General features: G+C 51.9%; 1 protein-coding gene across 3 annotated transcripts; it reads left to right on the top strand.

Moving 5' to 3' along the window:
- Positions 1-38,221: 38,221 nt before the first annotated feature.
- On the top strand, positions 38,222-97,280 carry DISP3 (dispatched RND transporter family member 3). 3 transcript variants are annotated; one of them, XM_055384398.2, is made up of 22 exons: positions 38,228-38,451; positions 59,746-60,844; positions 61,429-61,648; positions 73,167-73,303; positions 74,149-74,283; positions 74,781-74,941; positions 76,241-76,380; positions 78,135-78,283; positions 78,499-78,660; positions 79,467-79,628; positions 83,836-83,949; positions 84,961-85,097; positions 86,445-86,629; positions 89,287-89,417; positions 89,518-89,690; positions 90,638-90,764; positions 91,296-91,441; positions 94,117-94,276; positions 94,747-94,860; positions 95,214-95,380; positions 96,051-96,329; positions 96,777-97,280. In XM_055384398.2, exons 2-22 carry the CDS (start codon positions 59,749-59,751, stop codon positions 97,155-97,157), a joined length of 4,476 nt encoding a protein of 1,491 aa, XP_055240373.1. In that variant the 5' UTR covers positions 38,228-38,451; positions 59,746-59,748; the 3' UTR covers positions 97,158-97,280. The 3 variants fall into 3 exon arrangements, with proteins under 3 accessions (XP_004024692.3, XP_055240373.1, XP_055240388.1); XM_055384413.2 differs by having other exon boundaries at positions 96,763-96,943; XM_004024643.5 differs by having other exon boundaries at positions 38,222-38,451; positions 96,051-97,280.
- Positions 97,281-142,099: the final 44,819 nt, after the last annotated feature.

Genomic DNA, 142,099 nt, shown 5'->3' with positions numbered 1-142,099 from the left:
GGAGGGAAGGGGGAAGGAGAGGAGGAGAAGAAGGAAGGAGAGGAGGAGAAGGGAGGAGAGGAGAAAGAGGGAAGAAAGAGGCAGAGGAAGAGAAAGAGGAAGAGAGGAGACAGGAGGAGGGAGGAGGAGGAAGATGAGGGAGGAGGAGAGGGAAGGAGGAGTGGGGAAGGGAGAAGGAGAAGCACCATAGAAGAGCTGAGATGTCACGCAGCCCCCTCAGCTTGGGGATCCCCACATGGCTCCCTCCCTGTGGGGCTCTGCATGAGTTTCAAAGAGGTGGTTATTTTGGGTGGCAGCGTGATTGGGAGCTTGGAAAGCAGGAAATGGAGTGGTGATTAAGGTTGTAATAAGTTGACAACATCAAATATCATTACTCTGAGAACATGCAAATGATCACGTCTTTACTCGGGATTTGCCATGCAAATACCAATTAACTGGGAATGTATTTGCCTTGATATGGGGAGGCTGGTTCTCCTTCCAATGCCCCCCTACTGTCCCCGCAAGAGAGTAAACAAACAGAAGGGGCATCGTGGAAACATGGAGGAAGGGGGCCACAGTGAATGTCACCAGCAGAGGAGAATAAAGAGCCAGGGGCCCCACCTAGCCAGGGTCAGGTGACTGCTGGCCTTGTGGAAGGCTGCCAGAAACTCTGGCCTAGAAGTACCCTGTCCCAGGCTCTGCCTTCCACGCTGGTCTCTGGGGCTGATAGGAGCCCCTGGAGCTTCTTGTCTCTGCCCCAGGCCATGTCCCTGCTGCATGCCAACCTGTGTGGCTTTTGTAGCCGAGCTCACTTTCTGCAGCTTGGAGGCACGTAGCTGATGAAGCCCCATGGAGGAGGAATCTGGAATGAGACACGTGGCAGTTCTGAGGCCATGGCCCAAGGGTCCTCACACTACTATGTCTTGGGGACCCTCTGAAAGGTCCTGGACAAATGGCAGGGAGGCCGTGGACAGGAGCCCCGACATTTCCTTCTCCTGGGCAGAGATTTGCCACTGCTTCTGCTCCCCACATACCTTGCACAAAGAAGCACCATTGCCTATACTGCGATGGATGTGGCATGCTGCCTGCCCTCAGGAGCTTCCAGTCTCATTTGTTAAGCAGAAGTAACAGTGGCCGGAGACAGCAGATGATAGGTGTGAGCTGAGTGGTACCCACAGGAATGGCCTAGGCTGCTGGAGGGATGAACTTGCTTTTTGCTCTGGTTGTATAAGGTGGTACAAGAGTTTGGCTGAGCCCTTAGTGGGGAGTGAGAAAAAGGGAGAGGTGGAGGGAGGGAGCTCTCAGTGGGAAGAATAGCAAAGGCAAGATTTGGAGGTTAGGGAATTCATGCTGTGCTCTAGGGCCAATGAGTCCCACATCCATTCATCCTATCCAACCACCCAGCTATCCAGTCCTAATCTACCCAAACCAACACACCAACCCCTTTACCCAACCACCTTCCCATATACCACCCAACCCACCCATCCAAGCCACCAGCCTAACCCAACCCCACATCTGTCATCAACCCACCATCTCACCTCACCAGCTTGAGCCAGCTCTTCCACCCACCACCCAACCCACCAACCCAGGGGAAGAGCATGAACTCCGGGGTAGATGGCTGGGGTTCAATTCTTGACTCTGTCACTTTCTGCTGTGGAGTCTTAGGCAACTTTCTTAACATTTCTGTGTCTCAGAGTTGTTGTCTTTGAAATGAGGGTGATGATCATATGTGGGTTATTGTAAGGAGCTGATGGCATCTTGGGCCAACGCACAGCATCCCAGGCACAGCATCTGGGAGGTAGCGAGTACTCACTCTGCAGTCGCACTTGCTGTGTAGCTTGATGTGATTTATTTCAAAGCTGGTGGGGCCCATTAGGGAGGGGAGCACTGGGGCTGAAGCTGAGCTGGAGAAAGTTAAGCCATAGGGAACTTTAAAAAGGTTAAGCAGAAGGATCAGATCCCTGGGCTGGGGGCCCATCAGGCCATTTGTCTGGGCCCAAATCTGGTAGCGGGGAGATGGATACCTGGAGGCTCTCCCATTATCCCACCCCTCCTGGCGGGCCTCCTTGGGAAGCTGGGCATCCGGCGTTTGTCAGCCAGGAACTCGTTCTCATATCTAAACTTCTCCCTTGTATCTAAACATTTTGCTGATGGGCACAGCCCCAGCCAACCAGCCTGGGCAGGGCAGCGGGGAGCAGCCCCGCTCAAGTCTGTAGATCTTTCTTCCCTCTCTGAGACCCCAGCTGGCCCAACCCTCTTCCACCCCATATCCCACCAGGCTCCTGCAGACGGAAAGGAAGGTTTCCTGCAGCCCATATCCAGCCAGAAGCCTCCAGTGGCTCCCATCTAGCTGCCTCAAGAAATGCTTTTGATCATCTAAATCCAGGTTGTATTAATTCACCAAACCCCTTAAATTCCCAGAGATTTTCTCTGATGTCTGAAGGAGGTCCCTTCCCCGGCTCCTTGGGCGTCTTCCTCTGAGGCTTCCCAGCATCCTCCTGGCTCTGCGGCCACTCAGGCCAAGGAAGGTCGGTGACTGGAGAGAAGCTTCCCTGGGGTAGGAACCAGGCAGCCATGGCTGCCTGGTTTAGGGGTTATAGTGCCCACCCCACAGCTCCTGGACGGGTGGGGGCTGACCCTGTGGGTTATTAGCCCTGGACTGCCTGGCTGGCAGAGCTATTACAAGGCACAGTGCAATTTCATGCCCTGTTTCCTCCTTCCTTGGTCTGCAGTTTCTGCTCTATTTGTCCAAAATGAACAGAGATGAAGTGGAATGAATTACAGTCTCTCCTTCTCCTCTCTGCTGTCTTCCTTCCCTTCCTCTTTCCGCCTCCTTGGTACTCCCAGCCAGCCCCTCGGCCCCCGCTCCCTCTCCTCTGCTCAATCTTCTTTTCCTCATGCTCCCTCCCTCCTGGATCGGTTAAAATCCGTGACTCTGCCCCGCACTCTCCCACTCACTCATGGAACCACTCAGCAAACATTCACTGAGCCACACATCAGGGTCCCTGCCGTCCCCTTTGCCATCCCACCTGCCTGGGCAGAGGGCTGCCTGGGCCCACGTCAGGCCATGAGGGTGCTGATGTCTCCAGGAGCCCCCATATGCCCCACTGACTCCCCTGGAAGGTGGGGGTGACATTCTCTCTAGCTCTGAGTGCCGCATCCCTATGTCAACTCTGATAGTCATGGCTGGACAGCTGGCCCTAGGGTACCCTAGGTATGCCGGGGTCACTGCCAGCCAAAGCCTGGCCCCCAGTGCTAACCACCAGTAAGGGGCTAGCACTGGCCCCCAACCACAGCCTCTCAAGCCCTTGCAGTAGATGCATCTGGGGGGTTGGCCCAGCCCAGCCCATCCTCTCTGCGAACTGTGCCGTCACCTGAGTGCTAAGTTCCTCAGGAGGGTGTGCTTTGCCCGGCCTCGGAGGTGAGCCAGATCAGGAGTGTGTGTACCAGTCCAGGCGGGCCCCACAGCCTCCTTACAGAGGTGGGTAGTCAGGCCCTGGGAGGTTCTGCTCTGTCTCTGAAGGGCAGACTAGGGTGAACTGGGGTGCGGTGCAAAGCTGAGGCTTTGGTGACCTCATCTGACTCTCAGCTTGGGACAAAGGGCAGGCTAGTGGGTGGAGAGAAGGCACAAAACTGAGTGGGCAACGGGTCAGAGGAGAGGGATGCTCTGCGAGCTGAGGGGCAGGAGAGCACGAGACAGAGAGGGAGGGAGACAGAGAGTCAGAGAGACAGACAGAGACAGAGAGTCAGAGACAGAGAGAGTCAAAGAGTCAGAGATAGTCAGAGAGACAGAGACAGAGAGACAGAGAGTCAGAGACAGAGAGAGAGCCAAATAGAGACAGAGAGACAGAGAGTCAGAGATAGACACAGAGTCAGAGAGACAGAGAGTCAGAGAGACAGAGACAGAGAGACAGAGAGTCAGAGGGACAGAGATAAGAGACAGAGGGTCAGAGAGACAGAGTCAGAGATAGAGACAGAGAGACAGAGAGATGCAGAGTCAGAAACAGAGAGACAGAGTCAGAGAGAGACAGAGAGTCAGAGAGGCAGAGACAGAGACAGAGAGAGACATAGAGACTGACAGACAGAAGGAGCATGAGGGCCCAGTGACGGGGACCGGGAGAGACAGGCTGACAACACAGAGAGATTCACATAAAAGGCAGAACTACAGAACTGGGGACAAGGGGTGGGTGGGTTCATCCTGCTGTTCTGCCATTCAGCCCCCACCCCCTACCTCCACTCCTGCCCTTGGTCCCATGAGGCACCTTTATTTTTTTATTTTTATTTATTTATTAATTTTAATTTTTTTATTTTTTATTTTTTTATTGATCATTCTTGGGTGTTTCTCCCAGAGGGGGATTTGGCAGGGTCATAGGACAATAGCGGAGGGAAGGTCAGCAGACAAACAAGTGAACAAAGGTCTCCGGTTTTCCTAGGCAGAGGACCCTGCGGCCTTCCGCAGTGTCCGTGTCCCTGGGCACCCGAGATTAGGGAGTGGTGATGACTCCCAACGAGCATGCTGCCTTCAAGCATCTGTTCAACAAAGCACATCTTGCACCGCCCCCAATCCATCCAACCCTGAGTGGACACAGCACATGTTTCAGAGAGCACAGGGTTGGGGGCAAGGTCACAGATCAACAGGATCCCAAGGCAGAAGAACTTTTCTTAGTACAGAACAAAATGAAAAGTCTCCCATGTCTACTTCTTTCCACACAGACACCGCAACCATCCGACTTCTCAATCTTTTCCCCACCTTTCCCCCCCTTCTATTCCACAAACCTGCCATTGTCATCATGGCCCGTTCTCAGTGAGTTGTTGGGTACACCTCCCAGACGGGGTGGTGGCCGGGCAGAGGGGCTCCTCACTTCCCAGTAGGGGCGGCCGGGCAGAGGCGCCCCTCTCCTCCCGGATGGGGTGGCTGGCCGGGCAGGGGGCTGACCCCCCCACCTCCCTCCCGGACGGGATGGCTGGCCGGGCGGGGGGCTGGCCCCCCCACCTCCCTCCCGGACGGGGCGGCTGGCCGGGCAGAGGGGCTCCTCACTTCCCAGTAGGGGCGGCCAGGCAGAGGCGCCCCTCACCCCATGAGGCACCTTTAAAACTGCCTAATAAATTCTCCTTTTGCACAGGTGGGCACAGGTGGGTTTCTGTCCCTGGCAACCACAGGTATCTTGCTGTGAACCTGATTCCTTTGAGCCTGTATGGGGCAAGCAGCACAGCCCCTGCTCCTGGGACCCCTCCTGTCCTCTTGTCCCGAGCTCCTCTCTCCACCACCTCTCACACTCCCTCTCTCACCCCCACCCCAGCTCAGCCTCTCCTCCGCTACCCTGGCATTTCTTGGGTTCGCATGACGCCTTTATTCTTCTGACTTGAGCTCAGCAGATCCTGTCCGGCGTGTGCTGAGCACCTGCACCATGCCGAATGCTGGGCCTGGGGTTTAATTCATTCCTTCCAGCACCTCTGTGATGCTGGCACCATTTCTGTCACTTACAGATTAGGAAAACAGGCTCAGAAAGGTTAACTTGCCTGAGCTCATACAGCTGGCAAAGGAGAAGCAGGGATTTGCTTCCTGTTCTCACTCTAACTCCAGAGCTTTTCTCTGCTGCACTCAAACCCCTTCCATAGATGGCACATTGTGTTGGACCCCACAGAGCCCCTTTCTTAGGAGAGTGTTGGGTGACCTTCCATCTGAGTGGCCTCAGCCCTGGGTGAAGTGGTCAAGCAGATGCATTTGTCTAGATGAGCAGTTTAGGCAGCCACAGGACCTTTCCAGGGTCACCCAACAGCTGCCCCCATCCAAGGGCCATGGCTCTCACTTCATGGAGGTAGGGAGGCTTTGGCATGATGGCAGTGGTGGTGGTAAGTTAGGGGCAGAATAACCCTTGAAAATGCCCGTGAGACTCAAGACTCCTCACCCCGCCCCTCTCTCCAGGTGGCCTCTGGTGGGGAGGCTCCATTTCTGGAGCCTTTTTGGTGTTGGCCAAGATCCATGCCAAGGAGGTTAGTAATGGGCAGGACAGGGGAATATAGGTGCCATTCCTCCCCCAGGCATGCCCCTTCTCCTAGATCAAGAGCTAGTGTCCTTCTGGGGCTCCTGGGTCCTAGTTCTTAGCTCTGCAGTTCCAACCTTCTTTATTTCTAATCTTTCCAAATTCCGAACCAGGAGCTGCACCCTCCACTGCCTTTGGGGCCCAGACAGCTGCAGCAAATGGGCAAAGTGGGCTGGGTGTGGTACAATAGGGAGTGGTGAGGACTGTGGTAAGCTGGAGGTGGATGCCTGTCTCCAGGGGATAGCTGCTACTCAGCCCAGCCCACTGATACCCTATGGGACTGTGGCCCAACATGGCCTCAGGTCCCTGTTGTTCAAGAGAAATTGTAAATCTAGGTTTATACACATCTATTTTTTGTTGTTTTTTAAATGGCTTGCAGGCCAACTTTTAAATTTTTATTTATTTATTATTTATTTATTTATTTATTTATTTATTTATTTATTCATTTATTTATTTTGGCAAAGTTTTGTTCTTGTAGCCTAGGCTGGAGTGCAAAGGTGTGATCTCGGCTCACTGCAATCTGCACCTCCCAGGTTCAAGTGATTCTCCTGCCTCAGCCTCCCGAGTAGCCGAGATTACAGGCGCCCACCACAACATCTGGCTAATTTTTGTATTTTTAGTAGAGATGGGGTTTCACCACGTTGGCCAGGCTGGTCTCGAACTCCTGGCCTCAAGTGATCCGCCTGCCTCGGCCTCCCAAAGTGCTGGGATTGCAGACATGAGCCACTACGCCCGGCCAGACCAATATTTTAAAACAGGTATGTGGGCCAGGTTGGGGCCACAGGCTGCCCATTTGTAATCATTGTTCTAAATGCCCCGAGTTCTAAGTGCCCCAGAACTCTCCGGAATGCTAAACTCTCCCTGCTGCACATCACCATTGAGGATGGATGGATCCCATTTGCTGGGCTAAAACTGTTTCCAAACCACTGCCTTCGACAGAAGGGGTAGTAATTACACTCTGACATTGATATTTAAACCACAAACAGAGTTAGTGTGCTAATACTGTCCCCGAAGGCTTCGGACTCGGTTAGGTTTTATCCTTGTGAGACCTAATTATTGTCAGCAATGAATCCTGTAAGACTGCAGGATTAAGGCCAGGGAGGAGGATGTAGGCAGATCCCTGGGGCCAGTGGCATATGGGGCCTGGACACAGGGTGGCCTGAGGGCTGGGGGCCGCGCCTCCTGGTCAATGTGGGCCATCTGAGAGGCCACAGAGACAGCCAATGGTTTGCTGTGCCTCCCAACCGTCCCCAGAATTAGGGATTTTGCTCCTAAGACGTGCCCCATGAAGACTGAGGCATCCATGCCTCATTGGCAGGAAGTTCACAACAGTCTCTGATCTTTGATCCCTTGACCCAACCTCATGAGAGATCCTCCCAATTCAGGAGAGATCTCAAGAGAGAAACTGGCAGTCTGTGCTTCTGTGCTTGTCCTGGAAAACAAAAATGGTTGTGTTGGGGTTGCGGGGTGGAGCAAAAAGGGCGGGTGTGTGGTGTGCAGAGGTGACTGGAGCGGGCTTCTCAGAGACTAGTTCTAGAAGCTTCCCCAGCTTCTGCTGGATTGGTGGATTACGTTGGACTGACGAGGCTTCTGCCTTGCTCACTGTGATTGTGGCCAGCCCCACAGCTGAGGCTCACAGCTGTGTGGCTGTAATAAGCAAGGAGACCCATGAAAAACCATCTAGAAACTTCCATCCCCATCTGCAGTTGGGTTTGGCCTTGAGAAAGTGGTCTGGGTGGGGAGGAAGGAAAAACTAAATAACACTAGAAGCAGAATTCAGGTTTCTGGTTTTCACTCCCTTGTAGAAAAGGGACTGGGAGCTGAGGTTTAGAGCCAGGGAGGCCTGGGTTCAAATCCCAGCCCTGCCCTTTATCACCCGTGTGGCCTTGGCGAGTCAGCTTTGCCAGACGTCTTTTCTTCCTCTGTAAAAGGGGATCATTTCGGGGGTGCAGGGCTTGAGGGAGGGTGAAGTGAGAACATGTAAATATAGAGTCTGGCACACCGCGAGAGCTTGGCAGGTGGTGGCTGCTAAGTTTATTTCATTGCCAGTTGGCTCTCCAAGGGGCTCACAGTCTGCTGAGGACACCTGCCTGGGAGCAGAGCAGGTGGACGGGGCCCGTCCCCATCACAGCACACAGCCCTATCAGCCACCCTGTCCCAGGTCTCACCCAACAATGTCCTGACCATCTCCCCAGGACTCTCCCTCCCTAGGCCTTACTTCCAGACCTGCAATGCCCCCCCGCTCCCACCTTGCCTTGGAGAATGGCAGGCTGTGAATTTTCTCAGTTTATCTCAGGGAAAGAAAGGCCCAAGATAAATACCCTTGGATGAATCCGCTAGAGGAACGAATGAGGCCATAACTCAGCCAGGGCCTCCGTGGCAGACGGAGGATCCCTGGGCTGCAGGCCTGCGGTGTTGGGGTGGCTGGGGGGCTGAGAAACCTGAGGGCTAACTGGTGAGGGGCCTGAGCCTCTTCCCAGCCTGGTCTTCTAGCTTGGGGACAAGAGTCAGAGAGCTTTCAGGGATCCATGTCACTGAGGACAGCAGATGCGGTGTCACCTGCTTGCTCCCCTCAAACCCAGGGAGAAGCTGGGGGAAGCGGAGCCTGGCTCAGCTCCTTAGTCCCTCTGCCCTCTCCCCAAAGCTGTTACCTGCCCCCAAAGCACCACGGGGGAGGTGTGCGCCCGTAGCAACCTCATTGGAGGGTGATTCGATGTACCTCTCGGGACTAAAAAGGCACACACTCCCTTTGATCCAGCACGTCCTCTCCAAGAAGCCCGCCGTGCAGAGACCCTCACCCGTGCGCGGAGAGCCACGTGCCTGAACGCAGCAGCTCTCACAAGAGCAGGGGGACTGGCGATGACATGATGCCCGTGGACAGGGACTGTCACGCCGCAGGGAAATGAGGTTGAAGGAGTGAGGCAGCCTCACTTGTGCAGGAGGTAAGAATCACCCTGATCCTCTGCGACGGGAAAGAGACAAGGGGGACTGAAGGGCACATGGGGACCCGGGCAGAGTGGAGGCAGTATTGCAGAAGGACAGATACTGTCTGATTCCATTCTTATGAGGTCCCTAGAGGAGTCAAGTTCACAGAGACAGACAGAGACAGTGGGTGCCAGGGGCTGGGGGAGGGAATAGAGAGTGAGTGTTCAATGGGGAGAGGGTTTCAGTTTGGAAAGATGAGAAAATTCTGGTGGTGGATGACAGCGAAGGTTGCCCAACAGTGTGAATGTTCTCAATGCCACTGAACTGTATGCTTAAAAATGGTTAAAGCAATAAATTTTATGTTACATCTAATTTACCACAGTAAAAAGAAGAAGGGAGACAGGGGCAGGGTTCGCGGGAAGATCACTTATCTGCTTTCTTTTATACTGCTTGAGTTTTAAAAAATCATATACATCTATTACAAAGGACATAGTTACATCACGGAGACCCCTATTCTGCCCCCACACACCTCACCCAGGTTTGGGGTGCTGGAAGATGCAGACAGATCAGTGTTCCAGGGGTGGGTTTGGCATGGCACTGCTGTTTCTGGGTCTCAAGACATTTGCTGTGTGAGTCGAGGGAGAGCTAGGGTGTCTCTGGTCTTCTCTGGGTTTCAGTCAACATCCCATCCATGCAGAGAGGAGGCTGTATCCAGTCCTGCCCTCACTGGCCTCTGGCTTTCAGACCTCAGTTAGGGGCCTCGAGGGCACAGCTGAGCAGGCCAAGTATCTAAGGACAGCAGCTTGGCTGGGCACAGTACCCTCAGCAGGGCTGGGTGAGCTACCCCTGCATTTCAGGTGGGCAGCAGCCCTCGGGCGGCTGCTTTAATGAGGAGCGGGCACAGCCAGAGCCATCTGGTGCAGCCTCTGCCAGTGCCTCTTCCCGGCAAGCTGGCCGCTCCTGCCCTCTGAGCACACCCCAGCTCCTGCCACCCTCACCTGCCCCCATCCCCTACAGCGGAGGCTGTGCTGGAAGTGAGTCTCTCTGCTTTCCAAAGTGGCAACTTTCACTGTTAGCCTCGCGGGGGCTCCTCAGGGCTGGTCAAGGCTATTACCAGCATATGTGGCACCTTTGAGCAAAGTAGGAGCAGGTGAATTCCATGGACCCGGTGCTGCGGGGGGACAAGTTTCCTCCATTGTATAGATGGGGTGACTGGAGCCCTGGGAGTGAAGCCATTTGTCCTGTGTGGCCCAGCTCTGGAGCAATGATGAGCAGAGACTGGGCTCTGCACCCTCCCAGCCAGGACAAGCCTCTGCTGGACAGTGACTGAGTGGGTAGAGCAAAGAGGCTAGGGGACCAGGGCAGACCATGGCACTGTCCCAGGAGAGTCCGAGAGCCTGGGCTGGGGCTGGGGCTGGGGAAGGGGGAGGGTGGTGTAGGGGAGGAAAGATCTAAAAGACTTGGCTGGGCACAGTGGCTCACGCCTATAATCCTGGTACTTTGGGAGGCTGAGGCGGGCGGATCACCAGAGGTCAGGAGTTCGAGACCAGCCTGGCCAACATGGTGAAACCCCATCTGTACTAAAAATACAAAAATTAGCCAGATGTGGTGGCGGGTGCCTGTAATCCCAGCTACTCAGGAGGCTGAGGCAGGAGGATCGCTTGAACCTGAGAGATGAGGTTGCAGTGAGCTGAGATCATTCCACTGCACTCCAGTCTGGACAAAAGAGTGAGACTCCATCTCAAAAAAATAAAATAAATAAAAATAAAACAACAACAAAAAAGACTCATCACCAGGTGAGAGAAGAAGGCCGGGAATTGTAGGTGTTGTGAGAAGGGCCCCCCCAGGTGATGGGGAGCCAGCTCTGGAGCCAGGTGGGCCTGGGTGCAAATCCCCAGCTCTGCCTCACAGGGAGGCTCCTCTCTGAGCCTCAATTTCCTTCTCTGCAAACTGGCAGCAAAGTCACACCTACCAGTTCAGCGGTGTGAGAATGAAAGGACAGGATTGTCCAAAGCACCTGGCACCATGCCTGTTCACCCTTCGGCCTGTGCGTGCTTGGGGAGGGGAGCTGTTATTATTACTGCTGTTGTTAACCTCGACAATGGGTGTTTCCATCTTGAACACCTGGAAGACTGTTTTTGGGAGGCGCATTTGGAGAAAAAGGAAGCACAGAAGCGAAGAGTTAGCTGTACTGGGGCTGGGGCTGGGCAGGGGTAACTGTAGAGCAGAAGCAGGCTGGGAGGAGGATGATGAATTTGGCTCTGGACTCAAGAGCAGGAGCTAAAAAAATGGGACACAGGAACCCCACCCTCCTGGAGTGCCCACCGTTGGTCTTCCCAGCTGCCCCCCTCCCCCAACCCTGCCATCACCTCGCCCCGATTTGCTCCCGTCCTTCCTGGGACTCATTCATTCCTAGGGCGCCTGCTTAGCATTCCCTGGGAAGGGTTTAAATTGGAGCAAGAATTAATTGCAAGGGAGAAATGCTGCCCCATGGGCTGCAGGGAGGAGCTGGCTTCGGGACAAGCTGATGGCTGAGTGTGGACACTGTGCTTGGGATTCACCAAGCACCTGGCTGCCTTTCACCTCCACATGTTCCAACTCAATTGCAACAGAGAGAAAATCGAGGCCTAGAAAGACAGGGGACCTGGCTCGACGGGGAATGAAGAACCACAGCCAGCCCAAGCCCCATGAGCAAAGCAAGTGCATCGTGGGCTGACGGAGGAGAAGTGAGCCCTATCCAGGTGGCTCAAACCATGAGTCCTGAGCATCTCTTGTCATTTCTCTGCAACGATGAGATTTTCAGTGATTGGGACATGTGTCTTGGGTGCTTCTGACCAAATCCTCATGAAAAAGGGAAGGGTTACACGGTGAACTCCACTAACATCTCAGACTCTGTGTTGAATGAACTCGTGAATTAAACTGAATCCCAGAAAATAGTTGAGGGCTCGGGTGCAAAATGTCACACTGGTAGGTGTGACATTGCCTGCAAATCTGAGCATAGCTGACGCTTGCTGAGCGCTTGCTGCGTGCCTGGCCCCTGCGGGACTTGATGCGGAGGAATTATCCTCCCTGAACATGAAGGCATCACAGGCTCAGGCAAGCAATGGGCAGGCCTGAGTTCCAGTCTCCGTTCTGTCACCTGTAGCAAGGCCCAGGACAGGTCATTCTGCATGGAGTTGGTGGCCTTATCGTCACCAGCCTCATTTCCAGCCAGGGAAACTGAGGCTCTGAGGAGCTGATGGCTTGTCCAAAGGGCCACATCAGTGGGAAAGCTGGAACTTGAACCCTGGTTGATCTGACTCCAGAGGCTGAAGACAGCTGGTGATGTCTTTGGCAGAATACAAAGGGTAGGGTGGTCCCTGAGCCAGAGCCAAATTCATCACTGTATTCCCCTGCCCCACCGTCACCTCTGCCCCAGCCCAGCCCCCAGCCAGCCTCTGTACTTCCCCTGATGTGGAACAAGCTTTGATCTGGGAGACTGCCAGTCACCCCAGGCTCCAGTTCAGGCTGCAACCATGACATTGTGCAAGCTGCTCCCCTTTTATGGCCTCAGTCTTCTCATCTGGGAAGTGGGCATCTGCCCTCTACTCAACTGGGATGATAGCTGTGAGCACTATGGAAGGAAAATGACTGAAAGACACCACCAGCCACTGTCAATGGCTGAGAGACTCAAAGCCAAGGCTGTGGGTGATGGGAGGGGAGAGGGACCCACGGACATTCCTCCGCCTTACAAGTAGCTCTCAGCTCTGCACACAAGGAGGGGAGCTGGGATGCAGATCATGCCTGGACAGCCCATCATTTCAGCTGAGCCTTAGGATGCATTCTGCTGTCATTTTTAACACCTGAGTTACTCCAAATTCTACAGGCTCAGGAGCCTGCCTTCCATGAACCAGTCATGGGAGAAATTGGAACAGGAACAGGCTGGGGAGGTCAATGCAGGCCCACCTGGTGTGCCGGGGAGGGGCTCAGTGGACCTAAAGGGAGGAATATGGGGCTCAGCTCCCGTTCGGCCTCAAATTTCACTGGGCAAGTCCCTTCCCCTCTCTGCTGTCCTGGGTCTATGCCAAGGGCTCTCTCTGTCTGCTCTGTCCAGCCTGGGCACGTACCCTGACCGAGCCTGCGTACAGCAGGCTCCATGCCGCCTAGCTCACGGCTGCAATCCCTATACCTGGTGCTCCATAAAGTCCCATCCTCTCTTTGCCTCTTGTCTTCCCCCTCTCCTCCCCACTTCCCCGTCCCATCACGCGCTTCCCACCTGGCCCAGGGCTCATCTGCACCCTCGTGTGGTCCCAGCAGAGAAGACGAGGCACCGTGCTTCTCAGGACTCCATCCTCGGCAGGCTGAGCCGTGCAGCAGGATGGTGACAGCGGGAGGACCAGACGACCTTACCCAGAGCCTCGGAGGCTGCAGAGCTTTAATTTATTTAATCAATTCTGGTCCCCAGGCTGGGGAAGGAAAACGGCAGGATATTAAATCTGTCGCTCTCACCAATCTGTCATAGGGCTGTCAGCGCACATTGATTCTCCTCCTCCCGCCTTTATTAACTATCTCCTCCGGGGGCTGCGGCTCCGCCAGTCCCAGCCTGGACCCTGCCCTCGAGCAGGAAGCAGATTGCAGGTGGAAAGAAGAGGAGGGGAGTTGGGGGTGGGGCATGAAGCCCTTATGAGGGACAATTATATGAAGAAAACGTTTAGAGTTGGGAGGCAGGGACCCTGAAGAGCATTTGTAATCTAAACTCTTTAGTTTCCAGATGGGGAAACTGAGTCCAGAGAGCACAGGGGATGCCTCAGTAGCACAGCCTGTTGGGGACAAGGTTGAAACTAGACTCCAAGACTCCTGATGCCCAGGCCAGAGTTATTTTTATCCATGTAATCAACATGTTTTCCTCGAGTGACTATTTAGAGGCGATAGTGGTGATTGTCCATCGTCTTACCATTGCTCTAACAATGACCACAAGCTTGGTGTTTTAAAACAACACACATTTACTACCCTACAGTTCTGGGGGTGAGAAGTGTGAAATGGGTCTCACTCCAACTGAAGTCAAGGTGTGAGCAGGGCCGTGTTCCTTCCTGCAGGCTCCAGGGGACAATTGATCTCTGTGCCTTTCCCAGTCTCTAGAGGCTGCCACATTCTTCAGCCACAGTCCCCTTCCATGTTCAAAGCCAGCAACACCAGTCGGGTTGCTCACACCACATCATTCTGACACGGACTCTCCTGCCTCCCTCTTCCACTTACATTCCCCTTGTGATGACACTAGGCCACCCAGATAATCTCTCCATTTCAAGGTCGGTCACTGGATCAGCAACCTTCATTCCATCCACAACCTGGATCCCCCCTTCCCACGCAAGGCGCCATATTCACAGGTTCTGGAGGTTTGAACATGGACGTCTTTGGGGGGCCGTTATTCTGCTGACCCCGGGAGCATTCCCATGGATCATGCATGGGGAGCAGGCATCTCACTTCCCACTCACAACAACTCAAGGAAATCAGTACTAGCTTACTCCATTATACAGAGGGGGAAATGAGGCCCAGGGAGGTCCAGGCTTGCTGAAGCCAGTGGTGGAGCTTGGAGTCAGACTCAGGCCCAGTTCAGCTCAGAGACCAAGCTCCTCTGCTCGGCTGCACCGGGCGGTGGTGGGGCAGGGGTGTCCCCATGTGCAGCCATCGGGGAGGGGCAGCCCGAATCACCTGCTGTGGATCCAGGGAAGACGGATGACAGCTTGCAAGAGGTCTGTCCCCTGCCTCACCCCAAGGAGCAAGGTGAAGGAGCCATGCTTTTATAAAGGGGGGAAATTGGACAGCCCCCAGATGTGGGGAGATACTATCTGCTCTAAATAATTGTGCACCCCACCCTGCCACCCTCTCCCTAGCCCATTTGCCCTCATACGATTTATTTGCTCATAGAATTGAAGGCCTTCTTTTCTGGCACCATTTTCTGTTCTGCTTAGACAAATATTTAGCAGCCAGGCCTGACCTTAATTTCCTTAAATATCAGGGGCCCTGGAAGCTGAAGAGCCTGCCCAGTGGGTGAGGACACGGTGCACCTGGGGTGCCGAGGATGGCTGGGACGCTGCTACCCTTCCCTTGGTGAGGCCTACCTCTCCCCAGGACCTACCAAGTAGCCCTGCAAACTGTCAGGTCTCCCCTCTGCTGAGGGTGTAACAAGAGGTAGGGTGCAGATGGCAGGATTCCAGTGACTCAGTGCCCAATGGAGCTGCATCCTGGCCAGGGCCTCTCTGCTGGGGGTGATGGGCTGAGCAGTGATGGAGCCTCCCCCCGTCTCCCAGGGCTCCCTTCCTTGTAGGGTGTGGACTGGGCTGCATATGGAGGGAAGGCAGAGGCAGGAGTGGCAGGGATGCCGGTCATGTGGGGGCTGCCGGGGCTGCTGACTCTGTCATTGGCTCTGTCTCCCACGTGGTCATTCGTGAACTCATTTCATTCATTGCTTCATTGAGAAACATTCAGTCTCGTGCTAGCCTAGGGATCGGAAATAAAGTCCACAGCTGCCTTGCAGGAGCTATGTCCTGGAAATTGGCCAGCGAGAGGAGGGGCATAGAGTCTTGGGCAAAGGCTGGGGTAGAGGAGATAGAGATCGGGACTGTCCTCATAAAAGAGTGACCAAGATGAGTTTTGGAGCATGAGTGAAGCAAGTTCCCTGCAAAAGACTGGCTATCTGGAGGAAGCAGGACAGGCCATCCTAGGGGTGCTGCTGGGAAGAGGAATGGTTGGTGTCTTCAGGAGGCAGGGACCCTTGGGTTCTATTCTCAGATCCTGCCTCTGAAGTCAGCTCCAAAGTTCTTGGCTCTCCTATCTGTCCCTTGCCCCTGCCTGTCCCTGCATTTTGTCCTCCCTGTTTGTGTAAGTGGGGCCACTGCCATTTTCCCAGCCACTCAATTGGAAACCACCATTTTCTCAGACTAATACCAGCTACTGCCCTCAAGGCTTTAAGAACATAACCTCATCTCATTCGCACCGCAGCCTAGGAAGTAGGCACGTGAGTTATCTCCATTTTGTGGAAACGGAGGTCTAGAGACATCATCACTCCTCCAGGGTCACCCAGCCAGCATGTTGTAAAGCTGAGAGTTTGCAAAGAAGACAGGAACAGGGAGAAGACATTCCTGGCAGGGCACAGCCTGTGCGAAGTCCCAGAGGGGAGGGAGAGCGTGGCACAGGACAGTGGGTGGTGGGTGCAGCTGGGTGTGCCAGCGAGAGTCGGGGGAGAGGCGTGGTTGTGATTGGATCTCAAGTGTTTTAGAAGTGGCAACATTTCCTGGGTGTTAGGTTCCAAACCACCTTCACATCTGTCATCTTATTTGATCCTGTTCAGTTGCTGTTGCAGTAAGCAGTTCAGAGAGGTGAAGAGGTACCCGAGGATGCATAGCTAGGAAGTGGCAGAGCTGGGCCCCAGCCCTGCTGTCACGTCCCCAGCACCTTTGGGGGATGGCCAAGACCACCAGGGCACTCTCTAGGGAACGGGGTTGGACCAGGACCCCTTTGATGGGGAAGGGATGGAAGAAGGGAGAGTGGGGGCCAGGGCTCCTGTCTTGTTTTGCCCCAAGATGCAGAGACTGGAGCCGCCACACTCAGCCCTCAACACTGTGACCTTGGACTTGTCCTCCCGTCCTCTGGGCCTCTGTCTCCCTGTCTGTAAAATGACAATCTCCTACTCACACTCCAAATCTCTGTTACGGCAGCATCTCTTCCAGGAAGACCCCCTAGCCTCTGCCTCCGCATCACCTCCTCCAGGAAGCCACCGTGGCCTCTCCAACCGCATCGCATGCCTTTACTAAATGCTCTTAGTGCTCCGGACTGCCATACCCTATATCCCTCACCTCACAGCGTGACTCTGTGTAATATCTTCCTAGGTCTGGATCTCGATTTGGGACCTGCCCACATTTTAGCTACTTGTCTCTGAGCCTCAATTTTCTCATCAATAAAATGGGGAAGTAACAGTGCCTACCTCATATTTCTGTTATGACGATCCAATCAGAGAGCTCATGAATAGCAGAGTGCTGAGCAGCAAATAAGCCGTCAGGAAATGTTAATAGTTTCTTAAGAGTCAAATTGTGTCCCCCAAAAAGATATGCTGGTGTCCTAACTTCCCAGGACCTGAGAATGTGACCTTACTCAGAAACAGGGTCTTTGGGCCAGGATCGGTGGCTCACGCCTGTAATTCCAGCACTTTGGGAGGCCGAGACGGGTGGATCACTTAAGATCAGGGTTCAATACCAGCCTGGCCAACATGGTGAAACCCTGTCTCTACTAAAATTACAAAAATTAGCCAGGTGTGGTAGTGCATGTCTGTAATCCCAGCTACTACTTAGGAGGCTGAGGCAGGAGAATCACTTGAACCCGGGAGGCAGAGATCGCAGTGAGCCGAGATCGCGCCACTGCACTCCAGTCTCCATTGGATGAATCCAATGACTGTTGTCTTCTTAAGAGAGAAATCTGGACACAGACGTAGACAGACGGAGAACAGCACGTGATGATGTGACAGAGGTTGGAGCGACGCATCTACAAGCCGGGGACCCCGCGACTGCCACCACCAGAAGCTGGAGACACTCCTGGAACGGAATTTCCCTCAGGGCCTCCAGAAGGAGGCAACCCTGCCCATACCTTGACTTTGGACTTGTAGCTTACAGAACAGTAATAGAATAAATTTCTGTTGTCTACTGTTTGTGTTAACTTGTTCCAGCAGCCCTAACAAACGAATACACTGTTATTTCAACGCAGCAAAGTGAGCGCGGTTCTGGGTACACAGTGGTGCCCGATAAGCTCCACTCCCTCGTTGCTGACCCTCTGCCTTCACTATCCTCCACCCCCACTCCCCTCCCCACTGGCTTCTCAGGCCAGGTCAGTCTGGGCTGGGGGGCACCTGCTGGGCCAGGCAGGCAGAGCAGTTCCTGTGCCCTGGCTGAGGCCTGCAGCACCTCATTACCAGGCAGAATGTACCTCGATTTCACCCATGACTGGCACTGAAAAGCAGCCCTGGCTGGTGTCATGGATGGGCCAGAAGCTGCTCCGGGCGCCTCCTGCCCCCTCCTGGGCCTGGCAAATCTCTGAAGCACCCAGAAGCTGGCAGGCAGCACGCTCCACAGCTGAGCCACGCAGATAAACCTCAACAGGCGCTGGGCTGTTCTGTCCTGGAGCAAACATCAGGAAATTAATAGGCCTTTCTGTGGGCAGCGACTGGCCTGGCCCCCACTTCCCCCTCACTCCCTCCTGCCCCCCTCCCCTCATCCCAGGTTTTGTTTCCTTTTTCCCTTTGTTTCCTGTTTGCGATAAACATGATTCATGCCAGTCCAGCCGGGCCCCGTCACCAGCTCAATGCCAGCCGTATTTCTCAGCAATGAGCCCCGAGCTGGCTGCAGTGAGGATCTGGGCCATGGACACAGGTGTGAGGAAGGGGCACTGTGGGCAAAGACAGGGCTGATGTGGGGGCGCCAGCAGGGAGCAGGGTGCCGGGTCTCTGTGAAGTGCCGCTGAGCACTGGGCACTGAGGGGAACTCAGAGAAGCCACCATGGCCAGACCCTCCCTATCTGGGCACAGCTGTGCCCACCCTTCCTACATGGACATAGCTTCCTGAGGCTGCTGTAACAAAGTGTCACACACCAGGCGGCTTAGAGCAACAGATATGTATTCTCTCGCAGGTCTGGAAGCCAAAAGTCCAAGCTCAAGGTGTCAGCAGGGCCATTCTGTCTCTGAAGGCCCGAGGGAAAGCTCCCTCTAGCCTCTTCCAGCTCCTGGTGGTGGCGGCCACCCTTGGCATTCCATGCCTGTGTGGCTCCAGCCTCCGCTTCTGTCTTCACACAGCCTTCTCTTCCCTGCGTCCCTCCCCTTCTTGTAAGGACACCAGTCGTATTAGGACCTAATCTTAACCAATGTTAAGTAAGACCTAATCTTAACTAATGACATCTGCAACGATCCCATTTCCAAATAAAGGTCACATTCACAGGTACTGGGGGTCAGGAGTTCAATATATTTCTTTTTGGGGACAGAATGCAATGCATCCCAGCTGCTGAGGCTCCTGGTGGCATCTCTCATCACTGCCTGTCACACCTCAGCCATCCAGCCATCCTGGGCACCTGCAGCTTCCTAGTTGTGCCTGGCTCTTCCTGGTCTCTGGGCCTCTGTCTGTGCTGTCATCCTCCCTGGATGCCTGACCCTACCATTGTCCAGTTGGTGTACGACCCCTGATCTATCAAGATTAAGCTTTGCTGGCTGGGCGCGGTGGCTCATGCCTGTGATCCCAGCACTTTGTGAGGCTGAGGCAGTGGATCACCTGAGGTCAGGAGTTAGAGACCAGTCTGGCCAACATGGCAAAACCCTATCTCTACTTAAAATACAAAAATTAGCCAGGTGTGGTGGCAGGTGCCTGTAATCCCAGCTACTCAGGTGGCTGAGGCATGAGAATTGCTTGAACCCGGGAGGGGGAGGTTGCGGTGAGCCGAGATCACACCACTGCACTCCAGCCTGGGCAACAGAGCGAGATTCTATCTCAAAAAAAAAAGAAAAAAAAAGATTAAGCTTTGCCATCTCTCCTGGGAGCCGTCACTGACCCCTGGCCTCCAGGCCCCTAAATGCCCCGTGCTCACCTGCACTGCAGCTCACACCTGCACAAGGGTCTTTACCCATTTACCATGACTCCCCAGGCCCTGAGCACATGAGCTCCAGGCAGGCAGGGTCCATGGCTCACCTCTGCCTCCCCAGCATGGGATGCACATACGTGCCCAGTAAACGAATTCTCGAATGAAGAATAATTGAGCACCTCCTGTGTCCCCATGCCAGCCACTGTTCTAAACCCTTTACCTGCCTTAACTCATTTAATCCCAGTATTAATCCTACCAAGTGGGTGCCATTGTTAATTCCATTTTACAGATGAACAAACCGAGCTCGGAGTGGTTAAGCAACTTGTCCAAGGTCTAGTGATTGATAAACTGTAGAGGCTGTGATTTGAATCTGGCAGCGTGAAGGATTCCTCAAAGGGCCACGCACTGAGGGGCAGAGAGAGCTTCCCTAGTGTCTGCGATCCATGCTCCAGGGCCCAAAGGGAGGCTCAGAGCGTCGGTGCTGTGGGAAGCCAGGGTCTAGAGATGTGGCCCTGGACTAAGGAGATGGCGTGGTCTTGCATGTCACCATGCTGGGGCCCTTCATCTTATCCCTGAGACTGTAACCTCCCTGGGGGCAGGGGAGGACCATGATTCCCCCTGCATCTATCTCCCCACCCAGTTCTGGCAGAGCCCTGCCCATAGTAGGCAGAGCCTGGCATCTCCAGGTAGGAATCCTAACCCTGGTTCTGCTGCAAGCTGTGTGATCTAGGAGTCACTTCTCTCTGGACCTCTGGGTTCTTCTCTGTCACTCTAGAGTAGCCATCAGTGGGGCTCAAGAGGAGACAGCCTAAAAATGCTCTAACTCAGCACGGGAAGGAGGAAAGCTCGGCTTTGGGGTTGGACCAACTGGTCTTTGAGTTCCAATGCTGTGTGACCTTGGCCCAGAACTCTCTGGGCTCTCTTTTTCTCATGTATAAGATGGGGCAGACAATGAAGGATACCATGCCAGACAAGTGGGGAGTAAGTCCAAAAAGCCAGCAGGCAGTCGCTAGTAGCCACGATACCTCCTGGCCTCTTCCTCCCATGGTGCTCAATACTGTCCTCCATGGGATGATGGGCGCAGTGCTCCTCATTTCCTTTGCATGTAACTCACTTACTTAAATTTTAACATTTTTTTTTTTAAACAAATGAAGGAAAACACAGTTAAACAGCCATTTAGAATCATGACTCCATAATCCAGGAATTCTCTTTCCAACACAATCTGTTCAACAATTATTTTGTGAAGTGGGAGGGAGAGCACCACACTAAGTATGGTGTGCAGATTCCCCTGGGAGGGTGAAAATGCAGCTCCTCCAGATTGCTTCTCTCCCCAGAAATGTCAGTGTGTGTCCCAGTTTGGAAATATAACGTATCGAGTTTTGCTGTGCTCCAGGGGAGGGGTTCCTGCCTGCCAAGTCAGCGGCTAGTGGGGATGGGGTGAGGGCAGCCACATTGGGAAGAAGGCTTTGGTTTTCTGCTGTTAAAATATCTCGTTGTCCTCTGGGGCCAGCCATGTTCCAGGGCCTGGAATTGGGCTGTGTCATTCACCCGATGGCCTTGGGAGGAGCTGGGCTTAGGGTCAAGCTCCAGCTTTGTCACCTGCTGGCTACATGGCTTCAGGAAAGTCTCTTAGTCTCCCAAGCTGGGCCTTTGTCGAGGAGGAACTGGATTCCTGTAGAGGAGGGAGACAAAGGCACAGAAGCCCATTTTCTAAGCTCCCTGGAAGGACTGGTACAAGGTTTCTCCCACAGGACTTTGTATACAACAGGCGTTCAACCCATGCTCTCCTCTCTCAGGGCCAGGTGCTTTGTGGATATGCAATGTACTCAGCCCCACAGGGCTCAGCTCACAGTAGGTGCTCAAGTGGAGAAAGTGGATTCTCCTTTCTCAGGGCCCAGTGCCAGGGGTATGAAATACACATCCCTTCCCCAAACAGGGCTCAGCACATAGCAGTACATGCTCACGTGGAGAAACTGGATTCTCCTCTCTCAGGGCCAGTGCAGGGGGTATGCGATACACACCCCCTCACAGGGCTCAGCACACAGTAGGTGCTCTATGCACTTCCTTTTGCTCAAGGATTGGCACGCCGTCGGTGCTGAATGCATGTTCCCCTCTCGCAGGGCTCGATACATAGTTATGTTCAATACATACCAGCATCCTTCCCCTGCTCATTCCCCTCTGAGAGCAGAGACTGCATCTTTCCTGGATGCCCCACTGCACTGCACTTGTGGCTGAATGCACAGCACGTGTACAGTTCATATAGACTGAATGGACCCTCCTTCCCAGCTGGGGTGAGCACAGCGAATGAAGACCATGTAGGCACGCGGAGAGAGGACAGCTGCTCCACATCCGTGAACTGGACCTGATGTGTGAACACAGTCACAGTCCCGGCGCCCCTTCCCCAGCCCTCTGGGATCAATACTCTTTTTCATTTTTTTGTTTTGTTTTGAGACAAAGTCTCACTCTGTCCAGCCGAGGCTGGAGTGCAGTGGCGTGATCTCTGCTCACTGTAACATCTGCCTCCTGCGTTCAAGCGATTCTCCTGCCTCAGCCTCCCGAGTAGTTGGGGTTATAGGTGCCCGGCACCACGCTCAGCTAATTTTTGTATTTTTAGTAGAGACAGGGTTTCGCCATGTTGGCCAGGCTGGTCTGAAACTCCTGATCTCAGGTGATCCACCTGCCTTGGCCTCACAAAGTGCTGGGATTACAGGCATGATGGGGTCAATACTCTGACTGCAGTCACTGCCTGGCTAACCTGCTTGTGGGCTCCTTGCTGGGGACCGCAGGTATGCAGCCACCACCTGCCTCTCTCTCCCTCCCCGCCACTTTCCTGGGAAGCAACCAGGCCAGACAGGCTGTGCAGGGCACCCTGGAAGCTTCCAGGCTCCATATTTCTCAATCTGTGCCAGGACCAGGGCTGGACTCTGTGTGATGGAGGATTGGCCAGAAGTCAGCCAATATGCCTTTCAAAGGAAGCACAGGAGGCACCATGACCCGGAGGGTGCTGGAGCCCATGAGGACACCTCACACCCTCCCCCGCACTAGGAGTCTGGGTGCTTCATCCAATCTCATTTGTCTTGAGCACTATCTCTGCCACACTCAGAGCTTGGTGCTAGGGATCCTGATGATCCCTGATCTCCAGGAACCGCAGTCCCCTGGGGGAGGTGGATTATAACAGAGATGTCACAATGCAGGTAGGAAGTGCTTCTGTCTCCAAGGAAGCTCTGATGTCCCTGCCTGGAGTCATCGGCGGAGCTTCAGGAGAAGGTAATATTTGAGTTGGGCCTTGGTGGCTGCTGAAGATTACTCCAGAGGAGGAGGTGAAGAAGAGGACATCAAGTAGTGAGAAAGTGTACCGAGAAAGGCTCTTGGGTCAATCCAGGGAGCAGTGGGAAGCGGTGCTGTCTGCCATGTCTGCCATGTCTGGCAGACTGGCAGATTAGCCATGTCTGCCATGGGAGCACCCTGGGGGGGAGGCACCCCTGATCTGGTTGCCCATGTCCCCCTCATTTTACACATGGAGAAAGCCCAGAGAGGGTGAATCATTTGCCCAAGGACACACAGAGTGAGGGAGAGAAGCCAGATCTCCTTTCCCAACCCAGGGCTCTTTCTGTGATACCAGAGGTTCTCAAATCTGAGCGTGCATCAGAATCACCCGCAGGGCCTGTTAAAACACAGACACTGGGTCCCATGTCTGATTCAGAGGCGCTGATTCAGAAACCTGCATTTCTTTCTTTTGTGTTTTTCTTTTGATATAGGGTCTTGCTCTGTCACCCAGTCTAGAGTGCAGTGGCACAAACGCAGCTCACTGCAGCCTCAACCTCCTGGGCTCAAGTGATTTTCCCGCCTCAGCCTTCCAAGTAGCTGGGAACACAGGTGCACGTCACCACAGCCAGCTAATTTTTTTTTTTTTTTGTATGGACGGGGGTTTTGCCATGTTGCTGGTCTCAAATTCCTGGCCTCAGGTGATCCTTCCACCTCAGTCTCCTAAAATGTTGGGATTACAGGTGTGAGCCACATGCCTAGCCTAGAAGTCTGCATTTCTATTAAGCTCCCAGGTGATGCTGCTGCTGATGGTCTGGGGACCTCACTTTGAGAACTGCTGCTGTACATCAACCTGCTGGGAGTAGAGGGCCTCAATTTTCTTTTCTGAAAAATGGGGATAACCATTTACCCTCCTGAGCTCCTAGGGGTGTATAAGGGCTTATGAGGCAAAGTTTGGAAATATACTCTGTGAAGTTAAAGCAGTGGTCCTCACCTTGGCTCATACCTGCTTGACTTTAAAATCCTGATGCTCAGGCGGTAGCTCAGACCAATTAAACCAGAATCTCTGGGGGTACATCTAGGCTTCAGTGTTTTCTAAACTACCCAGGGTGATTCTAACATGCAGCCCAACTTGAGAAACAGTGGAGGATCATGTTAAAAATGCAGATTCAGCCAGGCGCGGTGGCTCATGTCTGTAATCCCAGAACTTTGGGAGGCTGAGGCAAGTGGATTACCTGAGGTCGGAAGTTCGAGACCAGCCTGACCAACATGGAGAAACCCTGTCTCTACTAAAAATACAAAAATTAGCCGGGTACGGTGTGCATGCCTGTAATCCCAGCTACTCAGGAGGCTGAAGCAGGAGAATCAATTGAACCCGGGAGGTGGAGGTTGTGGTGAGCTGAGATTGCGCCATTGCACTCCAGCCTGGGCAACAAGAGGAAAACTCCATCTCAACAAGAAAGAAAGAAAAAAAGAAAGAAAGAAAGAAAGAAAGAAAGAAAGAAAGAAAGAAAGAAAGAAAGAAAGAAAGAAGGACAGAAAGAAAGAAAGAAAGAAGGACAGAAAGAAAGAAAGAAAGAGAAAGAAAGAAAGAAGGAAAGAAAAGAAAAGAAAAGAAAGCAGATTCACATTCAGCAGGTCTGGGACGGACCCTGGAACCTGCATTTTTGACAAATGTCTATGGGCCAATTCTGCTGGTCCATGGACCATGCTTTGAGAAGCAAGGTCCCAGAGGAGAGAAAGAAGCTGCTGGTATCATTGTCGGTACTCGGTACATTTCGAGATTTTTTTTTTAAAGAATTGGGGTCTTGCTACTTTGCCCAGGCTGGACTCAAGTGATTCTCCCATCTCCAAATAGCTGAGATTACAGGCAAATCCACCCGCCCCCGCCCCGCTGCCCTGTGCCCAGCTCAAGATGCTTCAACTAGGCATTAAGTGTTCATTCTCATATTGCAAACCCTCCTTCCTGTTCCCAGTGTTCCCAACATGCTTCGCTGACTGCAGTATTCCCACCCTTCCTCAGCCCTGACTGGGGGACCTGGGGACCACTCTGAAGTTCACTGTACAAGTGCAGCCCCTGCAGGCCCCAAGCTGCTTGTCAGACAGGAGCCAAGCACACCATCCGCCACTGCTCATTTCCCTCATCTCCATTCTGATCTTTAGCAAATAGCGTCAGATATGATAGATTTTTTTTTGTTTGCAAACCCAGCCTCGAGGCTGGAAATTGACGTCTCCTTTTCTCCCGATGCATCCTTTGCATCACACTGTCTTTTTGCCCATGATTCCTCCTTGTCAGTGCCCCACCCCCCAAGTTATTTCAGCCAATTCATGCATTCATTGAGCACCTAATATGTGCAAGGGGGATGACAGTGTGCTCTGTGACTGTGAGCAAGTCTGTTACTCACCCCAACTGGGCAGCATGTGGGTCAGGACCTTGTTTAATCACCTTAGTGTCCAGCACAGTGGCTGGAAAATTAGTGAGTGCTCAACAATATTTGCTAAATAAATGCTGTTGAAGGAAGTCATGAGCTTAAAGAGATTTGGTTTCTTTGCTTGTAGAATAGGGAGTAGAGCAAAGGCCTATTTCATGTGTTTAGTGAGGCATACCATTATTGGAGAGGGCTCCAAGTTACACAAGTAGCAAGTCATTGGAGAAAGTGGAATTAGAACCCACGTCTATTACATTCAGGAACCTCCATTCAAGGCAAAAAAGTCCTTTGCCTTCTGAGGCAGAGTGGCTAGGTCAGCAGTACTGCTGGGTCTGGGAGCTGAAGCCAAGCAGGAAGCTCTGTGGGCTGGTTGGAAACAGAGCCAGTGGCAGCCCCAGCCCTGGCAGAGGAAAGTGGTCCAGGATCCAGGTCAGTCATTGGCACCTTCAAAGATTGTCTGTGCAGGTGGAAAAACCAGAGCAAGGTAGGAGCCTTCATTCTCTTTCCTGGAATATCTGCTCAGAAAAGTCAGCCAGCAGGAGCCGGTGATGATGCCAAGCTGGAGGTTGGCTTGCTGGGACCAGTGCTTGGCTCAGAGGAGTCTGGTTTGGGGCAGCCTTCCCTGCTGGCCAAATGCAACCCTGCAGAGGGGCGACGTCACTGCCCACTTCTCTCTCAGAGCTGCCCTTGTGCTTCCCACTCCCCTGCTTGCAGGAGTCTCTCCTACCAACATTGGCCAGTGTCCCAGACCAGCTTAGACCCCATCTCCTCCTTGGATGAGAGGGTGGCATCTAGGAACACAACCATGGAGGGCTGCAAGTAGGTGCCATGGCCCAGACAAGAAGCTGGGATTAGAATCTCACTGTATCCGGCTCATCCAGGCTGATCTGCAGTCAAGGGCCTGGCCCTACTGGACTTCCTGGTCCAGGACAAATGTGCCGGCACTAGTAGGGGTACATAAAGGCATGTGGTTCTTCCTTGTCTCCACACTCATAGCTTTGGGCCCCTCCACTTGTTCCCTGAGTCAGGCTTAATCTCTAAGAATTCCAACTCTGAGAGTCAACACATTTATGATTCTAAGCATCCTCGGCTCTAGGAATCTAAAATTTTATTATTAAAGGATTCTAAGTTTAGTTGCAAGCAACAGAAAATATGTTCTGCCTGGTCTCATAGTCATAGAAAAGTCCAAAAGTAGAACTAGGACTTCAGGTATAGCTTGATCCAGGAGTTCAAGTCATGCCTCTCTGTCCTTCAGTTCATGGTTATTTTATTCTTAGCATTGATGTTGTGGCATGATGGCTGCTGGTAACACAAAGCCTATATCCTCTCAGGTTCAAGTCCTGCAGGAAAAATGGTCTCTTCCCCAGCAATTTCACAAAAAGTTCACAACTGAGTTCTCATTGGCCTGGATTTGCCATGAGTCTATCCCTGAACCCATCGCTGCGATCAAGGGGATGATGGGATATTCTGATTGGCTTAGGCCTGAGTCACGTGTGCATGCACCCCACCCAAATCACACGGCCTGAAGCAGGAGGGTAGTTCTTTGGAAATTGAGGGGCTGCTATTAGAAGAAAGGTGAACAGATGCAGGAAGGCAAACATAAAAACTGCATCCTGACATTCTGAGGCTATAGAGAGCAGTGATCCTATGAGAACTTGACTCAAAGCTCTGAGGGATTCCTAAAGTTAATCTCTCAGATTTGGGACAATGGACAGTGTTGGAAGCTGGGGATGAAAGGAGATCTGCTTCACTGCCCTTCCAGAGTAAAACAGACCACGTGCCCTTCACTCTTCCTTTATACCCAACTCTTGGAGCCCGAGTGTCCTCTTTACCTTCCTTCTCTGTTGTCATCTTGCAGTCAGCATGGCTAAGTTTCAGATGGGGATGGTGGGGAGTGAGCCACAGTCTCTGCAAGTAGTGGCTGCAGGGAAGGGAACTGGGGGGCTTTGTCTAGTGGCTTTGGGGGACAGCCAGCTGTCAATCAAATCTGTAAGAAAGAAAGTGGAGGCATAAATGCAGCATAGAAGACTGAATTATCGGGCTCCATTCTTCACTCTCCTGGGGTAGTATTTCACATTCACATCCTTGCCAAGGCCACACAGTGAGCTGAGTCTACTTCCTCACCACTTGACTCTGGGCTTGGTCAGGTGTCCTGCTTTGGACAATGAGATGGTAGCAGGTATAATGAGGGTAGAACCTTGAGATGTGTTGGCGTGGTTCTGCTTGCCCTCTCATTCTCCTGCTGTAGCCAGAAAAGGAACTTGACCAGGGTAGCCTTGGCCCCTAATATGACAAGTGGAGCAGACTTGAGCTACCTGCAGCCTGAAGCAGAGCTCCCTGCTAGCTTCTAGACCTGTGAGCAAATTATTGGTGTTAATTGTTAAATGCTGCTGAGATTCAGAAGCACAGTCTGTTGTGGCAATAGCTGATGAGGAGGATTAGAGGTTCTGGTATGGATCAGCCCAGCCCTGAAACTGGGACTTTGGGAGCCCTGCAGGATTAGGAGTTGGAAGCCTAGGTTCAGCCATCCCCCAGGAAGCACCATATGATCATGAGAGAGTCGTTCCTGCATTGTCCCATCTCTAAAATGAGAAGAATATGGTCTGACCCCAGCTTCAGACCTATGAGCCAGGTCCTGGAGTAGATGGTCCTGGCTCTGCTGCTTATGATCTGCCTCCCCCGTACCCCAGCCCTGGCCTGGGAAGTGGCCCCCCTTAGAGAGTCATCATGCACCCTCACGCTTAGACAACAGACTGTATATAGAAAACACGTCAGCCTATGATAAATGCAGAAATAGATGTGTGAAATTGTTCCAGGAGCAAAGAGGAGAGAGAATTGAAGTCTCTCTGGGGGAAAGAGTAGGGTAGGGCTGGGGGTGGCTTCCCCATGGAAGGGATGTGCTGGGCCCTAAGGATGAGTAATATTCCCACTGGTAGGGAAGAATGGAAGGAGCACTCCAGGTAGAGGGAGTGGTGTGGGGAAGGGCTGGGAGGCAGGAAGGAGCTGGCATGTTTGAGCAACAATCAAGCCAGGTGGGACGGGGCTGCTGGGGGTGTGGACAGGGACTGCCAATTAATGGGGTCAGAGAGACGTCATTGAGGAGGAGCAGACCTTGAGTGCCATGTTCAATGTCAGGGCTGTGTCTGTCCCTCAGGCAGTGGGGTGGGGGACATGCAGTGCTTGGAGCAACAGACACTCCCCAAGTGACCGGCAGGAGTGGCCGGAGTGTCTTAGGTCTCCTATGAGCCCAGTGGGGAGCAAGACTTGAATTTGGGGTTTCTACAGGCACCCATGCCATGGGAACCCTGCAAAGTGAGCAAGTTTCAAGCATAGGAAGCCCCAAGGCACTCAGCTGGAGTTAAGGAGGAGTGTGTTTTAGAAATAAACAATTCAGTAAGAAAGGGCAAGCTTCCAGCTGAGGCAGGTACAAGAGAAAGCATGAGAGTGGGAAGAGGAGCTCACCTGGGTTGTGGCGTTGGAGGAGACTGGCTGAGCCACAGGTGGGACCCATGAACCTTAGAGACATGAGGCTGCAGGGGGAAACCCTTAGGCCTGGGAACCAGTCAGACCCCAGCTCAAAGGGCTTTGCCATTTACTAGCTGTGTGACCTTGGACTTATGACTTAACCTCACTTTCCAAGATTATTGTGGAGACAAAACAATAATATGGCTGGGCTGGGTGCAGTGGCTCATGCCTGTAATCCCAGCACTTTGGGAGGCCGAGACAGGTGGATCACTTGAGGTCAGGGGTTCAAGACCAGCCTGGCCAACATGGCGAAACCCCATCTCTACTAGAATTACAAAAATTAGCCAGGTGTGGTGGCGGGTACCTGTAATCCCAGCTACTTGGGAGGCTAAGGCAGGAGAATTGGTTGAACCCAGAAGATGGAGGTTGCAGTAGGCCAAGATCGTGCCATTGCACTCCATCCTCAGTGACAGAGTAAGACTCCATCTCAAAATAATAAAATAATAATAATAATAATAATACAGCTGAGGCCAGGTGTGGTCTCATACCTGTAATCCCAATGTTTTGGAAAGCTGAGGTGGGAGGATTACTTGAGCCCAGGAATTTGAGGTTGCAGTGAGCTATGAAGGCACCACTGTACTCCAGCCTGGACCAAAGAACAAGACTCTGTCTCTAAAAATATAATAATAATAATAATAATAATAATAATAATAATAATAATAATAATGGCTGACATTCACTGAGCACTTCTTATGTCTGGGCATCGATCTCACAACTTTCCAGGCACCCCCTAACTTCTTAGCACAGCATCGAGATGTAGGCACTTCTATTAGCCCCTTTTACAATGAGGAAATTGATGCACAGAAAGGTTAGGTGACTTGTCCAAAGTCACACAGCTAGTAAGCGACGGAGCTGGGATTTGAACCCAGATCATTGGGTTTCCAGGGCTTGTGCTCTGAACCTACATGCTCTATATATGATATGAGCAATTTGCACATCACACAAAGGGCACATAGAAAAATGTTGGCTATTACCTTGTAATCTAAATCCTACCAAATATATTTGGCAGAGGAAACAACTCCTAGGAAATGAGTCTTCAGGGGCCTCCACAGGCTGGAAGGAATATGTTTTTCCAAGTTATTTAGATCCACAATGAGATGGAGTAGGGCAATGACATTACCTGGGGACAGCTATGTGCGGGTCACACTATACACACAGACTTATTTGATCCTCACAGCTGCTCTTTGAGGCAGGTGTTGTCTCCATTTTACAGGTGAGGAAACTGAGGCTCAGAGAGTTGAGGCGACTTGGCCAACATCACCCAGCCAGTAAGTGACACAGCTATGAATAGACTGAAGTATGTCTGTCCACAAACTCCATATTCTGAGCCACCTGCTCTGCATGCCCCTTTGATTGGATTAAAAATGATGACAACCACAACATCCTTGGGGACAGGGGAAGTCCTCTGAACTTAGGTCCCACATGTGATGGTCTGGTTCCACTTTCCTGAGTCAGTGGAATGTTGACCATCAGCTGACCCCTGGCTGTGTGTACACACATTGGGAAGTAGAGGTTGAGAAGGAACAGAGAATGAAGCACACTAGGGGTGGGGATGAAATCAGCTTAGAGTTTTCAATAAAAATTAAAAGAAAAAAAGGCATCGGCCAAACAACACATCCAAGATCAAAAGAGAATGGATGGCACCATCTCTGGTCTTTTTGCCCCATGTGTGATGAAGTGCTACTGTCCCCCAAAGAGCAAAGGAGCAGGAGAGTGTGGTATCGAAGTCAGCTGGGCTATACAAACCCTGACCTCTCTGACCTATATTTTCCTCATCTGTGAAAGAGAGATGATTATTCTCCAAGGGTTGTTATGAAGATTAAAGAAGAGGGTACAGGCCTTGTCACACAGTAAGTACTCAGTAAATGTTTACTGTCATCATTATCTAAGCAAGGAATGATTGTAAAGGAAAGAAGGCAGGGAGTTTGGGAGTGTGGGAGAGAGACAGGAAAGAAGACAAGGAGAAGGAAGAGGAGAAGGGGTGGAGAAGGAGGAAAAAGAGGTGGAGGAGGAGGAGTACAGGAGGAGGACTTGCTGCCAGCCCAGCTCTCCAAGCACAGCCAGCTGTGCTGTCCTGGCCTGGGCTGCTCCCCATGTGGCCATTTAGGCCACTCATGCATTCCTTCTGCATCCTGCTGCCAGATGCGGCCCTAGATGCCAGCAAGAACAGCTGTCCTTTGTCGTGCCCAGCTGCAAAATGAGAATGCAGGGATGTTGGGAAGGGCGCAGAGGCTTGGAGGGGTGGCCAAAAGGACAGTACTGTCAGGAGGAAACCACACCACCATGCTCACCCACCCTGGGCCTCAGTCTCCCCATTTGTGAAATGATAGGCTAGGCGATGACTTGGCATTTTGTGCCAGGTGATGCCAATCCCACGGTGTGTTTACAGCTAGTGGCCCTGGCCCCTGCATCTTGTCCTGGAAGTATGGGCATGACTCGGCCCTCCTGGGTCCTGGAAACTACCCTGCCAGTTTGCAGGATGGCATGACTCCGCTGGTTTCCAGGGAAGAATCTCATCAAACGAAGCCATTCTCAAGTTGGAATGTGAGCTCTGCCTTAGAAAGTTTCCCTTGGTAGATTGGGCTCAGAGAGAGGCTGTGACTTCCCTAAGGATGAACAGGGAGATGAGTTTAGTTGTGATTAGACTTAGAGTGAGACCTCAGTGCCACAGTAGGGAGTGCTGAGAGTGGGCACACAACAGGGACTTAGTTCCATGGAGAGCAGAAGAGTAGAGCAGATAAACAGTATCTACCACATCAGCAACGTTGGGTTCAAATCCTCTCCATTACTGTGACCCTTACCATGTCTTTCAACCTCTCTGACCCTCAGTTTTTCCAACTGTAAAATGGGAAGAATAATGTCATATAGAACTTGGGCTATAGTCAAACTGCCTGGGTGGGTTTGACTGGGTTGCTACCTGCTGTAGCAACTTACTACTCTCTGTACCTCAATTTCCTCATTTGGAAATGAGGATGATAAGAGGACTTGCTTCATGGGGTGGTTGTGAGTTTGAAGGAAATAATACATACATAGGATCTGGCAATCAAGAAATGGCAGCCATTAATGATTATTGTTGCTGATGTTGTTAGTAGCATCCCTTGCTGCATAAAAAAGTATTTTAACTGCCAGGACACTGATGATCTGCCTACCAGCCCTACATGTCAGTTCAGGGGTCCTGGCACTGAACAGGCTCCGCCCTGCCTACACTGAAAGTGCCGGAATAGGAGCTGGCACTGAGGCAGCCCATCAGAGCTGCACAGATTCCTGACTGGGAAGACGCCAGAAAAGCTCTTTCTTGCTGTCACTGCTGAGGCTCAGATGGGATTTGGTGGCCAGGGTTAAAGCTGACCTGGCTCCTGGCACCAGTGGGCCAGCCAGGCTGACTGGGGTGGTCAAAGGCACTGGCCAACTTGTGCCAGGAAACCAAAGCCAGAGAGACAGAGGAGCAGGGCAGAGTGGGGAGGTGGGGCTGGGATTCTGTGCTGAGTCACGAAGAGCCCGTACACAGGTAGGTGCACCAGGAACCTTAGATATTCCTAGGAGGGGGCACAGAGGAAGACCTCTACCCTCTAAAGGTTTAAGCAACCCCACTGGGCACTCAAAAGTCAGGTGTGTCCTGGTGTGGTGGCTCATGACTGTACTCCTAGCACTTTGGGAGGCCAAGGTCTCTAAAACTCTGTCTCTAAAAACATAATAATAATAATAATAATGGCTGACATTTACTGAGCACTTCTTATGTCTGGGCGTCAATCTTTGGAAGGCCGAGGTGGAACATTGCTTGAGCCGAGGAGTTTGAGACCAGCCTGGGCAACATGGCAAAACCCCATCTCTATGGAAAAAAAAAATTAGTTTGGCATGGTGGCCCATGCCTGTAGCCCTAGCTACTCAGGAGGCTGAGAAAATTACCTAAGCCCAGGAAGATCGAGGCTGCTGTGAGTCGTGATCACACCACTGCACCCCAGCCTGGGTGACAGAGAGAGACCCCATTAAAAAAAAAAGCCAGTTGTAACTGCTATTCTTGAACCTGGACCTGCTCAACATCACTCACCCTGAACATCATACTGCCTCCGAGTACTCAACTCGGTGGCTGAGTTCTTGCCCCTCATCCCTTTGCCCTCATCTCCACCACAGCTGCCAGCAGCCACTGTCCATGGTTCTGAAACACCCCAGGGACAAGGCCTGTGCTGGGACTTCTACTCAGCCTTTCCCAGGAGTTCTGAACAAGATGATGACTTTTATTTTCTGTTTTGATAAAAGATATGTAGTTTCTTTTACCACCGCAGAACCAACAAATGTGTGACTGTGGCTTAACTATTTCTGTGCCTGCCTTCACACACTTTTGGTGGTTCCATCACATTGACCACTGCTGCCGTTTACCTCCTTGGAAAATCGGGGATTGCATATTCCCTGTGGCCTCCTACCCAGTCTGAACTCATTCTGTCTTCCCATATTCTCCTGGAAGATCACAGTCAGAGGGGCCCTGGAGCACATCTAGCTCATGTACTCATCTGTCAAATAGAAACAAGAGGCCAAAGATGGAAGGTCACCAAGACCACAGAGCATGTTAGAGCAAATCTAGGGTCAGCATCCTGGCTTCCTAACTGCCCATCTGCCTTGTTCCCCATCACCCTATACTTCTCTGGGGGTCAGGAGATCTCCTTCTGGAGCTTTTTCTGGATCGAACACAAGCACAGCCATTTATTTCCAGCCCACTCTGTACCATTCACTGTACTGCAATGTGCCTCTGCAGAGCATGTCCCTTAATCCTCCTCCATGGGAAGGGGTGGCCACTGCCCCCAGTTTACAGGTCAGGACATGAGCTCAGAGATGCAAAGGGCTTCTCCAGAAACCACAAAGCTGGTATGTGACTGAGCTGGGATTAAAACTAGAACTTTTTGGGTATTTATGACCTCCTTTCAGGCCGGTTCTATCAATAAGAACCCTCAGGGTATCCATGTAAAACCCTCAACCTGGAGGTTATAATCTCTCCCCAACAATGGGACTGTCTTTGGCTAATGTCACACTGTCCAGATCTTTGGCAGGATCCTGCTCTTCCCTGCCAATGCCTTGGCTCTGCTATGCAAATAGCCCCTCGGGTCTAACCCCTCCAATGACTTTTCCTCTTGAAGAACTCAACAATATTTAGTCTTCTCCAGATGTTGGGGTCAGAGCAAAGACCCCTAGAAACGTGGATGGGGGACAAGGGGGCCGTCTTGTTGGAAGAGGATTATGCGACAGTGTGAATATTGATGAAGCTGTAATTGGCTCCCTCTCTCAGAGCCTGGGTGTCTGCAGGCCCAGGCGCTGGGGCTAATTGTTGCAGGCAATTAATAACTTGGATTGTACTCACTCTGGCACAGGATGCCTGCTCCCTTGGAGGAGGCAGGCAAGGCTGAGAAAGGAGTGCTAGGCCTGGCTGTTTGCAGGATTCTGGGGGAGGCAGGAGGGGAGAGCTGCCATCTGTCCAGCCTCCCCCAGGCCATGTCTGCAGTACCCCTGCCCTAAGCCTAGCCCTGTCAGCCTTCCTCAGGCCCTTCTTCAGAGCTCTCTCTGTTCTCTTTAATTATGAGACCCTCTAATGTTTTCCCCATCCATAAGCTCATGCTCATCTCCTGAACAGAGCTTCAGGAAGGAAGGCGCTGGGGAGAGGAAGGATGGTGTTTCTGGAAGCTGGGAGAACTGGAGTCCAACCCAAGCTCTTCCACTAAGTTTCTATGTGACTTGGAGTCAGAAATTCATTCACCAGGAACTTGGGCAAGCTCCTTGAGTTCTTTTGTGTCTATTATGTCACATGAAGTGCAATCAACCCTGAAAATAATGGAAACAGGGATTAATCATCCTATTATCACTTCCTATATATAGTTATAACTATATCTAGAACTAATTATCAAATGGCTACCTATAAATCTGTGTTCTACTTTAGCTGAAGAGACTATTAAGCAGGAATATTTTTGGCAGTGGTCATTATGACTCCCACTTTGCAGATGAGGAAACTAAGTCTCAGAGAAATGCAGTGACTTGCCCAAGGTCATACTAATAAAAGACACACATAAAAATCAAACCCAGTTTCCTAAATCTAGAGCTCTTTCCAGCATACCCCAGCCTACCTGACTCTGCCCAGTGGCTTCCTGGAGAAGGTGAGATTGGGGCTGGGGGCCAAGAGCGCCAAAGTCAATGCCTTAGCAGATTGAAGAGGGGATTACTTATAAATCCATTTATTCTGTTCCCTGGTGCTGGGACAGTGCCTTAATACCATATTTTAAAAGATAAACACTCCCAACCCTCCCCATATGCTCAATCCTCAGCTGCTCACCCATCTGGTGGGAGGACTTGATTTGCATACAACCCCCCTTCACGGGGCGGTGTGGAGGGGTGTCACAAAAAGTGAGATGTGTTATGGTCAGCACTTGCCAAGTAAGCGGTAACAATATGATGAAGAAACTGCTAATGTGTATTTAGTGCTTAATGTGTGCCACAAACTGTGCTAAATGCAATTTTTGCACAGAGATGATCTCATTTATAACTATAACCACTGCAATGAGCCAGATATTCTTACCATCCCCACTTTATAGATGAGACAACTGGGGCTCAGCAAGGTGAAGTGACTTTCCCAAGGTCACACAGCTGGTAAGGGGCAGAACAGAAATATGGCTTTACTGGGAGAGGTAGAATCAGAAGCTCAGCTCAGAGGCTCTGCTTCAGACCTAGTTGGAGAGAAAATAGAAGTAGAAATAAAGGGATAGGAAGAGAGGACAAAGCAGCCCTTTATAGCTCATATCCCTTGCAAAGAAGGCTTTTCAATTAGTTGTGAAGACAGAGTATAAGGGAAGCAGCTTATCGGCACCATGAGGCATTTAAATCAGACCCAGGAAGAACTTCCACCAGACAGCACTGGAACAAGGAGCCAGAGGGGACACAGAATCTTATTCTCTTCAGCCTTTCAGCTGGGTGGATCATTATCCACCAGAGTCATCTTTACTACTCACCTGGAGGTACAGGAGGCTTCAGGGAAGTACCCTGTGGCTGGGCAGGGATGTGTGAGGCCAGCATCCCCAGGCCCCTGTAGTAAACAGGCTTCCTGCAAGCAGGCGTGGGCAGGGGAAGGGGAGGAAACCTGGGGATGAACCCCGGGAGGAGGATTCTCATGACTTTCCACAGCCACACCAGCTCCACTGCCACCACCGGTTCCCCTTTATGGCAGGCATATTTCAAAGGCCTGGTTCCATTTGCATTTTTAAAACCTCACTGATGGCCTGGGAAAACTGCATCCTTCCAGTGTTCCTGGATACCACACTGTGCACCTCCTCTCCCCCTCCACAGGCCTCTGCCTCTGCACCCTCCCTTCATAGAAAAACCCCCACCAAGGGCAGAGCAAGCCCAGCCCCACTGGAGATCCTCTGGAAGTCTCCAGAGGCCAGAGAGGGTTCTGAGGAGGGTGTGGCCAAGGTGGCCACAGCTATGGCCAGCTAGGCAACATGAAGCAGGACTCCTTTGAAGGTGGTGAGAATTTCATCAAGGACCTATATCAAACCCACTAAATCTATTCCCCAGCAGAGTGGCAGCTGCATCCCCAGGCATGGACTGAGGGTGGCACAGCACCATGGGGCACACCAATGGGATGGCCGGTGGATTTGTCAGACTGAGAGGAACAGTGCTGGAGCCTTGGAGAACTTTGAGGAGGCTCCTAGAAGCAGCCTTAAAACAAATGGAAAATAATCAAGCCATTCTCCCAGCCAAGAAAACCCTTTGCTCTCAGCTGGGCTTGGGAACACACTTTGTGTCTCTCTATTGCTCCCTTAAAAACAAATCTTTTCCTTGTTCTCCCTCCTCCCACCCTCTCACATGGCTCCTCATTCTCTGTCCTCCCTCTAGGATATGGCAAATGGGACTAGAAGTTTGCAGGGTGATGCCAAGTCTGGTCCTCTGTACTCATATCAGATTTGGCCTCTGGTCCTGGGACAGCAATTTTCACACCCTCTACTTCTCTGGAGAGATCTCCTGTCTCTTTCTCCCCTTACAGCTCACAGTGGCACCCTTCACCCCAGGAACTGCCCCCAACTCTAATGTCTTTAAGGCCAGATGGAGCCATTGGGAGTCTTCTGACAGACTTGGCCAACCTGGCAATGGCTCTCTTGAGACCTTGAGCACATGGGGAGTGAGTGCCAGGGCAGGGACACTGGCTCGGGCCATTTGCTTCTGCATAGATAAGCTCTCAGGGCACCCAGAGTCATAAATACCAATGTGTCTAGTTGACAGCCAGTCAGTGGGTACAGCTTCCAGCCAGGGACTGTACAGCAGAGAGACAGAGCAGGAGCAGCAGGTGAACAGCACAGGAGATCCATTCAGCACCCTGACATTTCGAGGTGCGTCTCACCCAGTTTTCCTCTTTTAAAAATAAGGGCTGGGGATGGGGAGGGGCTGCTGTGGGTTCAGCATCAGTGTGTTGGCTGGCCGGGTTTGTTATATTTCATTCATAACTCTCCCATATTCTTCTCTCTCCCATAAGCCGGAAACCTCCTGAAGGCAAGGATTGTGTCTCACCATTGCCCTATCTTCCCAGGTCCTTGGTCGGCACACACCCAGGACAAATGACAAGCTCATGGCTCACCCTCACACAGCATGGCAATGGCCTCCCTCCTTTCTGGCTTCCGTCACTGACATCCCTTCCACCCTGCAGCTGGGGGCTGGCAGCTGGCCCCCTTTTGAGGGGTCCCACTTCACTCTCCCTGGGCAACACCAATGCCAATGCTCTCTGAGCCCTGATGGAGAGAAATGGGCCAGGGTACTGGCCTGCCTCCCCCCCCAGGCTCTTTCTCCTTGTGGCCCTTTGGCTAGGGGTGTCAGGCAGGTCATGTGCTAGAGCTGGAGGGATGCCCGGTCCCAGGGGCTGGTATGGCTCCGGGTTCTGGTGCCAGAGGGGTAAATGAAGAACAAACGAGGAAGGGACGGCGCCAGGAGCCTGGGCTTGGCAGCTTCCTCCGGAGGGCGCCCGGGGATGCCCGCGAGTGTCCAGGAGGCTGGTGACCTGCCAAGGCTGAGCGGGCTGGCTGGAGAGGAGCGGGAGCGCGGGCCCGGGAGAGACTTGGGTATCAGGAAACTCGGAGGCGGGGCTGGGGGGTGGTGCCTGGCCCGGACCGTCTGCAGGGGCGGGGACCGACCCCCAGGGGTCGCTGCGCCTCGCGCTTCCCCCGCCCGCGGGCGCCAGGGCCGGGCTGAACCACCGCGCGGATCGGCAGGGGGAGCGGCGGCAAAGACAGCGCCAGACAGCGGGTCCCAGAGACCGCAGCGCGCGGCGTGGCGCAGGGTCTCGCCGGCCACTGACTCAAGGCGCGGCGGCGCGGAGCCCGAGAGGCGCCAGGGACTGGGCGGCAGCGCGGCTCCGGAGCCTGGCTCGGACACCCCCGCGACCCGTGGTAGGAGCCCGGACCCAAACAAAGGCGGGCGGCGAATAAAAGGCGGCGGCGGCGCGGAGTGCTCGGGTTGCGAGCTGAGGACTCGGATTCGCGCGGAGCTTCCCGCGGTCTGCTTGCCCTGGAGCGGAGGGGGAGCCCCAGCCTCCTGCGGCTCCGAGAAGCTTCCCCCTGCGACTTCCGCGAGGAGACGAGTCTGCGCAGCGTGGTGGCCGCCGCCCCCCGACCCTCTGCGCACTCCCTCCCGCTCCGGCGGCTCAGCCTAGCCCCGTTCGGCCGGCCGAGGTGAGTGCACGGCCGCGGGGCGCCATCCGGGCTTGGTCTCGGGGCTGGGGGATGCATTGCTAGGAGGAGGGGGAAGTCCTCCGCGCCGTCCGCACCCCGACCTGCGTGGCGCCGCGCGCGAAGTTCTCTCGCTCTCCAGCCAGCCCGGGATGCCGGCCTCGGAGCCCCCCGGGAAAGACGGTCAGGGGTGGACAGAACCCAAGCTTGCCCTCTGCGACCGGGCCCCAGCTCCGCACCATCTCCCCGCGGGACTGCAGCATTCTTGGTCGGCCAAGGGGAGTTGGATGTTGGATGTCCAGGAACGGCAAGGCTTCCGACCTCTGGCCCCTGCTTGTTCCCTCTGAGGGATATCTGGGTCCATAAAAGTTGAGCGTCAGTCTGAAGCCGCCCTTGGATCGGGCTCTCGCCCATGCTAGAGCGGAGGGAGGGGACAGAGTAAGGCTAATGACCCCCTCCACCCACCACCTACCTAGCGTACTCATGCTCTCGGAGGGACATTTCCCCGATTAACCTGGCTGCAGGTCCGGCCGGGGAGGGCGCGTGGGGGCTTGGGGCGGGCCGGGCCAGCGATGGATCCGCGCGCGCGAGGGTCCCCAGGCTCTGCCGAGAACGCGAACGAGGGTGGAGGTGGAGTGGGCAGCCGGGCAGTGGCGGCGCTGAGGGTCGGGAAAGATTCCCAGCGCAAGGGGCGCCGAGTCCCGGGAGCCAACCCCACCGCCGGGAGAACTTTTCCCAACTCCCTGGGGAGGCCGGCAGCAGGGCTGGGAAGGCGCCTCCTTGGGGGCTTCTCTTCTCGGCCTCTGCTCCACGGCCGGCGCCAGCTTCCCGCTGTCCCCCACTCACTGCGAGACTGCGCGCAGGTCTCCGTCAGCCCACTCCCCGGGTCAGCACCGCGGACAGCGCCTCGCGGCCGCCCTAGAAACTCAGAAGCCCGCGCACACCCACAGTCCACGCGCACACTCACACCCATCCATGCGCACACACATATCTACAGACCACTGGAAAACAGTCCACACACATACACTCGCGCAAGTACACACCCACCCACAATCCTCAGGCGCACACAATCCACGCAGACCCACGGTTCACACGCACGTGGGCGGACAGATCTCACAAGCACACACGTTCGTGGACCTGGGCAGCATCTTCGCCCCCGCTCCGCACTCAAGGTTGCTGTCTCTGGACTCACTGACTAAGCCCCAGATTCCAGAGCCCACCACCTGGTGTTCCCACTGATGCCCAGTGACTCACAAAGCCACTCAGACTCCCAAGCACAAACACACTTCCACCCCCAGCGCGCGCGTGCACACACACACACACACACACACACACTGTCCTGCTCCTATGGGCGAAGCATGGGGATTTAGAGCAAACACCCCCTCCCCACCTCCTACTACTACACCTGCCAGGGGACCAGGGGATCTTCTGGAGGGAGGGAGGAGGCTGTGGCTCGGTGGAAGCTCCAGGCAGAAGCCCAGCCTGGACAGGTGCCTTACAGAATCTCCATTTTCAGCCCAGGGTCCATTTTGCTTGGCTCTCTACCTCAATACTCACTCCTCTTTCTCTAACCTTAGTCCAGACACACACATGTACAATCAGGGTCCGCATTCTTTGCTTGTACCCTCTGTTTCCCTGCTCTGTTCCCTCCCCCAGGTTTCTCTCTCTCTCTCTCTCGCACACACACACACACACACACACGCACATGCACCCTCTTTTTTTGGTCTTTCCAGTCATCCTTCCCCACTGTCTTCACTTCTCTCCCCAACTTTCCTTAGGCTGGGTCTGACCCAGTCTTTGCTGGGATGTGGGCACAGCTGACCCTTAGGGGGAGCTGACTCCATTATCTCAGACTTGCGTTCTTCACTGCAGGTTCCATGTCCCCGTTACTCTCTCTTTGGAAATCTGACGGCCCTCTACCGTGGCCTCAGCAGCTTCTGTTCCCCTCCCCAGGAAGTTTTCTAGGGCCAGATGCCACAGAGCCCCAGTGATCTCTCCAAGGGGCCAAGAACTTTGGGTGAAGCATTCTGGAACCCCCCTCGAGATTTGGCTAGCCATGAGATCTGGTAGCCATGACCTGGCTTGCCCTTTGACACCTCTCCTGCTGTTGTCCTTCAAATCCAGAAACTGGGTTGAAAGAAGAATAGTCCCAGCATGGTGTGGTGGAAGGAGCACTGGACTGGAAGTGAGGGGACCTGGATCCTAGTCCGAGCTTAACCACAGACTCCCAGTTTGCCCTTGGGCAAACTACTTCCCTTCTCTGAGCTTCAGGTTTCCCGTCTGTTAAAGGACTGCCTGAGGTGACCTGTAGGGTCACTTTCTGGCCCTAATAATCTGGAACATTGACTCTCTAGTGAGTCTCTTGAGTGTGGGTGGGATTGAAAATTGTGATTCTAACCCCAAAGATTATCCTACCTTTCCCCTTCCTTAGAGCATCCACCACTAGTGAAGTCATCCTGTTCCCTGAGTGAGGGATGTTTAGATGATTTCCTTAATAGGACCAGAGATGTCAAGTAATTTTCTTGAGGTCATACTGCTGAAGTGCAATCTTCATTGGGGCAGGCATTACTTCTACTGTCTATATATCCTCTGCATATACCACCGGTTCTGCTGGTAGATGTGTGGTGAATGAATGAGTGAATGGACAAATGAATGAATAGAAGATTTAAACCTGGATCTCATGATCGCCAGGTCCTTGGATGGTTTAAGCCCCTTTCTCTGCTAGTATAGACATACTTCCCTCGTCTCCCCATCCTCCCCACCCCCTATTCCCCTAGTCATCAAAGGCGGTGGATGGAATTGTCTGAGTTAAGGTCCTTCCTCCCAAGTGGCAGACACTGGGCTGGTTGTAAATGGCCACAGAGAAGGGAACAGCTGAGAGCAGCTTTAGAGGTCCTGCCCAGTGAGTAGGGGCTTTGCAATCAGCCTCATGTCCTTGGACCCAAGCAAGTAGACTGCCCATGGGCAGTTGGTTGCTGGCCAGGCTCTGATGCCAAGAGGGAAGATGGCCATCACCACCATGTGGCTAAGCAGCCTCTTTTCATAGCCCTATGAGCTGGGGATGGCAAAAATAGCCTTCACAGATGAGCCAAATCATATGCTGTGCAAGGAGGTGGTGTCCCTAAGGGCCATCAGTCAGCCCACTGCCAGCAATAAAAGTAGGCACCCCAAAATGGTGGGGTGGTAGTAGTGATGGTTGACAATAACAATACTATAGGTGTTGATAATGATGCTAGCATTGTTAAAATCGAGAGCTCAGTGATTAGCCTTTTTGGTTCCCTTCCCCCTCTTTGAAATGGTTTCCCCACCTGAACCCCCCTTATACTCCTCCCCACACCCAAATGTGGAGAAACGGAGGGCTGGGACAGTGAGGCAGGGGTGTGGGATTGTCCATCAGTCCTAGCCAAGGAAGAGGGCTTGTCGTTTGAAATCGTCTTCTTCTCTGTCTGCCCTCCCCCTACCCAAGCATGGTGTCTTGCCAAAGGAGCTGGGAGAGGTGTCAAAGTCTGTCAAAACACCCTTCCAAGCTAGATTCCAAAGCATCGAAGCCCAGGAAAAATAAATAAAGAGAGCAGTGTCGGCCCAAAATAGAAACATGCTCCAACTCACAAATATGTATGTTTTCCAAAAGTCGCATTTCACGGGCAGACAGTGCGGCTCACGCTGCAGCTGCCCAACAAAGGCCGGAGGCATGGATGCTGCGGGACCAGTCCAGGGATGGCGGCAGAGCCTCCCCCAGTGAGCTCACTCTCTGCCTGGCCGCTGGGAGACCAGACAGCCGCACTCCACTCTGCACCAGCTGGAAGGTACACGGGCGGGAGGATTGCGAGGAATATGTGTCTGTGTGTTGTCAAAGCTCTTTGGAAACAGGCACCAGACATGGCTGATGGCCTCAGGTCCTCCGCCTTATGATGGGAGGCTGGTGATAACAATACCAACCAATCATAGCTGCCATGTGTTAAATACCTACTATGTGCCAGGTGCTAAGCATTTACGTGGACTGTCTCACTTAAGCCTTGCCATCATCTCATGTCACATGAATTGTCATCCTCATTTAATGTGTGGGAAAAACAAAGTTCAGAGAAGTGAAGAGACTTGCCCAAGGTCACACAGCGAGAAGAGGCCAAGCTGGGATCAGATTTTGATCTGAATGAAGCAAAAACCCCCATTTTGCCAAGTACCCTGTATTGTTTTGGTTACTGTCATTCAATAAATATTTTCTTGTCGAGAAACCTGTTTATATGATGGGTTTCAAAAGAATGTAAATTCCTCTGCCAGACAGGCCAGAAGTGAAGGGCAGTACCCTCACCTGCGTTTATCAGTCAGTGGCCTGGCCTGGGTACTCAAGGCTTCTGAGCCATGGCTGGGCCGGAGCTGAGTCCCCGTGAGAGTCTGGAATGGGACTCAAGCTGTGAACCTTGGAGTGTGAAAGACAACTTAACTCTGTAAGAGGTCAAGGATATGAGAAGCCTCTGCAGATGGGGAAGTTACTTCAGAGAGGGCAAGTGAGTTGCCCAGCATCACACAGCATGTTGGTAGCAGAGCCTGAGTCTCAGAATCCCAGGCCAGGGATCTTCCCAGGCAGCCGGACTGGCTTCCTTGGGTGTGTGGGAATTGTCCAAACCACACCAGGGAAGGGGACCTAACTGATGCAGCCAGTAAACCTAACAACTTCCTTCCAAGTGCAGAGGTGAAATGCTGCTTGCTGTCATCGCTCCAGTCCTCTCCGCTGCACCCCCTCTGACATTAGCCACATGCCAGGCAGTGTGCTAAATGCTTCATGGACCTTAACTGATGTAATCCCCATAACCACTCAAGAGGGAGGTGCTCTGATTCCATTTCACAATGGAAGGGCCTGAGGCTAGAGAGGTCAAGTCACCCGCTCAAGGTCACACTGCTGGTGAGGAGGCAGGTGGAGCCCAGCAGAGCCCCGCTGGCTGGTTCTCTCTGGGGGTGAAGAAGGTGAAGGTTTGGAACTAATGCCAAGGGGGCGGAGGAGCTGATGGGCAGCGGCAGGCTATTTATATTACACCTCCAGGCTGGTCACGCTTGCTGGCATGTGTACCAGCAGAGGCTGTGTGTCTGCCAAAACCTGGAAGGAAGAACCCGGTGCAGCATCCTGGGGCCATCCCCTGAGGGCATTAGTGAAGTGTAAGGTCTGGGTATGTTTCTCCCTGAACTCAGGGGAGAGAAGATGCTGGAGAGGGTCTCGTCTGCAGAACTCCCGGCATGCCCTTGATCTTGGCAATTTACTTCCTCCCATCCGTTCCTCCCTCTGAGCAAACCAGATGGGGAACCTGCCAGTTTGGAAAAGGCTGTTGGGTGGCAGGTTATGGTGTTTCTGTATACAGTGAGCTTGACCTGGGAACAAGGGGATGGTAAGGACAGTGGGAAGGATTGGCATGGATTTAGATTCTAGCAGGTACCATTTACAGGGGCACTTCTTGGAACCACAGAGTAATGTCCTGGGAGATAGTGTCCAGGGACCTCAACCTCCTTTGCCAGAAAAGGCCTTCTCCATTATTTCCCATCTCACAAGCATCTGCCTGAGCAGTCCTACTGTGTGCCAGGTGTGGGCTTGTAGAAGTGTTAGGTTGGTGCAAAAGTATAATTGTGATTTTTGCCATTGAAAGTAATGGCAAAACCCCTGATTCCTTTTGCACCAACCTAATGGAAAGGTCTCTGTCTCTGTCCCTGTAGAGCTCATCAGAGTCCCCATTCCCACCCCCCAGGACCTCTAGCTGAAGGAGCAGAGGTGATAGATGATTAATGGTGTCTCAGCCAGGCCCCCCACCACAGTAGAAGAGGGACCCAGCTGTCCCCTGGGGCTGAGACGGCATGATCCAGTCAAGTGGTCTCTCCAGGGTCAGGAGGAAGGTTTCCTGTAGGTGTTGCCCCCAGTGCAACTAGACTGTCCATGAGCTTGATGTCTTGGTAGGAGGAGGGTGCAGTGGAGAAGGCTCACTCCGCCCAGCCATCTGCTCGGGGCGTCCAGCACATACACTGGCACCTGGATGATGTGTCCTTTGCCAAGCCTTGTTAATAGAGGAGACGTGACTGCCAGCTGGAAGCCACTCCTGTCGGGAAGGAGGATGTGGTGATCTTCTTGTCTCTGGGGAAGGCAGCTTCAACGGGGGTCAGGGTGGGGAAGGTTGTGGCAAATTGGTGTTCCTGGGAGGTTTGGGAAAAGTATGTGTCCCCCACACCCTGCAACTGCATTGACCTTTGCACTGTCCTGGGAGATCTCTCTGTTCTTCGTTGGGGAGCTCTGCAGGGCAATCACCCCGATGATAATGATCATGATAATAACAGTCAACATATTTTGAATGTTTACTACCTGCCGGGCCCTGGCTTAGAACTTTACAGATATGATCTCATTTCATCCTCATACCTGCTCAGCAAGGGGGATAGCACTGTTATCTCCATGTTAAGGATGAGAAATGTGAAGTGCAGAGAGTCTAAGCAGCTTACTAATAAGCAGTGGAGATGGGACCCAGCTGCCATGCGCACAAGGACTGAGCCCCACACTCTGGCCTTTACTTTCACTTGATTTGGGCCTTTGAGGATGAGTATGATTGAAGCCAAAGTACCTTATGAGTCCTTCAGTAATCTGGGTAATTGTGCATAGGGACTCGGGCTCTGTGTTCTGATGGATAGGGTGATGTGGGCTGACCATTTGCTTCTCGACTGCTAAGCCACCGAACAGATCACTTTTTGAATGTCCAGATGTGGGCAGCATCTGGCAGAGTGGCAGGACGTTGCTGGCTTTCATCCAGATGTTTCCCCCTTTTCCTTCCATGTAGACACAGCTGAGACTTGCACCCCTCTGGACATGATCGTGTGTGGGGACGCCCAGGTTGAAAAGTATTTGTTGGTTTTAAGGCATCATCTTGTGACTTCACAAAGGCAGGATGTTGGTTTTTGTTCCTCCCTGCAATCCAGGCCTGGGAGACATTAGAGAGGAATCAGGCTTTGGAGAAGTGTCAGCAGCCGGAAGAGAACCCCCGCCCCCTTCCCTTCTTTAGCCGGGGAAGCTGGGAAAAGGCTGGCTGAGAGTGTGCATTACAAGCTAGTAGCTGCTGTGGGTTCCCTCCAAGGGTTTCTGACTTTCCGACCTGGTGCTCCAGAGACTTCCAGCAGATGATCCCAGAGTAACAGAGCCAGGAATCTGCAATGAACAGGGACATGTCAGCCAACTGGCGTTCTTGGGAGTTAATGAACATGCGAATAGATCTGGGGTGAAAAGGTTCATGGAGCCTTCAGGAGGAAAGGAGTTGAAGACATCACTAAGTTAAGATTATGATTTTTTTTTTTTTAAGATAAGCTCTCTGTCATCCAGGCTGGAGTGCAGTGCTGCAATCACAGCTCACTGCAGCCTCAAATGCCTGAGCTCAAGCAATCCTCCCCCGTCAGCCTCCTGAGTAATTGGGACTACGGGTGCGCATGACCACGCGCCGGATAAGTTTTTTACTTTTAGTAGAGACAAGGTCTCCCTATGTTGCCCAGGCTGGTCTTGAACTCCTGGGCTCAAGTGATCTGCCTGCCTTGGCCTCCCACTGTGCTGGGGTGGCAGGTGTTAGCCACCACACCCAGCCAGATTATGATGATTTAACAGAAAGTCCTTATTTTATATAGCAAGCACCAATAAGTGAATGAAGTTAGAATGAGTGAATGAATTGGTAAATGTATGAATTGGGGAATGGGGCTGAGGGACTTTGACAGTCAGGGCTTTGATTTGGTAGGGCCTGACCCCAAGTATGGACAAAGGGAAGGGTCCTTCTCTTGTCCTCATCCCCCCAGTCTTGAAAGAATGTCCCCCACCCCAGGAAAAGCTGAGGAGCCACCCTGCTCGGCAGCAGAGTGCCCTGAGTCGGAGGAGCCTGGGGAGGGGGAGAGGGAGCTTTGGCTCTGGATTGGAGAGAGTCCTGGATGTCCTCCCTTCCTGAGGGGACATGGAGAACGGGCAGCTACATGGAGAATGGGCAGCTGAGCCCAGCTCTGGGGTAATGGGGCGGCTGCCACCGCTACCCCTGCTCAGAAGTTGCTCTGAGGCTCAGCAGGTACGCTTGGAGGTCATTGCTTCGGGAAAAGGAGGCTTCTGCCTTCCCGGCCACCACCTTGCCTGGGACAGCACTTGAATAGGAATCAATTTGCATCATTCCCGCTGTCACCAGCCTAAAAGACTAAGTAGCTTAAGTAGCTTATTTCTCCCTCTGTAGACCTGCTCTCAGAGCATTCCCAGGCTTCACCTCCTCCAGCTGCTTCCCCCGTCCTGGAGTAATGAGGGGCCCAGAACACCCTTGGCTCAGGTTCAGTAGAGAGACTGACTCCCTGAGCATTGCCCTCTCACTGCCTGCCCCACCCTCATCCCATTCTGCAGGACCCTCTGGTCTTGGGGTGTCTCTGGCTTCTGGCTATGGCATGGATTGGAACCCAGGAGGCTGAAAGCGGATGGAAGCTGCTGCCTCAGGACCCCAAGGACCCTATAACACTTTTGACCTTCTCAACTGGTTCCCCAGCCCTAAATTACCCCATCCTCTCTCCTGTGTCACACTCCTGTGTCCTGGCCCTCTATCATGGAATAGACAGAGCCCCGTTATCATGGAATAACTGGTGCGTGGGGAGGGGCGTTCCCATTAAACTTTGGATAACACTCCACCATTGAGCAGGGTGGGGGTGTGAGGGAAGCAGTCTGAGATTTTTGAGCCCAGGTAGCTTCGCTGGGTCTCTCCTGGCCTTTGGGGCTGGGAGCAGCAGTTCTTAGTTCCTGGGGCCCTGAGCCTCCCAAGCATTTTATGAGAAAGGCAGCAGAGTTGGAGGGGGTCAGTACTTGAGGGGCCACTTTCCATCCCCAGCCCTAGAGGCTGAGCACCAACCCCCGACTCCTGTCTCCGTAGGCAGCTGCATCATTGTGGAGGGGGTGCTGAGGCTGAGACCAGTGTCAGACTCCCCCCACCCCAGAGCAAGGGCCTCTGCGCAGGTCCCAGGGGCTGAGGGGTACTGAGCCCATCTCCTGGATGGACACCTGCTCCCCACTATCCATGCCTGAGCTGTCACTCAACAAGGGAGCCAGGAAGCCTTCCCTGGAGCCACTGACCTGGGTGGGCACCGAAGGTGAGATTCCACCTGGGCACCCGTGATGGGGAACTTGAAGGTCAGTCTCTCATGTCTCCACCCTCCTCCCTTCCGTGGGACCCACAGTCCAGCCAGCGCTGTACCTAAGCTGTGACCAGAACGACGGCTGAGGGCAGATGCTCTGTGTGTGTGTGTGTGTGTGTGTGTGTGTGTGTGTTTGCAGACACGTGCGTGCATGCATGCACAGACACCCAAGTGGGGGTTGGGAGGACTGATTCTAGGACCCTGAGATTTTCAAACATGTAAGACTCAAATAAAATCTACCACAGTGAGAAGGGTACTGAGCTCATCAGAAATCAGGTTCAAATAAGTCCCTTCACTTCCTTAGCCTCAGTTTTCTTGTCTGCAAATTGGAAATAATTCCTAGGAGGAGAAAACCTACGCAAAAATGACCTGGAAGCTGGAATTTGCTGCATGGATGCAACATGATTCAGTCCCACCGCCTCCCCCGCGATGAGAGGATTGAGGATGGGAAGAGAAAGGGCTCTGGCTCAGGAACACAAGGGCAGCCTCCACCATCTCCTCACTGTGCCCCTTTCATCTGCTGCTGGTCTCCTCAGCCCTTCACAGGCCCAGGCAGCAGGGGATGGGGGAGCCTCAAGTTCTCAGAGGGAAAGAGATTTGCCCTAAGGTTCTCTGTTCCTTCCCAGGCAGTGAGGCTGCGGGTACAGCCCTCTCCCAGAGCTCCATCCCGAGTGCCTCATGGCGGCCCCTCAGCAGGTTTGAGCACGTTTAGCTTCTGATGTATCCTCCAGCTTCTCTTTGGGGGCTATGGGGCAAGGAAGAGTTTTGCAACATCTCTGGACCCACAGATTGTGGTCTGGGCGTGCTGGGGCTGTAGGAGGGATTGCAGTCTCCCAAGCCTTCCACAGAGCTAGGAACTGGCAGGTGACCACCTGCTGTGTCCCAGCAAAGCTGATGGCACCCAGTACATGGCTATTGGCTATTCAGCTGTTCTTGCCACTTGGCCAGGCCCCTGTGCGTGCTCCCCTCCAAAGACAGCAGGATCCCTGCATGCTGCCCCCTCCAATTATTCTGCAGAGAGGTGACGGGGAGCCTCTCCCAGCATCCAGCTCCCCTTGCTCTGCCTCAGTCTGACTCTCTGACTGAGAATCAGAGGCAGAAGATTTAGAGAGCACCTCTTCCCGCTCCCCATCTGGAAGACGGAGAAACTACCTATCCAGAGATGTTAAGTGACTTGTTCTAGGTCACACAGGCGAGTGGCCAGGCAGGTTCCAACCCCAAGTCCTTGGGGCCACTTCTGCTGCCCCAGGCACAGATCCCCTGCTTCCTCCACCTCCCTTGCCCCCAAGCTTGAACTTGCAGCAAGATCCCAAGATGAGATGCTGAGAGAATTGTTTTACATATTTGTTAATCACGTCTCAGAATGAAAAGGGCCCTGAGCTCATCAGCCAGAAAGAAATCCAATTTGGCTTTTATGGCCGTAGTTATTGGTCATATATCGTTGGGATCTTTTTATTTTTTATTAACCCAGCAGTCTAGGGGCTGGGGTGCTGGACTGGCTGCTGGGCCCAGAGGTTCCTCTGTACTTGGCAGCTGTGATCTCCAGCCTCATACACCCAGGACTTGGGACTGAGGGTGGGAGAGATGTCGGGGGTGGGGGCGGTCTGGACGGATTGGCCAAGGCCTGCAGTGAGAGTTTCCAGGAACCTGCTGACCCGTCAGGCCAGGGGCATCTGGGAACCTGGTCATATTTCACAGGTTCTGTAAGTGTTGCTGGGGTTTTTTGTTTTTGTTTTTGTTTTTGGGATGATGTTTCGCTCTTGTTGCCCAGGCTAGAGTGCAGTGGCATGATCTTGGCTCACTGCAACCTCTGCCTCCTGGGTACAAGCAATTCTTCTGCCTCAGCCTCCCAAGTAGCTGGGATTACAGGCACCCGCCACCATGCCTGGCTAATTTTTTGTATTTTTAGTAGAAACGGGGTTTCATCATGTTGGCCAGGCTGATATCAAATTCCTGACCTCGGGTGATCTGCCCGCGTTGGCCTCCCAAAGTGCTGGGATTACAGGCGTGAGCCACCGTGACCGGCCATGTTGCTGATTTTATTAAGCTTCCATTGTCTTTTCCTCATTGATGCCAAGGCTGCTTTGTGGGCTCCAGGCTCCAGTGCTGATGGGTCTTGGAGGTGAGGCCTGAGTTGTGCAGGCAGGGGCAGGAGGTGGCCAGAGAGGGTTAGTCGGGTGGAATTCCTTTTGGCATCAGGGCACGGTGGCTAAAAGGATGGGCTCTGACATTACCTCCAGAGGCTCCAATCCAGCCCAGCTCTGTAAGCAGCCTTGTAGGGTGGGGGTTGGATCAGACGTGATATAAATAAATAAAGCACCTCCCATGTGCCAGACACACAGTAGTGCTCAATGGATGGTAAACTCCCCACCTAGTCCCCTTTTAAGGGGCCTGGCAGATAGTAAGCCCTTGGACTTCTAGTTCCTTTTACTGTCTGGCCCTACCAAGAAGAGCTGTTTGTCAGATCTGGGTGTGCTGTTTGTATCCCCCTGTCTGGCTGGCCCAAATGCCATCATTTCTTCCCTCCCCATGGATGGAGGAAAAGACACCCTGAGGAGTGAGCCTTGGCTAGAGATACAGCAGCCTGAGTCCATACCCCGAACCCCTAGGGACACATGTGAGCCATGGTGGAGGGATGTGGGGAGGCCAAGGCTAAATCAGTTGCTGGAGGGAGCCACTGGGAACAGGGGAGGATGACCAGGGCAGCAAGGGTTTTCCAAGAATGCTTCTGGACCACCTGTATCAGAATCACCTGGGGAGGTGGTTTAAATATAGATTCCAGGTTGGGCATGGTGGCTGACACCTACTGTAATTCCAACAGTTTGGAGACTGGGGCAGAAAGATTGCTTGAGTTTGAGATCAGCCTGGGCAACCTAGCAAAACGCCATCTTTACAAAAAATTAAAAACAAAAAACAAAAACAGTCAGGTGTGGTGGCATGCACCTGTAGTCTCAGCTACTTGGGAGGCTGAGGGGGGAGGACCACTCGAGCCCGGGAGGTCGAGGCTGCAGTGAACCATCATAGTGTCACTGCACTCCAGCCTGGGTGACAGAGTGAGACCCCATCTCAAAACAAACAAAACAAAACAAAACCCGGATTCCTGGGCCCCACCTCCTCTGACCTGGAATCTGACCTAGAGTTTGCACTTTAATGAGTATGCCTAGTGACTCCGATTCACGTTAAAGTCCAAGGATCTTTGGGGCAGAGAATAAAGGAGTCCGCTCCAGTTGACTTGGGGACCTGCCTACAGCAGGGGCCAGTCCTGGGCTCTGGCTGGCTAAGAAGTTAATAATCGTACTAGCTGCTGTGGTTCAGCAGGGGAGCAGTATCACCATCCCCATTTTACAGATTTCCCTCTTGGTGTTAGGGGGTCGGGTTCTGTCCTACTGAGCCCACTAGAGAGGGGACACCAGAACAGGGAAAGTGATAGTGGCTGTTGTGCCCATGAACGTTGGATCCCTTTGGTGTTGGCTGGGACGTTTCCTCAGGTGATATATTGACTCGGGCAAAGCTTGTTTGCCTGATAAATATTGAGCCATTGGGTTTTTCGAGTCAGCGCCCACAGTTTCCTCACCAGCTGTCAGCCCCAGGAGGCCAGTCATCCTTCATCCACTCCATCTGTGCAGTCTCACCTTCTCTGAGAAATGGGGGGCTTGGACAGGCTTGCCACAGAGCCCCCACCCGATTCCTCTCCCCACCCCCACCTGGGCTTCTAATAATAAGCCCAGATTTTCTTTGCAGAGAGGAATGGTCATTTGTACCCCCTCTGAATTTCCGGCTGGCAGATTGAGCCAACAAAGATCGTGTTTCTTAGGGGGCAGCAGGGGTGATGGGGAGTAGAGGTAGGTGCTTGCTTCAGCTGCAGCCACAAAGCCAGGTTTCCCTGGGGCTGGGGCAGGAGATATGGGGTGATAGATTCAGGATCTTCTTGCTGGGGAAAGAGCTCGGACAAGTGTGGAAAGTCACTCAGCCATACCCCTTCCTCTATGGATCTGGAAGGCATTCCCTGGCTCTGTTGCCATGTTCATTTGAGATTCTAGGTAGGACTTGGAACCTCTTCAGAGAAGACTCTGGGAGGGCCCTAGGATCCAGCTGCTAGGATGGGGCTCCCTGCTTCACTCCTACTTTCTCTCTGGGTTGCTTCACGGCCCCATTGTATTAGGGTTCTCCAGAGGAAAATAACCAATAGCATATATATATCAGAGAGAGAGAGAGATTTATTAGAAGGAATTGGCTTATGTGATTATGGAGGCTGAGAAGCCCCAAGATCTGCAGGCAGCAAGCTGGAGACCCAGGAGAGCTGATGGTATAGTTGCAGTTTGAGACTGAAGGCCTGAGAACCAGGAGGGCCAATGGTGTAAGCTGGTCTGATAGCTGGCAGGCTAAAGACCCAAGAAGAGCTGATATTTCAGCTTGAGTCCAAAGGCCAGAAAAGACCAATGTCCAAGCTCTAGCAGTCAACAAAAACAATTCCCTCTTAGCCTTTTCATTCTATTCAGATCTTCAACTGATTGGTTGAGGCCCACCCTCATTAGTGAGCACCATCTGCTTTACTCTGTGTACTGATGCTAATCTTATCTGGAGGCTGGGCTTGGTGGCTCACTCCTGTAATCCTAGCACTTTGGGAGGCTGAGGTGGGCAGATCACTTGAGGTAGGAGTTCAAGACCAGCCTGGCCAACATGGCGAAACCCCATCTCTACTAAAAATACAAAAATTAGCCAGGCATGGTGGCATGCACCTGTAATCCCAGCTACTTGGGAGGCTGAGACAGGAGAATCATTTGAACTTCAGAGGTGGAGGTTGCAGTGAGCTGAGATCATGCCACCACACTCAAGCCTAGGCGACACAGCAAGACTCCATCTCAAAAAAAAAAAAATCTTATCTGGAAACACGCTCTCTCTCTCACACACACACACCCAGAATCATGTTTGGCCAAATATCTGGGCACCCCATGGTCCAGTCAAGTTGACACATAGAATTAACCATCACACTCATGACCCATTGAAGGGAAAGCCAAGCTTCTGAGGTTGGTGGGAGACTTCCTTTACGTCATGCCCTGAGTTGCCACCTGCTGAAAGCAGAATTGCCAGGCCCCGAGTGATTCGTGGTTTTATGGGGATGGCGCAAACTTGCTAAAAGGCAATGGGTTTCTTCAACAAGTACTGACATATCAGCTCTCAAAGAGCTCATAGGCTACCTGGTATGGCCAAAAGAGCCTGGGCTTTAGGATCAATAGACCTGAGGTTCAAACTCCAGTTCTGCCCCTTAGTAGCTGTGTGACCACCAGGGAGTCACTTAACCTCTCTGATTCTGATTTTGCTTCTGTAAAAAATGGATGCTCATAATGCCTTCCCTAGCGTCCTTGCAGGGCTGATGTGAGGATGACAGAGGATGGATAAGGAGTACTGGCACGTGGTAGATGCAGAGTTAATTATTATGATGGTCTTAATGGGTGTCAGAGTTTCTGCATTGAACTAGCTGGGCTGAACTAGCTGGGCTTTTGACTTCACTCCATGTGTGTGATTTTGCCCCAATTTCACCACCACATCTCCAGTGCTTCTCCAGCCTCCTGGCGTAGGTGGAGTGTCCAGGTCTTGGGGAAAGGTTTGGGATTCTGATGACTGGCACATAGCCAGGGCATCCGGAGAGCGGTGGATTCTCAGAAGACAGAGTATCAGGACATAGGACAGTGATGCCTGGGAGGCACCAAGGCCTCCTCTTTTCTTTCCTCCCTTCTCTGGAGCTGTTCAACTCAAAATAACTCATTTTGAGCCTCTGCCCAAAACTCTCGACCCAAGGGTAAGAGAATCAAAGACCTCAAGATGTTCAAGGACCAGAGCTGAACCAGGGAAGGCAAAACATCCTGAGCCAGGAAGAAAAAGCTGATTAGCTCCTAATTGCCGTTAAATTGTATATACATATACGTAGTTTAAGTCAAATCTCCATGTCTAATGTGATTTTTTGATTACATTTTAATAGTCTGGCTGGTATGGGGGAGTGGAGAAGGAAGGGTTCTGTCATCCTTTGCCAGAGGAGGGAAGTTATAAACAGGACCACAGGGAGGCTCTGGCATGGGTTCACATCCCTGGGAGCCCCATCTGCTCTGGAGAGGAGTGAGGCCTGGCAGGGGCCTGGGGGTGTTTTTGAGGCAGCACCACCTCCCACCAAAGCCCCATTCTGTCCAAATGGGGAAGTCCATCTGGCCTGTGACTTGAAGATTGGCTTTTCTCTTCAACTTCAAAAATGGCTCTCCCAACTGGGTGTGGCGGCTCACACCTGTGATCTCAACACTTTGGGAGGCCAAGGCGGGCAGATCGCTTGTCAGGAGTTCGAGACCAGCCTGGCCAACATGGTGAAACCCTATCTCTACTAAAAAATACAAAAATTAGCCAGGCGTGGTGGTGCATGCCTGTAGTCCCAGCTACTCAGGAGGCTGAGGCACAAGAATCGCTTGAACCTGGGAGGTGGAGGTTGCAGTGAGCTGAGATCGCACCATTGCACTCCAGCCTGGGTGACAGAGCGATACTCTGTCTCAAAAAACAAAACAAAACAAAAACAAAAATAGCTCTCCTATTTTGGCATTTTGAGTCCAGAAGCCATCTCACCCCAGGTCTGGTTGTTTCCTGGGGCTGCCAAAAACTGCCCCCAGAATCTGGGGATGGAGTAGAGTGAAAACTTCATCCAGGAGTCCTGGTCCTGCCACTGATAAGATGATCTTGGGTTAGTCCCTTCTCCTTGACTTGACCTGGGGTCTCAGTTTCCCCATGTGTAAAATGAAGGCATTGGACAAGGTATACTCTGAGGTCTCTTCTGGGTCCAGTGGGCCATTAGCTACTTCCTGCTCATTGAACGATCCCTCTCCCCACCTCAGGGGAATAGGTGATTCCACACTCCCCCACAGGGCATTTGCCAACTCCCCCTGTCCAAGGTCCTTCTGCTTTCTCACTGGGCGCTCTCCTGCTACAACCTAAGCCAGCTCTCCTTGGTTTCTCTCCTCGGAGGGCAGAGCCCTCCTCCCCCGCCTATTACAGTAATTCCTCAAAGAGTTGAAGGCTGTTAGCAAAATCCCTTCCCCACACATACACACATATTCTATTTTTAAATAACATTTATTTCTGATTCTAAAAGTAAGGATATACCTGATCATTGCAGAAAAATTAGAAACAGACAAGTACAAAGGAGAAAATAAAAATCACCCATAATCCTCCCAAACAGGTTACTGCTATTAATGGGTTTTTAAATGCATATAGATGTGCGTTTTTTTTTTCCTGTTATAAAGCTGGGATTTGACTGCAGATATGGCTTTGGATTTCCACAAGCCTGGGCTTGAAAGTGGGTGAAGTCTTTCCTTATGAGGCTCCCTAGGGCCTGTTCTCTTTTAAGCAGCTGCCCCGGTTGCCTTTCCCAAGAGGAGGATGGTCGGTTTTGTGGATATGCGTCCACCTTGATTCATGGGCCCCGGCAAGGCCCAGAGTTTAATTTTTGACTACCTCTGAGTGTGCCTGTATGTGTGAGAGAGAGACAGAGACAGAGGCAGAGAGAAAGGGCATTGGTCACTGAGAAGAACATTCCCAGGGCCCAGAAAGGCCTGATCACAGCCCCTACTCTACCCCACCTCACTCCACCCCCATGGCCACAGTCCTCCTAGTCCTACTCCGGGCTTTGTCTGAATCAATGACAGCTACTGCAGGAACCACCTTGGTTCCTTTCCACGGAGCAGCTGGAGCTCCTTGCTAAGCTAATCAATTCCCATCATTTGAGGAAGGAAAACAAATTTACAATTTGCTGCCCATCCTACCAGCTGTGGAGGGGCCTGCGGAGGGAGGTGCTGGCTGAGGCATTCGTGTTCCACCCTTACCAGCCCGGCCTCAGTTTGGTGTGAGGGACTCTCAGATGGCTCCTGCCCTACTCGGGCTGCAGACTGGGAGGTGGGAAGGGCTAGCTGGGGTTTCTTGGAGACTCCAGGGGTGGCACAGCTGGAAGGACCTGGGCTTTTACCATCCCGCTCTGAGATAGGGGAGACAGAGCCCCAAGTGGGGCAGGACATACCCAGGGCCACCCAGAAAGCTGGTGGCTGGGCCAGGCCTGGAGACACGTGGGTTGACCACCAGTCTGGTGTGATTCCCTTGTGGCACTTTTCATGTTGGGGGCAGACTGAGAAGGCAGGTATGGGATGGAGAGGGTGCATGATAGACCAAGAACTCATCAAATCCACTTCCTGCCTTGTCCATTTCACACTCTTCCAGATCCTTCCCAACCTGGAGGAAGCTATATCCCCTGCCTATGCTTATGTGGCTTGGGATCTGACTGCCCTTTCTGTCCAGGGGAAAGTTCTTTTTTTAAAAAAAAATTAAAATTTAAAAAAATTTTTCCATAGGTTATTGGGGTACAGGTGGTACTTGGTTACATAAGTTCTTTAGTGGTGATTTGTGAGATTTTGGTGTACCCATCACCCAAGCAGTATACACTGCACCCTATTTGTAGTCTTTTATCCCTTGCCCCCCCCCACCCTTCCCCCCAAGTCCCCAAAATCCATTGTATCATTCTTTTGTTTTAGACGGAGTCTTGCTCTGTCGTCGCCCAGGCTGGAGTGCAGTGGTGCGATCTCGGCTCACTGCAAGCTCCGCCTCCCAGGTTCAGGCCATTCTCCTGCCTCAGCCTCCCGAGTAGCTGGGACTACAGGCGCCTGCAACCACGCCCAGCTAAGTTTTTGTATTTTTAGTAGAGACGGGGTTTCACTGTGTCAGCCAGGACGGTCTCGATCTCCTGACCTCGTGATCCACCCACCTCGGCCTCCCAGAGTGCTGGGATTACAGGCATGAGCCACCGCACCCGGCCCATTGTATCATTCTCATGCTTTTGCGTCCTCATAGCTTAGCTCCCACGTATCAGTGAGAACATACGATGCTTGGTTTTCCATTTCTGAGTTACTTCACTCAGAATAATACTCTCTAATCTCATCCAGGTTGCTGTGAATGCTGTTAATTCATTTGTCCAGGGGAAAGTTCTATTGAATACCTAACCCAAGTTCATCGGAGACTCCTTTTCCTTCTTTGTCTCAACAAATATCTGACTGCCCCCCTCCCCAAGGGTGTTTTAGGCCACGAGAAGCCAGCAGGGAATATGACAGCCAAGTAAGTCCCTGCTCCATTAAAGCTCACATCTACCCGCCTGTGGGGCTCTCACTGGGAGGTGGAGTGGCTGGGCCCAATTTTCTGGTCACTTAAATCCAGCAAATGCTGTCTGCAGGGCATGGAGCCACACATACAGAACAAGGCTTCACTGCAATTGTTCCAGTTGCTATTGCCATGTAACAAAACATCCCAGAGTGCGGAGATGTATAATAACTATCGTGCATTCCGCGGGTCAGGACAGGGCACAGGAGAGGATGGCTGAGCTCTACTCTGTGGTATCTGGGCCTCGGCTGGAAAGACTTCAAGGCTAGTGGTTACTCAATGACCGGGGGCTGGAATTGTCTGCAGCAGCGTCGCTCACATGCTCACATCACATGGTGGTTGATGCTGGCTGTCAGGTTGGTTGTCAGCAGGAAGTCCTACGAGTGATCTCTCTGCATGGGCTAGTTTGGACATTCTCGTAACACAGTGGCTGATCCCAAGGATGAGCGTCCGAAGAGAGCCAGAAGGAAGCTGCATCTTCCTTTATTTCCTAATGCCTGCACTCCTTCCCCTTGAATCTGGGTGGGCTGGTGATTTTGGCAGCCTTGCCTGCTTGATGGGAGGAGTGTCAAAGTCACATCATGAGATAAGCATGTGAGATGGCAGATATTGTTGCAGCCATCTTTGGAAAACACAGCCAGCTACATGTATCTGTTAGGGGTTCCAGCCTTTGGAGGGAAGTAGCATATGAAAGAATAGTAGCTGTCATTTCCCAAGCACTTATACCTACCAGGCACCGTACTCAGTCTGTTGTGTACGCCATCCTTCTGACAGTTTCTGCGGTGAGTACCCTTATACCCGTTCTGCAGATGGGGAGACTGAAGCTCATCAAAGTTACACTGCCTGCCCTAAATCTTACAATTGGGATTTGCACCCAAGTCTGTCTGCCTCCAAAGCCATAGCTCTTAACACGCTGCTACACTGCCTCTCCCTCCCTTCCCCGCAGTAATTTTTACCAGGCAAAATCTAGTGAGGATGGCGAGAAGCTTAGACAGGAAGCTGGGGGGTTCAGATCTGGGAAAGCTTCTTGGAAGAGGTAACGCTTGAGCAAGGACTTGCATGATGAATTCAATGTGGACCCCTAGGGGACGGGGATGGCATTCCTGGTGGAATAGCAATGGGATCAAGGGGCCTTCAGATCACCCAAGGAGTGTTGCTGTGACCCAGAATCCTGGCCTTTGACCCCTTGCAACGCCAACACACTGTAAACTGTACTCCCCACAAGGCAGGCTGAGGCATGGGCAGGATGGATGGGTTTAGTTCCCAGAAAACTGCAAACACGGCCCCTCCCCTCTCCACCTTATTCCCATCAGCTTTCTTCTTCTAAGGCCAAGAATCGGGCAGAGGCTCCCACACTCCTCACCTCCACATGCAGACTTGGTTTTTCCCTTTGGAGATGGGGCGAGTCTGAGCTGCCTCCAGTGCGAATACAAATCGGGACTCAGAGCAGTTACCATCCCCTCGGCAAGCTGGCAGGCTCATGTTAGGGCGTTGCAAATGGGAAGTTTAATTATCTCATTAATATGAATCTTGCATATTACAGGAGCAATTCCCGCCCCTTCCAGGCCTCTCTCTTGCAAGTCTTCTGCTGCGCACCCCTCCTCTCCCCCACATCCTCAGTCATTCTTCCTGTTTCTTCTTTTGTTTCCCTATTTGCATCTCAGTCTCTCCCTCATCCCCCACCATTCCACTCTCCCTTCGGTCTCTCTCCTCTTTTCCTCTGTCTCTGTCTCTGTTTCCCTCCTTCCGTCACCTCCTCTTGCTTACTTTCTCTGGACTGACGACAGCCTCTCTTCCTGGACAGATCATCTAATTGAAATGGAGCACTCCAAAGAATGTTAATAGGAAAGGCAGCATTAATTAGCTAGCGCTAGCACAATTAGCTTCCTCCTCTTACCGCCTAGCATCTAACTGGATAATGAGTCTCTCTCTGTCCAGAGGGCAGGCAGGACAAAGGGGATAGGCCATGCCGGGGATGCCGGAAAGCCTCCTCTCTTTGGGCCACCCCGCTGGAGTCCTCGGGCTGCCCAGCCCTGCCCTCTCCTGCCAGGCCCTCCTGCTGCTGCGCTCAAGTCTCTGGGAGGCAGATGCCTGGCCCCTGCCCATGCCCAGAGGTTTGATGTTGCTGGAGCTGCATATTAAGTGGCCCGAGCCTGACAAACAGTGCTGCAGCTGCAGCACCCCATAGAAGGGGTGGGAAGCTACTGAGGGTTCTCCAGGAGAGCCGTGACAGGCACCTAGCCCTGGCACAGTTCCTGGGCAATGGCTGAGCATGTTACAGTCCCCAGCCGGGAGCAGGGAAATCTGCTTACGTGACTGATAACTAACATACTACACAGACTGCAGAGTACTTCAACCTTTGACTCCACAGTCGTACGAGGCAGCAATGGCCACTTCTATTTTATAGATGAGGACTCTGAAGTTCAGGGAGGCTCACTGCCTTGCTGATACTCATACTGCCAGGATCCAAATCAGGGTCTGCCTGATTCCAAAGATCATGCTGTTTCCCTTGCACCCTGATACTTCCTAGAGGTACTTTACAGCTGCTCATTAAATGAGAGTGGTTGCAGTGGAGTTACATCTTACATTGGCCTTGAGTTCTAAAGTCAGAGGATGCAGCAAGCATTAGAAAATTGTGTAGTCAGATTTTTTTTTAAATCCCTCATCCCAGGAGAAACATCTTTTCTGTTTGCAATTGTTCTGCGATTTTCCTTTCTTCTGTGGCCTCAAAAGCCAAGACCCAAAAGGGAGAAGTGATGGGCAAATAACAGGAATTTTCTTTGTATTTTTTACCGGTGGTTTAATTCAGTTGTGTTGATGCATGCTTGATGCAATTCCATTGCAGTATTAGTATTTGGTTATGAGTGGACAGGGTTGGTACCTAGGGTTGGGCGAACTGCACCACAGGGCACCTTCCCCTCACTGTCTCTCTAGCCTGCTGACCCTCTCCCTCTCCTGCAGACTATGGACACAGAGGATGACCCCTTGCTGCAGGATGTGTGGCTAGAGGAGGAGCAGGAGGAAGAAGAAGCAACGGGTGAAACCTTTTTAGGGGCCCAGAAGCCAGGGCCCCAACCTGGGGCAGGGGGACAGTGTTGCTGGCGGCACTGGCCCCTGGCTTCCCGACCCCCAGCCTCGGGCTTCTGGAGTACCCTGGGCTGGGCCTTCACCAATCCGTGCTGTGCTGGGCTGGTGCTCTTCCTGGGCTGCAGCATCCCCATGGCCCTGTCAGCCTTCATGTTCCTTTACTACCCACCGCTGGACATTGACATCTCCTACAACGCCTTTGAGATCCGCAACCACGAGGCCTCACAGCGTTTCGACGCTCTCACTCTGGCGCTCAAGTCCCAGTTTGGATCCTGGGGGCGGAACCGGCGCGATTTGGCCGACTTCACCTCCGAGACGCTTCAGCGCCTTATCTCAGAGCAGCTGCAGCAGCTGCATCTCGGCAACCGCTCGCGGCAAGCCTCCCGAGCCCCCCGCATCATCCCAGCGGCCTCACTCGGTGGCCCAGGCCCTTACCGGGACACTTCCGCGGCTCAAAAGCCCACAGCCAATCGGAGCGGGCGACTTCGGCGTGAGACCCCTTCCCTGGAGGATCTGGCAGCCAACCAGAGTGAAGACCCGCGAAACCAGCGGCTGAGCAAGAATGGGCGGTACCAGCCCAGCATCCCGCCCCACGCGGCAGTCGCGGCCAATCAGAGCCGTGCCCGCCGAGGCGCCCCGCGCTGGGACTACTCGCGCGCCTATGTGAGTGCCAACACTCAGACGCACGCGCACTGGCGCATCGAGCTCATCTTCCTGGCGCGCGGCGACGCGGAGCGCAACATTTTCACCAGTGAGCGCCTGGTCACGATCCATGAGATCGAGCGCAAGATCATGGACCACCCAGGCTTCCGGGAGTTCTGCTGGAAGCCCCACGAGGTGCTCAAGGACCTGCCGCTGGGCTCCTACTCCTACTGCTCGCCCCCCAGCTCGCTCATGACCTACTTTTTTCCCACCGAGAGGGGCGGCAAGATCTACTATGACGGCATGGGCCAGGACCTGGCGGACATCCGGGGTGAGCCGCCGGGATGCTGGGACGGGGCGTAGGTCCAGGTTTCATACAGCTCTTTATGGAGATTTGGCCCAGGCCCAGGCCCAGGCCCAGGCCCAGTCAGTCTGGAACTGAGTCCTGGGCAGGGCCGGAGGGCAAGGTGAAAAGGGCTGGGCTCAGGTGTGAGATGAGCGTAAGAGGGAACTGAAGAGGGAAGCTTGGACGCAGACCCAGGTGAAGGATGGTGGGGGGTTCTGCTGTGGTCAGAGGTAGAGAAATCGTGGGGTGGGGCTCGGGTGTGAGGCTGGTTAAGAAAAGGGCCAGGATGTGGTTATACGGAACCAGAAATCTGGCCATAGGAAGACAGGAGAAATGATTGGGGTTGAAGAAGACTGAGATAGGGTTCGTTTTAGGTAAATTAGGGATGGGGCTTGAGGAAGGGTGGGGCAGGGTCAGAGAGAAGTTGTGGGGCCTGGGGTGGAGTTTTGGTGGATATGGACAGGGGGAATCCTGGGAGGCAGGGCTGCAATGAGACTGGATGACCTTGAGGGAGGGTTGGTGGGAGGTGACTGGCTGAACTCTTGGGGCCCCCACCCCTGTCCTTGCAGGTTCCCTGGAGCTGGCCATGACTCACCCTGAGTTCTACTGGTATGTGGATGAGGGCCTCTCTGCAGACAATCTGAAGAGCTCCCTCCTGCGCAGTGAGATCCTGTTTGGAGCACCCCTGCCCAACTACTACTCAGTAGATGACCGCTGGGAGGAACAACGGGCTAAGTTTCAGAGCTTCGTGGTCACCTACGTGGCCATGCTGGCCAAGCAGTCTACCAGGTAGGAAGTCCAGCTGCATCCTGTGTGTGCATGCCCATTTTTGATTTCCAATTGCCTCTTACTCTTAAACCCCATATCCCTTTCCCTATAATCTTTTCCTTTGGAAGTCTTTCTTTCCAAATTGGGGCAGAACCAAGTACATCCTTGCAGTCTCTCTGACAAATGGAAGTACGCTTTGCTTGATCAGTGCTAATAGTTGGTGAACATGACAGCTTTGGGCCAGGTAGGAAATCCTAGACTCTGCCCTGGAGGTCTTGGGTATTGATTTTTCTCCTGAGATGGTGCTTGAGGTCTTTCTGGAAAGAGTATTGGCCAGGGAATAAGGAGTTCCTCACTGTATTAGTCAGGGTTCTCAAGAGAGATGGAACCAGTAGGATAGATAGAGAGAGGGATATGTGAGAGGAGATTTATTAGGGGAATTGGCTCATGCAATTATGAAGGCTAAGTCCCATGACATACCATCTGCAAGATGCTGCAAGACCTTTGGATGCTGGTAGTCTAGCTCAGTGCAAATTTGAAGGCCTCAGAACTAGGGAAACTAATGGTGTAATTCTTCGTTCAAGACCAAAGGCCTGAGAACCCCAGGGACTGCTGGCATAAGTCCTGGAGTCCGAAGACCAGAGAGTCTAGAGTTTTGATGTCCAGGGGCAGGAGAAGAGTGTCCCAGCTCCAGGGGGGAAAGAGAGAGAAGAAATCACCTTTCTGCCCTTTCATTCTATCCTGGCCCCCAGCCAATTGGACAGTGCCCACCCCAGCCACTGAGATGCCAGTCTCTTCTGGGAAAACCCACACAGACACACCCAGAGGCAATGCTTTATGAGTTCTCTCCATATTCCTTAATCCAATCACATTGACACCTAAAATTAACCACACTTCCTGCCTCTAATACCCAGGGAGGTAATGGGCAAGTCACGTCACTTCTCTGGGTGTCAGTGTTCCTATCGTTAAAATGGAGAACACGATTCTGGCTGCCCTCTGGAGTCACTAAGAGATGAGCTAACAGATGTGACGGTGCTTTGGGGTGGAAGGTGCTTTGGGATGGTGTGCCCAGGAGTACAACTGGGTCCCTCCCCACCAGAACAGAGCAGCAGTCCTTCTGGGCAGTAACTGTAGTGCTTTCCCAGTCCCCCACCCTGATAGGCCAGTCCCAGGCACAGGAGGAATCATCTGCCTGAAACACCCTCATTCCTTCCACTGCTCATCCTTTATATTGAGCAACTGCTGGAATAATCAGAGCTAATGTTTATTGAGCACTTACACTGTGCCACACACTGTTCGAAACCCTTTATACATACCAGCTCATTTAATTCTCACACCAACCCAATGAGGTGAGTGCTGTTATGATTATCTCCATTTTATAGTTGAGGAAACTGAGACGTGGCAATTAGGTAAGTTGTCCACAATTTTAAAGCTCATCAGTGGTGGAATGAGATTCAAATCCAGACCCTCACCCTTTGTGTTTTTGTGCCAGTTACTGCACTGGGAGCCTTCTCCCTGCCTTATTTCTTTGTCAGGCAAGCTCCTATTCATCTATTAAGATCCAGCTTGGGCAACATTGCCCAGAGGCTGGACTAAATGCCCACTACCTGCTATTGTTTGGATATGCTTTGTCCCCCGCAAAACTCAGTGCAGCTGTGTTGAGAGGTGGGGCCTAGTGGAAGATGTTTGGGTCATGGGGGTGGATCCTTCATAAATAGATTAATGCCATCGTGTGGGAGTGAGCTAGTTCTCACTCTTGCAGGAATGGATTAGTTCCTGAGAGAGCAGGTTGTTATAAAGCGAGGTTCCTCCTCTTTTTTGGTCCCTTTTGCCTGTTCCCCCTTTGACCTTCCTTCGTGTTATGATGCAGCACAAAAGCCTTCACCAGAAGCCAATGCCATGCTGTTGAACTTCCCAGCCTGCAGAACCATGAACTAAATAAACCTCTTTTCTTTATAAATTACCCAGTCTCAGGTATTCTGTTATAGCAACATAAATCAGACTGAGACACTACCTGTTTCCACAGTCCCCTTTCTTCTCCTTAAGGGAGGCAGGGAAGAGCATACATAGACTTTGGAGTCAGATATATCTTGGGTCCGATCCCAGTTATTCAAATTATTGTGAGTTTTAGTGAGCTATTTCACCCCTCTTAGCTACAGTTTTATCACAGTGCTTCTCACTCTGTCTTTTAATTGTAACTCACAGTACATTCCTCCAGTCAACAACATCGGCATCACCTAGGGGCTTGTTAGAAATGCAGAAGCTCAAGTTCTGTCCGAGACCTGCAGTATTTTCAGGTGATTTGTTTGCACATTTAAGTTTGAGAGAGGTCTGGTTTAATTATCTGTCTCTACAGAATGTGAGTTTGTTGAAGACTGGGATTGTTGCTGGTTGAGTTTCTATGGGCCAAGCCCCAGCACAAGGCCAGTTACCCATTAGTAAGGATTTGTCAGGGGAGTGAATGAATAAATGAATGGAGATGCCTCAAGGAAAGGTACTTGGCTGGGTTGGGAAACTGAGAGATGATGACTATAGAAGGACTTTCACGGTTTTAGGTACCAGTATTAACTCTGCCCAGATGTTTAGCTGCTGAGACAAATCCCTTGCCCTTAGGGAAAAAGCCACTCTTTTCTGTTTTCTCCCATTAGAGCGTCACAGCAGTGGTGACAATCCTGTAGACTTGACTTAAGCGCTTTTGGATGAACAAAATTCTTAAAATTACTCTATTATTGGTTACCCAAGAGATGGCAACATGTACCTTGACTTATAACAGAATAATATAAATGATCACTTTTATTGCTTTTAATACTGGAATCTTAGAATGTGCTCACTGCATTTATCGAGCTTCCATTTTTTGCATTTATGTTGCATGCATTTTAATTCTTAATACACTTAAGCCCCATAAGACATGACATCATTATTTTACAGAGTCTGTGTTCATTTATATTTATTCACATATTTACTATTTCTGTTGGTGTTCAATACTTTGTATAATTTCATGTTTCCTTCTGGGATCATTTTCCTTGTGTCTAAAGAATTCTTTAGCATTTCTTTCAGTACAGGTTTGCTGGTGATAAATTCTCTGTTTTGTTTGCCTAGTAGACATCTTTATTTTACTTTCATTTTTGAAGCATATTTTTGCTGGTATAGAATTATAAATTGGCACTTATTTTCTTTTAATACTTTACCTGAAGATGTCACTCCATTGTCTTCTGACTTCCATCATTTCTGTGGAAAAGTAGGCTGTAAATCTTTTTTGTTGTGCCATTAAAAATTCTCTTTTTTCTGCTTTTAAGATTTCTTTGTCTTTGTTTTCACCAGTCTTACTGTGACATATCTTAGTGTGTTTTCTTTGTGTTTGTTCTGTTCGGGGACACACAGCTTCTTGAAGCTGTAGGTTGATGACCATAATCAGTTTTAAGAATGTCCTAGCTATTATCTCTTCAGATTTGCTTCTATCTTGTCTCTGTTTCCTCTTTTTTGCACTCTGATTACACAAATGTTAGATCTTTTCACTGAGCCCCATATGTTTTCAATGCTTTTTTTCTGGGTTTTATTTTTTTATTTTTTTATTTTTTTTCTATGCTTTGGTTTAGATATTCTAATTCACTGATCCTGCTTTCTATTTGTTGTCTCTAATCTGCCATTTAATGTCTATTGAGTTTTTAATGTTATTGTTCTGTTTTTCCTTTTTGAGAATTTCCATTTGAATCTCTTATAGATCTAAATCACTGGTGCAGTTATTTTATTCATCATTTAGTTAATTTTGTCCACATTTTCCTCTCTGTTCTTAAACATATTAATTATAGTGTTTGAAAATTCTTACCAACTTTTAATATATGGATAACCTGCAGATTTGTTTCTGTAGTCTGTTCTTTCACTTGGTTTGGGATCACGTGTTCCTGCCTGTGGGTATACCTGGTAATTTTTATGTTTTTATTTTTATCTTTTTGAGACAAGGTGTCACTCTGTCATTAAGGCTGAAGTGCAGTGGCATGGTCATAGCTCACTGCAGCCTGAAACTCCTGGGCTCAGGTAATCCTCCCATCTCAGCCTCCTGAGTAGCTAGGTCTACAGGCATGTGCCACCATACCCAGCTAGTTTTTTGTTTTTGTTTTTGTTTTGAGACAGCGTTTCACTATGTTGCCCACACTGGTCTCAAACTCCTGGCCTCAAGTGGTCCTCCCACCTTGGCCTCTCAAAGTGTGACTTTTATTAAGTGATGAACATTATGTGAAAAAAAACACACACACAGAGGTCCAGATGATGTTATTTCCTCCAGAGAAAATTTATCCTTCACTTCAGAAGGCACATAGAGTCGTGGCTGATCACCTTAAACAGGCAGTGACCACACTGAGAGTTGAGGATGGTTTGCAGTCCTGGAAAGTCTCAGTCTACCTCTAGTTTGCCCTAGATTCTCTAGGATTTTCAACTGAGAGCTTGGTGTATTCTGCAGAGTCCTTTCCCCTGATAGGTTCCAAACTCTAATCTTTTATCTCTCAAAAGCTGCTAAAAAAATCACAACAAAGACAAAAATTCCACTCTGCTTTTTCCGAGGCTTTCTGCTTAGGTTTTTTTGGCTTCAGGCCCCACACAGCCCCAGACTTCTGCAGAAGTGCTGAGGGAAAACCTGGCCATGTGTTCTGCTGATCTGCAAGTGTCTGCCCAAAGCTCTGCTAGCTTATCTGACTCCCAGCCAAGTTTTTCAGCCTTCTGCCCATGTTTAGAATCAGCAAATGCCTCCAGGGTAAAAATGGCTGTAGAAGGGCAGCTTACCTTTCCTAGGTTCTTTCCTTTCTGGAGTCTTAGCCCTCTAATTCGATTACTTCAGCAACTCTCTACTGTCATCACAGATAGTTTCTGAATTTTAGCAGACATTTTAGTAGTTTTAGGTAAGGATACTGGTCTTCCATGAGCTATTTCTTTCAACTTGAGAGTAAAAGTATTGGGCCTATGTCTTTTTATAATCAGCATCTAGCACAGGACCCAGAATCTAGAAGATACTCTATAAATGCTTTTCAAATTAATGTGTGAATGAATAAATGATTGATTTTCTACTCTAACGAAAGGATAGTTAACCTATTTAATTCAACAAAGTAGATAATCCAGAGATCCTTTCAACTTGGCTTTTTAAAGTCCTGTTTACATTTTTAACAACTTTATTGAGGCATAATTGACATACAACCAACTTCACATACTTTACAATTTGATTAGTTTTGGCATGTGTGTATACACTGGGAAACCCTCACCACCATCAAGACAGTGAACACTAGCAGGGTACCATAGTTCATGCCTATAATCCCAGCTACTTGGAAGGCTGAGGCAGGAGGATCCTTGAGGCCAGGAGGTTAAGACCAGCTGGGGAAACAGCAAGACCCTCTCTGTAAAAACACACAAAAATTAGCCAGGCATGGTGACACATGCCTGTAGTCCTTGCTACTTTGGAGGCTGAGGTTGGAGGATCCCTTGAGCTGAGGAGTTCAAGGCTGCAGTGAACTATGATTGTGCTACTGCACTGTAGCCTGGGTGGCAGAGCGAGACCCTGTCTCTTAAAAAAAAAAAAAAGAATTGTCAAATTTGTTGGTATAAAATAATTTATAATATTTCCCTATTATCTTTTTAATGTTTGTAGAAATTGTAGTGATGTCACCTTCCGTGTGCCTTCTTTTTTTTCATGATCAGTCTGGCTAGAAGCTTATCAGTTTTATTGATCTCAAAGAACTAGCTTTTGGTTTCATTGATTTTCTTTTTTAAGAATTAGATTTATTTATTTTTATTTTTAATTTTCATGAGCACATAGTAGGTGTATATATTTATGGGGTACATGAGATGTTTCGATAGAGGCCTGCAATGTGAGGTAAGCACATCAATGGGGAATGGGCTTTCCATCCTCTCAAGCATTTATCCTTTGAGTTACAGACAATCCAATTACACTCTTATTTTAAAATGTACAATTAACTTATTATTGACTGTAGTTACCCTATTGTGCTACCCATTTCAATGATTTTCTCCATTGCTTTTCTGTTTTCTATTTCCTTGATTTCTGCTCTGATCTTTATTATTTTCTTTCTTTGGTTTATGTTACATTTCATTTTCTCTTGTACTACTTTCTTAAAGTAGAAGCTAAGGCCATCGATTTGAAACTTTTCTTTCCTAATAGAGGTGTTTAATGCTATAAAATTCCCCTTAAGTATGACTATTTTAGCACATTTCAAAATTTTGATGTGTTGTTTTCATTTTCATTCAGTTCAAAATACTTTCTATTTTTCCTTTTGATCTCTTCTTTGACCCATGTATAACTTAAAAGTGTGTTATTTAGTTTTCGAATATTTGGGAATTTTTCAGGCTTTTTGTTGCTGATTTTTAATTTAATTTCATGATGGTTAGAGAACATATTTTGTGTAATATAAGTTCTTTTAAATTTATTGAGTCTTGTTTTATGGTTCAGTACGTGGTCTTTCTTGCTGAATGTTCCCTGTATACTTGAAAAAAAAAAAGTTCTGTTTTTGCATGAAATGTTCTATAAGTCTTAATTAGATCAAGTTCATTGATTGTGTTGTTCATGGTCTTCTATATCCTTACTGATTTTCTGTCTAATTTTTCTAGCAATATTGAGAGAGAGAGATTGAAATGTCTATCTACAATCAGGGAGTTGTCTATTTCTTTTTTCAGTTCTGTTAGTTTTTACTTCATGTATTTTAAAGCTCTGTTATTAGCTATAAAAACATTTAGGATTGTAGTTTTGATGATCATTTTGAAATTTTCTTCTTTGCCCCTAGTTATATTCTTTCCTCTGAAATTTACTTTATTTTTTATTAATATAACCAATCCAGCTTCTTTTTTGGTTCATGTTAGCATGGTATATCATTTTCTATCCCTTTGCTTTTATCCTATTTGTGTCTTTATATTTAAAGTGGGTTTCTTGTAGTCAGCTAGGTCTTGACTTTTTTAAAGGTCTCCGGGTGGCTCACGCCTGTAATCCTAGCACTTTGGGAGGCCGAGGCAGGTGATCCCAAGGTCAGGAAATCGAGACCAACATGGCTAACATGGTGAAACCCCATCTCTACTAAAAAATACAAAAAATTAGCTGGGCGTGGTGGTGGGTGCCTGTAGTCCAAGCTATTGGGGAGGCTGAGGCAGGAGAATGGCGTGAAGCCGGGAGGCGGAGCTTTTAGTGAGCTGAGATCGTGCCACTGCACTCCAGCCTGGGTGACAGAGTGAGACTCCGTCTCAAAAAATAAATAAATAAATAAATAAAGGTCTCTGATACTTTCTGCCTTTTACTTGGGGTCTTTAAGCCATTTACAGTTAATGCAATTATTAATATGGTTGGACTTAAGTATATTTTATTCTATTTCTCCCATATGCTTCTTGTTTCCCCTTTCCTGTATTTTGCCTCTTTTGAACTATTGAATGTTTTTTATGATTCTATTTTATCTCCTTTGTTGGCTTTTATGTTGTAACTCTTTTAGTAGTTGCTTTTGGGTTTATAGTATACATCTTTAAATTATTACAGTGTATCTTCAAATGATATTATATCATTTCATATGTAGTATAAGAGCTTTACAATAATATACTACTATTTCTTCCCTCCTAGCCTTTATGTTATTGTGGTTATGCATTTTATTTTAATGTATATTATAAACCCCACCCTACATTATTTTTGTTTAAACTGTCAATTATCTTTTGAAGAGATTTAAATAAATAAGAAAATTGTATGTATTTATTTATGTCATTACCATTTTCGGTGTTTTTTGTTTCTTTGTATAGACCCATATTTCCCTGTTTCCATCTGTTACCATTTTCCTTCTTCCTGAGGACTTCCTTTAACATCTCTTATAGGCCGAGCACAGTGGCTAACACCTGTAATCCCACTTTAGGAGGCCAAAGTGGGAGGATTGCTTGAGGCCAGGAGTTCAAGACCAGCCTGGGCAACATAATGAGACCCCCATCTGTATTAGTTCCTTTTCACAGTGCTGATAAAGACATACCTGAAACTCGGAGAGAAAAAAAAAGAGATTTAGTTGGACTTACAGTTCCACATGGCTGGGGAGGACTCAGAATCATGGCAGGAGGCAAAAGGCACTTCTTAGATGGCGACAGCAAGAGAAAATGAGGAAAAAGCAAAAGCAGAAACACCTGATAAACCCTTCAGATCTTGTGAGACTTATTCACTACCATGAGAATAGCATGGTAAAGACCGGCCCCCATGATTCAATTACCTCCTCTTGGGTCCCTCCCACAACACATGGGAATTCTGGGAGATGCAATTCAAGTTGAGATTTAGGTGAGGACACAGCCAAACCATATCATTCCACCCTGGCCCCTCCAATTCTCATGTCCTCACATTTTAAAACCAATCATGCCTTCCCAACATCCTCCGAAGTCTTAACTCATTTCAGCATTAACCCAAAAGTCCACAGTCCAAAGTCTCATCTGAGACAAGGCAAGTCCCTTCTGCCTATAAGCCTACAAAATCAGAAGCAAGCTAGTTACTTCCTAGATACAATGGGGGTACCGGTATTCGTTAAATACAACCATTCCAAATGGGGGAAATTGGCCAAAACAAAGGGGTTACAGGGCCCATGCAAGTTCGAAATCCAGCGGGGCAGTCAAATTTTAAAGCTCCAGAATGATCTCCATTGACTCCAGGTCTCACATCCTCACATCCAGGTCACACGGATGCAAGAGATGGGTTTCCATGGTCTTGGGCAGCTCTGCCCCTGTGGCTTTACAGTGTACAGCCTCCTTCCTAGGTGGTTTCATGGGCTGGCATTGAGTGTCTGCAGCTTTTCCAGGCACATGGTGCAAGCTGTCAGTGGATCTACAATTCTGGAGTCTGGAGGACAGTGACCCTCTTCTCACAGCTCCACTAGGCAGTGGCCCAGTAGGGACTCTGTGTGGGGACTCTGACCCCACATTTCCCTTCTGTACTCCCCTAGCAGAGGTTCTCCATCAGGGCTTCACCCCTGCAGCAAACTTTTGTCTGGGCATTCAGGCGTTTCCATATATCTTCTGAAATGTAGGTGGAGGTTCCCAAATCTCAATTCTTGACTTCTTTGCACCCACAGGCTCAACACCACGTGGAAGCTGCCAAAGCTTGGGGCTTCCACCCTCTGAAGCCACAGCCTGAGCTGTACATTGGCCCCTTTCAGCCACAGCTGGAGCGGCTGGGACACAGGGTACCAAGTCCCTAGGCTGCACACAGCATGGGGACCCTGGGCCTGACCCACGAAACCAATTCTTCCTCCTGGGCCTTCAGGCCTGTGATGGGAGGGGCTGCCATGAAATTCTCTGAAATTCTCCATTGCAGAGAATGTTAATCCCCATGGTCTTGGGGATTAACATTAGGCTCCTTGCTACTTACGCAAATTTCTGCAGCTGGCTTGAATTTCTCCCCAGAAAATGGGTTTTTATTTTCCATTGCATTGTCAGGCTGCAAATTTTCCAAACTTTTATGCTCTACTTCCCTTATAAAACTGAATGCCTTTAACAGCACCCAAGTCACCTCTCAAATGCTTTGCTGCTTAGAAATTTCTTCTGCCAGATACCCTAAATCATCTCTCTCAAGTTCAAAGTTCCACAGATCTCTAGGGCAGTAGCAAAATGCCACCAGTCTCTTTGCTAAAACATAACAAGAGTCACCTTTGCTCCAGTTCCCAACAAATTCCTCATCTCCATCTGAGACCACCTCAGCCTGAATTTTATTGTCCATACCACTATCAGCATTTTGCACAAAGCCATTCAACAAGTCTCTAGGAAGTTCCAAACTTTCCCACATTTTCCTGTCTTCTTTTGAGCCCTTCAAACTGTTCCAATCTCTGCCTGTTACCCAGTTCCAAAGTTGCTTCCACATTTTCAGGTATCTTTTCAGCAGAGCCCCACTCTACTGGTACCAATTTACTGTATTAGTCCGTTTTCATGCTGCTGATAAAGACATAACTGAAACTGAGAACAAAAAGAGGTTTAATCGAACTTACAGTTCCGCATGGCTGGGGAGGACTCAGAATCATGGCAGGAGGCAAAAGGCACTTCTTACATGGGGACGGCAAGAGAAAATGAGGAAAAAGCAAAAGTGGAAACCCCTGATAAACCCATCAGATCTCGTGAGACTTATTCACTATCACGAATAAGTCTAGCACGGGAAAGACCGGCCCCCATGATTCAATTACCTCCCCCTGGGTCCCTCCCACAACACATGGGAATTCTGGGAGATACAAGTCAAGTTGAGATTTGGGTGGGGACACAGCCAAAGCCTATCACCATCTCTACTAAAAAATAAAAAAATAGGCCAGGCATGGTGGCATGCATCTGTAGTCTAGCTACTCAGGAGGCTGAGGTGGAAGGATTGTTTGAGCCCAGGAGTTAGAGGCCATAGTGAGCTATGATCATGCCATTGCAGTCAAGCCTGGGTGACAAAGTGAGACCCTGGCTCAAAAAATAAATAAATAAATAAAATCTCTTTTAGTGCAAGTATACTGGATATGAATTATTTCAGTTTTTGTCTATCTAAAAAAGTTTTCTATTTTGCCTTTGTTTTTTAAATGTATTTTTGCTGGGTATAGAATTCTGGGCTGACTGTTTTCCTCACTGTCTGCAAAGGATGTTGATCCCCTGCCTTCTCACGTACCCTGTTTTTAATGGGAAGTCTGCTGTCAGCCTTGTCTTTGTTCCTGTGTGTCTTTTTCTCAGGCTGCTTTTTAAGATCTTCTTTTGGTCACTATTTTTGAGCAATTTGGTTATGATGTGCATTGCAGTTTTTTTGTGCTGAGGCTTCATTGCTGAAGCTTCCTGTATCAGTGGGTTTATAGTTTTCATCAAGTTTGGAAATTTTTCAGCCTCCTTTGGGGAGTCCAGTATCTCATATTTTAGGCTGCACTGAGAACTGGAAACTCTCAAAGCACTAAGCCAGGATAAGCATAGGACTCATTTTGTTTCTCATCTCTCAGGGATCGTCATCCTTGGTTGCCTTGTTTCATACATTTTTGTTAGTTCCAGTGAGAAGATAAATATGGACTCCATCTTGTTACTCCATCTTGGCCAGAAGCAGATGTCACTTATGTTTGTATTTTAAGACACAGTTTGACCAGCCTGGTTATGTTTTTTTTTTTTTAATTAAAAATAACTTGTGTTAAGGACACATTGAATAGCAGTGTAAAACTGGATATCTAGCAGCCAGTTTGAATTTAGAACTTGGCCATAGATATGGAGAATTGGAAGATGACATAGAAGCTGATTATAATTGATCACGATCTGCGTAGAGCAGTGGTTCTCAACCTTGACCCTACATTTGAATCACCTGAGAGAGTTAAAGAGCACTGATGATTCAGACCCACCCCAGCAGTTCTGATCTAATTTGTCTGGAGCCTGGCCTGGACATCAGGATTATTGGAAGCCCCCAGGTGATTTTGATATCCAACCAAGGTAGAGTCACAGGTGAAGTGGAGAGCTCCTGATACTCCTCTACGTGTTCACATGTTCACAGCCATCTCTAATCCTCTTCCTGTCATTCTTTTCTCCACATCCTCCCTTCCCCCAGCAAAGTCCAGGTTCTCTATGGGGGGACAGACCTGTTTGACTATGAAGTGCGCAGGACGTTCAACAACGACATGCTCCTGGCCTTCATCAGCAGCAGCTGCATTGCTGCCCTGGTCTACGTCCTCACCTCCTGCTCAGGTAGGGCTTCTCTCAAGCCAGCCCCCTCCTCCCCTCCCAGGGTGCTCCTGTCTGCCCAGAGCCTGCCTTCTCAAGAATGCTGCAATACACTTGAGCCCAGCCTGTCAGAGCTGGGGACACAGGGATATGCACAGAAATCATCTTCCAACCCCAAGCAGGCAGAGGCCTGGAGGCAGGTTGGGCTGTACCAGCCCGGGTCACACCCTCTACCCTGGGCCCCTGCACAGCTGGACCTTTTGCCTGTTGACCATCTTTCTCCTATTGATAGCCTTGTGCTGGGGAGTCTGGGGTATTGTATTCCTTTGTGGATTACTTTGTAGCCTATTTTGGAGTCCCAAGTCAACTGCCATCTGCCCCCCGATCACTTTTTCACCTCCGTGTGCCCCTGGATACTAGCTGCTGCTTACTCCTGTCTGTATACAGTAGGCACACTCTACTGCCCAAGCAGACAAGACAATGGTAATACTTTCCAAAATGGAAAAGACATTCATTCGTCCATACAACAGATATTTACTGGGCACCAAACTATATGCCAGATGCTGTAAGGTGCCAGGGATCCAGACACAGTTCCTACCCCCAGGTAATATGTAATGTTCATAAGGCTCTTGAGGTGAGGTCTGCAAAGAGGAGGACAATCTGCCACTTGGGCCTCCTGCCCGGTGCCCTTTTTGGGCGTGGAAAACTGAGAATTGGCCCTGTGCCTGTGCTGGGAACAGACAGAGTGGTGAATGGTGACCAGGGTTGGGGAGAAGAGACAGGACCCAGCTGAGGTCAGGGACTCTAGTGGGGTTTGTGTCCCATGAGGGTCCCCCCACCGTCTCCCTGGTGCCTCTTACCCTGCCCAGTGTTCCTGTCCTTCTTCGGGATTGCCAGCATTGGTCTCAGCTGCCTGGTGGCCCTCTTCCTGTACCACGTGGTCTTTGGTATCCAGTACTTGGGCATCCTGAATGGGGTGGCCGCCTTCGTGATCGTGGGCATTGGTGAGTCGCCTCTGTTGCCATGGCAGTGCGCCTCTCACATGGGAAGTCTGCCCCATCCCCTTTCTCCCTGGATACAAAGCCTGGCTTCGCTGGGGGCTCTACACAGCGCCTGCTGAGGCCTAGAGCCTTGGAGTGCAGGGTTAGAATGTGGGTGTTGGGCGGATCCTTGGCATAGGGTGAGTGGAGAGAGCAGGAAGGTTTGCTGGTTGGAGGTGAGGATGGTGGGAAAGGCCCAGGAAGTGTGGGAAGGAGGTCAGGATGTGGGGGAAGGCGCCTAGTTCTGGGTGAGGTTGGGGCCAAGGAGTGTGGTGGGTGGGGCTTGAACTCTCAGTGGGAGGAGCCAATCAGAGGGGTCTCTCCAAACTCTAAGCTCAGAAGCAGGACTCCTGCAGCCTGACCTCCCAGGAGGCCACTCACACTTGGTCTAGGGCCAGGTTGGGCCTGATCCTGGAGACAGCAGAATAATCCTGAGCCTGGCTGGGGACTCCCTCCCACAGGTGTGGACGATGTCTTTGTGTTCATCAACACCTACCGCCAGGCCACCCACCTGGAGGACCCACAGCTGCGCATGATCCACACCGTCCAAACTGCAGGCAAGGCCACCTTCTTCACCTCCCTGACCACAGCCGCCGCCTACGCAGCTAACGTCTTCTCCCAGGTGCGGACCTGTCCTCCATTCCTGTCCTGGCCTCCCACACGCTCATGCATACCTAGCCGCTGGTCTCTGCCCTTCCCACCACCGCTTGAGTGGCCATATAGCCTTCACCTCAAGGTACTTGCCCTGTCTCTAGAGTCCATTTTTGTCACGAATCACCCATTACCCAAACTTAACAAGTGGGAATATTATAATAATGCAGACAGCATGTATTAGGGATCCTCTGTAGTAGTAATCCAGCCTCCACCCTGGAGGACATTTGGCAGTTTCCAAAGCTCTTTCTCGTTTAATCTTCATTACCACGGTAATTGACAAAGGTACAATTACCATCCTATTTTCCAAAAAAGAAACTTGGCCCCTGAGAGGTAAAGTGACTTCCTCAGGATCACACAGCAGATAAGTGAGAAGCCTGACCAAGTCCATAGCGATTCCCCTTCTGCCTGCTTCTGGCTGCATTTTCCTCCCTCGTGCTGACTTCCTCTTGCTGCCTCTGAGTGGGGCTTAGGAGAAGGCATTGAGCCCAGGCTGGGTCCTTGGTACAGAAAGACAGTGAATTAGCCCAAGTCTTTGAGAAACTTTACGACCTGGGCTGAGTAGCCCCTCTGGAAACCAGTAGATGCTTTAGGATTATCCAGGTCCTTCTAGAGAATCACTTCTAGAAGGTAGGCAGAGCTGGGTTCAGCTTCTGCTGTGTGACCTTGGGCAGGCTGTGTGACCTCTCTGAGCCTCGCTTTCCTCATTTGTGGATTATCCAGGGACTGAGATGCGAGGATGATTGTGAAAGTGTTTTACAGAGTGCAGGCTGCTCTGTTGGTGGTTACAGCTTCCTTCCAACTAGCACCTCCCTGTGTGGTCCCTGTCATACTTCTGGAACACACCCATTGCTCCTAGTCCCCAGGGTCCCTGCCTCCATCATGTGGCAGCATTCTCTCCCTCCCCCTCACTAGCACATGGCTTGGTCTAACGGGATGTGTCTTCCTCTGTCCCCCATTCATTCGCGTAATGACAGCTACTGACCACTGCCTCTGTGCCAGGCACTGTTCTGGGCAGTGGACTGCAGATAGACAAGAGCCTCCACTTGAGGTGGGGACCCTTCCTGTGCTGCTGTGTCCCCTGACACCAGCCCTTGGCTCCTGGTGTCCTGTGAGGCTGGTGGCTGGCATTCTGGCAGCCTGGGCCTCCTCCTACTGCCTCAACCTGGGTCAGATCTGGGGTCCTGAGTGTCTCTGGCCAGGGGGCACCCAGGCCCCCTGACTGCAGGTCCAACCAGTCCCACATCCCTCTCTTCCTTTCCATCACCAGATCCCAGCCGTCCATGACTTTGGCCTGTTCATGTCTCTCATCGTGTCCTGCTGCTGGCTGGCCGTGCTTGTCACCATGCCTGCAGCCCTGGGCCTCTGGAGCCTCTACCTGGCACCACTGGAGAACTCCTGCCAGACCAGGTAAGTCGGGCGGGGCCTCCACCCACAGCAGGGTATCCACAACAGGCCTCTGTGAGCCACTCAGTGCAGCAACCTCTCTTCCAAAAGCCTTCTGTATGCCCAGTCCTTTGCTAGGCAGGGAACAGGGAAGGAGAAGATGCTTCCATTCCAATAACTGCAATTTGGGATCACCAGTGTCACCAGGAAGTGAGCAAAGCACTTTTGTCCAAGATCTTATGACATCACCATTCACTTCCCAAAGAACCCTGGGAGCTGGGTTCTCTTGCTGTGCCCATTTTACAGATAGAAAACAATGACTCAGGGAGGTTGGGCAGCTTTTTCAAGGTCACCTATTTAGTAGGCAGTAGAGCCTGGATTTAAATCCAAGAACTCTGCCTCCAGATCCCACGCTCTTAGCCACCATGTTAAGTGTCCTCAGGTTCTCATCTTTAGATGTAGTGAGACGTGCGCAGAGTTGAACGGGTCAGTTCAGAGTTGCTGCTGGAGGTTTAGGGGGAAAGACCTTGTGGGCCTGGTGGTTGGGAAGATGGAGGTGGATGGTGGTGGAGTTGAATCAGGCCTGGGTGGCTGCCTGGGGTTGGGAGGATGGAGGGTCTCTGGGCTTGGAACAGGGCCCACTCATTGTGATAAAGGCCTTGGTCAGTCGTGTTCAGGGACCCATGACAATGTCCGCTTGCCCATGGTGAGCCCCAGAGGGGCTGGAGGGAGAGAAGGGCCCAGCGAGGAGCTTAGACTTGGGCCTGAGATGGACTCCTCAGCTCTCCCCACTCACATCTTCACCCTTCAGGACCCCGCTGTGGTGGTGCAGGTTGGCACTGCACACAGGTGCCCTGGCGGAGGCACTGCTCTGTGTACCATGGGCGCTCAGATTTGACTGTTTTCCATGACAGTTTCATGATATAGAAGCAGCGTCATGGGGAAAGGGCGCCTTTTCTGATCTCTACAGAGATGCAAAATAAGCCCCACGTCTGCCCCCGCCACCTGGGGCTGTCTCCCCAGTGGTCTTATTGGGCACAGTCGTCTTCCCAGTCAGTCAGCTGTGGGCTTCAAGCCCAGCCTCCTCCCTCGGCAGCCATGAAACCCTGGACAGGTGACTTCACCTCTGCATCTCAGTTTCCTTTTCTGTGAAATGGTTGCGATGTCAGCAGCACTGTGATACCTGGGTTCATCTGTGTGTGAGTCCCATGAGGATTAAGTGAGATAATCCACGCAGGGCTCCCAGCTCACTGCTGGCACGTGGCAGTGGTATTAGCCACACACACAGCGCTCGTATCAGCCATGAGGATTATTCTGGTGCCCAGTCCCTAGGGTGGGCTGTGTCTCTCATGTGTTCACTCCAGCTGAGACCTCGGCCACGCAGCTACACCCTCAGCCCAGCCCTGTTCCCTCCTCCTGGCTCCCCTGAGTATTAAGTTGGTGGCAGAGCCCCTGGGCCACGCAGCAGCAGAGGAATGAGTCCCCTGATTTGACCACCTTAGTGCCCGGGCCACTATGTGTTGTCATCCCCTCTTCCTGGGTAATGTTTGCTGTCACCATTTGTCTCTCTGGAGGAAGACTGGCACCTGAGGGCCCTGGGGTAGATGGTACTAGAAAGAAACCAGGTGACCAGCTCCCAGAAGTCTGGGGTGCTCATCCTTTGTGTGATGTCAGCAGCACTGTGATACCTGGGTTCACCTGATCCTCAGGGCCCTGCCCCACCCTCCCTGGGTACCCAGGACCCTCTGGTTCACCCCTGTCCCCTACTGTATCCACAGCTGCCACCAGAATTGCAGCCGGAAGAGCTCCCTGCACTTCCCGGGAGACGTGTTTGCTGCTCCCGAGCAGGTTGGAGGCAGCCCCACCCAGGGCCCCATACCCTACCTGGATGATGACATCCCCTTGCTGGAGGTCGAGGAAGAGCCAGGTGAGAGCTGGCACAGGCCTGCCCTACTGACCCCAGTGAGACCCAGCGCTGCCTCTGCCAGGGGAGTAACACTTGACAAGTTGGTCCTGAGGCTGGGGGCTGGACAAGATGGCCTGCGGGCTTCCTCACCAGGCATCTGGGCTTCCCTGGAAGCGAGCGTGGACCACAGTGGGCTTTGACTCAGGCTCTGACGGGCCACCGCTCTGCCCTGGCAGTGTCACTGGAGCTGGGAGACGTGTCCCTGGTGTCTGTGTCCCCCGAGGGTCTGCAGCCAGCCTCCAACACGGGCAGCCGCGGCCACCTCATTGTGCAGCTGCAGGAGCTGCTGCACCACTGGGTCCTGTGGTCAGCCGTCAAGAGCCGCTGGGTGATCGTGGGTAAGTGGGCCCTCTGGCCCTGCCCCTTGTCTCGCAGCTCCACCCCCGAAACACACAGGAACTGGGAGCCCACCCCCTCTCGCAGATGCCCCAGGGTCAGAGGCCTGGGCTGGGGTCTCTCCCTCTCTGACCCCCCCTCCTTCCTGTGCAGAATGAAGCTGGTCATGGCGGCTGTTGCTCATTGGCCCCTGCTGTGTGCCAGCCACTCACACTGGGCAGTAGCACAGAGCATGCCACGCATGGGCCCTGGAGTTAGACCCACTTGAATCTGAGTCCCAGTTTGGCCGCATCCTAGCTGTGTGAATTTGGCTATTCCAGTCCGTTTAGCACTCAGTTCCTATTCTGTAATTGAGGATGAGAACGGTGGCTAGGAAGGCAGCTGTAAGTGGAGAGTATGTATAAAGACCTCAGCCCAGCGCATGGCATGCGGTAAGTGCTCAGTGAATGTCAAGTGCTATTATCATTGTCATCTTCGACAGTATTTCAGAGTTGTGTGAGATCGAGTAGTGTACCAGCTCTTCATAAACTATGAGGTGCTCTGAGGTGGTGGCCGCCTCTTGTCCAGGAGTATTAGATTATAGCTTATAGTCAAACCCCACAGGACACCACAAAGCGACTGATCCCTGGCCCTGTAGGACCATCCCCAGCAAGCTTTGCCCACGGGCTGGCATGCAGGGCCTTCCCCCTCACCCTTAGGACACCCGCCCCCCAACAACCAGAGCAGTTGTCTCCCGGCACTTTGGAGCCCCACTGGGAATAGACCAGCTGGGCCCAGCCCCACCTGGTATAGCGCCCTTTCCTCACAGGGCTGTTCGTCTCCATCCTCATCTTATCCCTGGTGTTCGCCAGCCGGCTCCGCCCCGCCAGCCGGGCACCGCTACTCTTCCGGCCTGATACCAACATCCAGGTGCTGCTGGACCTCAAGTACAACCTGAGCGCCGAGGGCATCTCCTGCATCACCTGTTCAGGTGAGGCTTCTAGCCAGGCCATCCCTGGCCCGCTCAGGTGTCCAGGTCCCAAAGACTGTTGGTCTGAGAGATGCAGGATCCAGGGTCCGCATCAATGCCAGACCTCAGGCAAATCCCACTCCCCTCTGAGCCCCCATCTTCCCACAGTTCATTCAACAGATGCCTGCTGGGTGCTGGCTCTGGGGAGGTACTGTGGGCGGGAGGCATAGGCTTCCCAAGCTCAGGGAGTTCACATTCCAGCTCTAGGGACCAGTCACTGTAATAGTAGATCTGAGCTTTGGTGGAGGAAGAATAGGGTGTCTTAGAGGCCCACGTCATGGAAGGCTTCCTGGAGGAAGTAACATCTAGGCCAGAACTCACAAGAATTGGGAGGAGTTAGCCAGGCTGGGAGGGGAGAGGAGGAAAGAAGAGGGGTTAACCAGGTGGGGAGGGGAAAGGAGGGAAGGGGTGGGGTTAGCCAGGCTGGGAGGGGAAAGGAGGGAAGGGGTGGGGTTAGCCAGGCTGGGAGGAGAAAGGAGGGAAGAGGAGGGGTTAGCCAGGTGAGGAGGGGAGAGGAGAGAAGGGGTGGGGTTAGCCAGGCTGGGAGGGGAGAGGAGGGAAGGGGTTAGCCAGGCTGGGAGGGGAGAGGAGGGAAAAGGAGGAGTTAGCCAGGTGAGGAGGGGAGAGGAGGGAAAGGGTGGGGTTAGCCAGGCTGGGAGGGGAGAGGAGAGAAGAGGAGAGGTTAACCAGGCGGGGAGGGGAGAGGAGGGAAGAGGAGGAGTTAGCCAGTTGAGGGGAGAGAGGGAAGGGGTGGGGTTAGCCAGGCTGGGAGGGGAGAGGAGGGAAGGGGTTAGCCAGGCTGGGAGGGGAGAGGAGGCAGGAGTCTAGGCAGAGGAGAGCACCAGAGGTGGGAAAGACCAATGCCACCTTTGAGAGAGGCAGCTGCAGGAACTAAGGCTGGCCCAGTGGACTGGGATAGGGCAGGTGGGCTGAAGTGAGGGGTCTGGAATTTATTCTATTGTCACTGGAAACTAGTCACATGGTTTAAGTGGAGAAGCGGGGTGAGGGAGTCTCCCAGGTGCTGTGTGGAGGTGGACTGGGGCACTGGGGTGGAAGCTAGCTGGGAGGCTGAGAGTTGGTGGTGCTGGGACCAGCGTGCTGACGGCAGCGATGATGGAGTCAAGAGGTTTTTAGGAGGTGGTTTCCACAGGACTTGCTGATGGAGTGGGAGTCGGGAATGAGCCAGGAGGGAAGACAGAGATGGCTCCTTGATTTTGAGGTAGCTGGCCCAGGCCGCATTTTACAGAGGGGGAGCAGGCGAAGTCAACCCAAGGTCATCTGACTTTGCCAGGGCAGTTAGAAACCAAATGAGAAGACGCCTGGGTGAGTGCTTCCAGCTCCCAGGAGCAGATCTTCTGGTGCTGTAATTACCTTTATTTAATTAGGGCGGTGCTGAGATTAACCTGGCCTTCCCCTTGGTAATCGCAGCCAAATGCGTGATAATCCACTGCAGCTCCCAGAGGCACCAGAAGAGCCCCTCACACTTCGGAGCCAGCCCTGGCCACATCCCCAGCTCCTCTACCCCACAGACAGGATGTGGCATTGCTCCTCATCATCACCGCTGCCACAGGCCTCCTGCCCACAGATGGACAAACCCCGAAGCTCCATGACAATCTCTGGGACCAGGACCCACCCAGAGCCCAGCCAGGACCCAGCCAGAGCCCAGCCAGGACCCCAGCCAGGACCCAGCCAGAGCCCAGCCGGTACCCAGCCAGGACCCAGCCAGAGCCCAGCCAGAGCCCAGGCAGGACCCAGCCAGGACCCCCCAGCCAGAGCCCAGCCAGGACCCCAGCCAGGATCCCAGCCAGAGCCCAGCCAGGACCCCAGCCAGGACCCAGCCAGAGCCCAGCCAGGACCCCAGCCAAGACCCAGCCAGAGTCCAGCCAGGACCCCAGCCAGGACCCAGCCAGAGCCCAGCCAGGACCCAGCCAGGACCGAGCCAGAGCCCAGCCAGGACCCATCCAGGGCCCAGCCAGGACCCCAGCCAGGACCCCAGCCAGGACCCAGCCAGGACCCAGCCAGGACCCAGCCAGGACCCCAGCCAGGACCCAGCCAGGACCCCAGCCAGAGGCCAGCCAGGACCCCAGCCAGGACCCAGCCAAGACCCAGCCAGAGCCCAGCCAGGACCCCAGCCAGAATCCAGCCAGAGCCCAGGCAGGACCCAGCCAGGACCCAGCCAGAGCCCACCCAGGACCCAGCCAGAGCTCAGCCAGAGCCCAGCCAGAGCCCAGCCAGGACCCAGCCAGAGCCCAGCCAGGACCCCGCCAGAGCCCAGCCAGGACCCCAGCCAGGACCCAACCAGAGCCCAGCCAGGACCCCGGCCAGGACCCCCCAGCCAGAGCCCAGCCAGGACCCCAGCCAGGACCCAGCCAGAGCCCAGCCAGGACGCCAGCCAGGATCCAGCCAGAGCCCAGGCAGGACCCAGCCAGGACCCCAGCCAGGACCCCAGCCAGGACCCAGCCAGAGCCCAGGCAGGACCCAGCCAGGACCCCAGCCAGGACCCAGCCAGAGCCCAGCCAGGACCCAGCCAGGACCCAGCCAGAGCCCAGCCAGGACCCCAGGCAGGACCCAGCCAGGAGCCCAGGCAGGACCCAGCCAGGACCCCAGCCAGGACCCAGCCAGGACCCCCCAGCCAGAGCCCAGCCAGGACCCCAGCCAGGACCCAGCCAGAGCCCAGCCAGGACGCCAGCCAGGATCCAGCCAGAGCCCAGGCAGGACCCAGCCAGAGCCCAGCCAGGACCCAGCCAGAATCCCAGCCAGGACCCAGCCAGAGCCCAGGCAGGACCCAGCCAGGACCCCAGCCAGGACCCCAGCCAGGACCCAGCCAGAGCCCAGGCAGGACCCAGCCAGGACCCCAGCCAGGACCCAGCCAGAGCCCAGCCAGGACCCAGCCAGGACCCAGCCAGAGCCCAGCCAGGACCCCAGCCAGGACCCAGCCAGAGCCCAGGCAGGACCCAGACAGGAGCCCAGGCAGCACCCAGCCAGGACCCCAGCCAGGACCCAGCCAGAGCCCAGCCAGGACCCAGCCAGGACCCCCCAGCCAGAGCCCAGCCAGGACCCCAGCCAGGATCCCAGCCAGAGCCCAGCCAGGACCCCAGCCAAGACCCAGCCAGAGCCCAGCCAGGACCCCAGCCAGAGCCCAGCCAGGACCCCAGCCAGGACCCAGCCAGGACCCCCCAGCCAGAGCCAAGACAGGACCCCAGCCAGACCCCAGCCAGGACCCAGCCAGGACCCCCCAGCCAGAGCCAAGCCAGGACCGAGCCAGGACCCCAGCCAGAGCCTAGCCAGAGCCCAGCCGGGACCCCAGCCAGGACCCCCCAGCCAGAGCCCAGCCAGGACCCCAGCCAGAGCCCAGCCAGGACCCAGCCAGAGCCCAGCCAGGACCCAGCCAGGACCCCAGCCAGGACCCAGCCAGGACCCCAGCTAGGACCCAGCCCCTACTCCCTGTGCCTCTACCTCTGGGAACTGCCTCTTGGAGGGACCCCTTCAGAGTACAGCAGAGTGCTTCGGCTTTACAAAGGGCAGGCGAGGCCAGAACCCAACGGGGCTGCGAGTCCCTTCCTGGGCAGGTCCTTTCACCTCTGCTTTCCACTCCATCAAGTGGGGTTCATGGGAACAGCCTCAGGATGGCTGTGAGGATTAAAACTTTGAAGGTGTAGTTCTCTCATTTCTAATTTAAAAAACCCAAAGGAAGGGCTAACACACAAAGCTTGAGGCAAAACAGGAATATATGTCTCCCACCATGTCTGCCAGCTGATGACCTTGGGGCACTCTAACAGTCACTCCTGTTAATTGGATGCAGAGGATGTGATGTCCCACCCCCGAGGGAAGTGTGGCATCATCTCCACCCGAGAGAGGCGGCAGAGTGGCACAGAGACAGCAAGTAGGGGGCAGAGTGGCACAGACAGGGCGAGCAGGGAGCGTTTCAGTGTTTTTCTCTAGGCAGGCTGATGGTGCCTTTCTCTGGGCCTAAAATTCCTATAGATTTGGTATTTGATTTTTTAAAAGTTCTTCCTAGTTTCTTTCTGACCCCTGACACCCACCCCCTCCAGTCCCTGGGCCCCAGTTCCTGAGACTGTCTCAGATCCCAGCCTCTTCCCTCTGTCCATCGGGCCCAGGCCGGGATGTCCTGCTGTCCTGCTGTCCTTGACATGGCGCTGGGGGGCAGGTCTGTTCCAGGAGAAGCCCCACAGCCTGCAGAACAACATCCGGACGTCCCTGGAGAAGAAGAGGCGAGGCTCAGGGGTCTCCTGGGCCAGCCGGCCTGAGGCCACCCTGCAGGGTGAGCACTGGGGGTGGAGGGTGGGGAAATCCTCCCTGGTGCTAGGGTTGAGGGCCCTGTAAGGAGAGCAGATAAAATTCCTTCTGGATTCTCCTTCAAGAAGGAGATTGTGTGTTCCTGGTCACTGCAGAGGAGCTGGGGATGGGGGGTGAATTTGGGGCCCTCACCTCCCATCCCGCCAGGACAGTAGGCTCCCGCGACACCCTGGTCTGTGGTGCCCCCAGAGCCTCCCTGTGCACCAAAGCCATCCTGAGTGTCCAGGGGCAGAGGTGGGCATCCTGGGCCCTGAACACTGGCTTTGTCCCTCCTGGAGTCTCCCTCAGAGGTGGGTGCTGGGTCAAGTGTACTGGGGGAATGAATGCCCCATCAGGCAGCTGTGTCTGTCCCTGTCACCCTATGGCACTGTTGCCACCTCTGTCCTACTACTGTCACTCCCAGCACCAGCCCTGTACCAACACTAGCACATTTTCACCAGGATGCCCTCCATCACTGTCACCTCCGCTATCTAGGCCACCCCATCCCAGTGACTACCACCTCCCCCACCATCCCTGCCACCCCATCCCAGTGACTACCACCTCCCCCACCATCCCTGCCACCCCATCCCTGTGCCTACCATCTCCCCCACCATCCCTGCCACCCCATCCCTGTGCCTACCATCTCCCCCATCATCCCTGCCACCCCATGCCTGTGCCCACTATCTCCCCCACCATCTCTGCCACCCCATCCATGTGTCTATCTCCCCCACCATCCCTGCCATCCCATCCCTGTGCCCACTATCTCCCTCACCACCTCCCCCACCATCCCTGCCACCCCATCCTGTGCCCACCACCTCCCCCACTATTATTGCCATGGACCTGGTCCAGTAGAGAGGGGCACAGCCAGCATTTTGAGATGAGCCCAAGGCCAGGACTGAGCTCGTTAGTCGACAGAGCTGAGGGTGGGCTGCTCCAGGGTCAGGAGAAGCCAGTCGAGGTCAAGTCCACCCCTCTTTCATCCCTTATTTGTCCGTAGATTTCCCAGGCACCGTGTACGTCTCTAAAGTGAAGAGTCAAGGCCACCCCGCTGTCTACAGGCTCTCCCTCAATGCCAGCCTGCCTGCTCCTTGGCAGGCTGTGTCGCCTGGGGATGGAGAGGTGCCCTCCTTCCAGGTGAGCCTGGGCTGTCGTGAAGTGAGCCGCCACCACTGGGGGTGGTGGGGGGCTCTCAGGGCGACACTGGTGGGCAGCCCTGGCCACATAGGGAGGGAGAAGCAGCTTTGAGGATGAAGACCCCCCTCCCCTAAACCAGCCATGTCTGTGACAGGGACCTGCCGAGTGGTAGCAGCGTGGGCTTCTGAGTCAGCCAGGCCTGGATTCAAATCCTGGTTCTGCCATTTATTAACTGTGTGTCTTTGGGCAGATTACTTACTCTCTGAGCCTCAGTTTCCTCATCTGTGACATGGGGATGCAACAAGCACCAGCCAGCATTGTTGGAGGGGTGTGAGGTGAGGCCTGTGCCATGCAGAACGCCTGGGTGCAGTCCCTTCTCAGGCAGTGGCGGCCAGGAATCTTGCTGTCCTTGGTAGCTGCTCCAGCGCTGCAGAAAGGAGTCCCCGAGCCCAGACTTGAGTTTTCCCCTTCATGGGAGTCATTTGTGTTTCTTTTCTTTTTCTTTTTTTTGGGGGGTGGGGGGAGGACAGGGGCTTGCTCTGTCATCCAGACTGGAGTGCAGTGGCATGATCATAGCTCACTGCAGCCTCGACCTCCTGGGCTCAAGCGATCCTCTCTCATCAGCCTCCTGAGTAGCTGTGACCACAGGCAGACACCACCACGCCAGCTAATTTTATCTTTTATTTTTTGTAGAGACAGGGTCTCTCTGTGTAGCCCAGGCTCATTTGTGTTTCTTTAACGTGGTACACACCCTCCATGGTGACAGGGACACGCGCCAATTCATTTGTTCAGGATTTATATTTCCATTTGGAAGATGAGGTCTCTGAGGCTTTTCCTGCCTCTAAGCCTCTGCATGTGCAGTTCCCACTGCCTGAAAAACTTTTCCTTCAGCTTCGTGCATGGCTGACTCCTTGGTGCTCGTTCAGGTCTCGACACGCCTGTTGGTCCCCACAGAGCCCTGCCCCGGCGCCTTTCTCGCCTTGCCCTCCTCTCCCTGCCATTTATCCTGTCTTATCTTCCTTATTCTTGGAAGCCATCATCATTGCCAGCTCCAAGAGGTCAGGGACCGTGCCCCTCAGAGCCTGGCACAGTGCCTGGCGTGGGACAGACACTCAGTGAATGATTGTTGAAGGAAGAAACAAGGCTCAGAGAGGGAGGAAGGGATTTGCTCAAGTGCTGAACTCAAACCCAGGCCTCCCAAGCCTCTGCCCAGGGCTCTGTCCCCAACTCCAAGGACTGGGACAGGGTGAACTATGCCGAGGAGGGAGGGGACGGAGCCTGAGGCTGGCCCAGGCCGAGGCAGCCCCCCCGAGTCACGTGTCTTGTCTCTGTCAACCCACTGCTTAGGTGTATAGAGCGCCTTTTGGTAACTTCACCAAGAAGCTGACCGCTTGTATGTCTACAGTAGGGCTGCTCCAGGCGGCGAGCCCCTCCCGCAAGTGGATGCTGACGACCTTGGCCTGTGATGCCAAGCGGGGCTGGAAGTTTGACTTCAGCTTCTACGTGGCCACCAAGGAGCAGCAGCACACCCGGTAACAGAGCCTGGCAGACAAGCTGGTGCCCATCAGCCCGGCTGCTTCTTTGCCCTTTTCTCTCTTTTCTCTCTGTTTTCACATGAGGGATGCCAGCAGGCCCCCTCACTTTTTTTTTTTCTTACTCTGTTGCCCAGGCTGGAGTGCAGTGGCACAATCTTGGCTCACTGTAACCTCTGCCTCCCAGGTTCAAGTGATTCTCCTGCCTCATCCTCCTGAGTAGCTGGGATTACAGGCATGCACCACCACTGGTACCTGCTTAATTTTTGTATTTTTAGTAGAGATGGGGTTTTGCCATGTTGGCCAGGCTGGTCTTAAACTCCTGAGCTCAGGTGATTCACCTGCCTTGGCCTCCCAAAGTGCTGGGATTACAGGCGTGAGCTACTGCACCCAGCCCTGAGGGATGCCAGCAGACTCCTTTAAGAAACTGCTGGCCAGGTGCGGTGGCTCATGCCTGTAATCCCACCTCGGGAGGCCGAGGTGGGCGGATCACGAGGTCAGCCGATAGAGACCATCCTGGCTAACACGGTGAAACTTCTTCTCTACTAAAAATACAAAAAATTAGCCGGGCATGGTGGCACGCACCTGTAGTCCCAGCTGCTCAGGAGGCTGAGGCAGGAGAATCACTTGAACCTAGAGGCAGAGGTTGCAGTGAGCCGAGATCGCGCCTCTGCACTCCAGCCTGGGCAACAGAGCGAGAGTCCGTCTCAAAAAAAAAAAAAAAAAAAAAAAGAGAAAAAGAAACTGCTGTCCATTTCCACCTACCTGCCCAGATGGGTCTCTGCCCAGGGCTGGGGAGTAGAGAACATTGGCAAAGAGACGGGCCCGGGAGCTGCTCCCCACCTTGATAGCTCCTCAGGGGTTGCAGTGGCCACCTGGCTGTCCCTCTGGCATACTAGGCCCCTTTCCATCTCAGGCCCTTTGCATTTACTACTCTCTGTGCCTAGCATGCTTTCCCCAGCTCCTCAAGTGCAAGACAACTTCTCAAGATTCAAGTCCCTGTCCAAAAGTCACCTCTTGGGAGAGGCTGTCCCTCTCCAAGTGCCACATCCAGCCTCTCTCCATACGTCACCCACTGCTCTCCTGGCCCCATTGCCACCTGCCACCATACTGACCTGCAGTGTTACCTGTCTTCCCACAGGAGCACGCAGGCATCCTGTGGTAGCACCTTGGCCGTCTCGTTTGGTGCCGCCTCCCCAGCACCTGTCACGGTGTCTGGCGTAGTAGGTACAAATACGTACTTGCTGAATGAATGAATGAGTACACTCCACACTTCCTTGACAAGGCACTCACCCACACTCTAAATATATCATTAATTCAGAAAATGTTTATTTAATGCCGCCGCCCCTTCCGCTGGAAGGAGAGCGAGGGGAGGGACCCTGTCGTATTCACTTGCCACAGGCCCAGTCCCTGCTAGCGCCCAGTGTGAAGTCGGGTCCCCACTACATGCCGAGTCAGAGGCTGCATTCTGTGCTCTCGGGATCTCCACGCCATCCAGGGGCACCTTTTCTGGGGTTTCATTCCCCATGTTGTAAACACAGCCCTGCATCCATTTATCTGTGGAGGCCATATTAGCCAAAGGTCTCCTCTCTCCGCCGTTCACTGATTTAACAAACTGTGGGCTTCAACTGTGCCGGCACTGTGCTAGGGATATGGTAGTGACAAAGACAGATGTGACTCCTGCCCTTGGGCCGTCTAGCGGGAGACAGGCTGCTAACAAGTAAACAGCGATATCATTACAAACTATGATACGTGCTCTGAAAGAAACAGCCCCACTGTCATTGTGGAGAACAGTGGTACAAGGCCATGCTCGGTGACACACAGGGACTGTGGTCTCTGACAGAACTTGGTGATACACGGGGACTGTGGTCTCCGATGGGGCTCAGTGACACATGGAGACTGGTCTCTGACGGGGCTAGCTTTGGAGTGTCAAACACCCACAGGAGCCTGAACTCTGCATGGGGCTGAGGGCTGCAGCTTGGAGGCCAGGGAATGGCAGGACAGCCACCCACTGGGTCCTTTCCAGCCTGGGACCCTGACTCAGGGGTGGGGGCCCCTCTGCCTGTCCTCCCCTGAGCCCCAGGCTGGGCTCACTCTGCACAGACACATCAGTGGGCCAGGGGTCAGGCAGGCTGCCTGGATGAGCTGGAAACATTCTAGAAAGAACTTTGAGCTGCACTGGGTCTAGTGGTTAGCCAGCTGTTGACACTGGAGCCCTTCCTTCCTATAGAATCCAGAGACTCCCTAACTGTTGGGGTTGAGGCAAGGCTGGGGGCTTCTGAGCGAGGACCACTAGGGTTGGCCCTGGGGTCCCTCCTGAACCCTCGTACCCCCGGGGGACAGTTTGAAAGCTGCTGGTCTTCTCCACCCTTCATGACTCCTATGGGGAGACTGAGACCCAGAGGGGCAGGGCCTTTACTATGACTAGGTTCCCATAGTCAGCCTTGGCAGGGGTGGGGCTAGAACAGCCTCCAGACCCCCAGCCCAGGGCACTTCCCCCAGCCCTCAACCTGAGAACAAATCCCCATGCCGGGGCAGAGCCCGAGTCCAGACCCCATGACACCCCAGCCCCAGTCCCAACCCTGGCCCGCTGGCCTCACCTCCCCTGACTCCTCCTAGCCTTTCCGGCCTCAGCCCAGCCTCCATTCCCTCCACAGGAAGCTGTACTTCGCCCAGTCCCACAAGCCCCCCTTCCACGGGCGCGTGTGCATGGCACCTCCTGGCTGCCTGCTTAGCTCCAGCCCCGATGGGCCTACCAAAGGCTTCTTCTTCGTGCCTAGTGAGAAAGGTACGGCAGGGGCACACAGGTGGGGTCCTCAGGAGCTGAGACCTCAGGGCTCAGGAGCTGGACCCTGCCTTCCCTTACAGCTGTGACTCCCTGTTCGCAGTGCCCAAGGCCCGTCTCTCGGCCACCTTCGGCTTCAACCCCTGCGTGAACACGGGCTGCGGGAAGCCGGCGGTGCGGCCACTGGTGGATACCGGGGCCATGGTCTTCGTGGTCTTCGGCATTATTGGCGTCAACCGCACTCGGCAGGTGGACAACCACGTCATTGGAGACCCGGTACGGGGCATGCGTCGGGCAGATGCCGAGGGCCCCAGCTGCAACAGTCTTGCAAATAAGCACCTGTCCAGGGAACCATGTCCAGCTCCTCACACCCCCTCTTGGCTCCTCAATGGCTCCTCTAACCCAGACAGAACCCCGATGGGCCCCTGGGGGTCCGGTTTTTCTTGAGGACTCAACGGCATTGACCTCTTAGATTCACCCAGGAATCTGGGTTTAGGGCCCAAGCTGGATGCCTGTGAGGGACTGGAATGGAGAGAGGGCAATCCAGGTGGACACCTCCTTGCCCTCCTCCTTGCCCTCCCCCTTCCTCTGAGCTCGGCCGTGGCTTTCTCTCTGAGGCCTCCCTCCCTCACATGCACTCCTGTTCAATGTGGGGCTCTTCAGTTTTTGAAAGCACTGGTTGAGCCGGGACTGTTCTGGGCACGTAGTGGGTGCTAAGGATTCCTAGGAGGAAGGACAGGCGGGTGTCCTTTGCCTTTATTAGTCACAGCCCAGCGGGGTACACGGGAATGGCAGCCATGGAGTAAGTCGGGGGCAAGGTGGAGTCGGAGGAGATCTGTGTGTTCAGTCCACACTGGGTGTCTGCAGGCGCTCAGAGCAGGGGTGGGGGGACCAGGCAGGTTCTGCAGGACAGTGAGGATGTGGCTGTCTGGGAGGGTGGGGAGAAAAGCAAGAAGTCCAGGTGAGAAGGTGGTGAGGGAAGGGGAGGAGGTGAAACAGAGGGTCCTGTGTGGGGTGGGCAGTGATGGGAGCAGAAGATGCTGGCGGGGGCAGGGCAGAGGGTTAGGGTGGAGCAGTGGGTGAGCAGTTGCAGGCTGCCAACATGAGGGTGACAGGTAGCAGGAAGCTGCTGGAGGTTCTGCCCCAGGGTTGGGGGTGAGCACCCAGGACTGAGTCCCCGTCTCACTGAGCGGCCTGGGCCGGCTTGTGTCTCCTTGCGAAAGGGTAGTGTTGTCTACGACAGCAGCTTTGACCTCTTCAAGGAAATTGGGCACCTGTGTCGCCTCTGCAAGGCCATCGCAGCCAACTCCGAGCTGGTGAAGCCGGGTGGGGCCCAGTGCCTGCCTTCAGGTGCGTGGGGTGTTGGGAGCTGGTTCCTCCGAGGGAGGATGGACTGACTGGGGAGGCACAGAGGCCGTGGTCCAAGGTAGACAGCCCGAAGGACAGTGTCTGGCATGTGGGGGTCTTTTGCAGATGTGTATCTGTGCTGAGCATGTCCACACCAGGGTGGGGTGTGTGCCGGCAGTCAAGGGTTTTTGGATGTGAGCAGGCTTGTGTGTGAACAGGACTGGTGCAGAGGTGCATGTGTGTGGGATGGGGGCACATCTGCGGGAGTAGCTTTTCCAAAATTAGGGGGCGGGGCCAGGGGCTGGCCCCACAGCCAATGTGGATGAGGTCACCGCTGAGGTGTCCCTGGGAGGGGCCCACAGGTCATGTTCCACCCCGATGGCAAATGCATGTTGTAGGTTTCCCAATGCCGTTGCCAATGGTTACAAGCACTCTAAGCCTCAGAGGTATGTGAGTGCGTGGGCACAGGTGTGATGCAGGGGGACAGGCTCTTCCAGGGCCACCACCCACTCCCTTTCTTGCCTCTCCCCGCAGGCTACAGCATCTCCTCCTTCCTGCAGATGTTGCACCCTGAGTGCAAGGAGCTGCCCGAGCCCAACCTGCTCCCGGGGCAGCTGTCCCACGGGGCAGTGGGCGTCAGGGAGGGCCGCGTGCAGTGGATCTCCATGGCTTTCGAGTCGGTGAGTCCAGGCAGCCTCGCTGGGTGCCATGCTGCGTACTTGCCCTGGGTGTGCCACCTCTGATCCCAGTCCTCTTCCCAGATCGGGGGGGGAGATGCTGAGGCCCAGAGAGGTGGAGTGACTTGCCTGAGGTCACACAGTTAGTGGGTGTCAGGGTCGAGTGTGAAACCAGGCCGCCTAACTGCAGAGGTCTGCCCTTTCTTCCCCATGGGCGGCCTGCCAGTTCCCTTCCACCCACCTTTCCCCTTCCCTCCCTCTCCACCAACTGGGGGTCCACGGTATTTTTTAGTCTCTGGTCTGTAGGGGCCGGTGGAAGTCCAGGATGCCCCCCTCTGCCACTGTGGGAGGCCAGGTTGGGGCCCCAGACCCTGGCAGCCTTCCTCAGAGTGGCCAGGAGTCCGGCCATCCCCCGTACCTCCCTGCTGCCTGTCACCCCTGGACACTCGTTGGGCTCTGCCCAGGGAGGCATAGGCACATGTGTGCACATACCCACACATGCACACACTCCTGGGCACTGTGGGGACTCTCGGCCCTGGCACGTGGCTCTCCCAAGCTTGGCAAGTCCGTCCCTGCTGCCTCCGTGCAGAGACCTGGGCTCAATCCTTGCTGGGATCCTGGTGTGCTCTGTGTCCCTGAGCAAGTTACTCGTCCCCTCTGGCCTCATCTGTAGAAGAGCCCCTCTGGCAGGTGTGGAGATAAGAACACATGGGAAAGTCTGGGGACTAAGAATCAATGTGACGACTTAACTGGGGAGGTGATTCTCCTCTGGCCCCCCACCCTGACTTCCTTCCCACTATTTATGTGTGTTACTCATTGCACAACCAACGAAACCAGCCACCAACCAGGAGGGCCTCAGAGCCCTCAGCGAGCCCCCAGGCAAATGCAGACACCAGTTCAAAGCCCCAGATGGGTCTTTTTTAGGTTATGTTTTTTTGCTGTGGTAAAATACACATAAGGTAAAATTGACCATCTTAACCAGTTTTTTTGTTTGTTTGCTTGTTTGTTTTGAGTCAGAGTCTCTGTCACCCAGGCTGAAGTGCAGTGGCACGATCTTGGCTCACTGCAACCTCCACCTCCCGGATTCAAGCACTTCTCCCACCTCAGCCTCCCCAGTAGCTGGGACTACAGGTGCACACCATCACACCTAGCTAATTTTTTTTATTTTTATTTTTTGGTAGAGACGGGGTTTCACCATATTGGCCAGACGGGTCTCGAACTCCTGACCTCAGGTGATCCACCCACCTCGGCCTCCCAAAGTGCTGGGATTACAGGCATGAGCCACTGCATCTGGCCTGAACCATTTTTAAGCATACAACTCTGTGGCATTAAGTATGTTCACACTGTTATGCAACCATTACCATCATCTACTTGCAGAACTTTGTCTTTCCAAACTGAAGCTCTGTTACCCTAGTAAACACTAACTCCCCCTCTCCCGCTCCCACAGCCACTGGCACCCACCATTCTACTTTCTCCATGAATTTGACAACTCTGGGGGCCTCATGTGAATGGAATCATATGGTGTTTGTCCTTTGGTGACTGGTTCTTTTTTTTTTTTTTTTTTAATGGAGTTTCACTCTGTCGCCCAGGCTGGAGTGCAGTTGCACAATCTTGGCTCCCTGCAACCTCCGCCTCCTAGGTTCAAGTGATTCTCCTGCCTCAGCCTCCCAAGTAGCTGGGATTACAAGTGTGCGCCACCACACCTGGCTAATTTTTTGTATTTTCAGTAGAGACAGGGTTTCACCATGTTGGCCAGGCTGGTCTCGAACTCCTGATCTCAGGTGATCCGCCTGCCTCAGCCTCCGAAAGTGCGGGCATTATAGGCGTGAGCCACTGCGCCCAGCCGGTGACTGGTTCATTTTACTCAGTGCGAGGTTCACTATGTTGCAGCAAGTGTCAGAACTCACCTCCCTCTGCAGGCTGAAGCCCCAGGCAGTTCCAGGGAGGAGAGAAGTCCCCACTCAGGCTCACCACACGGCAAGGCGCCCGCTTCCAAGCTGACCCCACCAGCACTCAGACACGCACGCACACACGCACACACACACGCAGACCTACTATGAACTGGCTTGTGCTCAGCAAGAGCAGAATTGATGAGCAGATACCTTAAGAATCTTTTAGAGCAGGGCGAGTGCCTATTTCTCTCATTCATCATCCATGAGCACCTCTCGGGGCTGGGCACTGTGGGCCAGCCAGGCTGCTCCTGCCCTTGCAATTCACAGTCCCACCTGCCAGGGCCAGGCAGGTTGCCAGGCAGTGACAAGAGCAGGGGAAGCACTGAGGGTTTGGAGACACTAAGGAGGCCCACCTTGGGGCATCAAGGAAGGCTTCCTGGAGGAGATGGAACCCCAGAAAGCCCTGAAGGATGAGCAGGAACTGGCTGAGCAGGCAGAGGGAACAGCATGCACTCTGTGTGGACAGGAGAGCATGGAGGGGCCCTGGGAGCTGAAGGGGGTTCTGGTGGGCAGGGACTGTGGTTGCATGTGGATCAGTGCTGCTGTCACAACCACATGATGCCTCCAGAAGCTGGTGGGGACTCATTTTGGATTGAATCGTTGTTCACACTCTCCCCAACACACACAGCACTCCATTGGTGGCCGCAGAACAGGCCAGCCATGCCTGGGAAGGGCGGGTGGGCCACAGCCCCTGCCTGTCTCACCAGCTCACGTCTCTCCCCACAGACCACGTACAAGGGCAAATCCTCCTTCCAGACCTACTCGGACTACCTGCGCTGGGAGAGCTTCCTCCAGCAGCAGCTGCAGGCCTTGCCCGAGGGCTCAGTCCTGCGCCGGGGCTTCCAGACCTGCGAGCACTGGAAGCAGATATTCATGGAAATTGTAGGCAAGCGGCAGCCTCGCCCCTCCATCCTGGGTGGGCAGGAGGCAGAGGGACCTGGGGCCGGGAAGGCACAGAGCGGCCTGAGTCACACTCTCCATCCTGGCCAAGAGCCCTGGGGAAACCGGGTGGCACAGTGGCTGGGACATTGATCAGAGGCTGGAGTTTGGGTCCTCTCCTGTCGGGGGCATCTGGCCATGTTCTCTGATCTGGACTTTGGCCACCTAAAAAGTAACAGTCATGACCATGATGGCAGCTGCCAGTTACCAGCCCCTCCTAGGTGCCTAGGCTCCGGGCTGAGGGCCTGACCTGTGTTCTCTTCAACTCCAAACAAGGCCAATAGGGTAGGTCCTGTTATGACCCCATTTTACAGACTGGAAATCGGAGTCTCAGAGAGGTCAAGGGCTCACCCCAGCAGCACAGCTTGCTGCGACCACCCACACAGCAGCGCACTGAGGCCCTGTCCTCCCTTGCAGGGGTGCAGAGCGCCCTGTGCGGCCTGGTGCTATCCCTGCTCATCTGCGTGGCCGCGGTGGCCGTGTTCACCACCCACATCCTGCTCCTGCTGCCCGTGCTCCTCAGCATCTTGGGTACGTGGGCGAGGGGCTGGCGGGCACCCGGCTGGTAGGGACGGGAACAGGCAGTCTCCCCGGTGGCCCCAGGTAGCCTCCAGGCCTCTGAACCCTTCACTGTCACATCTCGGCGGAGGCTCATAGGACTGTCTCTCCTGCATGTCTGTGCTCCTGAGCAGAGCCGGGGTACCCAGGTAGTAGCCGTCAGCTCAGTGATGTGTTGCTGCACCTGTCCCCTCCCTCGGGGGTCCCCTCGATGTGCCTTGTCTCTCCTGTCACCTGAGGGTGGGGGCTGGACTCCAGACCTCCCTGTTCCCCTGAGGCCTCCAGGGCGGGGGATCCGAGCTGCCTCCCCTGCTGTCTCCTTGCAGGCATCGTGTGCCTGGTGGTGACCATCATGTACTGGAGCGGCTGGGAGATGGGGGCTGTGGAAGCCATCTCCCTGTCCATCCTCGTTGGCTCCTCCGTGGATTACTGCGTCCACCTGGTCGAGGGCTACCTGCTGGCCGGAGAGAACCTGCCCCCCCAGCAGGCCGAGGTGCGCACCCTGCCCGCCTTACCCACTTCCCACCACATTGGGTCTTCTCCCACCTGGGTGCAGCTGAGGGACCCTCAAGGGCAGCTGAACATCCCAGCACCAGGACCCCCATGCAGGCTGTGTTCTAGAAACTAAGGTTTCCCAAAGCTGATCCCCAAGCCCCAGGGACTCAAGTTCTAAGGTCCACACCTCCCAGCCTCAGTCTTCCCAAGTGAACAATGAGAGGGTTGGACAGATGCAGGATTCCAAGGGGGCCCTCCTGCTTCACGCTGCCCCAAGTCCATGGCTCATTCTCCTTCCAGCCACGACCCAGAGGCCACAAGTCTGCTCCAGCCCCTGGTGGCTTGGTGAGGACATGTTCACATACTCAGTGCCTCTGGGCCTAGTAACGATTTTTTTCTTTAGTTTGGAATTGCGTTGGTGTGAAAACATTCACAAATGTGTAAAGATCAAATCAGTTACACAGGACCTACTGTGCAGACCCTCGCGTCCTGTTGCCATAGCAACACCTACCTGGTTCCCACCCTCCCAACCCTGGGAGGCCACTTGCAGCTCTCATCCCAGTAACAGAGCAGGAACCTGGCCTGGGGTGGGGGTGCGTGATTCCCCAGGTGCTGGCCAGAGGGATCCCGCAGGCAGGCTGGGCTCCCAGCTCTCCTCTTGCCCCCAGGACGCCCGAACGCAGCGCCAGTGGCGTACGCTGGAGGCCGTGCGGCACGTGGGCGTGGCCATCGTCTCCAGTGCCCTCACCACGGTCATCGCCACAGTGCCCCTCTTCTTCTGCATCATTGCCCCATTTGCCAAGTTCGGCAAGATTGTGGCACTCAACACGGGCGTGTCCATCCTCTACACGCTGACCGTCAGCACCGCCCTGCTGGGCATCATGGCGCCCGGCTCTTTCACTCGGACCCGGACTTCCTTCCTCAAGGCCCTGGGTGCTGTGCTGCTGGTAGGGGCCCTGGGGCTGGGTGCCTGCCTCGTGCTCCTGCGGAGCGGCTATAAGATTCCCCTGCCCGCAGGGGCCTCCCTATAGCCCGGGACGGGCTCTGGACACTTGCACCTTTGGTCCCATGGGTGGGGGACAGGAGCTGCTTCCCAGCTCGGCTTCAGCTAGCTGTGTCCCCAGGCCTGGGCCCAGGACGCCCTGCGGACCAGCGTGGAGGCTGACACCCACACAGATGGTGTGGACCATGCTGCCTTTGCGGAGCTGGGAGTTGGAGACAGCCGCCACCCCACAGGCCGGGCTACTGGCAGCCACACTCGGCTTTTTGTCCAGTGGCAGAAGAGACCAGCCCTCCTCCCATGCCCGGTCACCATGGGGGTCAGGTTATTTTTGTAGGGGGTCTCCCTCTCACACTGCCTCAGTGCTCACAACCTTCCAGTGTGGATGTTACAGGGTGGCCCCCATTCTACCGATGTGAAAACTGAGGCACCAGGACACAGTGGCTGCCCTATCGCTGGATCAGTAGCAGAGCCAGAGCTGCCTCCGAGCTCCATGCCGCCCTCGGGAATCATACAGGAAGCGCACAGTGGATCCAGGGTGGGGGCCTCTCACCCCCTACCCCCGCCCCCCCCAAAACCCTCCCCTTCAGCTTTACGGCGGCCAGTGCTGAATGGCCCTGTGGCCCTCCCTGGGCCTTTTGGTCTTGGCCAGAGAAGACAGAAGGACCCGGCTTGGGCTTCTGCATGTCCTACCCCAGACCCCAGCCTCAAGGGGCCCCTCAAAGGCCCTCTCTGGGGGCTCTGGGGCTCAGCACAGCTTTCCTCATGGATCTAAGCCCCCATCTTTCCCACCTGACTCTGAGTGGATGTTTTGGGGGATGGCCCCTGTGGGGAGGAGCTGCCGTGCCTGCCGCCTGCTCACGGCAGAAGGTTGCTATTAAAATGACATAGGATTGCAGACTGCTGCTGTTAATACGAGCATTTTAAGCACCGCTGTCTCTACTGCTTTTCTCAAGTTGACGTGACCTTGCGTGCTGCCCAGCCTGAACCTGGCGCAAAGGCTGGGGCTGGCGCCAGAGGGAGAGGTGGGTGGGCTGGAGGGTGACCGACCCTCCTGGAACAGGTCACAGGGCACTCTGGGGGAGGTGGGGTTCAAGAGATGCTTCTCTCTTTAAGGGGTCCAACTGGCTCCACAGAGGGGGCATTTTTGAGGATGCCTTTGGTGTGCCAAGTATTGTGCTGGGCACTGAGCTCTTTCCCTGGAGACAGACATTGCCACCAGGCTTCATGAGTGTGGACTCAGATTGAGCTGGAATGAATCCCTGAGGGTGGGAAAGACATCAAAGCGGGTTTCCAGGCCAGCCCTCCTGGCCTTCTGTAAATATTAACTGGGGGCCTGGGGATGCAAGACAGACGTACACCATTGTGTCCTCCACTTAGCAAGTGTTTGTTGAGGGACTGTCACACCTTGGCCCACCATGCATAGTGAAGAAAGACATCAAACAAGCAATGAGTGAGCCTAGCAGGCGGCACTGACTGTGCCAGAGGCTCTCCTCAGAGTTTGTGTCCATGTCCCGGGGCTGCCATGAAAAAGCTCCACGCACTGTGTGACTTCCACAACAGAAGTTTATTCTCACAGTTCCGGAGGCTGGATGTCCAAAAGCAAGGTGTTGGCAGCGTTGCTTCCTCCTGCAGGCTTTCAGGGAGTCCGTCTCCTGCTTTTCTGGCTTCTGCTGGTTGGTAGCAAACCAGCCTTCCTGTTCCTTGTCTCCAAGAGGCGTCACTCTAGCTTCTGCCTCTGTCCTCACGTGACTTCCTTAGTCGGTTTCTCTGTTTAGGTCACCTTCTTTCTAAGAGGGGCACCAGGTATACTGGATTAGGCCCCACCTTAATGACTTCATTTTAACTTGATCATCTACAAAGAGCCTATTTCCAAATCTCGTATTCACAGGTATCCAGGAGTTAGGACTTCAACATCTTTCCAGGGACACAGCAGGGTTCCCATGTGTGAGCTCACTTGTTAACCATAAGGAATAGGTGTTGTCACACCCATTTTGCACACGGGGCAGCCAAGGAACTGAGACTGACTTGCTTGGATCACGCAGCTACTGAATGGTGGAGCCAGGTGCCGAGCCCCACCAGCCTGCCCCCAGGGTGTTTCCTCAGCCATTAAGATTCACAGCCTCTCAATACAGTCTAACAAAGGCTGATGGTGGTTACAGGGTTGTCTGAGGTTGGTGGTCAGATCAAGAGGCCTGTTCTTAGAAAATCTGGAATGATAACCCTTGTGTCTGTACAATGCTTCATACCTGAGCATCTTCCCATCCAACATCTGGAAAACCTGGACCCTTGGAGGCCCAGCCAAGAGCGCGGTGGCTGAGGGGAAGGACCATGGCCCGAAGCACACAGCCCTGAAGGGCCTGATCAGGGCACAGGCTGGGCTCTGACCTGGGACCCACTGGCGGCGGTCCCCAGATGTGCAGGAGGCCACATCTGCAGGGTCAGTCCTCGTCCGAGTGACCACCCATGCAGGGGAAATGGGGCAGGCTGGTGGGAGGAGGCCCAGTAGGAGCAGAGGGGAGGGGAGGGGCTGGCAAATTGACAGGATGCCCCAGAAGGTGCTTAGAAAAAGGATCTACATCTCCAAGTGCTTGTCCTGAGACCTTCCCAAAAGCTTAGTTTTAATATGGAGATAGAATCATTTGCATATCATTTGCATGCAGTTCAAATAATGCCCATTTGGCCAGGCGCAGTGGCTTGAGCCTATAATCCCAGCACTCTGGGAGGCCGAGGCAGGTGGATCACACGAAGTGAAGAGTCCAAAACCAACCTGGTCAACGTGGCAAATCCCCGTCTCTACTAAAAATAACAAAAATTAGCCGGGCATGGTGGTACACATTTGTAATCCCAGCTAGTTGGGAGACTGAGGCACAAGAATCACTTGAACCTGGAAGGTGGAGATTGCAGTGAGCCGAGACTGTCTCAAATAAATAAATAAATAAATAATAATAATAATAATAATAATAATTCCCGTTTGTAAAGAAACCCTCACCTCGCCCATCTCCTTTTGTGGTACAGCTCTTCTTCCTTCCCCTGGCCTATCTTTTCAGCGTGTTGTGGGGGTTTTGGGCAGGCAGATCCAGGGTGGAGGAGCCTGGCCCTATGTCACTGTCATCTCCCCCAGGGTGGCGAGGGCTCCGTGGCACATGTACACCTCTGATGTAACCCTCATGCTCCTGTGAGTGGAGTTCCCATTTCACAGATGAACACTCAGAGGCCCAGAGAGGGGAAAGAGCACACACCCAGCATGCTGCCAGGTAGCTTCCCTCCCTGCTGGCCTCTGGCCAGGGTCACCCCTGGGGATGGCATTCTCAACTTCAGGTCTGCGTCTCATCAAAGCTGACCTGTGTGGCCCTCGTCTGGCCCTGTTTGGTGCCTGATCTGTCCAGCTCTCAGTGGGTGGTAGTTCCTCCAGGAGCGGGGCCACGGCCAGGCTGGGGAAAGGCTGTGAGTGTTTGGGAGTTTCCGAGAACTCTGGCCACACAACCAGTTGCCTACTTACCTCCAAATAGATCCCCCTTCATCTTGTTTGTGAATACTGGTGCCACAGAGTCCCAGAGGCACTAACTCCCACGAAAAGAATCTTGACCTTCCTTTGCCACTGATGCACAGCTCATGGTCTTAATGAGCTTTGCTGAGCGTTAATGAGATGTTCTTTGTTAGCTCAGGCACAGCAGGTAGCCCGAGGTCTATGAGGATGTGCAGACATTTAGCGTGCCAAGGTGGCAGCACATGGCACAGGGGAGGGGCTAAGGGCATGAGGAGAGTGAGAGGAGAGGGACCCCTACCCCCTGCCAAGGTTCCCTGAGTCCCCGCTTCTCTCTCCTTCCCCTTGGAGACCAGGAGGTATCAATGTGTGCTTGTGTGTATGGAGCGCCTGCCTTGCCTGGACAAGAATCTGTGCATTCTCGGGAATCTTTAGAGCACTGGTCAGAGGGAATGCTTTTGCCCTATTTCACTGCTAAGCAACTGAAGCCCAGAGACATGGGCTGTGCCCAGGTCCACCCCACCAGCTGACAAGGGGCCTTGAGGAAGGGCAAGGCTGTGCCGACTCCCATGTCCACCCAAGGAAGCTGGACTTTACCCCGGAGGGAATGGAAATTACAATGAAAGGTTTTTAACAACAGAAGGCCATTTTATGTTTATCCATTTGGTAAGGATCTACAAGGTTGATAGCACGCTGCTGGCCGGGCTAAGGGGACACGGGCTGCCACGAGTTGCTGGTGGGCATGTAACAGATTCCACTGGAGTGGAGGGTAATTTGGCAGTCACTATCAAAATTACAATCTCACAGTTCTTTTGATTGAGCAATCCTGCTTCTGAGAATCTATCCTGCAGCTAAACTTCCTACGCTGGCCAAGTGTAGAAGTTATTCACTAGAGGCTCATCCGGTGCAGCAAAGGGCTGTGAGCCCCCCACATCCATTGGCACAGGGACGATGGAACATTCTGTAGCCGTATTAAGAACAAGGAAGCATTCTATGTAACAACATGAAAAAAAAATTGCCAAGAGATATTACTACAGAAATGTATTATCTAGATGATATTTTGTAAGCAGGGGAGAGATGTGGCTGTCATTTGCTCCTTAGAAAGCTCTGTCTGGCTGCAGGGCTGAGGGTGGAGGGGAGGCAGAGAGAGCAGGGAGGAAGGAGAGAAGGAGCTCACCCTGTTCAGAAGGCATCGGCAAATGTCAACTGACTTGCTCTGCCCTGGAGGCATCGCCAGGAGATGCTGGCACCAGCGCCAGCCACCCTCCCTGCCTTCCCTGAGTAAGGACGCGGCGGGACTGCCCTGGCCTGCTCCAGAGCCAGAGTCCCAGTCAGAGGCTTTGGAACGTTGAGCAGCATGACATTGCCTGATGCTGCTCCCTTGCCCACCCTTGTAGTTGAGCAGAGGGGGTGCTTGGGAGGGGGCCACACAGGGTAACAGAAAGAGGCCGGAGTTCGGATACAGCCATCCTGCCGTGCAGTCACGGAACCCTTCCTCACCCTGCCTCTGTCAACTGTGTGAATGTAGGCAAGTCACATTCCCCATCTTAACCTGTTTGCCCATCCATTCAATAGAGTAATACCCATCGTGCGTGATCGTGTTTTAATAAGATGATGTTTGCCAAGGGCTTGGCCACAGTGATACCTCTAAAACCATCATCCCGACATCATCGTTGTTATGAAACAGATTTCTCCCAACTCAGGACAGCATTTATGCACTTGGAATTGCAAAGCACTTCGATAAATAGGAACTATTCTGTCCCTGGCTGGTCCCTCTCCAACTGCTGGTGGTATATGTTTTCTTGTCCTGTTGACGTGGGGCCCAGCCGTGTGATTTTTGTTGTCCCTGGGGATCTTGTCAAGAGTGAGGCCAGTGCAGGCTTGTAGTTCCTGTCCAAGGGGACCTCCCTGTGCTTCTGTGCCTCCCCGGGAAGAGCAAGCACCAGCCAGCCCACTGGTTCCAGCAGGTTGAGAGACACATGGAACTCACTTCAGCCAACGTGTGGCCTGGAGCCAGGTTGCGCTGGTCCTTGTATAGGTCAACTGACTCCCAGCTGACACCAACAAGTAACCGTCATGCAAAGCCATGGAGTGTGAGGGGTTTGTTTCTCAGCTTTACTGCAGCAATAATTGCCTGAAGCATTGCCTGTTGCCTCCAGAATCAAATTGAAGTTACTTCACCCAGCCTTCCAGGTCCATTAGGGTCTCAATGACTTCTGTGTTTTTATCTCATGTCACTGCCTCCACGTTGCACCTCAGGCCTCAGCAGAACCAACTTTTCAGTTCCTCAGTTGTGCCGAGCTGTGGCTCCATCACTGCCTAAACACTCCTCCTGCACCTGCTATACCTCCATAGCCTCCCCTTCTCCTTCAGGATGCAGCTTCCTCCAGGAAGCCTTCACTGGTGCCCAAGTCTGGGTTCGTCGTCCTGGTATATGAACACACAGCGCTGTACTTCCTCTGCCCTGTGTTGTTCATGACCTGGTAATTGGCTCTGTCCCCGCACTGCGGGGAGAAGTCATGAAGTCTCCATGAAGACAAAGACTGGGTATCCCCAGTTCCTGGCGTATAGTCTATTCATCATAAATATCCATTAACTGGACACATTTTCTATCCCTTCAAGCCTCAATCTGCCTTTCTGTAAAATGGGAACAATCTCATCAAAACTAGGGCAGAGCAGTGTCCTGGCCTGTCCTTGCTGCAGCGGGAGGAGCCAGCACCACACCTTTCACTCTCCAGCCACCTCTGCCCACCCATCCCTTCTTCCCATCCTCCTCCTGCCTCTTCTCCAAGGAACTCCAGGTGAAGATGCGGATTGTCAGCAGAAGATGAATGCCTAGGTCTACCTGACGGGACGCTGCTTGTACTTACCTGGTTTGCATGGGGAGGAGAGAAGAGCTTCCTCCGGGGCTGTCCCCAGTCACTCCACTCTGCCTGCCCGAGCGCCTTCAGAGTTGATCTGCCTTGCCTCGTTGGTGAGGACAGGCAGAAGGCAGGGCGCCAGGGAAAGAGGGTGGGAGGGAGGGAAGCTGAGCTGTAACCGAGTCCCTTCCACAGGCCTCCTCTCCACCTAAGCTCACTTCCTCCCCAATACCCACCCCGCGAAAAAGGTGCACCCCCATTTCTCAGAGAGGAAAGTGATCCACCCACCTTCATCGAGTGGTGGGATTGGAACCCAGGCCAGCTGACTTCAAGGACAGTTTGCAGTACGTATGAATGCCTCACAGGGAGCAATGGCTCGGAGGGCCTCAGTGATAAAGGCAGCATCAGAGGAGAGAGAGGGCATCTGTGACACTATTACAATAAGAAGAGAGACTATGTGCCTCACAAGAGGCTGGCTCGTTCAGAACCTCACCAGCTCCTCACAGCTTTGCAAGGCAGGCATGTTACCACCCCATTCTACAGATGAGAAAACCGAGGCTTAGCAAGGTGGAGTGACTTCTCCCAGGGGCTCACAGCAAATGATGAAGCTGAGGCAAGACTGTTCCCATCTCGTCCCCTGGATCACTGAATTCCAGAGGTCCCACCCAGGGGATCCCTTGTCCCAGGGATACTTTGGCAGAACCTGATACCTTGGGACATATCCTGTCCCTCTGGTGTGGTGATGAGACCATCAGCCTCCCTACATTCCACCCATAGCTGTGTGACCTGTACAAGCCTCCTGATCTCTCTGAGCCTCTGAGTATCAATGATCTCTTGCTGCCTAACAAACCACTTCAACAACTAGTGGCTTAAGACAGCCATGTATTTAGCTCATGATTCTGTCACAAAAGTAGCTGGGCTCATCTGGGAGGTTCTGGCCCTGGCAGGGCTCCCTGGTGTGTCCGCAGTCAGCTGTTCTGCAGTCAGCTGTTCCTCAGTCAGCTGTAGGTTCACTGGTGGTTCTGCTTTGGGGACTTAGCTGGCTGTCAGGCTGGAGGCAGGGGTCACAGGGTCATATGCCACTCACCACCCAGCAAATTAGCTTGGGCTTGTTCACAGGGCAATGCCAGGGTTCCTGGAGAATGAGTGGAAAGGCCCATGGCCTTCTGTTATGGGCTGACTTTTATTTCCCCAAAAAAGTGTGTTGGGCCGGGCGTGATGGCTCACACCTGTAATCCCAGCATTTTGGGAGGCCGAGGCGGGTGGACTGCTTGAGGTCAGGAGTTCAAGACCAGTCTGACCAACATGGTGAAACCCTGTCTCTACTAAAAATAAAAATAAAAATAAAATAAAAAAATGGCATGGTGGCAGGCACCTGTAATCCCAGCTACTCGGGAGGCTGAGGCAGGAGAATCACTTGAACCTGGGAGGCAGAGGTTGCAGTGAGCCAAGATCACACCATTGTACTCCAGCCTGGGTGACAGAGATAGACTACATCTAAAAAAAAAAAAAGAAAAGAAAAAAGAAAAAAAAAAGCATGTTGAAGTTCTAACCCCCAGTATCTCAGGATGTGACCTTATTTGGAAACAGGGTCTTTACAGATTGAACCAAGTTAAGATGAGCTCATCAGCATGAGCCCTTCATCCCAGCATGACCGGGATTATCCACTGAATTGTGTCACTCCACTGCAAAATTTGTATCTTGATCCCCTAATCCCCAGAACATCAGAATATGACTGTATTTAGAATAAGGTTCTTAAAGGGGTGATGAAGTGAAAACAAGGCCATTCAGATGGGCTGCGATCCAATCTGACTGCTGTCCTTATGAGAAGAGAAGATTAGAACACCCAGAGAGACACTAGTAGCCTGTAAGCATGGACTGACAGCCACGTGCAGAGGTGGCAAGAGGGTGGCTGTGTGCAAGCCCAGGAGAGAGACCCAGGAGAAACCAACGCTGCCCACACCTTGATCTTGGACTTCCAGCCTCCAGAACTGTGGGAGAAAACCTTTCTGGGTTGTTTAAGCCCCCAGTCTGTGGCACGTGTTATGCCAGCCCCAGCAAACTAACATAGCTGGTATCCTGATAAAAAGAGGGAATTTGGGCACAGACACAGCTGAAGGAAGACGAGGTGAAGACACTGGGACAAAATGCCATGTAAGGATGGAGAATAGATTGGTGCACCCACAAGCCAGGGACAGCCAGCAGAGCTTCAGAGGCTACGGAGAAGCAAGGAAGGAATCCCGCCCCACCAGGTTTCAGAGGGACATGGAAACTATCAGCACCTTGGTTTCAGAGTCTAGCATCCGGGACTGTAAGATGAGACATTTCTGTTGTTTAAGCCACCTGGTTATGCTACGGAGTTATGGCAGCCTTCAGGAAGTAGCACCCTCCCCAGGCCTGGCATCAGAGCTGGCACAACATCACTTCTGCCGCCTTTGGCTGTCAAGGCGAGTCCCGGGTCAGCCCAAGTTCAAATGGTGGAGGAATAGGCACTACCTCTTAATGGGAGGAAATTTGAAATGATATTACAAAGGCGTGGGGACACAGGAAGGGGAATTTGTGCAAACAATCAACCACTTACCATTACTTCATCCATCAGAAAGGACCAAAGATGCACCTAACTCAGTGTTCCGGTAAGGATTCAATATGGCAAGGTTGGGAGGCACTTGGCACAGAGCAAAGGCTCCATAAAAGCAAATGATGATTTAGCAACATAGCTATTTTTGAGGGCAGGGTCCTTGCTCATGTTTGACCTCCAGTTTTATTCCAATGCCTGGCATGGAACAGAGGCTCAGGAAGAATCTTACAAATTCGAGCCGGTTTGGTATCGAGAGTCCCTGCCCGCCGCAAGGGCCGACCCAATGCCGCCTCATATCTGAAGCTGCCCAGTCCACCACGTCAAAGCTGCTGCTGAAGCCAACAACCTTGTTCCCATGGCAGTGGCTGCAAAGAACATACAGGCCTGTTAGCCACTCCGAGCTCACTCATCCTGGGAAGCTGCCTCTGGGGCACATGTTCCTGTCTCCTGGTCCAGACGGAGGAAGTGACCCACAGAGAAGAGGGCACAGCCACCTCCCACTCTGAGCCAAGCAGAGCCAGCTCGGAGACAGGTCGGCTCCTCCAGGCTCCCTCCTCTGCTCCACCCTCCTCCCTGAGCTGTCACTGATGCATAGGTGGGTCACAGGTGTGCAAGCTCTTTGCAGCATCCTTCCTGCCCTAATTACTTCAAACACCAAAGACTTTTGAGTAGCTAAAGATCGCAAGCTCAGACCACAAGACAGGTGATCAAACCTTTTTTTTACAAAAAGGGAGAAGGCATGAGTTGAGGGGAGAGGAAGGACACACGCGCTCACATTTGCCAACCCAAAAATGCAATTTATAAAATGAAAATCTGGTGTCACGTTCAACTAAATTAACAATTTGTAGATAATTCACAATGTTCATACCATTAAGCAAATGCACTTTAAATTGATTTCAAATTAGCGGGCTAATGATTCCCCCCAAGTCCAGTCTCCGCCAGCCCCCAGTGCAGTGTTTTTAATAAGAGGTAGGTGTGCAGTAGCAGCCTGTTTATTCCATAACTGAAGCCGTAATTGAACCTGAGGTCATAGCCAAGGGCCCTATTGATCTGTGTAGAGAGGAAAAGTGCTGACAGTGACCATCATCAGGCCAGAGGGGCTGGTGGGCCACGGGAGGCTCCTGCAGTTGTGTTGCATTTTGAGCTCATCTCCAGTATGACCTGAAGGTGGCTGTGATGGCTAACGGGGGAGCTAAATAACCTTGAGACACGCAGAACTCTGATTCCCAGTCCTGCAGATTGTACTCAGAACTGCCCTGAAAGCATGTCGAAGATCTATGTGATCCTCTAATATTCCTAGGACCCCAGAATGAACTCTCTGTACCTTCTCTTTGCTTACCATGCCTGCCTGGCCTCTAAGTCTCCAGGACAAGGAAATCCAAACCAAAGTACACCACAAATGTGTACTCTCCCTCCTCATCCTAAGTTTGGAGTCCTTTAACCCTCAGCCAAAAGCTCTCTTGACCCCAACTCAGAAAGGCAGGGTGAAAGGTCTATGGTCCTGTTGGCATAGCCCTGATTTCTCCCATCTCTCAAAGGATAAAACATTACCCATCTTTACTTCTGCCTCTACAAGGGCTACGAGAACCTTTAGCTCCATCTGAGGAGGACACAGGAGCCTCATTTTATTCTACACCAGCTACTTTGGCTGTTCTGAATTGACAGCTCTTTTCTCCAAAGAGTATAGCAGAGAAGAGGAAGTGGGAGGAGAAGATGACAGGCATAAAGAGAGGTCCAGGGATAAGGAGCAAGGAGGATGATAGACCTGGTTGGTGTTCAAAAGACAGAGAGTGGCTGGGCAGGGTGGCTCATACCTGTAATCCAAGCACTTTGGGAGCCTGAAGCAGGAGGATCATTTGAGCCCAGGAATTCAAGGCTACAGTTAGCTATGATTGCATCCCTATACTCTGGCCTGGGTGACAGAGCGAGATCTCATCTAAAAAAAGAAAAAGGACAGTGAGAGACAGAGACAAAGGGACAGAGACATGCAGAGAGACAGAGACAGAGAAATAGAGACAGAAATAAAGACAGAGGCAGAGAGAGAGAGAGACAAAGACAGAGAGACAGAGAGCTAGAAACAGACAGGCAGAGATACAGACAGAGAGAGGCAGAGACACACACAGATTGATTTTACAGACGAGTCAGTGTGTGATTAGAAATCTTGTGACCCCAGCATCAGAGAGGATAGCAGCAGGATGAGGCAAACTCAGCACTGGGTGCTGTAATGAACGGATCAATGTCTAGGACAGTCTATAAAGTACTCCATGTGTGCCCCTGAGATTCTTGAGCTGTCTATAAAACAGTCCCAGTTTGACAGTTTGAGCCTAAAGTTATCTAAACACTATACTCAAACTGGGAGTAGATATGTTGCCCCAAATCTCATAGAATCTAAGGAAAATGTGAGGAGGGAGAACAAAGGAGGAGTTTGCTCTTTTCCCTGCTAATTGCCCACTCCTCTTCTTGGAGCAAAGAGCTCCTTGCAGATTGATTTGTTTTGTTTGTTTGTTTGTTTTTGAGATGGAGTCTGGCTCTGTCACCCAGGCTGGAGTGCAGTGGCACGATCTTGGCTCACTGCAAGCTCTGCCTCCCAGGTTCACGCCATTCTCCTGCCTCAGCCTCCCGAGTAGCTGGGACTACAGGTGCCTGCCACCATGCCCAGCTAATTTTTTTATTTTTTTTTATTTTTAGTAGAGACAGAGTTTCACTGTGTTAGCCAGGATGGTCTTGATCTCCTGACCTTGTGATCCGCCCACCTCGGCCTCCCAAAGTGCTGAGATTATAGGCATGAGCCACCGTGCCTGGCCAATTTTTTTTTTTTTTGAGACAGGGTCTCACTCTGTTGCCCAGACTGGAGTGCAGTGGCATGATCTTGGCTCACTGCAGTCTTGACCTCCTCAGCTCAAGTGATCCTCCCACCTCAGCCTCCTGAGTAGCTGGGACAACAGGCATGTGCCACCATATCCAACTAGTTTTTAAAATTTATTGTAGAGGTGGGGTCTCCCTATGTTGCCCAGGCTGGTCTTGAACTCCTGGGCTCAAGCAATCCTCCAGCCTCCCAAAGTGCTGGGATTACAGGCGTGAGTCATTGTGCTCAGCCTCCTTGCAGATTTTTAATTGTCGTTTGCCTATCCGGAGCTCTAGGACTCATCTACAGTACTGGGGATGAAGACCACACTCCTGGCTCTCCTTGGCTGGAATCTTCTCTCAGGCACATTCTAGCCTGAGGTGTGGAAGAAGAAAAGCAGGTGATTTATTCTAAACTCTGCACCATCTCATTCAGATTCCATTACAGGAGTCAGTCATGGTAATAGCCAAAGAGAAGAAAGATGTGAGAGGAGAATAGTTTCCAGGGAGGAATTACTAGGGAATAGTCATCTAATCAATATTGATCAATAGAGTGACCTAGAAAACTCTAAGGCCACAACTATTGAAACAGAGCCTCCCCCTAGAACATCTCCATTGATCAAGAGAAGACAGAAAAGTTAAAATCAGAAAGGAGAAATTAACTTTTTTCAAGCAATGGCTGTAGACTGATACAACCACTTTGAAAACATAGGTATATGCCATGACCCAGCAATTTCACTCCTGGGTATGTATTCAACAAAAACAAGTGCTCTGTTCATCAAGAGACACGCACAAAAGTGTTCAAAGCTTCATTCATCATAGACTCAAACTGGGAATAACCCAAATATTCATCAACAGTAGAATGGATAGATAAAATGTGATTTATTCACACAAAAGAATATTAAACAGCAGAGAAAAAGAATGAACTGCTGATACACAGCAACATGGATGAATCTGAAGACATAATGTTGAGTGAAAGAAGTCAAACTTAGAAGACTGCGTATGGAATAATCCCATTTACATGAAGTTTGAGAACAGGAAAAACTAATCTATGGTGACAGATATAAGAAAAGTAGTTATCTTTGGTGGAAAATGCTTCCTGTTAGGTAGCACAAGGCAGGAGGCATGCTGGAAATGTTATGTGTTTATATCTGGATAGTGGTTACACGCACACATGCATACACACAAATTCTTTTCTTTTTTTTTTTGAGACAGAGTCTCGCTCTGTCACCAAGGCTGGAGTTGCAGTGGCACCATCTCCGCTCACTGAAAGCTCCGCCTCCCAGGTTCACGCCATTCTCCTGCCTCAGCCTCCCGAGTAGCTGGGACTACAGCCACCTGCCACCACGCCCGGCTAATTTTTTGTATTTTAAGTAGAGATGGGGTTTTACCGTGTTAGCCAGGATGGTCTCGATCTCCTGACCTTGTGATCCGCCCACCTCGGCCTCCCAAAGTGCTGGGATTACAGGCGTGAGCCACCGTGCCCGGCCCACAAATTCTTTAAGCTGTGCACTTAAGATTTGTGTACTTTATATGTTATATCTCAAAATTTTTAAAAAATTTTTTTATGAGAGGGAGTCTCACTCTGTCACCCAGGCTGGAGTGCAGTGGCAATCTCAGCTCACTGCAGCCTCCACCTCCTGGGTTCAAGGGATTCTCCTGCCTCAGCCTTCCGAGTAGCTGGGACTGCAGGTGCGCACCACCAGGCCCGGCTATTTTTGTAATTTTACTAGAGACAGGGTTTCACCATGTTGGCCAGGCTGGTCTTGAACTCCTGGCCTCAGGTGATTCACCTGCCTCAGCCTCCCAAAGTGCTGGGATTACAGGCGTGAGCCACCGCACCCAGCCAACAAATATTTTTAAATGGTCACCCTGTCACTACAAAATCTAAGTCATTATCTGTCACTTACTTCTTGTGGGCCACAAGATTTACAGAGCTTATTCCTTCCTTCCATCTTGAGGTAAATGGAAACATAGCTGCCCATTGGACACATGGACTCCTGCAGAGGTACCACTGCAGACTAGGCAATCTAAGGCTGAACTGGCAGGTGTCATACTAAGAGGAGACGGTGAACCGAGATCTGTGGACTTTCTGCCCTTCCTCATGGCATTGCTGATGGGTTCACAACACCTGAGGCTGGACACACCCCATGGAGCTGCCAAAAGGGCTTAGTATCCCATAGCCCCTCTCCCTAGAGCAGAACAGAACGGCTGTAGCAGTAGCACTTGGATGAGTTTCAAGAGATTCCAAATGAGGATGGAATTATAGTCCAGCCTTGTGATTTCCAGCAGCTATCACTGCAGGGTGACCCAGCAATGGCAGGACGCAGTGACCACGCACTTCTGGGCAGCCCCATGAGAGCGAGGAGAGGGTGAAGGGGAGGGAGTTCCAGCACCTCGGACAGAGGTGTCCCCCTCCCAAAGCCCAGGCGTCCGGCCGATTCCATTGTTTCAGCACCAGGGACAGGGACTCACACATTAAATGGCTGTGGAAATAGACCGGGTTGAAAAAAAAAAAAAAAGTACTTGAGGAGAGCAGTCTTCCCACGATTTGCTATTTACACACAACGCTACTGCTTCCAGCTTTGTATAACAAATTCAATTTTGACAGCATTAAAAATGTATGTGTGATGAGAAGATTGGTTTGGAAAACACCCAACATTTACCTCCCTTCTACTGCCACCTCCTTCTTCCAATCCAGGTGCTTCCCAAAGGACCCACACTTCAAGGAATGCCCAGGTAAATGGGGTTTCTCATAGTTAGAGTTGTCAGCCCAGCACATGGGTAGAAGAACAGAACCCCTGGGACCCACCTTATTTTCTGAAACATAGACACAAAAAGTCTTTCCTCTCTAAGAGGGTGAAGAGAAGCTATTTTAAAATCTCTCCTTTAAAATCTGTGCCACCATCAATTAACTAATTCATTCAACTACTATTTGCTTAAAACCTACTCTGCAGAAGGAGCTGGAATTATAAGAATGAACCAAATAAATCCTCTGCCCTCATGGAGTTTACATTCTAGTGGGAGGGGAAGACCATGAACAATAAACATCCGTAACTAGGATAATTTCAGTCTGTTCTAGGTGCTGTGAAGAAAATTAGCAGAGTGATGGGCTCTATGGTGATTGAGTGAGAATTACTTTAGCTAGGATGGTAAGGGAAGGCCTCTCTGAGGAGGCGATGTTTGAGTTGACTTGAACAATGAGGAGCCAGATTTGTGAAGATCTAGCAGAAATGCATCCTGCAAAAGGGGCAGCAACGGCAGTGGCACTGAGATGGAAAGAAATGTAGCATCAGAAGATGGGAAGGGCCAGGCATGGTGGCTCGAACCTGTAATCCCAGCACTGTGGGAGGTCGAGGTGGGAGAATTGTTTGAGCCCAGGAGATTGAGATCACCCTGGGCAATATAGGGAGACTCCGTCTCCACACACACAAAAATAAAATTAGCTGGGTGTGGTGGTGCACACCTGCAGTTCCAGCTACTCAGAAGGCTAACGTGGGAGGGTTGCTCGAGCCTGGGAGGTTGAGGCTGCAGTGAGCTGTGATTGTGCCACTGTACTCCAGCCTGGGCAAGAGAGCAAGACCCTGTCTCAAAAAAAAAAAAAAAAAAAGATGGGAAGGAGGCCAGTATGGATGGAATGTAGTGAATGAAGGGAAGATGGAAGGGAAATAAAGTTGGAGAAGTGGGAGGGGTCCTTGTAGGTTATATAAGGTGTTTGGGTCTTAAGCATGGGGGTGATATGATTTGATATATGTTTAAAACAAAAATAACCATCACAGCAGTTTAAAAAGCTTTGACTGGGCCATGGGGTGCCGAAGCATCTGGTCATACCTTAGTCTGGATGCTTCTGAATGAGATTAACATTTGAATCAGTAGACTGGGTACAGCAGATGGCCCTCCTTAATGTGGATGGATCCCATCCAATCGAAGTTCTGAATAGAACAAAAGGCTGCCCTCCCCACAAATAGGAGGAAGTTCCTCCCGCCTGATTGCCTTTCAGCTGGAACATAAGTTCTTTCTTGCTTTTGGACTTGAACTGAAATGGCTCCTCCTAGGTGTCGAGCCTACCAGCCCTCAGGTTGGAACTATACCATTGGCTGTCCTGGTTCTCAGATCTTTGGACTTGAACTGGAACTACACCATCAGCTCTCCTGGATCTCCAGCTTGCTAACTGTAAATCTTGGGACCAGTCAGCCTTCATAATCACACAGATAAATTCCTTATAATAAATTTATATATACATATATCCATAAATCAAAGATATGTGTATATATGTCCTATTGGTTCCGTTTCTCTAGAGAACCCTGACTAATAGAACTGCTCTGTGGAGAAGAGACTAGGGAAGCAGGAGGGGACGCTGGGAGACCAGTTTAGGCTGTTACAACGCTCCACTGAGATTATGGTGATGATAACCTCTCCTTGTCTCCCATCAGGAGCAATTTTTTCTCCAAAATTAAGGATGCACTTTCCCAAGTCAACCATGCTCCTTTCCTCTGGTGTCTCTCATGACACCAGATGTAATGCGATATGAGATATGGTGAGAGAAGTTGAGTAGGGTCACATACAATGGTTTAGTTATTTATTGTTGAAAGAATTAATGAGTGGTAGCTTTGGAACCACCTGGCTCATCTAGAAATAGAATATATTGCCACTTCTATGCTGGTTCTTCTCAAACCCTTTTAACTCATGGGCTACCAGTTGGTGAGGGAGGGTTGGCAGAGTGCTTAATCCACTCTTATCATCTAAGAAACAAACCTCACCACAGCCAGGGAAGTCTGGGCTCACGCTGATGGGAGGCCAACAGGGAGACCATACACAATCAGTTATGCAGTGAACAAAAGCATCAATATACATGATAATTAAAGTATTAATAAAACAAGGGTATCACTTCCCAGACCATCCAGAGGACCCAAAGAGACCATCAGTGCAGGTGGGCAAGCCCATGAGACTCAGTGATGGAGGGCAGGTGAGCTCCCAAATTGGGGCTTAGCCCAGGAGGGTTCTTGGCTTTGCCCAGGAAAGAAATAAAGGTCAGGCTGGTGTTGTTGGACAGCAACTTCTATCGAAGTGGCAGTGCCCAGCAGCAGCAGAGGCACTGCTCCTTGCAGAGCAGGGCTACCCCAGAGGCAGTGTGCCCACAGTAGAAGCTCAGAGGTACTTCTGCAGCCATATTTACACATACTTTTTATTATATGCAAATTAAGGGGCAGATTGTGCAGACATTTCTAGAAAAGGTGTGGTAACTTCTGGGTCATCAAGTCATTGCCATGGAAAGGGGTGGTAACTTCTGGGCGTCACGATAGCAACAGCATACTGACATGGCACACTGGTGGGCGTGTCTTATGGGGAGGTGCTCCCCTCCTGTCCCTGTTTTAGCTAGTCCTCAATCCAAGTCTGGCCTCTGGAGTTGAGTCCTGCCTTCTACTTCATCACCAGCCACAGGTGCCTTGGGGATCTGCACCAGATATGACTGCCAGGAAGGAAGCAAACTGAACAATGAAGGGAAAACAAGGATCACATGGCTTAGCATCAGGGCTCCTTCTCCCTCACTAATTCATTCAAGGATACCAGGCAACTGCCTTCCTGTCCCTGGGCCTTATTCTTCTCAATTGTAAAACCAGGGGGTTGGTTTGAATTCCATGATCCTTCAGCTCCAACAGTCTGGAAGTCTGTCAGTGGCCCTAGCACCTGTACTTTCCACATCGCTTTTGCTTCCACACCTGAGTATCCCCACTGGTGCTCCTAAAACTGCCAGTAAGTATGAAAAGCCTGTATTGATGCGCCCATTTCTCAGGATGAGACCTCAAGGTCACATGGGACTATTCACAAATTTACAAACTGCCTGAGCTAGCGAGAATAAAGATACCATTACAACTCCGCCAGGTAAACCCTTCCTTTCCCAGAGGGGACTACCAACAGCTCATTCTGCAGGGCCTTCCTCATTTCACTCCCCAGATATTCCCTTCCATTCCTCCCAGCCGCCTTCTGTTCCTTTCCTGTGAACTCTGGCTATTGTCAAGAGGTGTGCGGGGCTATGAAAATGCCTGTGCACCGCACACACTCTCCGTATGTATCGCTATTTTAGTTTTAAGACCACTGTCAAACTTCACCATTGAGGTCCTTCCACTGGGCTTGTAATTGGAATCTGTCAGCTCATTAACATGAGGAAGGTGGGGAGGACACTCTGGGCTTTATCCACCAGTCCTGATTTAGTAGGTGTTCCCTTTGCAGCTCCTGGGCCTTGGAGGAATCTGTGTCCTGCTGTGTGTGCCTGTTTGTTAAGGAAATTACCATTTGCCCATACATATAAATCTACAACACAGCCTCTTATCATTTCCGATTGTTCCACAGGCAACACTGAGAAGCCTGGGCAGAGTTGAGGCTATTTTGGAGATGCCGACACCTCTTTGTGCTACCATCAAAGGAGTCTTAGCCAACCAAAGAGCTCGTGGAACAGCTTCCCAGTCCTCATGAGTTCACTGTGTCCTCAGCACTGCTGTCAGGGATTCACATCCATCACCTCATTCAATCCTCAAATAACACCAATCTCCATATTTTATGTGAGAACACTGAGATTTAAGTGGCTTGCTCAGTATCACAGGAATGGGAAGCAGACACCCTTAATTACCCAACTTCTACATCATCTCCATGATTCTTGCAATCTTTGGCAAATAAGATCATCATGGGAGGAGAGGAAGAGATAGGGGTCACGTGCTTCATGGGGGTGGGGACTCCCCAAAGCATCTCTCACTATTTCTTCCCTGAAGATATTCTGCCTTCCCTCTGGAGGAAATTTCTCCTCCATAGAATGAGTCTTGGGGCTCCAAATCTTGGTTCTTTCACTACCTTCGTGGTCTAATCGGTCTAATCATCCCCTGTCCTCTAGTCTGTTGGTAAGAATTCTCTTTTATGCCAGAAACATAAAAATCCTGGGCAGGACCATGTTAGGGACATGATGCTACCCAGAGGCTCAGGCAATGTGGTCAACCCCTGTCTGTCTCTAACTCCCAGCTCTGCATGTGTCTGCTTGGAATCATTCTATAGGCAGGCTCGCCCTAGCTGGCAGCCGAGAGGGTCCCCAGCAGGCCCAGACATGTATCCTCCCAGAAAATTCCTCCCCCAAATCCATAGACCAACACCAGGAAAACTTCAAATGGTTCTGCTTGGGTCACATATCTAACCCTGAACATTTCACTGTGACAGATGGATGGGGTAATCTGATGAACCAGTGTAGACCAGGTGACCATTCCTGGAGGGGGTCAGGGAACACTATAATAGGCAACCATGCCAAGACCACCAAAGGTATACGTATTTTTCAAAGATGGACCCCACAATATTTCCCATCCCATATGCTTTTCTTCCTTGTTTCATTGGCTTGCAGGACAGTTTTCTGGGTGGCTGTGGACCGACCCAGCCCTCCTTCCTTGTAGAATAACTATAGAATCCGTTGGGAATGCAATATCCTGAGATAAGGCTACTCTATAGAACTGCCTGAAACAGCTTGGGTCTTGTTCCAGTCCTTCCTAGCAAATGTAACATCTTGAGTTAGGGAGGAAATGCCTGGGACAGCCCATGCTTGGTTCCTTTCTCCCCAGGAAGCAAGATGCCCTTCCAAGCTTTAGCCCAGTGAGTCTCACTGTCCTGATATATATAATAACCCAGGGTGGGCTGCCATTTGGAGTCACTCAGCTGTGGTGTAGGTAGGGCATGTGCACTTGAGGCACATCTGCCTCGGGCAGTTTTCTTGAGCCTTGGGAAACCAGCTCACAATGGATCCCAGTCTTCTGTCTGTGAGTAATAAATCTGCTTCATACACCTTGTGGTGTGTGGGGGAGTTCTGTCTCTCCAGACTCCGACAAGTTGGTAACCAGTGCAAAAGGAACCTGCTTTACATGCTCCTCCCATCTCATAGTTAAATTTATGCCCTTTTTCCTTGAAATTGGGTGGATCTTTTTGTCTTCCTCAACCAACAGAATATGGCAAAAGTAACATTCCCCTCATTTCTGGGCCCAGCCTCAGTAACTTGCAGCTTTCACTTTTTACCTTTGAGACACTCAAAAGTTGCCCCAAAACCTCCTGAATAAGGACTCAGTCATCATGTAAGCAGAGACAAGCTGTCCCTGCTGTGCCCTTTCCCAGTTTCTGAGCCACAGAAATTGTGAGCATAACAGATTGGTTGTTTTAAGCCACTCAGTTTTGGGTAACGTGTTATGTAGCAGAAGATAACTGGAAGAGTGTGTGTGTGTGTATGTGTGTGTGTGTCTGAAGGATAGTTTCCCGCAGAATCAAAAGGAGGATGGGGAAGCATACTAGGCAAACAGGCACTGGGTCTTACACCTGAAGAACCTATGGTGCCTGCTCTTTTGAAATGTACCAACTTTCATTACTAGGAGGAGTGATTATGCCATCCAGGCAATGCAGAAGTAGGTATGTTCCAGGTACGGAGCCTCACTTGCCCAGTTGGCTTGCCAGAGCATTAGAGCATTTATCAGGTTCTTCTGCATATGCCCTCTTCTTCTTTTATCCAGTGAGTTGGCTGCTCCTCCAAGTTAGGTCTCCATTCTACCCAAGTCCAGGGGCCACTCGTCACCTAGGCTTCCTGGTAAGTGGTGCCTCTTGAGCTGAGCTGTGCCATGTCCATGGCATTGGCCTAAGGTCCCCATGCCTTTCGCCTGCCAGACCCACCCCAGCCATTCTGGCGGCCCCTCCCTGGGCTCTTCTCCACTCCCTGCTCCCCTGTAGCCTGGACCCTGACCCAGGAATACTCTGAACTCTGCTCCTCTTTTCTAGGCTGTTCCTTCCTTCCAGGCTCTCCAAAGCTGCCCTTCCTCTGAAGTCTTTCCTCCTTTCCGAATGCTTAGGTTCTCAAGAAGGATCCAGTTTCTCTATCCTCCTTTTCCCAGATCATCAATCCACTGGAAGAAATGAAGATCCTCCTAGGCAGGTGGCACAGCACTGCGGGTAAGACAGTCCACGTCAGACCGCCTGGCTCAAACTCCCAGCTTTGCCACCTGCCAGCTGCATGTCCTTCAGCACTTTTGCCAATCTCCTATTGTCTCATTGTCCTGTCTGTAAAAGAGAGATAACCATACAGGCTGCCTTGTGAAGTTGTTAGGATTAAACGAGATAACCCAGGTAAAGAACTCAGCACTTCGCTCGTGTTAAGTCAAATGAGACAAAGGTTCTCAAACTCCTTGCTTAAATAAGAATTCTAATAGAGACCTGGGTTTTGTTTTTTTTTTTTTCCACCTCATTCCTGCAGAGAGAAGGCAGTGCCCATCCCCTCTGGTTTTACAAAGACTACTCACAAGTATGTATACCTTTCAGAAAACAGGAATGTCCATTTAAATACTATTACCAGAGTAATCAATTATTAAGTAAGACAATCAAACAGAATTATGGAGTTTTTTAAGGAGTAAAAGGTATTTACCATTGATCATTGCAACTGTTCTAAAGTCTCTAAAACTCTTGTTCAAAATAATATTTACAAGGATGGATTTTTTGATGCAGACCAGAATGTGTTTTCCTGTAGCTGCAGGGAGAGTGGAGATGTTTTTTAACTTTCTTATCTTGCTGAGATTTCTTTCTCCAGCAGTTTTTAAGGATCCATGGTTTTAAGACCAAATATTGAAATTCTCTTAGTCAGCACTGAGGGGGGAAAAAGCAGCCTGAGGAGGCCAAAACTTAGCATGTAAAGGAGGAAAAGGCAGAAGAGTTGCTGAGTGAAATGTGGGGTGTTTCATCATTTCTGTTTCTACCTAGTGAATAATAACATTCAGTACCTGTTAGGTATTGTTTTTGTCTTTGTTCTTATGGCACATAACCCGACTAAAACCCGGGTCCACACAGTCAGTGTCACATGAAGACACATGGTCCAGCCACCAAAAAGTTAATGAAAATTATTTCAAAGTCTTCCACTGCATCTCTCAAACCTTTGGAGGCAGGCGCATAGTCGGAGGAACTTCCCCATTGCCTCGTCCTCTCCCACCCGCCTCCCTCTCACTTTGCAGAGTCCTCTAGTACCTCCTTCCTCCAAAACCCCCCTAGCCCCGGCTTCATCTCAGCCCTAGATTTTCCTGTTACTCCCCCTATTCTACATCCCAGAGAGCCAAAGAGCCAGACTCATCTCAACAGGAGGGCTCTCCGTGGAGGTGGGTGGGGGACTGGGGGGTCTGGAAGAACTGAATAGGCCATGCCAGAGCTCTCTTTAGCAAGCAGGGGAAGGGACAGGCTGGGGACACTCCCAGATGAATCCTTTTTGTCCTGCCAGACCCTCATCAGTGTGACAAGGACACTCGGTGGCCTTCATCCCCTTTCTTCCTGGCAGCGTCAGCATCTCCACTTTGACATTTACATCACCCAACCCCAGCCCACTCAGGGCTGCAGCCAGTCACAGAGTTGGGGGAGTTGGTGCAGAAGAAAGAAGCTTTTGGCTCCTCCCAGTCTGGGCTATCCACAGCACCAGGAAAACAGCCCAAAGATGCTTCCCCTCTCAATCCACAGTCTTGCTGCCAGCCCTACTACCAACTCCCAGGGCAAACTGGAATGAGTCCTTGGAGCCTGCACTTCCTCACCTGCCTGCCCTGTCTGGCCCAGATCCATGGGAGGCTCCAACAAGGTAGTAATTCGGAAGTCTCTCTTCTCCTTTCCCAAACGAGAGATCTCCTTCCCTGCTACCTACATGCTCCCAACATGCCCACCATTCAGCTTTCTCCTTTGGTTTAAGAAATTGCCTCTGAAATGTTCCCTGAGAGCTGCAAGCCTTTAGCACTGACTGTGAGCTTCTTGACCACAGGGACTTTGTCTAGCACATAGTAGGTGCTCAATAAATATTGGTCAATGAATAGATTAGTGTCCATGATGCAAGCACGTAGATTAGTTCAGACCATGTTACTAGCTGACACCTGGCAGAGAGTAAGCTTTTGAAGGAACAGGATGCAGAGATTACTCATTCATCCAGTTAGTAATACTAGTTAAACCTTCATGTCAGGACTTGTACTGGGCACTGGGGTGCAGGAGAATAGGGCATGAACGGTCCCTATCCCTGTAGGGTTGAAAGAAGCTGCCTCAGTTTGACAATCAGGACATCCCTTGCCCCCCCTCCCCAGAACGGAACTCATCCAGCCCCCTGGGCTTCTTCCCTAGAGAACCAGCTCTCTCCAGGCCCCCCACTGTACCCCACCCCATCCTATCTCTTCACTCATCCCCCAACCCCCACCCCAGAGGTGCAGCGATAAGCTCACACAAGGAGGGAAGACCAGAGGTGAGGAGGCGGGAGTCACTGAGAACAGCCATTATCAGTTTAGACAAGTGCCAGGGCCTCCAGCCCCAGCTGGAGCACCGCCCACAGCCCCAGCTACCAATTTACCAGGATGCTAAAGCCTCATCCATATTTCATTTCAGACACTGGGCTCCCTCAGCTGCTACCGCTCCCTTCTGTGGACCCATCTGACGCCTCTCTGCCTCAAACAAGACCCCAAACCAGAGGGGACACGCAGGCTCTGAGCTGCCAGTCCCTTCACCCAAAAGTGTTCATGCATGTGCATGCACGTGCATGTGCGCGCGCGCACACACACACACACACACACACACACACACACATACCGCATTCTATGATGAGTTCAGACCCCTCTCTGAGCCCAAGACCCCACCCTCCCCTCCCTCTGTGGCACCAGAAGAGCTACTCACCCCCCTCACCAGGGCGGGGACCCCGCTCTTTCATGCCTCCCGCTTGGGCACCCTCACCTCCCCCAGGGACCTGGTCCTTGTGCCTGACACAAATCTGAGGATGTCAGCAAATCCGCATGGGGTCGGGGAGGCCATCTTGAATCCCTGCAGGCAGATCTGGGACAAGATCAGGGAATTTCAAGCATGAAAAGATCTCCTTCAGAGATAAAGGAGTTACTATTCATTGTCTCCTTCCAAAGGCGGAGTGATAGGCATTTGCCTTTTCCCCCTCCTTGCAAAACCAACTGGAAACTAAAGCAGCCGGAGGGCTCGGCAGGACCCAACAATCTATGGAAACTGCAGGATTTTATTAGCTTGGCTGTAGATAGGCAGGGGAACCAGGGCAGCGAACTCAACCGTGGGGAGACAGGTGGGGCAGAGGGTGGGGGGCTCACCCTACTTCTATCTGAGCACACAGCCCAACTGGGGCTTCATCATCAGGGGGTGGGAGGGGACCATGAAGCTCTCGGACACAGGGACAGGATCTGGGGGAACAGGGGGATCGGGGAGCCATGTTCTATTTCAGCTCTACTCTGGAGACTTAGACAAGGCCCTTCTCCTTGGCTTTCATTCATGCAGCTGTAATATGATGGAATTGGATTAGATCAGTCAGTTTTCAAACTTCTCAAATCATGGGACCCTCTGTATAAACAGTCTTCAGTGGAAGTTCCCTATGTGAAATGGGTCTGGAAGGTGGTGGCTGGGAGGATCCAAAGTTCTGCCCATTGGCCCTGCAGAGACCCCTAAGGAACAGTGTGCAAACCTCTGGCCTCGACAGTCTCAGGGCTCTGCTGTCCCCGGATTTTCCAGGTGACAGCAGGCAACGTCCCGCTCCAGAGCAGGTGGGGAGAAACAGGATGGGCTTCTGGGCGGCCCTTGAAGCAAGCAGCAGGCAGCACCGGAGAGACTCAGTAGAGCACCCCAGACTGCAGGAGGTGCAAAGACCCGGAGGCAGAACACAGGAGTCCTTGGAGAAGGCCACGGGAGGGCCCCAGCTGGCACAGGGAAGCCCTCTTGGGGATTGAGGAGTCGCCATCAGATGGGCATGGGAAGAGCTGAAGGAGTTGGCTTTGGGAGAATCTTGCTGACTCAGACTGTCCTGTTGCCCCCACCCAAACACTTGGCAGAACCCTTCCCCAGTGTTCCTTCTAGAGTCCCCAGACCTGCAAAATTCCCTCTGCAGGCAGAGGTCAGCTCCAGCACCTCCCTAGAAAGTTGTATATGGCCTGGGTCATCTTCCTTGGCGTGACTGCCCTCCCTCCCAGGCTGTGCCAAACTCTGTGTCCCTCCGATTCCCCTCTGTGTCTCCGCATTCCCGGAGAGAGTCACCCTGAGATGGAAAATCCAGGGCTGGGGGTGGCTCTAGTTGGAGGCTTGTCATGGCCTCTCTGGGACCTCTGAGATTTGAGTAATGGGACTTGCCAGGGGAGACACACTGCTAAACCTGCCTCCCTCCTGTCCTCAAAAGTGAGCCCTAAATGGGGAAAGAAAAGCCTCTCCAAGCAATGCAGGGACAGTTGGATACTTGTGAGCAAAAGAAAAGAGTAGAGGCCAGGCATGGTGGCTTATGCCTGTAATCCCACCACTTGGGGAGGCCATGGTAGGAGGATTGCTTGGGCCCATGAGTTCAAGACCAGCCCAGGCAACATGGCAAGACCCTGTCTCTACAGAGAAAGAAAGAGAGAGAGAGAGAGAGAGAGAGAGAGAGAGAGAGAGAGAGAGAGAGAGAGAGAGAGAGAGAAAGAAAGAAAGAGAAAGAGAGAAAGAGAGAAAGAAGGAAAGAGAGAAAGAGAGAGAGAGAGAAAGAGAGAAAGAGAGAGAGAGAGAAAGAAAGGAGAAAAGAAAGGAGAAAAGAAAAGAAAGCCAGCATGATGGTGTGCACCTTCAGTCCTAGCTGAGGCAGGAGGATCATTTGAGCCCAGGAGTTAGAGTTTGCAGTGATCTATGATCATACCACACTGTACTCCAGCCTAGGTGACAGATTGAGACTCTGTCTCTAAAAAAAATTTAAAAATAAAGGCATGAGATCCTTCCTCACACTGTACACAAACATTAACTCCAAATGACTCATAGGCCTAAATGTAAGAACTAAAATTATAAAACTGTTAGAAGAAAACATAGCAGTAAATCTTCATGACCTTGGGTTAGGCAAAGCCTTCTCAGATACAACACCAAAAGCAAAAGTAACAAAATAAAAAAACAGATAAATTGGACTTTAACAAAATTAAAAACTTTTGAACTTCTGGCCGGGGGTGGTGGCTCACGCCTGAAATCCCAGCAGTTTGGGAGGCGAGGCAGGTGGATCACCTGAGGTCAAGAGTTCGACACCCGCCTGGCCAACATGCTGAAACCTCATCTCTACAAAAATTAGCTGGTCTTGGTGGCGCTCACCTGTAGTCCCAGCTGCTCAGGAGGTTGGGGCAGGATAATCGTTTGAACCCGGGAGGCGGAGGTTGCAGTAAGCTGAGATGGCACCATTGCACTCCAGCCTGGGCAACAGAGTGAGATTCCATCTCAAAAAACAAAAACAAAAACAAAAACAAAAAAACCTTCTGAACTTCTAAGAACACTGTCAAGGAAGTAAAGAGACAATGTGCAACATGGGAGAAAACATTTGTGAATCATGTATCTGATAAGACTTGTATCCATGGCGTAGCAATGAGGGGAGAGGATTTGAATCCTATCCTCCTCCTACAGGCCATGTGACCTGGGGAAGTTATGCAACCTTGCTGGGCCTCAGTGTTCTCATCTGTAAAATGGGAGTGGAAATAAAAGGCGCCACGTCACAAAGTGCTGTGAGGATGAAAGGGGGGAATGTAAGATAACGCCTGGCCCAAGGTAAAGTGTGCCTTAAATGTGGTCGAGTACCTACTGTGCGCCAGGCCTCAAAGGGCTCCAAGCCTAACAGAGAGACACAGTGTAAAGGGCCCATCCCACCCCGAATGGAGTGACATCGGGGCTCCTTAAAAGCACAGCAACCCCAAGCTCCAAGTGAGGAGGGGGCAATCCTGGGGTGCTGCCCAGAAAAGAGGGCTTCTGAACAAGCTTTGGGTGTGTCCCCGGCCTAGACCAGTGGTCCCCAAAGCATTTTGACAATCTAGTCAGATGGGAGTCCCACCCAACCCACTGAGTCCCAATCTTTAGCCTCAGGAGCCTGGGAATCTGCATTTTCCAAAAGGTCCTCTGTTGAGTCTAGCCATGAACCAGGCTTACGCACAGCTGGGAGGCTGGGGGACAGGGACAAGGAAGGTGGGGCAGGGACCCACTGAGGCTTCCAAAGCAATAAGCAATGGCATCTGAGGGCACAGGCTGTCTAAGGAGAGCCCCTGCCATCCCTCTGCCCCTTGGGCCTTTGTGCCCCCAGCAGGGAGAGCACATGCAGGGACTCACAGTCTCTGTCCCCGCCAGCTAGCGGGGCTGATGCTGGCCGGCTGTTATCTGCCTCCCTGAGGTTTCTTTGCTGTAGAGAGGCAGCTCTGCGAGCTCCTTGGAGGGCCCCCCTGGAGCACTGGAGTGTCTGTTTACAGTTCATTAGCTACTTGACAGAGGCTCTGAGAGGGAGAGACATAAAGAGGAAGTGTCAGGGCTGGGGCCCTGCAGATCCGTCAGAAATGAAGATAAAGCTCCTTGCAGATGAGGAGGTCTGACAGTGGCGACAGCTGGGCGCCAGGCCTTGCAGGTGGCCGGTGAATGCAGCTCAGCCAGCCTTCCAGACTCGTTGCCCCAGGCCTGCCCAGTCGGCCTGAGATCCCACACCGGGCCTCCACCAGTTTCCCTGCTGCTGGCTGCCAGCTCTGATGACTACTCATGTCCCAGAAACAACCACGAGGTCCAGCAGGTCCAGCAAGAGGGGACTGGCTAGGGAAACGACCTGGCACTCCCTCTGTGGGATATTTTCCAGCCATTCAAGATGCTATTTATAAAGACTTGGGCATTACATGAGGAAATACTTACATGCCATAGGAGAAAGTGGAAAAAAGCAAGACACAAAATTATATCAACAGTATCAGGCTAGGTACGGTGGCTCACGTCTGTAATCCTAGCACTTTGGGAGCCCAAGGAGGGAGGATTGCTTGAGCCTAGGAGTTCTAGGCTCTGTCTACAAAAAAATCAAAAAATTAGCTGGACATGGCGGTGCATGCCTGTGGTCCCAGCTACTCAGGAGGCTGAGGTAGGAGGATTGCTTGAGCCCAGAAAGTCAAGGCTGCCCTGAGCTGTGAGGTGCACTGCGGTAGGAGGCAGGGCTCAACTCCGGAGGTGGGGCTCAGACATTGGACCAAATTGAGGATTGGCTAAAACACGACGATGACAGGGGAAAGCAACTTTTCATAAGACATGCCACCAGGGTGCGATGTCAGTTTACTGTTGCTATGGAAACACCTGGAGTTACCGCCCCTTTCCATGGCAATGACCTAGTGACCCAAAAGTTACTATCCCTTACCTAGCAATTTTTGCATAAACTTCCCCTTAATCTGCATGTAATTAGAAATGGATATAAATATAACTGCAAAACTGCCCTGAGCTGCTACTCTCTGCCTGCAGGGAAACCCTGCTCTGCAGGAGCAGTCACAGAGCTGTAGGACTGCCATTTCAATAAAGCTGTTTCCTTCTACTCTACCACCGGCTTGTCCTTGATTTTTTTCCTGGGAAAAGCCAAGAACTCTCATGGACTCAGCCCCACTTTGGGGCTCGCCTGCCCTGCATCAGTGCCACTGGACTCCAGCACGGGTGACCAGAGTGAGACCCCATATCAAAAAAAAAACAAAAAACAAAAAAAACCCACCAGTTTCAACCCAGTGAAATGAAAATAACTCATAGAGAAAAAAAACAACAACACCTGGAAGGAAAGACAACCCAAAATGTTGATGGTTGCCCCTGGGTGGTAGAAACAAGAGTGATCTCTTTCTCTACTTTCTTCTTTTCTACAGTTCCCAAATTTTGCATACTGAACACGTCTGCTATTATAATAGCAGCAACAAAGTCTATTTTAAAAATAAATAGACTTTAAGTCTATTCATCATCTGAGCTCGTTGCCTCCTGCACCCACAGGGCAAGGGCAGGCCTGGGGTGAGAACATGGGCTTACCAGTTCCAGCTTTCCCCACCTGGCCTCCTTGAGGCCCAAGCCCACATTTCCTGCCCTGAGCTGGGGGTCTGAGCCATTAGTCACCCGGATCTTTCAGGGGTATCCGAGGGAGTTTCCACACTCACCCCTCCAGCCACAATTTGGAGGCAAGGGGAGCTTCCTGAGAGCTGGGCAGCCCCTCGCAGCCCACCCCCTCACACCCAAGAACAAGCCTCCAGTACCCCATGTTCACAAATGCAGCGGAGCCTGCTGGAGGATCACGGAGGGTGGCGGAGCATCTGTCCTTCAGCCCTGAGACCCAGAGATGAAAAAGCAAGAGACAGAACTCAGATCTGAGTTTTCAAAAACAGAAGTTGGGTTGGGGGGACTGGGGTGTCTAGGGAGGCTGCTACAAAGGTTTTCAGCAAGTCCTTGATGATGACAGCAAAAACCACATCACTGGGCCCATTTTGTGGGCTGTAGTGGGTGGAATGGTGGCTCCCCAAAAGATGTGGCCACCCAGAGCCTGTGGCTGTAAATTTATTTGGGAAAATGGTCTTTGCAAACATAATTAAATTAAGGATCTCAAGATGAGATCCTCCTGGATTACTTGGGTGGTTCCTACATCCAATGACACCTGTCCTTGTAAGAGACAGAAGAGAGACACAGAGGTGAAAGTGATATGAAGATGGAGGCAGAGATGGGAGTGAAGTGTTCACAAGTCAAGGAATACCAAGCGGTTCTGGCAGCCACCAGAAGCTGCAGGAGAGGCACGGATCAGATTCTCCCTCAGCCTCCATAAGGAGCCAACACGGTGGTACCTTGATTTCCAACTTCCGGTCTCCAGAACTGTAAGAGAATAAATTTCCACTGTTCTCAGCCATCTGGTTGGTGGTGACTTGTTACGGCAGCCCTGGGAAAGGAATCCACAGCTAAGCCCTGTGCACCACTTTGTCTAATGAGATAGGCTCTCTCATCATCCCCATCTTACAGACAGCGAAAATGAGGTTCAGAGAGGGTAAGTAACTTTCCCAAGGCTACACAGCAGTGATCATGAGGCTGCACCTGGGACCCAGGTCTGCCATCCTTAAGAGCGACTAGCGGTGCCAGGGATCACGCTAAGAGTTTTACACTCATGGTCCCCAGCTCTGGACTCAGGCTCTAGCTCCATCACTTATGGACCACGTGACCCCACACAAGTTACTTAACATCCCCAAGCCTCAGTTCCTTCACTTACAAATCGGAGAGAACATCAGAAACTACCAGTGGGGTTGTCTTGAGGATTTGAGATCTCTTGTCAAGCTGTGCACCAGGGAGCCTCCCCAGATTAGGGACACCCTCTGTACCCCATCTGCTCTCAAGCAGCCCTGCAATGGCAGACAGGAGCCCAGCCTCCCTCCGCCAGCACAGTGCAGACACTTGCAGCTTCCAGCAGGCCACGGCAGCGCCAGCTCTAACAGCAACCACAAATTAGACTCATAAATTAGGGTTTGGCTAATTGTGACTTTATGGACTAGTAGTAGACGTTCCTTTAAAAACCCTGTCTGTAAACACACAGCGGCCCTGCTGAGCGAGTGCCTAGTTGTATAAAATCTCTTTTAGGCAGAAATATATGGGCTGTGCTAGCTGACTCTCCGGGACAGCATCTCATTCGTTATGTTTTTTTCTCCTCCCCGTGCTAAATGGTGCCGCGTGAAGCTAATCCACCAACGAGGTTGCCTCTCGCTTCACCCCAGAAATCCTTGTCTTGCAGTTGCCCTGGGCACAGCCACCTGCCTGTGGCACAGTGACATGGTCACAACTGGGTGTCACCCCACTTCTCAAAAAGCTTAAGGCCTTGTCCTCCTGGGGTCAGGGGGCACCTGGACAGTGGGGAGCATGAAAGAAAAAGAACTCTGACCCAGAAGGTGAGACCTCAGATTCTCTTTAGAATAGGCCCCACATCCCCCATTCCCCATCCTCACCTGGCGAGACTAGCACTGGGCTGGAGGGTTCAACTGTAGCACATGCATATTTGACAAGGTGGATGGGAGGTGGCAGGGAGGGGTGAGGGAAGGACATTACCCCTACCCTACCCTTCTGCAAGACAAAGAGCTCTGGCTTTGAGCTCAAACTGCCCTAGGCTTGTAGAGCACTGACTAATGGCACCAGGCACTTAGCTCGCCTGGCCGTCCTCACATAAACCTATGCAGGAGGTACTGAGCTCATCCCCATTCTGCAGATGAGAAGACTGAGGCACAAAGCAGTTATGAAATCTGTGCAGGGTCAGCTGGTAAGCTGGGGAGATGGGATCCTACCCCCATGTCCTTATCCCCCATGTCCTTATCCAAGCTCCAACCCCCATGCCCTTATCCACCATGACGTTTCATCTATTAGACCTCTACATGGCAAGTTAATCATCCTGAGCATCTGTGCACCAAATCCGGCCCACCACCTGTTTTTGTAAATAAAGTTTTATTGGAACATGGTCATGTCCATTTGTTTACACATTGTCTATGGCACCTTTTCATGTGACAAGGACAGAGTTGAGTAGTTGCAACAGAGACTATACAGCCTGCCAAGCCTAAGCTGTTTAACTTTAGGCACTTTACAGAAAAAGTTTGCTAACCCTTGATCCTGAACCTTGTTTTCTCATCTGGTCAATGACAGCAGTGGCGAGGCTTGCTCTTGAGGCTGTCGGGCAGATGAAATGAGATCACTTGCACACAGGTGCAGTGAGCGCCCAAGCATAGCCAGCCTCAATAAGCATTATGCCTTTTTTTTTTCCTTTTCTTTTTCTTTTGAGATGGAGTCTCGCTCTGTCACCCAGGCTGGAATGCAGTGGTGCGATCTTGGCTCACTGCAACCTCCACCTCCCGGGTTCAAGTGATTCTCCTGCCTCAGCTGCCTGAGTAGCTGGGACTCCAGGCACCTGCCACCAAGCCTGGATAATTTTTTTGTATTTTTAGTAGAGACGGGGTTTCACCATATTAGCCAGGATGGTCTCGATCTCCTGACCTCGTGATCCACCTGCCTTGGCCTCCCAAAGTGCTGGGATTACAGGCGTGAGTCACCGCGCCTGGCCGGTGTTACACCTTTTCTTTTCCCACTTGTCTTCATCTCCCGCTCCCATACACACGCATCCTTGACTGCCACTGCCCCCATCACAACATATTCATTGGGCACCAGAGGCACATAGCAGGAGAGGCTGATCTGGATTTAGGGACTCCAAGCTGTTAGGAAATCAAAAGAAGAGATTCTACTGTCCCTGCTTCTGCCTGCGCCAGCGGGCCAGTTATGTTGAGTCCTGGCCTCAGCACTAAAGGCCTCACTTTTTTGTTTTTTTTTCCTTGAGATGGAGTTTCCCTCTTGTCCCCCACGCTGGAGTGCAGTGGCGTGATCTTGGCTCACTGCAACCTCCACCTCCCGGGTTCAAGAGATTCTCCTGCCTCAGCCTCCCTAGTAGCTGGGATTACAGGCACACACCACCATGCCCAGCTAATTTTTGTATTTTTAGTAGAGATGGGGTTTTACCATGTTGGCCAGGCTGGCCTCGGACTCCTGACCTCAAGTGATCCGCCTGCTGCAGCCTCCCGAAGGGCTAGGATTACAGGCATGAGCCACTGCACCTGGCCGGAAAAGGCGTCATTTTAAGAATAGAAAGATATTTTTAAAAAGGAATTTTGTTATTGCAACTCAACCACAGAATGAGTTAAGTCTCCACATGCAGCCACATACACTCGAGAAAAGTCACTAAATAAACAGTCCTTAATTTGCACAGGATCAAGCCCTGACCCATTTTTGGGTCTTGCCGTTGTAAATAGCCTCTTGATGGTTGTCTATGTATCACCGACCCAGTTTTCTTCCCTGTGTACCAAAGGTTGGACTCTCTTCAGCCCCAGCAGATGCTCAGTTTATTTAAATTACTTCATTTACATATTTGAACATTTGAATTACATTTTGTTTATAACTATTGTCAGTTAATAAATATATGGTGCATGGAGGTTGTCATATACAGCTATGTAGGCTGTGCATTGCACAAATCTAGAAGACACTGATCACACTTTGTGTTCATAGATTTGTATATGAATTAGTATGACTATCTATGACTATCAGATGACAATAGAATATTTTGAGGAAGAGGCTCCGTTTTTGGATTTGCACAGAGGACCGTGAACTGGGTTCTGAGGAAAGAGCTGCAAACACAAAACCTGGAGTCACTGTCCTCATGGAGTTCATAGTCTAGTAAGAAAATAAGATGAAGGAGCGGCAATAACAAGAGGGATGATGAGTGGACAGGGAGCTGGGGGTGCTCTGGGGACTCTGGGAGTGGCATGAGTGGGAGTCAGCTGGGTGGTGGGGCGGAAGGGAGAGAGGGCAGAATTGGGGGATGTTCTAGGCCAGGTAGCAGTGAGGGAATGGATGCCTTCTCTCTAAAGAAGGGTCTTGGCTGACTCACTCCTTAGTTGTCCGCCTCCTCAGAGGAGCGGGCTGTACTTTCTCCTGGACTTCCCCGGGAGCAGGGGTTTTGTGTCACACCTAATAAAGGAAGAAGGCAGAACATTCTGGCTCGTTCAGTGGTAACGGCCTGCGTGCCGGAACACGGCCGATGGATAAGTACACTTTGCGTTTAGGCACCCAGTGACCCGGAACACACTGTACCTGGGAGAATGAGCACAGGAGCCAGTGTGGCTTAGCAGGTGGCTCAGCCACGCAGCGAGCATCAGCGGAACCAGGGAGGGCCCAGGAGCTTGCTGAGCTGCTGCCCCTGGCAGGAACCAGGGCAGGGCCCCAGGACTCAGCCTCATCTTGTCCTGGCCTTGTCCTTGGTTTCTGTCACTTTGGGCTCTTCCCAGCAGAGCAGCAGGCAAGGCCAGAGTAGTACTTATGAGCAGAGGTTGCCTGTGTTTGAATCCCATCTCTGCCATCTCTGAGCTGTGTGACCCTGGGCAAGTTACTAAACCTCTCTGAGCCTCTGTTTCCTAGCAAATGGCATAATAAGAGAAGCTAGCTCATAGGATCGTTCATTCCTTCAATACTTATTAGTGGAGTTTCTTCTGGAAGCAGGCAGCAGGACCCTGCCCTCAGGAAACTCACATGCAGGCATCCCGTGAAAATCCAGTAAGAAAATCTGTATTCAGGGCACAGCACAGAGCCTGGCTCCTGGGAGGGCTCATGACAATCTGCTCAGCCACCTTCCTCTTCTGTCAGTGTGCTGTCCAGACAGAGGCAGAAGCAGCAGCAAATTTGTGGGTGGCCAGGGTGAGCAGAAATGAAGTTCCAGTAAATCATGGACGTAAGGCACAGAGCTCAGCTGTCCTGTGCAGGGAACCTGAGGGGCCACAGGTAGGGCTGAGAGATTTCAGGGCTTCCACTCCTGATGGGGTGAAGACGATTCACTCACCACTCCATCACCAAGGTGTCAGGATAATTTATTGGGATACTGACCTGTGTATGTGCGGTCTTTACACACGCACACAACACACACACACACACCAGGTAGCTGGGCTTAATTTTCTCTTGACTGGGGTGGGGAGTGGTTTGCAGGGGGAGAAAACAGAAGCCCTCACACTTTGGGGAAATCTTCAACCCCCTGGAGAGATGCTATCTGAGAAAATGGGAGCCAGGGCCTTTGGAGCCAAGAGAGAGGGAGGAGCAGGAAGGAGCAGGACCTCTGCAGAGAAAAAGGGGATGAGGTACCCCGAAACCACTCACTCCTGCATGCTCCGCCTTCGTGCTGGGAAAAGGCTCCACCCTGAGCCGGAGGTCACAGCTGACTCGAGCTGGCCCATAGTGCCGTTCCAGCCCCTTGACTGCAGTGGACTGGGTTTCAGTGGCAGCTACCGGACCCGGACCTGGAAGGACGGGAGGCTGATCTGCACAGTGCCGCCCCAGGGGGAGAGCCTGTTTGAAGCCAACACAGAAGCTGCCAGCCAGTGCAGAGAGAACTGGGCACTGGAAGCCAGGTGCACCCCTAGTTCCGCTACAGGAACCAATGTGCTTCCTTTTCCACGTAAGCCAGATTGAGTGGGGTTTTCTCACCAGGATTGGTAGCAGCCGCCTGGAGCACTATGTTGGCGAGGATTCTGGGGTTGGGGGAGGACTGCCACACACAATTTTCTGGGTCTGCCACATACATGTCCCCTACTGGCTACCCTGACCCAGAGGCACCAGGCAGAAGCAATCAGCCCATGGGCACCACCAGAAATGATGGAAGAGTTGGAGAAGTGGCCAGTGCTGACTCTCTAGGCAGCAGAGTGCAATGGTTTAGCCCACATGCTCCAGAAGCAGACTCTGTGGGTTCAAATCCCAGCTCCGCCACTTATCAGCTATGGAAGCCTGGACAATTTACTGTATCTCCTTCTGCCTCAGTTTCCCCATTTGTAGCACAGAGATGATGAAAAGTGCCTATCTGGTGGGGTTTTTGGAGAGAAACACATAGTGTGTCTCCAGTAAGTGTGAATTCATAAGGGTTAAATTCATGTGTATAGTGCTAGTTGCATTTCTAGGCTATCAGCTCCTGCTTTTCTCCCACACAAACGCATGCACACCTGCATACACACATGCACACTTGCACACATACACACACACTCAACCTCTTCCTTGCCAGCCCCACAATCGTGTGAGCCAATCCTTAAATTTCTTTCTCTATGTATATACACATATATGGTACACATATGTACAGATATATATATACACACACAAACGCACACATACACATAGATAGATGGATAGCTATAACTATAGATATATCTTACTGATTCTGTTTCTCTGGAGATTCCTAATTAATACAGATACCTACCAAGTTTTCTGGAGCCCTCTTTGACAAAGGGGGGGGGTCTCAGATATCACAGCTCAGACCTGTGCATCAGCCATTAGATGTGTCAGATGGGACGGCTCAGCATGTGTCTAAAGCAGTGATTCATCCCTTGAAAAGCCCAAAGCCTCCTCTTCAGAAACAGTGAAGAACTGCCTGGAGGCCATGACCATGTCTCGGAATAGACTTGGCATTTACTACCCATGCTTTCAGAACCACTAGTGGCACTTGTAGGGTCAGCTCCTGAAAGCTCCATTCAGCTGGATGCAGGTGGCCACGGCAGACACCATATTTGCCCAGGAGCTAAGCCAGGGCCATGTAGAATCAAAAAGATTTTTAAAAACAGCGCCCCCTGCAATGTGGGTTAATGTGGTGGCTTTGGTTCCTGTGGAGGCGAAGGGAAATGACAAGCTTGAAAAGATTAGGAGGCTGCAGGTAGGCAAGAGAGGGGAGGAAACAGCTTTCTTCTGCAAGCACTGCAGCAAAGCTCCTCCCCTGGGAACATTCGGCAGCTCTGGCCAAGGCAGGAAGTATGACCTTGCTTGCCCTGATCACCTCCAGTTTAGCCCTTTCTTATATACCAAGGGACCAGGGGTCTCTGGACCCACTCAGACCTGAGATGCTCTAGATGTTCAGCTGGGCATGTCTCCCAAGTAAAAAGCAAAAAGCAAATCAATTGTGCTATCCGTGTGGGGTAGGGGGGTTCCATTTTTCTCTACTTCCAACATTTGTTTAAAGTTTCTTTGCATTACTTTAAAAATAATCAGAGCTAACACTTACACAGTCCTCACCACACACCAGGCACTTTGCAAATATTAATCCTTGAAATCCTCACAACCAATCTCTGTGGGCCCAGTCCAGGTAGAGCCGAGGCTCAGAGGGGTTGAACAATTTGCCCAGGGTCACACAGCCAAGAAGTGAGTCTGGCTACAGAGTCCGTGCCCCCGATCACTACTCCACACTGCCTTGCAAAAATGTGACAACTGCTCTTTGGGCTTTTCAAGGGATGAATCACTGCTTTAGACACATGCTGGACCGTCCCATCTGACACATCTAATGGCTGATGCACAGGTCTGAGCTGTGATATCTGAGACCCTCCCTCATCAAAGAGGGCTCCAGAAAACTTGGTAGGTATCTGCATTAATTAGGGATCTCCAGAGAAACAGAGTCAGTAAGATAAACCCATAGTTATAGCTAGCTAGCTATCTCTGTGTATGTGTGTGTGTATATATATATCTGTACATATGTGTACCATATATGTGTATATACATAGAGAGAGAAAGAGAGATTTATTTTAAGGATTGGCTCACATAATTGTGGGGCTGGCAAGTCGGAAATTCCCAGCACAGCCTGGAGATTCAGGTAAGAGTTGATGTTGCCATCTGGAGTTTGAAATCTGTGGGGCAGGCCAGCAGGCCAGAAACTCAGGCAGGGTTTCTGTGTTGCAGCTGAGGCAGAATTGCTTCTTCTGCAGGAAACTTCAGTCTCTGTTCTTGAGGCCTTCCACTGATTAGACGAGGCCCACCCACATTGTGGAGGGTCATCTGCTTTCCTCAAGGTCAACTGGTTGTAAATGTGAACCACATCTCAAAAATACCCCCACCGCGGCATCCATCTAGATGAGTGTTTGACCAAACAGCTGGGCGCTGTGGCCTAGCCAAGGTGACACAGGACATGAACCACCACCAGATCCAGGCAGGCACGTGAATTCTAAAGGAAAGATGCTTTGCTGGGAAGTCAGGGAGCTGTGGCCAGCTCTGCCATTGACTCTTTCCCAAAGCACTGGTCAGCTGATCTGGTGCGTCCTGGGGACCCCCTCACCTCCTTAGGATGACAGTGCATCAAAGGGGACACAGGAAGAAACAGACAAGAAGCCGGCTCCATCCTGGGCAGGACTGGTCCTTCTCCCATCCTGAGCCCTGCTGTGTGCAGGACAGATGACCAATGTCTCCAGAGCTGGATTCCAGAAGGTGCCCACCACCATTCTGGCATTTGGCAGGAGCAAAGCCAGGACACACCTGCCCAGTGCAAAGGTCCTGAAACAAATGACACCCAAGTGACCCCACAGCAGTGGGGGGGCAAGCTGATTGACAAAAGCTAAGTTTATCTATGTCTTTTCAGCTCAGAAACCATAAAAAGCCAACTTCAAGTTCAGACGGCTCCTATTAGATCCCAGAACCATCCAAGCCCCATCCAAGACCATCATTTTGGTTTCTTTCTTCACATGGTTGAGGAAGAGGTGGGGCTACTTCTGTCCGAAGGCCATGGCCCAAGCCTCCAGGCCTCTCTGACTGTCAAGGTTGAATCATGTCCCTGTCCCCCAAATTTATATGTTGAAGTTCTAACCCCCAGTACCTACAGAGTGTGTCCTTATTTGGAGATGAGGTCTTTATAGAGGCAACTAAGTTAAAATGAGGTCTTAAATTAAGGTAGACACTAATCAAATATGACAAGTGTCCTTATAAATAAGGGAAATTTAGCCAGGCACATTGGCTCACATCTGTAATCCTAGCACTTTGAGAGGCCAAGGTAGGAGGATCACTTGAGCCCAGGAGTTCCAGACCAGCCTGGGCAACACAGCAGGATCCCATCTCTACAAAAAATTTAAAAATTAGCTGGGCATGGTGGTGCACACCTGTAGTCTCAGCTACTCAGGAACCTGAGGTAGGAGGATGGATTGAGCCTGGGAGGTCAAGGTTGCAGTGAGCCATGACCACACCTTTGCACTCTAGCCTGGATGACAGAGTGAGTCCCTGTCTCAAAAAAAGATGGGGGGGTTTAGACACAGACACAGAGAGGGAAGACAATAGGAAGAGGCACAGGAAGAAAATGGCCATCTGCAAGCGCAGGAGAGAGGCCTGAAACAGACCCCTCCCTCGTAGCCCTCAGCAGGAACCCTCCCTCTGATGCCTTGATTGCTTTTACTTTCTTTTTTTTTTTTTTTTTTTTTTTTGAGATAAAATCTCGCTCTGTCATCCAGGCTGGAGTGCAGTGGCATAATCTTGGCTCACTGTAACCTCTGCTCACTGCAACCTCCACCTCCTGGGTTCAGCAATTCTCCCGCCTCAGCCTCCCGAGTAGCTGGGACTCTAGGCATGCACCATCACACCTGGCTAATTTTTGTATTTTTAGTAGAGACGGGGTTTCGCCATGTTGGCCAGGCTGGTGAACTCCTGGCCTCAAGTGATCCGCCCGCCTCAGCCTCCCAGAGTGCTGGGATTACAAGCATGAGCCACCGCGCCTGGCCCTGACACCTTGACTTCAGACTTCTGGCCTCCAGAACTGTGAGATGGGAATCTTTGCTGTTGAAGCCGCATAGTCTGGGGTGCTTTGTTGTGGCAGCCCCGCGTCACTAATTCAATGCAAGGACCACGGACCCAAACAGCAGCCTTCCTGATTCAGCCTCCGACCGTGGGCAGCCCAGGCACAGGCCACTTCTTCTCCCTCCTTCCCCCTTCCCACGGCCCTTGCCTTGGAAAGAAAGTCCTCTTCTTCCACATCCCAAAAGCGGGTTTAAAAAGAAAAAGTTCTTTTTCCATCTCAGACCCCAGAACCTGTGGAAAGGGGATTGGGGGGTTCAGGAAAGCAGAGAAAAGGGGCCTGCACCATGTGGCAGGGGTTCTTCACCCATCATCTCACCAGAGGCCAAGGGTAGTGAGGGAGAGCAGGAAAGTGGGCGGTTTCTGGAGCTGGATGGCCTGGGTGTGAGTCCTGCCTGAGTATTCACGTGCTCTGTGACCTTGGGCAAGCTACTTAACCTCTCTGTGCCTCAGTTTTCTCATCTTTAAAGTGGGGCTAATCATCATACCTGCCTGTATTAGTCAGGGTTCTCTAGAGGGACAGAACTCATGGAATAGATATATATATAAAGGAGAGTTTATTAAGTATTAGCTCACACGATCACGCAGTCCCACAATAGGCTGTCTACAGGCTGAGGAGCAAGGAGAACCAGTCCAAGTTCCAAAACTGAGGAACTTGGAGTCCAATGTTCAAGGGCAGAAAGCATCCAGCACAGGAGAAGATGTAGGCTGGGAGGCTAAGCCAGTCTCTCCTTTCACGTTTTTCTGCCTGCTTATATTTTAGCCTCGCTGGCAGCTGATTAGATGGTGCCCACCCAGATTAAGGGTGGGTCTGCCTTTCCCAGCCCACTGACTCAAATGTGAATCTCCTTTGGCAACACCTTCACAGACACACCCAGGATCCATACTTTGTATCCTTCAATCCAATCAAGTTGACACTCAGTGTTAACCATCACACTGCCCAGAGGGCTGCCGTGAAGATTAAATGAGTTAAGGTGCATAAAGCACTTAAGCAGCATATCTGGTACAGGTGGCCTGTGACAGACGTCGGCTGTTATTATTATCCCCATGACAACACGTGGGGAAGAGGCTGGTGGTCTGTCTTCCTGATGCGGAGCTAGGCCCAGAGAGTTAAACATGCATTTAGGAAAGTGGCTGAGCGATTGGGGCCCGGGCTGTCTTCACAGCCACCTGCACATTCCCTGCTTCACCGGAGCAGCCCCGACCTGTCCCCAACCCACAGCTTCTGCAACCTGCCCCGTCTCAGTCCAAACCCCTATGTCAGCCTGACTGCTCTTTCACATCCCTAAACCAGCCCAATAGCAAGTCCCCTCAGCGCTGCCTTCTACATCCAGAACCCATGGTTCCTCGTCTCCTCCCAGCACCTGCTGGCCCAAGCCTGGCGTGCCACCGGGTCTCCCTGCCAGGATCCAGCATCTGCCCTTCCGGCCCCTGCAGCCTCTTCTCCAGAAGCAGCAGCTGGAGGATTCTGTTAAACCCTAAATCAGATTGTGCTCCCAGGCCGGGCGCAGTGGCTCATGCCACTTTGAAAGGCCAAGGTGGGAGGATCACTTGAGCCTGGGAGTTCAAGACCAACCTGGGTAACATAGTGAGACTCCAGCCGGGAGCAGTGGCTCATGCCTGTAATCCCAGCGCTCTGGGAGGCTGAGGCGGGTGGATCACCTGAAGGTCAGGAGTTCGAGACCAGCCTGGCCAACATGGTGAAACCCTGTCTCTACTAAAATTACAAAAAATTAGCCGGGTATGGTGGGGGCGCCTGTAATCCCAGCTACTTGGGAGGCTGAGGCAGGAGAATCGCTTGAACCCGGGAGCCAGAGGTTGCAGTGAGCTGAGATCGTGCCATTGCACTCCGGCCTGGACAACAAGAGCGAAACTTCATCTCAAACAAAACAAAGCAAAACAAAACACAGTGAGACTCCATCTCTACAAAAAATAGAAAAATTAGCCAGGTATGGTGGTGTGTGCTTATAGTCCTAGCTACTCAGGAGGCTGAAGCTGGAGGATCACTTGAGTCTGGGAGGCTGAGGCTGCTGTGAGCCGTGATTGTGCCACCGCACTCCAGCCTGGGTTACAGAGCAAGACCTTGTCTCCGTCTCTGTCTCTCTCTCTCCACACACACACACACACACATACATACACACACACACACACACACACACACCACACAAGATTGCACCCCTGCTGTGCTTAGACCCTTCCAATGGCTCCCTTCTGACTTAAGGCATTGACCCCAAGGTCCTGCATCCTCTGGCACTGGTCACTCGTTCACCTGCTCCAGTGAGTTCCTCAAACTCACTGCCCTGCTCCATCGCGTCTACCTCAGATGCTCTCCCTCCACAGACCCACAGGGCTCACACCCACTCCTGCTGCTGGTCTTTTTGTTCACAGGCCACCTACTCAGAGAGCCTTCATGGACCACACTGTTTAAAATTGCAAATCCCCCCAACCAGCCCCACTCCCCACTTTACCTCATCACCATCCCACAAGCCATAGTTATTAGTAACCATTTACCTATTTATCTTGTTCTACTTGATTTTTTTCCACTAGAATCTAAGTCCCAGGAGGCAAGAATACTTGCCTGCTATATTCCCAGTGCCTTAACACTGGGCGTGGAGCATAGCAGGTGCTCAGTGAATGTTTATTGAATGAGAGAATGACCTGGCAGAGCTCAGAGAATGAGAAGCTGAGTTCAGCACTCAATCCCTCCCTTCCTCTCCCCCTGGACAACATCAGTAATGCACACAGCTGCCCGCGGTGGGAGCTCAGTTAGTGGCTGTGGGATCTGGATCTCCCTGTCTTTTATTTGGTGGCTGTTTAGAACATCATTTCTGAGCCCTTTCCATCTGTCGCTAAGTGACTGTGTTGATTTTCCTGTGTTGATTCTCTCCGGTGGAGAGAGAGCCCAGTCCCCACACAGAGCCATGTTCAGGGGTGGAGAATGGCTGTGTGTCACTGCTGGAACTAGTGAATGGCCGTTCACATCCAACACGTGCCCAAAGAGAGTCAGAATGAAAGAGGACGGCCAGGAGAGAGAGCAGAAAAAGAAGATAAAGCCTTTGGAACTCATTTTCATTGCACCTACACCACAGCCAGAGTAATCGAAATGGAAGGTTAAAAAAATATGACCCACAGTCCTGATTCTCAACAAATCATGCTGTGACACTTTTACTTGTGATTAGAGGCCTTCGGCAGAGGGCACAGTCAGAGGCTCCTGGGACACAGAACAGGGACGGGGTTCCAGAGCCCCTCCCAGGGTTCCCAGGTTCACTGCCGACTCCACCGGATGAGCCAGAATAGAAGCTGAGCCCACTTTGGCTTAGGTCCCTGCCTGGTACGGTGGCTCACACCTGTAATCTCAGCACTTTGGGAGGCCGATGTAGGCGGATCACTTGAGGTCAGGAGTTCGAGACCAGCCTGGCCAATATGGTAAAATCCTGTCTCTACTAAAATTACAAAAATTAGCCAGGCATGGTGGTGCAGGCCTCCCAGATACTCCAGAGGCTGAGGTGGGAGGATCGCTGGAATCTGGGAGGCGGAGGTTGCAGTGAGCCGTGATCGCGCCATTGGATTCCAGCCTGGGAGACAGAGTGAGACCCTGTCTCAAAACACAACAAAAACAACAACTTAGGTCCCATCTGGAAAATGGAACGGAGTATGCAGGGCTACTGGGGAGTGGGGTTAGAGGGAGGCAAAGTGGGGAGTGGTTAGAAGCGAAGGCTTTGACACCAGGCAGCTGGGAGTGGACCTCATGCCCACCCTTTCCTGGCTATGTGAACCTAGGCAAATAACTTCATCTCTTGAGCCTCAGTTTCAGCCTCTGCAAAATGGTCAGGTACTCATCTCACAGTGTTGTTGTGGAGATTAAGTAATATAATACTTATATATTTATACTTACATATTTAGATATACATAAATATATATTTATATATTACATATATATCATTTTGCATATACAGTAAGCCATCTGTCAATAACCGCTATTACTACTGCTACTATTATTCCAGAGAAGGAAATAACAAATGAAGAGGTAAAGAAAATCAAGAATGAAAATACTTTTCTTCTCCTGTGCTTGACTGAGATTTTTGAACCCAATAGACAGAGGAGGGAATGCCTTTAGAATATATCATTCAAAGCACAAGAAATGGTTGTTTTCCAACCAAAACCCCCAGAAAAGTATTCTAAGAAATCTCACATACACATATTTGCTTTAATCAAAATCCAACTAATGTGATTACCAAGCCCCCAGGGCTGCTCCCGGTTCATTTCCCCTCTGCAGGGCTTCCCAGGCAGAATTCCCACCTCAGAGCCCAAAATCCCGCCAAGTGGGGAACCGACAGCTCAGAAAATTGGAAGAATCCTGTGATTTAAAGAAATGCACAGCACGGAAGCTAAGTAAGCTCCTGGATTCTCTCTGCCTCCCACTTCTTCCCCAGGTGGCTCCTCGAAGGAGCACAGTCATGTGTCAGGAAGCAGGAGGTGCACAGTGTAGAAGCACAGGCTCTGGGTCAGGTTCCCTGGGTCCAAAGCCCAGCCTCCTCCCCTCCTGGAGGCGACCCTGAGCCAATATTTTGACCTCTTCAAGCCTCAGTTTCCCCATCCGCAAATGGGGGTCATCAGAGTCTCTGCTTCCTGAGCTGCTGGTGGTGATGAAGGAGATGGCGTGTGCAAATCACACAACAAGACACTCTCACAGGGAATGCCACATGCACCTTCTGAGCCCACTGACACTCACTGTATTAGTCTGTCTTCACACTGCTGTAAAGACATAGCCGAGAATGGGTAATTTATCAGGAAAAGAGGTTTAATTGACTCACAGTTCTGCATGGCTGAGGAGGCCTCGGGAAACTTATAATCATGGCAGAAGGAGAAGGGGAAGCGAGGCACCTTCTTCACAGGGCAGCGGGAAGGAGAAGTGCCGAATGAAGCAGGAAGAGCCCCTTATGAAACCATTAGATCTCGTGAGAACTCACTCACTATCACGAGAACAGCATGGGGAAAACAAGCCCTGTGATTCAGTTACCTCCACCTGGTCTCTCCCTTGACACGCGCAGATTATGGGGATTATGGTGATTACAATTCAAGATGAGATTTGGGTTGCGACACAAAGCCTAACCATATCACTCACCCTCCCTGCACAGCCAGTGGCTTCCCGCTGCAAGCCTCTGTGGGTCCTTGGCCAGAGACCTCACTGCAACAGGCCTTTCAGCACTCTCGTAGGAATGAAGAAGGGTTGGTGGATATATACCCAGCCTCTTTACTCCTCACCTGGGCAACATGAAGTCTGTTCTATCAATTCTCCCAGGAGTTCCCAGGAGAGTGAGCCCCAGTTGCCCACAACAGTCATTCTGCCCATCTATATCCCCTGTATTGGCTTCCTTCCCTCACCCTCTCCAACTTCATTTCTTCCAACCAGTGTTCCTGGGATCACCTTCCAAGTAAACTATTTGCACTCATGTCACATCTCCGGGACTGCTCCTGAGGAAAACAACCTAAGACAGTGCTCAATGTCAGCCATTAATAAAAATAGGAATACTTATGATGCAGTAGCCTCTTGAGTCTGAGCTCCCAGCAGAGCATCTAGTTTATGTCCAGTCCGAAGCTCAAGAGAAGCCAGGCATGGTGGTGCACCCCCATGGTCCCAGCTACTCAGGAGGCTGAGGTGGGAGGATCACTTGAGCCCAGGACTCTGAGGCCAGCCTGGGCAACACAGTGAGACCCCATCTCTAAAAAATAAAAATAACGCTCCAGAGGTGAAGGTGGCAACTAAGGATTATCTACAGAGACAAGAAAAGACTTTTTTTGTTGTTTGGTTCTTGTTTTCCAAAGATTTCTAGAAGCAGAAATGAGTTGGCCAGACCCTGTTGGAGGTGGAAACAAAACCTGTTTTAGAGTGAACCAAAGTACCCCCTGAAGGTATTGTATTGCAGCAGATCTTTCTAACGAGATGTGTAGTAAACTTTTCCTCAATCTGCAGGTGGATGTGCTTCCTAAGAAGTACCGCCTTGCCCTGTTCCAGGTCTGTCTTGTGCTCCCAGGAAACTGCAGGAAGACAATTCACGCTGATTCTTTAAGACAGGGCTTTCTCTTTGGTTCTCAGTTGTGAAATCTTGACTGTACTGAATGTGAACAATTTTCCCTTAAGGTCAAGTTCTGAGGATGGCCCCTCCACATCTCGTTGCAAATCGTAACTAGAAGTGTTATTTCTCATTTGTTTATTTATCACATACTTATCTGGGGCCAAGGACGGGAGAGGCACAGTTATTGAGGTAGGAGGCAGAGCTCCAACATTGGACCAAATTGAGGACTAGCTGAAACAGGGTCAAGGTAGAAGCAGCTTTCCATAAGACACGCCCACACGTGTGCCCTGTCAGTTTACCATTGCCATGGCAACACCTGGGCGTTACCACCTTTTTCCATGGCAATGACCCAATGACCCAAAAATTACTAGCCCTTCCCTAGAATTTTCTGCATAAACCACCCCTTAATCTGCATATAATTAGATGTGGGTATAAGTATGACTGCAAAACTGCCCCGAGTTGCTACTCTCTGCCTACGGGGCATCCCTGCTCTGTGGGAGCAGTCATAGAGCTGTAACACTGCCTCTTCAATAAAGCTGTTTTCTTCTACCACTGGCTTGCCCTTGAATTCTTTCCTGAACAAAGCCAAGAACCTTCATGGGCTAAGCCCCACTTTGGGGCTTTGCCTGCATTATTATGAAGGCTTTTAAAATGGGTGTCTGGCAGAAGGAGATTTTAGACGTTAGTTTCACTCAAATGTACTAGGGAATGTTGGGGAGGAAAAGAAGGTGGCTGGACAGACAGCTGGGGGCACAGACATTTGGAGGCCAAGTGAGGAAGAGGAAACCTGTGCCAACCAACAGGGTGGAAGAATTACCAGTGAAGTCAAAGGAGGAGGACATCAAAGTGGTGAAGATGGGTTGGGGAAATTTTTCACTATCAAATTGGAAAAAGTTCTAATAACAATCCACAGTGTTGTTGAAGACATAAGGTAAGGAAATAAGCCCCCCCTTTTTTTTTTGA

The sequence above is a fragment of the Gorilla gorilla genome, chromosome 1 (assembly GCF_029281585.2).
Source record: "Gorilla gorilla gorilla isolate KB3781 chromosome 1, NHGRI_mGorGor1-v2.1_pri, whole genome shotgun sequence".
Lineage (NCBI taxonomy): Eukaryota > Metazoa > Chordata > Mammalia > Primates > Hominidae > Gorilla > Gorilla gorilla.
The sequence above is the reverse complement of the archived record's forward strand: the minus strand, read 5'-3'. Positions and strand labels throughout refer to the sequence as shown.

What these genes read in the sequence shown, in the direction of transcription:
- DISP3 (XM_055384398.2), top strand. Translation starts at nt 59,749, where the DNA reads ATGGACACAGAGGATGACCCCTTGCTGCAGGATGTGTGGCTAGAGGAG. An exon ending in CAGCTAACGTCTTCTCCCAG is followed by an intron (nt 74,942 to 76,240) that starts GTGCGGACCTGT and finishes TTCCATCACCAG; the next exon opens with ATCCCAGCCGTCCATGACTT. An exon ending in GAGAACTCCTGCCAGACCAG is followed by an intron (nt 76,381 to 78,134) that starts GTAAGTCGGGCG and finishes CTGTATCCACAG; the next exon opens with CTGCCACCAGAATTGCAGCC.